The following is a 137,537-nucleotide window of genomic DNA, read 5'->3' on the forward strand; positions in this document are numbered from 1 at the left end:
ATAAACAACTGAGACAACAGGTAAATGAGTGTGACAAGCAACAAGTCCTGAGTAGGAAAGGTGGAGGAGGAAGTGGAGAGAGTGAGGGATAGCAGGTTCCAGATTCCGACACTGAAGAGAGGTAGTCCCGGGTGGGCTGCAGTCCTCAGCGGGGCCCAGGTTTCCTTATGTATACTACCAAGGGGTTGGTTTCAGTTTCTGGTCCTACGATTTATATATAAGTGAACCGTTTGTCCTTAAATTCTGGTGTCAGAGGGTTGAAGCAGCTGTCATGTTTCTTACATCTTTTTCTCTTCCTTTCCTCCTTTTTTTCTGCAGTGCAGAAACCTACCATACAATTTATCATAAATTCAGATTTTGAAATAAGATTCAGGCGCTTCAGTACCCTTGCATCCAAGTGCAATGGGAATGTTCTGGTGATAATTTAGGTGATGTTAATTTGAACCACTAGGAGCCACACTATAGTGGAAACAATTTCATTATAGTGGTAATGGCAGCTGTTAAAGGGATTTCAGTAATAATAAATTAACAATTGAGATGATGCTAATAAAATAATCCAAAAACAAAGTGTAAAGGAAGATGAGGTAGAGTTTGAGGACTTAAGAGAACCCAGTAGTACAGTGAAAGTGACAAGGTTACAGTAAAATAAAGGAGTTTTATTCATTTTGAGATTGTGTCCAAATCTCTACCTACAAAGAAGCCTGGAATGGGGCAAGAGTATTGAAGCTGGGGATTCTCAGGAGCCTGAAAGTTCTAGACTGATGAAGCTAAGAAACAGATGAGCTCATGGAACTCTGACTACATGCAGAAAGAGGGTAATGATTCTAAGAAAAGTTCAGGGGCTCCCACACACTGAACCTGAGTTTCTCAGATGTCTTCAGCCCCATCAGGGATATAGAGCAGCTCTGGCCAGGAAAAATATCACGTGAACTGCATACATAACTTAAATTTTCTAATAGCTACATTTTAAAAAACAAAAAGAGCCAGGCATGCTAATGCATGCCTATAGTCCCAGCACTAGGAGGCTGAGGCAGTAGGATCACCTTAAGTTTGAGGCCAGTCTGGGTCATATAATGAGTTCAAGGACAGCCTGAACTACATAGTGAGATCCTGTCTCAAAAAAAAAAATCTAAGTGAGATTAATTTTAATATTTTTTGCTTAACTTAATATATTTAAAATATCACTTAACATGTAATTAGTATAAAAATATTAGTGAGATGTCAAAAACCAATGTGTATTTCTTGCTTATAACACATTTTAATTCGGACTAACCACACTTCAAGTACTCCATGGCCACATGCGGCCAGTGGCTACTGTCACATGGACAGCATTGGTCCAGAGGAAGAACAATGTAGAGAATTGCTAATTCCCCAAAAGAGGTCAAGATCGGCCTAGGCCCTGGGATGAAGACCCGAGATCACCTAGGAGATCACTTAATCAGAGATCAAGAAAGGCCTCAAATTTGGAGTATTGTGAGGCTTCCCTAGTAACTTCAATTCCATTAGCTGGAGTCAAGACACTGAGAACTAACTCTGGGCTTCCAGGCACTATTTTGGTAACAGGGCTCAAGAGGGAGCCTCTGCTAACCCCCTGCTCTGCCTGTCAACTCTCATTGCTTCACTGGTATTATCCATTTTAATGTATCATCACATCCTTTATCTGTGTTACGGTTTGGGTTTAGATGGCCCCCTTAGGTCTCATGCAGCCTTCTTCAAAGGTAGCTAAGTCTGGACTGTGTGATGCTAGGATTAAGGGTATGTGATTACTAAACCACTACACATGAGTGATTAGTTTGGCACCGCTCTAATCCCAGTAGTCTGAATAAGATCAAAGAACCAGAGGACCAGGGATATAGCTCAGTGGTTCCACCGCCTGCCTCGCAAGCAGAAGGACCCGAGTTCAATCCCCAGTACCAAAAAAAAAAAAAAGATCAAAGAAGCAGAAAGACACCGTTAAGGTCTCTTGTTGCCTTTGCCACCTTGTGTGCTCCATGTTATTTCTCTTCTGTGATGCTTGATTGCCATCCCTGCTTTGGAGCCAGCTGATTATGGACTGAAACCTCTATGAACTGTGAGCTAAATAAACCCTCCCCCTTTTCACTTTGGATGTTGGGTATTTTGTCTCAGCAATGAGAGAAAAGTAACTAACACGCCTTGTTTATCCCCAGTTCATCTCCTACACTCAAATCTATAAGTCCCACTGTGTGACTGCAAGCCTAAGAGACCCCAAGCAAGAAGGCCAAGCTGAGCCCTTTCATTCCACAGAAATGTGAGATAATTTAAAATTTGGCTGTCTAAAACTACTAAGTTCTAGGGTATTTGTTTGTTTGGTTTTTGGTACCAGGGATCAAACTCGGGACCTTGCGCTTGCGAGGCGGGTGCGAGAACCACTGAGCTAAATTCCTGGTCCTGTTCTAGGTATTTTTTATGCTGCAATAAACAACTGAGACATTTAGGTTAAAAATCTCAGGCTCCCCCCTCCCCCCCAACTCTTCTAATTCTATCACTTGCCATATCCAGTCTGTCAGGAAGTCGTGTGGGTTCTATTGTACACAGAATGTAACACTTCTCACCCCTTTATACTACTCCCCCTGTGCAGGCCTGTCCTTCCCTGCCTGGATTACTGCAATAGCTTCCCTCCCTGCTTCCACCTTTCCACGCTAAAATCTATTCTCAATGCAGCCATCAGAATGGTCCCTTTAAAATTCAAGTCAAGGGGCTGGGGATTTAGCTCAATGGTTTTCCCACCTGCTGCACAAGCGCAAGAACCCAATACCAAAAAAAAAAAAAAGAAAAATTCAAGTCAGACCACATCACTTCTATGCTCAAAATCCCCCAGTGGTTCCCATTAGGTTCATACTAAAAGCTAATAATCTTACAATATTGACAAGGCCCTCTAAGATGTGGTCTCCATCTCCTCCCCTATCTTTTCTTACTACCCTTTCTCCTACTCAGTTCCACTCCAAATAGTTCCTTGAACATTCCAAGCATGAAGTAGTTTTGCTCCTTCCCTGCTAGGTCCATCTGCCTGAAATGTTCTTTCACTAGAGGTCCACTAGCTGACTTCTCTTCATGTTTTAAATCTTTGCTCAAATGTCACTCTGTCCCCTATTTAAAATCGAAGGACCAGGGGTGCGGCTTGGTGGTAGAGTGTATGCTTAGCCTGTGCAAGGCTCTGGCCTGAAACCCAGCTTTGCCGGACACCATGGTGTCCAGGGATCCCAGGCTTTTTTTGTCCTACCCAAAGAATTGGCTGGGAGAACTGGTGAAGAGGTAAATGCAACTTTTATTTACAATAAAGGAAGGAAAGCAGAGAAGTGATGAAAAGAAAAGAACAAGAAGAGATACATTTCACAAGCAGGACGGGCCACTGCAGAAACAGGACAGCAGCAGGACAGCAAGATTGCAGTGGTGGCAAAGTCAATGGTCACCCCCTTTTATGTCCTCCCAGATCTGGTCCATTGGAAGTAGCTCTGCTCACACATCCTGGCTGTGACTGACAGGTCACATCTCTTCCAGATCAGGTTCCATCCTGTTTTCAGCCTCCAGTCCAGATCTTGGTGAATGATCTGGATTACTGCAACAGCCTCCCTCCTCATATCCTGTCTCTCAGTCAGCCTGCCATGTCCTAATCTTTTTTCATAGATTTTATTCCATTCACCCCTCAAGCTCCCTCCCCTGTGTACAAAAGCTTTGTTCCCATTTTTTCCATTTTCACTTTTTTTCTTGTCGTTCCCTTCCTTTCTCCCTCCCTCCTCCCTTGTTCCCCTTCCCATTTGAACACTTTCTTCCCATTTCCCAATATCCATTATACATCTCAGTCCTTATTTCCATATTCAGTTTCTCACACCAGAGAAACAATGCGGTATTTAAACATGTGTCCAATTTATTTCATTTAAGAGTATGGTCTCAAGGTCCATTCATTTAGCTATAAATGCCTGAAGCTCATCCTTTATGGCACAGTAGTACTCCATTATATATTAAAAAAAACCACATCTTCTTTATCCACTCATCAGTTGATGGGCATTTGGGCTGTTTCCAAGATTTAGCTATTACAAATTGTACGGCTATAAACATTGGTGTGCATATATCACTGTGGTGTGATGTTTTTAATTCTTTCAGGAAGATACCAAGAAGAGGTACAGCTGGGTCAAATGGAACCTCTAGTTTTAGTTCTTTGAGAAATCTCCACAACTGATTTCCACATTGGTTCCACCAGTCTACACTCCTACCAGCAGTGGAGAAGGGTTCCTTTTTCCCCAGGGCCCCTCCAGCATTTGTTATTGGTTGATTTTTTGATAGCAGTGATTCTTTTTGGAGTGAGATGGAATCACAGCCTTGTTTTAATTTGCATCTCTCGAATGACCAGTGATGTTGAATATTTTTTCATATATTTATTTGCCATTTCTAATCATTCATCTGAGAAGTATCTTTATGTCAGATGCCCATTTTTGCACTGGGTCTTTAAATCTGGGGGGGGTAACTTTTTTAGTTCTTTATATATTCTAGATAATAGTCCTTTATCTGAATAGCTGGTAAAATTTTTTCCCACTCTGTGGATTGTTTCTTCACTTTGTTGGTGGTTTCTCTTGCTGTCCAAAAGCTTTTTAATAAGATGAAGTCCCAGTTGTTGATTCTTTGTGGTTTTTCTCATGCGATCTGGGTTTTGTTCATGAAGTCTTTGCCTACTCCTATGTCCTCAAGCATTCTACCTATTCTCTCTTCCAGCAGATTTAGTGTTACTGTTTTAATAGATCTTTGATCCATTTTAATTTTAGGTTAGTGCATGGTGAAAGATATGGGTCTAGTTTCAATGTTTGGCATGTGGAAAGCCAGTTTTTCCAGCAACATTTATTCAAGAGGCTATCTTTTTCCCGGTGAACGTGTTTGGCTCCTTTGTCAAAGATAAGGTGGTTGAGTGTGTCTGGAGTTGTTTCTGCATCCTCTAGTCTGTTACATTGATTTTCAGGTCTGTTCTTTTGCCAGTACCATGCTGTTTTTAATCTCTATAGCTTTGTAGTATAATTTAAAGTCAGGGATTGTGATATTCCCTGCTTTGCTTTTGTTGTCCAGAATTGTCATTGCTATTCTAGGTCTCTTCTGGTTCCAAATGAGTTCTAAGGTTTTTGTGAGATATGCTGTTGGAATTTTGATTGGGACTGCATTGAATCTGTATAACAATTTTAGAAGTAAGGCCATTTTCATTATATTGGTTCTTCCTATCCAAGAACAAGGGTTACCTTTCCATTTTCTGATATCCTCCTTTTCTGACATCTCCTTTTTCAGAGTACTATACTCTTCAATGTAGAGGCATTTTACTTCCTTCGTTAGATTGATTCCTAGGTATTTCATTTTTTTGATGCTATTGTGAAAGGGATTGTTTTTCTAATTTCTCTCTTCATGAGTCTGTTATTTGTGCATAGGAAGGCTATTGACTTTTGAGTGTTGACTTTGTATCCAGCTACATCACTGAATTTGGTTATCAAATCTAAAAGTCTTTTGGTGGAGCTTTTGGGGTCTTCTATGTAGAGTATCATGTCATCCGCAAATAATGATAATTTAACTTCTTCCTTTCCTACCCATATTCCTTTTATTTCTTTCTCTTGTCTAATTGCTTTGGCTAATGTTTCCAGAACTATATTGCACAGGAGTGGTGACAGTGGCATGTCCTAATCTTTTACCTCACCAGCACTAGGGGAAAAAATAAGTAATCCACTTCTCCGCACATACACCTCTAATGCTTGTCCCTGCTCTTTTTCCCCTTGAAACACCATTTCATGTGTAAGTAGTACTCACACAGTATATAAGGAGATATATTTTTATGTACCTACTTAGTTAATATTTATTTTATGTCTCTGTTCAGTAGAACAGAAGCTTTCTGGTAGAATGGATGCAGGGATTGTTGTCTGTTTTACTTACTTATGTATCTCAGGTATCTAGAACAGCCGAGCACATAGTAAAGACCTAGTAAGACTGTGTTGAATGCATGAAAATTTGTTGTTTGGGTGCTGTGAGCCTGTGGCCTAGGAAATATTCAGTTATTCTGAGGTTCTGACATGTTTTAACTTTGTCATTCTAATGAGTGAGAAACATGTCTGATCACAGAAAAATGACACTCAAATTTATAATAAAAAAGAATTCTTCTTCATAGACAATCATACTCAGATACATTTCAACTCTCTTGCCTCAGAATTTCCTATTTATCACCTCCTTCTCAAGAGGAGGGAAGATTTCACATCTGTTTTTGTGAATTGTCCTGTTTCTATTCCTGACCTTGTCCATAAGTTGATTTAACCCTAAATCTCTTACAGATCTTGTGTGCAGAACTTAACATCCTCTTCAACACCACTAGAATGCTACCTCTATTTTGTTTGTTTTTTGAGATAGGGTTTTACTTTGTAGTGTAGGCTGGCCTTGAACTCACAATGTAGCCCAGGGTGGCCTCAAACTCGAGGTGATCTGTAGGGAACAGGGAAAGGAGACATTATTAGAACTCCTGCAGTTAGTCCTAGTCTACAAGCCATGACAGCAAAAGGCAAATTAATTGATATATAGACAGAAACGAGACTTAGAGAAGAAGTTGAGCTTTGGGCCTGATCAGTGCTGCTCTGGGCACCAAAGATGAAAGACCTCAAGCTTCTTACACCTTTATTGGGTACACTGGGAGAAACAAATGTAGCAGATGACTCAGAGCTCAGCAGAAATAATCCTAGAACAATGAGGAACTATGTAGATGAAGACTTTGTTCCTCCCTAGGATGTCTTCAGCTGGTGTAATCCTGCCCTGAGCATCATAGCATCATGGGACCCCTGAGGTCTCCAGTGACTGGAGGCAAAAATGGAGTTATGTCTCAACATGCCATAGGCAGGAAAACCAGGCTCTAATTGTGATGTAATTGTGAAATGATTTTTCCCTAAAATTATGTAGAATTGCTCCTGACAGTGATCCTCCTGCCTCAGCCTCCTGAGTGCTGGGATAACAAGTATGTGCCACCACACTTGGCACATGCCATTTGAATTTTAAAGGCTTCTCAAGGTAAGGTTATAATTTCCCATTTATACTCCTCCAAGAAGAGAGAGAGAGAGAGAGTGTTGAGGCATTTTGCAGGTGAAAGGAAATGCCTACTTCCATGTGGAAACAAAGCACAGAATCTCATGTTTTGCTGAACAGTGAGAGGTGGGTGGTATTTGACTTGCTGCCTTTGATTCAGACCCATGTTCCAATTAGAATGTTCTCATTTAATAACCATTAACTCTGCCACAGTAGGTCTCTGAAGGGTGTATTAATTCCTAGTCAGTGTTCTAGCCGAAAAGTGGACAAAACCTCTCCCCTTAATTTCCAAGAAGCAGGCTGAAAACTCCAGAGATTTATATAACAAGAACAGAGAAATTTAAAAAACTATTTTCAATGCATAAAGTCCATTCAAACTGAGGCATATGATGTGTTCTGCATATATTTGCTTTAAGGGCAATTTCTCCTTGCTTAGAATAGCTTCATCTGGTTACCTAAAAGGTTTAGTCCTTTCGAAAGGGTTAGTCTCTAAGAGAGTCCCTCAGGGCTTGGTCTTGGTGTTTAGGAGAAATACAGTGCTGCAAAGTGCTGAAAAAGTCCTCCTCCTCCTCCTCCTCCTCTTCCTCCCCCTCCCTCCCCTCCCCCTCCTCTTCCTCCTCCTCCTTCTTTTCCTGTTTTCTTTTTTTGAGACAAGGTCTGCTATGTTAGGCTGACTTTGAACTCATTATGTAGCCCAGGCTGGCCTTGAATTCATAGCAATCCTTCTGCCTCAGCCCCCTGAGCGCTGGAGTTACAGATGTGAACCACCACACCCCACTTAAAGTATATGTCATTTTTTTTTTTTTTTCAGTACCGGGGATCAACTTGGGTCCTTGTGCTTGCAAGGCAAGAGGCGGAAATAAAGTATATGTCTTTTTAAATGATCATCTCAGATACAAAACCACTGACCTAAAGTTTTACACCTTTGGAGTGGAGTGCAATATAGTATAGCTATCTGACAATGGGATATCCAGTGGTTTGAGGCTCTTGTCTCATTCAAAGAATTGGACAGAGACAACCAATGACACAAATATCTTTCATTTATTGAAGATAAAAGAAGGAAGAAGTAGAAGTGAAAAAGAAGAGAGAAAAGAAGTGAAAAGAGAGAAAATATGCTGCACACCGAGCAGGTAGGGGTAAGAAGCCAGTGGAAGGAAGCCAATAGCTGCAGTCTTTTATATCTCTCTTCTGACTTCAGATCTGGACAATTGGAAGCTGTTCTGCTCCATGATTTGCCAGCTCTTCATGACTGACAGGTCACACCCTACTGTCCAGCCTCCTTGCCATGCCCTAATCTTCCACCTCAGTATGTCCCAAAGGCAAGCTGAGTATCAGTGTTTTGAGAACAGTTTACTACTTCCTTTGCCGCTTGATTAGGCGAGGAGAGTGTTATTTGGCCTGCAGAGTAATGGAGTGTATATTTACATCTCAGTAGGTGGGTGTTGTCTAGAATTTCTCCGTCCCAACCACAATCACAGGGTCTGAATCAACCACAACCAGCTCAGTCTCTGATTCATAGAGTCCACTGTCCTCTCTATAAGATGTTCTCCATTAAAGAGCTCTTCGGGCACCTGTCTGGGAGTCTTCACTTCCTTGCTCCCAGCTTGCCATTCCACAGAGCATGAATCCCTGTTACCATGGGGGATGGAGTTCTTGAAGAGGTTTCCAGGTTCTTGTGTCCAATGAGAAAAGCACTGGATGCTGCATACAATGATATGGAAAAAGCAACAAAGTTGAGTAACATTCAAAGGGACAAGGCATGCTCAGAGCAAGCAGATTCATGCTGGCATAGCTCAGATGTAAGGGAAGAATGGCATGGGTAGAAAGGAAAAGTGTCCCAGGCATGGTAGGAAGAAGGGAATGGGCTGGGGATAAAATAGGCTTTTGGATTTGAAAATGTTCACCTGCTTAGGGGCATCTCTTATGGGGTCTTTCAGGACATGACTGACAATATCATTGACAGGGTGCTAAGTCAACTCAATTGTATCTGCTGCACATGGCCTTCCCTATAATTTACTTGGTTATAATTACATGCATGATATGCAGTTTATATGTACGAACTGTTAATGAATCTCGAGTGAGGAAAGGTCATTGTAGGTCATGCCAATGTATCTAACATGCGTGTACCTTGGCCTGGAGTGTTAGGAGTTTCCTGGTTCTTTGTTATTCTTACTTCTGCCTCTCTTAGGACAGTGGAGGGGGGTTGGCCCTGTGGTGTTGCCCAAGTTCAGTGTACGGAAGGGGAGTGGTGCCACTGCCCAAACTGTACTCTCTTATTTATCCCCCCACCCAGGATTGCATCCTATAAGCTGTGACTCTTCAAGGAAGGAAAAGAAGTACGCTCTTCAGAGAGCTCCTGAGAGAGTTCACAGTGGTCATGAAGTTGCTAGCAGAGGTCTTTTACATCCCTCTTTCTTCAGGATGATACCTGATCTGGGCCATCCTATCAGAGACCCCCTTGATTTTTGTGCCAGAAAACTTGATGATAGCACTTTCTGATTGTTCCCAGGTGCAGAGCTTGTTTACTGTGTTCTGCACATGGGACCTAGATCTCTGTGATTGACAGGTCACACCCACTTGCTCAGCCACCTGGCCACACCCTAATCCCCTGACTCCATACCATTTCTGAATTGCCTTATCTCCCCATTCTCTTTTCTTCCCCATTCTCTTATACGTCTTCTTAGTTCTGTTTTTCTGGAGAACCCTTACCTATACACTACCTATTGCTTTTCACAACACTTTTCATTGGCCATACTCCTCACTACCTTGCCCTTCAATGAAAATACAAATTCTCTTTCATTAGAATTTTTGGCAAGTGAAAGGAATCTCACCCAAACTAATGTAGGACAAACAAAACACAAGAAAAAACAAAGAAGGGGCTCAGCATGGTGGTGCACCCCTGTAATCACAGCACTCTGGAGGCTGAGGCAAGAGGATTGCCATGAGTTCAAAGCCAGCCTAGGCTACATAGTGAGTTCAAGGCCAGCCTGAACTACTGAGTTAGACCCTGTCTCAAAAAATAAACAAGGGCTGGGGATTTAGCTCAGTGGTGCTGGTGCCTGCCTCAAAAGCGCAAGGTTCTGAGTTCAATCCCCGGTGCCAAAAAAAAAAAAAAAAAAAATGGAAGGCGCCTAGAATGTTGCAAAACAATACCCAAATTCAAAAGACAGCTGAATTTTAGTAACAGTTAGAACCAGGATGAGGCAGGAGATTAGGTCATGGCCAAGCGGCTGAGCAAATGGACATGACCTGTTGTCCAATTCTTTGTTGAGGATGCCAAGGACCTGGAAAGAGCCCGCAGGACCCCAGAATCCAGTTACAAGATGTCTGTCTTATCACCAATTCAGAGTGGGGAGCTTGAGATTCAGGCAGCCTGAAGAAGAGACACAGAATCATGGAAATGTCTGAATATGACTTTATTCTCAGCTGCTCAGCTCAGCCACATGCACCATGGCAGTTCTTAGGCCCTTGACCTGTGCTTGTGGCTCCTGGCTGTTCTTAGCCACTGCTGCACATTTGCTATAGTCCTCGGCAATCCAGATTTATACATACAATAATGACTTCGTACCAGTACTGAGGTTAGGAATTTTACTGACTCTGGACTTATTGTCCGCCAAAGCTGCCCCCCTTCCCAGCCTGAAACAAAGTGTGGCCATTTTAGGTTTCATTTTTCCTTATATGAGGATATTCAATTCTTCATTCTTCTCTATAATCTTATCTTGATGAATGTCTTAAACTATATAACTATAATAACTATTTTAGACATTGTTTTCAGATTTAAGTATTTCCGTTGGACCTAAGTGTTTTGATTTAGAAACAGAATTAAAAAGTGATAACGTGTACCTTGGTTTTTTTTTTGCAGCACTAGGAATTGAAGGCAGGGCCTTCACATTGAGCTACATCCCCTGACCTTTTTAAATTCTGAGACAGGATATTATTAATTCAGGAAATTGCCCAAGCTGAGCTTGAACTTTTGATTATGGTGTCTCCCAGAATAGGATTATAGGCATTCACTACCATGGCTGATTAGGTTTGTAGATTTATAACAAAAAGTGTTAAAAATGCCTTCCCAAAATGTTCACCAAGTTATACTCCTATGATCTGTGTATTGTTTGGAAGTAAATAAATGTATGTGCAAATCAACTATTCAGCATGAGTATGCCTTTATCATTTATATAATGGAAATAGAAAATCAGTTACAATTTCAATTGGAGAAGATGTAAAAAATAAGAAATCAGGCTTGGGATTTAGCTCAGTGGTTCCGGCACCTGCCTCGCAAGCACAAGGTCCCCAGTTTGATCCCTGGTACCAAAAAAAAAAAAAAAAGAACTCTATTACAGGTTTCTGCTCTTAGTGTTGTGGCAATGTGGGATGTATGTACTATACAATTACCAGGATCATAAACTCTCAGCTTCAGTAAGGAATTAAAGAGCTGGAAGGTTTCTGTTTGTTTCTTTCTTTCTTTTCAGTTTGTTTTAGACAAGATCTTGCTATGCTACATAGTTCAGGCTGGACTTTAACTCACTATGTAGCCCAGGCTGGCCTCGAACTCATGAAGACCCTCCTGCCTCAGCCTCTTGAGTGCTGGGATTACAATCATGGACCACTATGCCTGGCTTCAAGAGGCAGAGTTTAAAATAAAGGAAGATGGTTTATTTGGAAAAGGACAGAAAAAAAAAAAAAAGATAACAGTTACTCTGGGAGAGTAGAGGGCATCAGAAAAGAGTATTTGTGGGGTTTTGTTCCCAGCTCCTTTCTATTTAGGACTATTGGATTTTCTGATCCCCCATGTGGGCACCTGGAAGTTGTTGCCGTCTGACTTTCTCCTTGTCTTTGAGTCTAAACTTGGGCATCTCTGTCTACCTTATTTCTGGCCATTTGAGTTCTTCCTGTCCCTTTGTGATGGAACTGGGGTGTAATTGGAGGGGGCCTTATGGAAAGGTCAGAGTTAATGATTTATGTAAAGGGGGCACATGTATATCTCACTGGGGGTGAGTCATTCTTCTCCACCCACTAAGACTAAGACTACTAACTCTAAAAAGATTTAAGACTACAGATTATCGACCAAGGTTAATGATGTCATCCATATACCCTTGTTACTATTGGGTCAATATTACCAAAGCGACTATACTTATAATCTTAGTGGTCGATTAGTTTTTACCCACACTGTACACATCACTTGTAACTTTGCTATATAAAACTACCTTCGAGAAGTGTGCTCCTTGGCAACCCATTCCTGACCTTCCTGTCTCTCAGGAGCTATTCTTATTCTTATTCTATTCCCCAATAATTTTTCCTACTCCTAACATCCATTGTTCCTGACAATTAATTCTTTGATTTCAGGGAATATGAACTCAGTGTATCTGACATCAAACAAGTTGGGAGTTACATCTATCCTCTCTATATCAAAAGGAGGCAAAGAAAATAATAGTTTAACAAATGAAATCTGCAAGTCATCACACAAGCCGTTTTGGGGGGGGTTTGTTTGTTTTGATTCATTTTTTCTTCCTTTTTTTCTTCTCCCATATCACAATAAGCCTGGGCAATTGCCATTTACCTGAAATGGGTTCCACCATTCCCTTTTTACATGCAAATGGCCAATCCACCAGACCAAAAGGAAGACTACAGATAGTGAAATTTCAATATGTCTGTTATACAGAATCAAACAAAAGACAGGCTCTTCCTTGTGAGAAAAAGTTTATTCCAGTTAACAGGGACTAGAAATAAGGAGATTTTAGCAGCTATCTGGGAAAAGCAGAGTTTATCACAGCCGTGTGTGGATGGACTGACAATGGGAGAGAGACAGTGGCAGCTAGCTGGGAAAGATTGCGTCTCTGAGAGGATGGGCTAACACCAGGGGAGAAAGATATTAGCAATTAACTGGGAAAGGAAGTGAGCTTATATAGGTACTGAAGGGGCGAAGGAATCTGGGGTGACATATTTATGACCTAGCTGCCCAAGGATGGTATGAATGGTCTGCTCAGATATGTAAGCAATTGTCGGACTATTCGGCCCCAGAGGGTGATAGACCACATAATTTTTAGTCCATTTGACTCACTTCCTGGGTTAAAAGCAGCCTCTTTATTTTAAAATACATACAATTCCAAAATAGAGTGTCCTTCATTTGTCTCAGCTCCTGCATTCCATTCCTGAGTTGTGTCCTCTAAGTTTTCCCTAGTAAATGTTTCTGCTTCTCCCGGTAATCTGTTTTTCAGATCCTTCAGTGGAGTGAGCAACCTAAAAATTTACAAAGGGTTAGGTTGGAGTACTTTCTCCATTTCATCATCAGAAACAAATCATACACAAACCAGGGAAAGTCTCATTATCACTGGCTTTGGATAAAGAAAAACTATTCCACTTTCTACTTGAGAACATCAGCAAAATATCACTGAGAAGATTCAATAATGCTAAGATTATCAAACAATTACACAAAAATTAAATTATGCAGCACTTACCACCTTACTTGTAGGTTACATAGCACACAGTCAGGAGTGTAAACGAAGGGATACCTAACATCATACAAAGTTTTAAATTGAAAACATGTAATTACGTAAAAATAGTACGTTTACGAATTCCCAAAAGAAAACGGTAGATATGCTATCTGCTACTGGGCTGAGGGACGCGGTTAGGCGAAGGACTGAAGCTCCCTCACTGCAGCTGAAGCCACAGACATCCAGAGGGCTTCTTTCATCTGCAACTAGGAGCACGTCACCTGGTTTTCAGAAGTCCCCTGAGTGCATCCGAGACCAAGCCAAGGGCAGCTGCGCTGATGTATTGTGTGTGTGTGAGTGCGGGCCGGCGGGTGTGTGTGTGTGTGTGAGTGTGGGCGGGTGTGTGTATGTGTGTGTGTGTGTGTGTTGGCACCGCCACGTACGATGGCAAGGCACGCGGAAGGGCTGCGGAAGAGAAAGAGCAAGGCGAGCATGGAGCAGGGGAGGCGGCAGAAAGGGCGGGCCGGGGCCAAATGGGAGGGTCGCGTGCAGATGTAGACTGGAGGTGGCGCTCGCTGCCCGTGTCCGGTCGGGTCCGGTCGGGCCGCCCAGCAAAAGTCTGGGGGGGGGGGGGGAAGGGAGGCGGGGAGAAAGAAGAAAGGCTTCCCTGACCGGGAATCGAACCCGGGCCGCGGCGGTGAGAGCGCCGAATCCTAACCACTAGACCACCAGGGAGCGTCGGGCGGTCGGCTCCGCGTGTGCCTCCTGCGCCTCCTGCACCCTTGGCACGCGCCACGCCTCTGCCCGGCTCGCTTTGGAAAGCAGGGCCGGGCGCCCGCCTCCCGCCGCCGCGCCTGGCAACCCTGGCGCCCTAGCAGCCGGTTCCCCTCGCCGTGCGCGGCGCCGCGCCCTCAAAACGTCGGGCCGCTCCTTCGGCCTCGCACGCGCTCGCTCGCTTGCTTCTGAGCCTGGTTGCCACGGCCACGGCCACCGCCACCGCGGCAAAACGTCGGCCCGCTGCGTTGGCCGGGAATCGAACCCGGGTCAACTGCTTGGAAGGCAGCTATGCTCACCACTATACCACCAACGCCGTGCACCCGCACCCTCGACGCGCGGCGAAGCTGCTTCGCTCCGCCCGCTCGCTGACCTCCGCGGGCGGCCGCTCTCGCGGCCTAGCCGCTCCCGAGCCCTGCCCGCGCGTCACCAGGGAGTCCCTCGTCACTCCCGCTGCGGGCCGGCCCCGCCCCTGGTCCGAGGAGACCTAGTGAAAGCCCGGCCAGGAGGCAGCGAGAGGGCGGGTGTGTGTGTGTGCGCGCGCGTGAGGGGAGGGGGGGGCGGGGAGGCCGTGCGGGAAGTGGCGGGGCCCTGGGCGACTCCCCGCCGGGTCGTTCCGGCGGCGGGCAAAAAGGGCGGCTGCCTCCCCGTCGGGGAATCGAACCCCGGTCTCCCGCGTGACAGGCGGGGATACTCACCACTATACTAACGAGGACGACGGCGCCCGGCGCCCGAGACGCGCCCCCTCTCCACCGCTCAGCCCCGACCCCGGACCCCGCTCGCCCCAGGCCTCGGGCACCTGCCACCACCCCCACCCACTGCCGCCCACACCCAACTCAGGCACCCAGGACCAGGCGTCCCGGACACCGACCCACCGCACCCGCACCCGCACCCGCAACCAACTGGCGTACAACCATCCAGCGCGCCCTCGTGGGGGGCTTCGAACGCGCGGATCCCGCCGGGAGGAAGAGGTGCCAGGCTTTGTCTTGTCCTTTCTGAGCCTCGTTTACGTTAATTTCCACAGACACCACAGGTCGTGGCCTTGACCCCAGTTGACTGCCAATGCAAGTCAGTGCCCGGGCCTGTCCAGCGCCCGAGTGGGTTACAGCGGCGCTGGTCGTCCCGGCACCCCTCCTTCTGTCCTAGTTCTGTCTCTTAGTGAATTTTTTCCTCGGGCCCGCGCCGTATAGTGGGCAGGCAGGTGCGTACTGGAACCTGACTCCAGGGGTCTCCGGCAGCCACCACCTAGGGAGGTTTCCTTGGGCCTGAGAGGCTGGTGGGCGGTGGGCGTGGCCGGGGCGGTGGCGAAGGGGGAAGGGGGAAGGGCGAAGGTGTGGTGTCCGGTAGAGAGCAGCGCAGCCCAGGCCCCTAGGGCTGGCTGGTTGACGCCACGTGCTGCGAGGTGGGAGAAGGCGTGGTGGGGGGGGGGGAGGGGACGGGGGCGGGCAGAGCACGGTCTGGGACTTTCGGGCAACCGGGCAAGGACCAAGGACCCGGAGCGCTGCCGTCAGTCAGCCAGTTCTTGTGGGCGCCCGGGGCGCCCTCGGCAGGGGTGGGACCTGGGGTCGGGGCAGATGTGGAGCGGGTCTGGGTAGCCTCTAGGGGTGGTGGCGAGGGGGCCTCTGGTTCCAGGGAGATGGAAGCGAGTTCTGTGCAGAGGGCCCCTGCCCCCGAGGCTGGGGAGGTTGGGGTGGCCCGCTTCCAGGCCAGGAGACTGACGAGGGCGGCTGGGGCGCCGGGTGGGAAGCGGAGCAGCCCACTACTGGACTACTGGAGAGCGCGCTCTCGGCCAGGTCCCCAAGGCGTGAGGGAAGGCCAGCGGAGGAGAGACAGGGACTCGGCCCTCGTGGGCTCCCCCCCCCCGCCCCCGCCCCCGCAGCGAGGCGTGCGGTGGGGCTCTAGCCAAGAGACAGAAGCAAGAGGCGAATCCGGGTGCCCAGCTGCTGAGAGTGCCCGGGCGACGTCCTGTGTGTGCGTGTGGGCGGGCGAGCGCGGGCGTGCCCGTCGAGGGACGTGCGGTTGGGGCACCGGAGTCGGTCGGGGGACGGATGAGAAGGAACAGGGTAGGTGAGGGAGTAGAGCGCGCGGGTGTGCTTGGAATTCTCTTCGCGTGGTCCCGGTGTGCGCTTCAATGAGAGGTCGAGCGTGGGCGTGAGTGACGGTGAGAAGACGCCCGGGCAGCTTGGGGCTCGTGCTGAGGACCTAGTCTGGGCAGTGAGGAAACGGGAGGGGGGGAGGCGGGCGGCAAACGGGGGCTGTCGCCAGGTACCCGTGGGTAGGCGTGGAAGCGAGGTGGGAAGGAGCGCACAGGTGGAAGGGCAGGAAGAGAGAGCGACTAGGAACCAGAGGGAAGGTGCCGCGGATGAGGGGGACGGTTGAGGAGGGCGCGGGGTGGGGACCGAGGGGGCCAAGGAGCCAGGGTCCCAGTGCCCTGGGCCAGCGGGGCGGGAAGAGCGCGGCGCTGGGAAGGAGGAGCAGCGGTGAGTGGCGCGCGCCCAGACCGGCTGAGGCGGAGCTGAGCGAAGCGGAGCTGGCACCTTGAGGACAAGGAGGCAGAAGCCAGGGCGGCTTGGGCTTTGGGGCCGGAGGACCAAAAGGGGACTCGACGCTGCATGGGCCGGGAATCGAACCCGGGCCTCCCGCGTGGCAGGCGAGAATTCTACCACTGAACCACCCATGCGCCGGCGATGGCAGCTCCCACGGGAGGGGGGCTGTCACTGGGGCGCCCAGCCTCCGCCGCCGCCGCCCAACCCTGCTGGCCGCCCGTCCCGGACACCTGTCCTACCGGAGGTTGTGCCGAGGGCACGATGAGGCAAAGGACCCCGCAGGTGACCAGAAGGACAGGCTGCATGGCTCGTCGAGGTTCCCTCCTCCCCCTCCCCCTTCTCCTCCCCCTTCTCCTGCTGCTGCTGCTGCTGCTGCTGCTGCTGCGCGCGCCCCCCACCCCCGGGGGAGCGAGGCAGGACGCGTCCCACTCTGCCCGCGCCGCCGCACGGACTGCCCGCCCGGGTGGCCGGAGGAAGCCGGGAGCCGGACCAAACGAGGCCCGCGCCCGAGGCCCGAGCAGGACGCCCGAGCACGATGGGAGACCCCCGCCAGGCGTGGCTGAGAGCCGGTGTGGCCTTAAGCCACTGTCCAGTCCCCAAGGGGCGCAGAAGGGGGGACGGGTTTCGCCGGCGGCACGGGTGCTGTTGGAACGGCCCAGGGAGCAGCTGCTCCCCGTGGCGGACGCGCTGTGGCGCCGAGGGCGACGCGGCTCCCGGGCGAGCGGGGTATGTGGAGGGTTGGGGGGGCAGGCGGGCGCATCCAGTGGCGGTGGCGCTTGCCAGGTAGGGACCGACACGGGAACCATCTTTCCGGGGCCATGGCTGGGCTGGGCCGGGCCGGGCCGGGACTTCCGTGGTCGGTGCCACGCTCCCCGCGTCCCTGGCCAGCTAGGGTCTCAGCTGCTGCGTGTGAGGCGCGGGACAGGTGTGGGCAGGACGAAGCACTCAGGAGAAGCGGGCTGGGGAGCACAGCCCAGCCAGACGGGGACGGGGAAGGCGTCCCGGGCAGGGCAGGGCGTGGAGAGAAGGGGATGGGCAGTCGGGGGCCGAGGGCTGGGTGCAGGGGCCGGGAGGGTGGCGTGGAGGGTGCGGGGTGGCGGGGTCGGGGTGTGCTGCCGGAGCGAGTGGTGCCCCCCACCCGGCTCCAGCACCCCACCGCCCGGCCGAGGTTCCACGCCCCTGGGCAGAGGTCTGGGCAGTGCGCGTGGGTGGAGGTGGGCGAGTCCGGAAAACGCGGCGGTCGGTCCCGGGTGAAAGGTGCGGTCAGAGGAGCGCGTGAACCCGCTGTGCTGAGAATGCGCCTGTGCCACCACGGCCAGCGGGCCCAGGGTGGCGGGTTTGGGCCCGCGACGGCGGTATCTGAGCTTGTGCGAGGGCAGCGGGTGGGCGGGAAGAGTGAGGGTGCCCGCCCGAGAAGGGGCCGGGCAGGCAGCTGGAGAGGCAGGTGCGTCAAGGGTCCGGTGGAACGGGGGCGATGGGGCGCGCGCGTGCGTGTGCGCGTCAAAAGGTGGGCTTGTCAGGAGTGGGATTCGAACCCACGCCTCCAGGGGAGACTGCGACCTGAACGCAGCGCCTTAGACCGCTCGGCCATCCTGACGGCGGGTCTGGGCGCGTGGCCGCTCGCCTGCCTGCGAGCCGGAGCCCGAGCCCCGGTGGAGCCGGCGTGCGAGTACCGGGGCGCGGGGCGGGGACCGGGGTGGTGGTTGAAGAAGCCGCGCAGCCTCTCCCGCTCGCTCGGCCTCCCCGCCTGCGCCGGCCGGCCGGCCCGTCGACGGCTCCACCCGCGCCCCCTCCCCAGCCCAGCCGCTCCGCCGCGCCCGACCATCTTCCCTCGCCCGCCTGCCGGGCTCGCACTCCGCGCTCCCACCTCCTGCCCGCCGGCGCCGGCGCCGGCGCCGGCGCCTCTTCCTCCCGGCCGGAAGTGCGCGTCCGAAGCCCCCCGCGAGGGCGCGCTGGATGGCTGTACGCCGGTCGGGTGCGGGTGCGGGTGCGGTGGGTCGGTGTCCGGGACGCCTGGTCCTGGGTGCCTGCGTTGGGTGTGGGCGGCAATGGGTGGGGGCGGCAGCAGGTGCCCGAGGCCTGGGGCGAGCGGGGTCCGGGGTCGGGGCTGAGCGGCGGAGAGGGGAGCGCGTCCCGGGCGCCGGGCGCCGTCGTCCTCGTTAGTATAGTGGTGAGTATCCCCGCCTGTCACGCGGGAGACCGGGGTTCGATTCCCCGACGGGGAGGCAGCCGCCCTTTTTGCCCGCCGCCGGAACGACCGGGCGGGGAGTCGCCCAGGGCCCCGCCACTTCCCGCACGGCCTCCCCGCCACACACACACACACACACACACACACACCCGCCCTCTCGCTGCCTCCTGGCCGGGCTTTCACTAGGTCTCCTCGGACCAGGGGCGGGGCCGGCCCGCAGCGGGAGTGACGAGGGACTCCCTGGTGACGCGCGGGCAGGGCTCGGGAGCGGCTAGGCCGCGAGAGCGGCCGCCCGCGGAGGTCAGCGAGCGGGCGGAGCGAAGCAGCTTCGCGGCGCGTCGAGGGTGCGGGTGCGCGGCGTTGGTGGTATAGTGGTGAGCATAGCTGCCTTCCAAGCAGTTGACCCGGGTTCGATTCCCGGCCAACGCAGCGGGCCGACGTTTTGCCGAGGTGGCGGTGGCCGTGGCGACCAGGCTCAGAAGCAAGCGAGCGAGCGCGTGCGAGGCCGAAGGAGCGGCCCGACGTTTTGAGGGCGCGGCGCCGCGCACGGCGAGGGGAACCGGCTGCTAGGGCGCCAGGGTTGCCAGGCGCGGCGGCGGGAGGCGGGCGCCCGGCCCTGCTTTCCAAAGCGAGCCGGGCAGAGGCGTGGCGCGTGCCAAGGGTGCAGGAGGCGCAGGAGGCACACGCGGAGCCGACCGCCCGACGCTCCCTGGTGGTCTAGTGGTTAGGATTCGGCGCTCTCACCGCCGCGGCCCGGGTTCGATTCCCGGTCAGGGAAGCCTTTCTTCTTCCTCTCCGGCCTCCCCCGCCCCCCCCCGACTTTTGCTCGGGCCGGCCCGACCCGACCCGACCGGACACGGGCAGCGAGCGCCACCTCCAGTCTACATCTGCACGCGACCCTCCCATTTGGCCCCGGCCCGCCCTTTCTGCCGCCTCCCCTGCTCCCTGCTGGCCTCGCTCTCGCCCTGACGCCTGCCTGGCCACACCCACACCGCGCAGATAATACATCCGCGCAGGTGCCCTTGGCTTAGACGGCGATGCACTCGGAACACCTGAAAACCACGAGACCCGCTCCGCGTTGCGGAAGGAAGAAGCCCTGTAGACGCCAGTGGCTTCAGCCGCCCTCACGGAGCCTCCCTTCTTGGCCTCGTCCCGCGCCCCGGCCCAGTGGCACGCCCGCCACCTAGCTCTCCGTGCCCGCGGCTCGTCGTGCTCGGCCACCTCGCCAGGCCCGGAAACGCTTTCTCTTTTGCCAAATTCGACGTGGCTCCCGCAGGCTCCGTGGTCGGCGCGGCCGGGCCAAAGGAGCCCAATTCCGTAGCACAGTCCCCTGACTCGCTGGCTTGCGGGCTCGCTCGCCCAGCCAGCCAAGCAGCCGTGCGGGCCGGGTGCGGGTGCCGGCGTTGAGCGGAGCCCGAAACCTCGGCGCCCCACGCCTGGCTGGGGAAGCACGGCTGTGAGCAGGTAGGAAGCTGGGGAGATCGGGGGAACGAGACCACGGGGCAGAGCAAGGCTGACGAGGGATGGACGTAAAGGAGCCGGTCGGCAACAGCCCACGGCCCGCATCCCACGGTCCACTCCCCACTGTCACGCCGAGCACAGCGGCTGTGGTCGCAGGTGTGGCCTGGGCATGGGCTTCCAGTGGTCCCTGGGTGCGCGTTTCATTTCCGACGCTTCATTTTCCTGTCTTCCGAGAAGCCGGGGGAGTGGTGAACAGCAGAGAAACAGCCTCTGTGAGATTTGGTGTGCAGAGGCTGGAATATAGCAATGCGAGGAAGGGAAGACGCAGGCAAGTGGGTCCCCGGGACCCAGCAAGGATCTGAAGGGAGATTTCTCTCCCCTCTCCTCTCCAATCCTCTCCTCTCCTGGAGACAGGGTCTCGCTGTGCAGTTCATGCTGACCTCGAATTTGTGGCGATCCTGCCGCCTCAGCCTCCCGAGCGGTGCGATTGCGGGCGGGCATCACCACGCCCAGCTTCTGAAGGGAGAATTGAAGCCCCATGGCGAGAGCCAAGAGAGACTTCAATCAAGCAGAAGGACGTGGCAAGCGGGCACTTCCTCCCTGAGCCCTGACTCACTGCGTGGGGAGGGCAGCTGGAGCCCGCAGACCCACGGTGACGACTGTCGACCCCAGAGGCCTCCACGGAGAAGCGCACCACTGGAACGGAGTGGCGGAGGCGGCGGGCGGCAGTGGCTGCGTGAACGCCGTGTCTATAGTTTGCTATTGTTGTGGTGGTTGTGCTGTGTTCTTTTCTTGTTCATATTTCTTCCTTCTCTCTTTCTCTCCTGTCTTCTTCACCAGCTCCCCAATGCTTGTGTAATCTTCCTTTGTCCACCAGCCTTGCTTCTAATCCCTTCCTCTTCCTCTATTCCTCTCCCCAGCCCCCTCCCAGCATCCCTTCAGTTTTCTCCCCTGAGGGTGAAATCGCCCTATTGAGGGCACGTTTACTGCAGGCAGTTTTCTGGTCTGTTTTAGATTTTGTTCTAGAACCACAGATACAGTTCATAGGGTGAAAGGTAGCAAATTAATAGTCAGCACAGTCTGTCCCTCTCTAGGCTGTGTTTGATGCTATTGTCATTGCTGATGGTACTGCTTTAGCCAAGGTGACACAGTGGTTCTAATCAGTCGTTCTTCCTGGCACGCCAAGACTGAGATCGCCTAAGGGTCATCAACAATACTACGAGCCAGTGCCAAAGAACCAGGGGCTAGGCCAAATAGGCAGCAACGTCTCATCTGCAAGAGACTGAAGAGGTTCGATCTCGCGACACACACACTCAAAACCCAAAAGCCAGAGGCCGGGCCTGGCCGGAGGCCTCGGGACTCGGCCTTGGTGCGCTGGCTGAGCGTCGGCGTGATCCATGGGCAGCAGCCGGGGCTGTGCTGACAGACTAAGGCGAGGAGCAGCGAAACGAGCTGGAGGCTCTGGGGTCCATCTGCTCCGACCCCCTCACAGTATTATCAGAAACTCCAACCAGCTTCACCATCACCGTGACATCTGAGGCTGGAGAAAATGACGAAACCCTCCAGTTTACATACAGTGAAAAATACCCGGATGGGGCTCCCCTTTATGAAGGATTGCCCCAGGAAAACCTAGTAGATAATGATGCCAGAGACATTTTTAAATTATGAGCACTACGGGCTGAGGAAAATCTTGGTGTGGTCATGATCTTTCCTCTGGTGACAGCAGTGCAGGAAGAATTTAATGAAATAATAGATCAGATAAAAACAAAAATGAGAAGAGAGGAAGCAAAGAAACTGAAAGGAAAAGAAGCAGAAGAGGGAGAAGAAGCAGAGAAGCAATTATTCCACAGCACCCCTGTTACAATTGAGAATTTCTTCTGTTGGAAAGCCAAGTTGGATGCAGGACTCTTGGAAATTAACGGGTGAAGAAGAAGAAGAAGAAGAAGAAGAAGAAGAAGAAGAAGAAGAAGAAGAAGAAGAAGAAGGAAAAAATCAAGCTGTTTGAAACCGATCATAATCTTGACACATCTGATATCTATCCAGTTCTTGGAGGATGCTGGAAATAAGCGGAAGTACACGAGTCTTTGATCCAGGAGCTGGATGACTTGGAGCGGGAGGATGTTGAGGACGACCCGGACTCGCTCGAGGGCCACAGCATCTGTGGCTGTGCTGAGAGGGTTTTAATTTTCCACATTTTTCTAAGAAAAAATGACTTTCAGGAGAATATTCTTCTGATAACGTTCACCATTGAACTTAATAAACTGACCATAACGAGAGAGAGAGAGAGAGAGAGAGAGAGAGAGAGAGAGAGAGAGAGAGAGAGTGAGAGAGAGGGAGAGGGAGGGAGAGGGAGAGAGAGAGAGAGTACTCAAAAGCTGGCTACACCTGGAAGACATCTCTGAGAAGTAGTCATTTCCTGAGGGCTCGAAATACCACTGAGAAAGCTACCTGCCATGAGCAATTCATAATCCTCAACCCAGGAATTAAACTGAGAAAGTGAAAGAGAGAGAGAGAGAGAGAGACAGAGAGGGAGGCATATATATCTCCATACATGAAGAGAGGGCGAGCCTGGGGAGAAGACACTTAAGCAAGATGCAACCCCACACTTACACCTCACCAGAGGCCAACCCAGGGGGCAATGAGGTGGAACAATGAAAAAAACCACCCATCTGGACTCTCTGAATTGGTAGCACTGGAAGGAATAAAACAGATGAATGAGGCTCTAGAAAGAGCCACATCAGAAATAAGTTCTCAAACAGAGCTGAACCCAAAATTCAGAAAAGAAAATGAGCAAATGGTCAATAAGCCCATGGAAAATTGCTCCATCTGTCTGCTCTTCAAGGAAATACAAAGTATAACTACGATGAGATACAACTACGTACACACTGGAATGGCTACAATTAAAAAGACTCACAATACCAAGTGTTGTCAAAGATGTGGGGCAACAACGTTCTCATGCTTTGCTGGTGAGAATATGAAATGGTTCAAACAGTTTAGAAAACATTTTAAAATCTTTGATAAAGTTCAACATGCAATTAACTTACGTATGACCCAGAAATCCTGCTTCTAGACATTTACCCAAAAGAAATTAAAGTATGAGGGGCCGGGGATTTAGCTCAGTGGTTTCACCACCTGCTGCGCAAGCGCAAGGACCCGAGTTCGGTCCCCGGTACCAAAAAGCAAACAAACAAAGCAACAACAGCAACAAAAAAGAAATTAAATTATGTAATTCCATAAACACCTGTACAGAGATGCTCATAGCGGCTTTATTCATAGTTGCCTCCTAACTGTAAACAACCGAAACAACTACTACTGGAACAATGAATAAGCGCATTGCAATATATCCATTTAGTGGGTTATTACTCGGCAGTTAAAAGAAATAAATTACTGTCACATGCAACATGTGCACGAATCTCATAAACATGCTCAGCCAGTGAAGACAGACTCGGAGTTTATACTGTATGGCTCCCATCTGATGAAGTTCTAGAAAAAACATACCGGTCTGCAGGGGCAGAAATCTCATCAGCTGCTGCGAAGTACTGAAGGTCGCCAGATACCGGGAAGGAACCTCAAGGAATATCTAGGGGTGATAAAAGACACTCTACGTCTTGAGTGTGTTGTGTTCAATACATTGTGCTCCACACATTTTGATTTATTCTTTAAAAAGAAAATAATTTCTCGGATAACTACAGAGATGATGACCATAGGGACAGACACGGTTAGTGACTGTAGAGTAGATACGGATTTTAAACAAGAAAAACAAAACCAAAACCAAAAACTAGGAGCTGAGGAAAAGGATGGAAGCCACGGAAGCCCAATCTAGGAAAGAAATCGAATCCATGAGATAGATTCAAACGGGTATCCAAGAGGTTCAAAACTTCCACTGAAAGCACACACAGCAGAATGAGCTAACGTGAGGACAGATGATCAGACATTGCAGACAGGATTGCGGTTAGCGTTCGGTCATGAAAAGAAAGATCGCTTAAAAGTAGCAAGGGACCGCAAAAAGTCAATCCGACAGCTGCTAGATGATGCAAAGAAGAATAACGTAAGAATGATGGGAGTCGATGAAAAAACAGGAGAGGGCCCAAATGACATAAAAAAGAAAATCTGTTCAGAGACCTAATGGCAGAAAACTTCCCAAGCATGGGACAAAGAATTTGACACAGAGATAAGTGAGGCACATGGCATTCCAGTTAGCCATGATTTAAAAAGAAAAAAATCTACACCAAGGCATGTAATAGTCAAGATTGCAGAAATTCAACACAAGAGCAGAACATTAAAACAAACCCTTTCTGCCGCTCTGGATCGCCCCCGAGGACCCAGCGCCCAGATGGGACTTGTGCGGTTCCCGTCCCCGCCTCCGCCGCCCCCACCCCTGCCGCCCTAGCACGGGCCACGGTCTGCACCACTGACCCCCGGGCCCGGCCCCTCAGCTCCCGCCCCGAGTGCGCCGCTCTCCTGCTGCCCCCGGGGTCCAGCCCTGGTAGCCACCCTTCTTCTGTAGTTGCTGCCCAAAGCCGACGGCAGAGCTCAGCCTTGGACGGGCCACCCAGACTTGCTTTCCAGTGAGGCCCACGTGCAGCCCACGGCACCCACCGACCCGCGCTCCCCCGCAGGCAGGCGGGACTTGGAAGAAGACCCACCCTCCCCTCCCCTCCCCTCCCCTCCCCTCCCCTCCCCTGGCCAGCCAAGCGCCGCCCAGCTCGCCCGGGCCCCTGCCCCTCTCTCACCCGGATCCCCAGGCTTGCCACTGCACGGGACCCTAATGTTGATTACGCCCAAGGCAGGGTGTAAAGAGTTGAGCCCACAACTGGCTCCTTTATAGAAGTGAGTCTGGCCGAAGCCTGCGTGACAAGGTCAGAGAAACTCGCACCCAGACTCCGTTCCCACCACTACAACCTTCAGACTAGAAGGACAACGTTCTGATTCCAATCAGATTTTGTCCATTGTGTTCCTACTTCGAGAATGCTTTGTCTTGTCCTTTCTGAGCCTCGTTTACGTTAATTTCCACAGACACCACAGGTCGTGGCCTTGACCCCAGTTGACTGCCAATGCAAGTCAGTGCCCGGGCCTGTCCAGCGCCCGAGTGGGTTACAGCGGCGCTGGTCGTCCCGGCACCCCTCCTTCTGTCCTAGTTCTGTCTCTTAGTGAATTTTTTCCTCGGGCCCGCGCCGTATAGTGGGCAGGCAGGTGCGTACTGGAACCTGACTCCAGGGGTCTCCGGCAGCCACCACCTAGGGAGGTTTCCTTGGGCCTGAGAGGCTGGTGGGCGGTGGGCGTGGCCGGGGCGGTGGCGAAGGGGGAAGGGGGAAGGGCGAAGGTGTGGTGTCCGGTAGAGAGCAGCGCAGCCCAGGCCCCTAGGGCTGGCTGGTTGACGCCACGTGCTGCGAGGTGGGAGAAGGCGTGGTGGGGGGGGGGGAGGGGACGGGGGCGGGCAGAGCACGGTCTGGGACTTTCGGGCAACCGGGCAAGGACCAAGGACCCGGAGCGCTGCCGTCAGTCAGCCAGTTCTTGTGGGCGCCCGGGGCGCCCTCGGCAGGGGTGGGACCTGGGGTCGGGGCAGATGTGGAGCGGGTCTGGGTAGCCTCTAGGGGTGGTGGCGAGGGGGCCTCTGGTTCCAGGGAGATGGAAGCGAGTTCTGTGCAGAGGGCCCCTGCCCCCGAGGCTGGGGAGGTTGGGGTGGCCCGCTTCCAGGCCAGGAGACTGACGAGGGCGGCTGGGGCGCCGGGTGGGAAGCGGAGCAGCCCACTACTGGACTACTGGAGAGCGCGCTCTCGGCCAGGTCCCCAAGGCGTGAGGGAAGGCCAGCGGAGGAGAGACAGGGACTCGGCCCTCGTGGGCTCCCCCCCCCCGCCCCCGCCCCCGCAGCGAGGCGTGCGGTGGGGCTCTAGCCAAGAGACAGAAGCAAGAGGCGAATCCGGGTGCCCAGCTGCTGAGAGTGCCCGGGCGACGTCCTGTGTGTGCGTGTGGGCGGGCGAGCGCGGGCGTGCCCGTCGAGGGACGTGCGGTTGGGGCACCGGAGTCGGTCGGGGGACGGATGAGAAGGAACAGGGTAGGTGAGGGAGTAGAGCGCGCGGGTGTGCTTGGAATTCTCTTCGCGTGGTCCCGGTGTGCGCTTCAATGAGAGGTCGAGCGTGGGCGTGAGTGACGGTGAGAAGACGCCCGGGCAGCTTGGGGCTCGTGCTGAGGACCTAGTCTGGGCAGTGAGGAAACGGGAGGGGGGGAGGCGGGCGGCAAACGGGGGCTGTCGCCAGGTACCCGTGGGTAGGCGTGGAAGCGAGGTGGGAAGGAGCGCACAGGTGGAAGGGCAGGAAGAGAGAGCGACTAGGAACCAGAGGGAAGGTGCCGCGGATGAGGGGGACGGTTGAGGAGGGCGCGGGGTGGGGACCGAGGGGGCCAAGGAGCCAGGGTCCCAGTGCCCTGGGCCAGCGGGGCGGGAAGAGCGCGGCGCTGGGAAGGAGGAGCAGCGGTGAGTGGCGCGCGCCCAGACCGGCTGAGGCGGAGCTGAGCGAAGCGGAGCTGGCACCTTGAGGACAAGGAGGCAGAAGCCAGGGCGGCTTGGGCTTTGGGGCCGGAGGACCAAAAGGGGACTCGACGCTGCATGGGCCGGGAATCGAACCCGGGCCTCCCGCGTGGCAGGCGAGAATTCTACCACTGAACCACCCATGCGCCGGCGATGGCAGCTCCCACGGGAGGGGGGCTGTCACTGGGGCGCCCAGCCTCCGCCGCCGCCGCCCAACCCTGCTGGCCGCCCGTCCCGGACACCTGTCCTACCGGAGGTTGTGCCGAGGGCACGATGAGGCAAAGGACCCCGCAGGTGACCAGAAGGACAGGCTGCATGGCTCGTCGAGGTTCCCTCCTCCCCCTCCCCCTTCTCCTCCCCCTTCTCCTGCTGCTGCTGCTGCTGCTGCTGCTGCTGCGCGCGCCCCCCACCCCCGGGGGAGCGAGGCAGGACGCGTCCCACTCTGCCCGCGCCGCCGCACGGACTGCCCGCCCGGGTGGCCGGAGGAAGCCGGGAGCCGGACCAAACGAGGCCCGCGCCCGAGGCCCGAGCAGGACGCCCGAGCACGATGGGAGACCCCCGCCAGGCGTGGCTGAGAGCCGGTGTGGCCTTAAGCCACTGTCCAGTCCCCAAGGGGCGCAGAAGGGGGGACGGGTTTCGCCGGCGGCACGGGTGCTGTTGGAACGGCCCAGGGAGCAGCTGCTCCCCGTGGCGGACGCGCTGTGGCGCCGAGGGCGACGCGGCTCCCGGGCGAGCGGGGTATGTGGAGGGTTGGGGGGGCAGGCGGGCGCATCCAGTGGCGGTGGCGCTTGCCAGGTAGGGACCGACACGGGAACCATCTTTCCGGGGCCATGGCTGGGCTGGGCCGGGCCGGGCCGGGACTTCCGTGGTCGGTGCCACGCTCCCCGCGTCCCTGGCCAGCTAGGGTCTCAGCTGCTGCGTGTGAGGCGCGGGACAGGTGTGGGCAGGACGAAGCACTCAGGAGAAGCGGGCTGGGGAGCACAGCCCAGCCAGACGGGGACGGGGAAGGCGTCCCGGGCAGGGCAGGGCGTGGAGAGAAGGGGATGGGCAGTCGGGGGCCGAGGGCTGGGTGCAGGGGCCGGGAGGGTGGCGTGGAGGGTGCGGGGTGGCGGGGTCGGGGTGTGCTGCCGGAGCGAGTGGTGCCCCCCACCCGGCTCCAGCACCCCACCGCCCGGCCGAGGTTCCACGCCCCTGGGCAGAGGTCTGGGCAGTGCGCGTGGGTGGAGGTGGGCGAGTCCGGAAAACGCGGCGGTCGGTCCCGGGTGAAAGGTGCGGTCAGAGGAGCGCGTGAACCCGCTGTGCTGAGAATGCGCCTGTGCCACCACGGCCAGCGGGCCCAGGGTGGCGGGTTTGGGCCCGCGACGGCGGTATCTGAGCTTGTGCGAGGGCAGCGGGTGGGCGGGAAGAGTGAGGGTGCCCGCCCGAGAAGGGGCCGGGCAGGCAGCTGGAGAGGCAGGTGCGTCAAGGGTCCGGTGGAACGGGGGCGATGGGGCGCGCGCGTGCGTGTGCGCGTCAAAAGGTGGGCTTGTCAGGAGTGGGATTCGAACCCACGCCTCCAGGGGAGACTGCGACCTGAACGCAGCGCCTTAGACCGCTCGGCCATCCTGACGGCGGGTCTGGGCGCGTGGCCGCTCGCCTGCCTGCGAGCCGGAGCCCGAGCCCCGGTGGAGCCGGCGTGCGAGTACCGGGGCGCGGGGCGGGGACCGGGGTGGTGGTTGAAGAAGCCGCGCAGCCTCTCCCGCTCGCTCGGCCTCCCCGCCTGCGCCGGCCGGCCGGCCCGTCGACGGCTCCACCCGCGCCCCCTCCCCAGCCCAGCCGCTCCGCCGCGCCCGACCATCTTCCCTCGCCCGCCTGCCGGGCTCGCACTCCGCGCTCCCACCTCCTGCCCGCCGGCGCCGGCGCCGGCGCCGGCGCCTCTTCCTCCCGGCCGGAAGTGCGCGTCCGAAGCCCCCCGCGAGGGCGCGCTGGATGGCTGTACGCCGGTCGGGTGCGGGTGCGGGTGCGGTGGGTCGGTGTCCGGGACGCCTGGTCCTGGGTGCCTGCGTTGGGTGTGGGCGGCAATGGGTGGGGGCGGCAGCAGGTGCCCGAGGCCTGGGGCGAGCGGGGTCCGGGGTCGGGGCTGAGCGGCGGAGAGGGGAGCGCGTCCCGGGCGCCGGGCGCCGTCGTCCTCGTTAGTATAGTGGTGAGTATCCCCGCCTGTCACGCGGGAGACCGGGGTTCGATTCCCCGACGGGGAGGCAGCCGCCCTTTTTGCCCGCCGCCGGAACGACCGGGCGGGGAGTCGCCCAGGGCCCCGCCACTTCCCGCACGGCCTCCCCGCCACACACACACACACACACACACACACACCCGCCCTCTCGCTGCCTCCTGGCCGGGCTTTCACTAGGTCTCCTCGGACCAGGGGCGGGGCCGGCCCGCAGCGGGAGTGACGAGGGACTCCCTGGTGACGCGCGGGCAGGGCTCGGGAGCGGCTAGGCCGCGAGAGCGGCCGCCCGCGGAGGTCAGCGAGCGGGCGGAGCGAAGCAGCTTCGCGGCGCGTCGAGGGTGCGGGTGCGCGGCGTTGGTGGTATAGTGGTGAGCATAGCTGCCTTCCAAGCAGTTGACCCGGGTTCGATTCCCGGCCAACGCAGCGGGCCGACGTTTTGCCGAGGTGGCGGTGGCCGTGGCGACCAGGCTCAGAAGCAAGCGAGCGAGCGCGTGCGAGGCCGAAGGAGCGGCCCGACGTTTTGAGGGCGCGGCGCCGCGCACGGCGAGGGGAACCGGCTGCTAGGGCGCCAGGGTTGCCAGGCGCGGCGGCGGGAGGCGGGCGCCCGGCCCTGCTTTCCAAAGCGAGCCGGGCAGAGGCGTGGCGCGTGCCAAGGGTGCAGGAGGCGCAGGAGGCACACGCGGAGCCGACCGCCCGACGCTCCCTGGTGGTCTAGTGGTTAGGATTCGGCGCTCTCACCGCCGCGGCCCGGGTTCGATTCCCGGTCAGGGAAGCCTTTCTTCTTCCTCTCCGGCCTCCCCCGCCCCCCCCCGACTTTTGCTCGGGCCGGCCCGACCCGACCCGACCGGACACGGGCAGCGAGCGCCACCTCCAGTCTACATCTGCACGCGACCCTCCCATTTGGCCCCGGCCCGCCCTTTCTGCCGCCTCCCCTGCTCCCTGCTGGCCTCGCTCTCGCCCTGACGCCTGCCTGGCCACACCCACACCGCGCAGATAATACATCCGCGCAGGTGCCCTTGGCTTAGACGGCGATGCACTCGGAACACCTGAAAACCACGAGACCCGCTCCGCGTTGCGGAAGGAAGAAGCCCTGTAGACGCCAGTGGCTTCAGCCGCCCTCACGGAGCCTCCCTTCTTGGCCTCGTCCCGCGCCCCGGCCCAGTGGCACGCCCGCCACCTAGCTCTCCGTGCCCGCGGCTCGTCGTGCTCGGCCACCTCGCCAGGCCCGGAAACGCTTTCTCTTTTGCCAAATTCGACGTGGCTCCCGCAGGCTCCGTGGTCGGCGCGGCCGGGCCAAAGGAGCCCAATTCCGTAGCACAGTCCCCTGACTCGCTGGCTTGCGGGCTCGCTCGCCCAGCCAGCCAAGCAGCCGTGCGGGCCGGGTGCGGGTGCCGGCGTTGAGCGGAGCCCGAAACCTCGGCGCCCCACGCCTGGCTGGGGAAGCACGGCTGTGAGCAGGTAGGAAGCTGGGGAGATCGGGGGAACGAGACCACGGGGCAGAGCAAGGCTGACGAGGGATGGACGTAAAGGAGCCGGTCGGCAACAGCCCACGGCCCGCATCCCACGGTCCACTCCCCACTGTCACGCCGAGCACAGCGGCTGTGGTCGCAGGTGTGGCCTGGGCATGGGCTTCCAGTGGTCCCTGGGTGCGCGTTTCATTTCCGACGCTTCATTTTCCTGTCTTCCGAGAAGCCGGGGGAGTGGTGAACAGCAGAGAAACAGCCTCTGTGAGATTTGGTGTGCAGAGGCTGGAATATAGCAATGCGAGGAAGGGAAGACGCAGGCAAGTGGGTCCCCGGGACCCAGCAAGGATCTGAAGGGAGATTTCTCTCCCCTCTCCTCTCCAATCCTCTCCTCTCCTGGAGACAGGGTCTCGCTGTGCAGTTCATGCTGACCTCGAATTTGTGGCGATCCTGCCGCCTCAGCCTCCCGAGCGGTGCGATTGCGGGCGGGCATCACCACGCCCAGCTTCTGAAGGGAGAATTGAAGCCCCATGGCGAGAGCCAAGAGAGACTTCAATCAAGCAGAAGGACGTGGCAAGCGGGCACTTCCTCCCTGAGCCCTGACTCACTGCGTGGGGAGGGCAGCTGGAGCCCGCAGACCCACGGTGACGACTGTCGACCCCAGAGGCCTCCACGGAGAAGCGCACCACTGGAACGGAGTGGCGGAGGCGGCGGGCGGCAGTGGCTGCGTGAACGCCGTGTCTATAGTTTGCTATTGTTGTGGTGGTTGTGCTGTGTTCTTTTCTTGTTCATATTTCTTCCTTCTCTCTTTCTCTCCTGTCTTCTTCACCAGCTCCCCAATGCTTGTGTAATCTTCCTTTGTCCACCAGCCTTGCTTCTAATCCCTTCCTCTTCCTCTATTCCTCTCCCCAGCCCCCTCCCAGCATCCCTTCAGTTTTCTCCCCTGAGGGTGAAATCGCCCTATTGAGGGCACGTTTACTGCAGGCAGTTTTCTGGTCTGTTTTAGATTTTGTTCTAGAACCACAGATACAGTTCATAGGGTGAAAGGTAGCAAATTAATAGTCAGCACAGTCTGTCCCTCTCTAGGCTGTGTTTGATGCTATTGTCATTGCTGATGGTACTGCTTTAGCCAAGGTGACACAGTGGTTCTAATCAGTCGTTCTTCCTGGCACGCCAAGACTGAGATCGCCTAAGGGTCATCAACAATACTACGAGCCAGTGCCAAAGAACCAGGGGCTAGGCCAAATAGGCAGCAACGTCTCATCTGCAAGAGACTGAAGAGGTTCGATCTCGCGACACACACACTCAAAACCCAAAAGCCAGAGGCCGGGCCTGGCCGGAGGCCTCGGGACTCGGCCTTGGTGCGCTGGCTGAGCGTCGGCGTGATCCATGGGCAGCAGCCGGGGCTGTGCTGACAGACTAAGGCGAGGAGCAGCGAAACGAGCTGGAGGCTCTGGGGTCCATCTGCTCCGACCCCCTCACAGTATTATCAGAAACTCCAACCAGCTTCACCATCACCGTGACATCTGAGGCTGGAGAAAATGACGAAACCCTCCAGTTTACATACAGTGAAAAATACCCGGATGGGGCTCCCCTTTATGAAGGATTGCCCCAGGAAAACCTAGTAGATAATGATGCCAGAGACATTTTTAAATTATGAGCACTACGGGCTGAGGAAAATCTTGGTGTGGTCATGATCTTTCCTCTGGTGACAGCAGTGCAGGAAGAATTTAATGAAATAATAGATCAGATAAAAACAAAAATGAGAAGAGAGGAAGCAAAGAAACTGAAAGGAAAAGAAGCAGAAGAGGGAGAAGAAGCAGAGAAGCAATTATTCCACAGCACCCCTGTTACAATTGAGAATTTCTTCTGTTGGAAAGCCAAGTTGGATGCAGGACTCTTGGAAATTAACGGGTGAAGAAGAAGAAGAAGAAGAAGAAGAAGAAGAAGAAGAAGAAGAAGAAGAAGAAGAAGAAGCAGGAAAAAATCAAGCTGTTTGAAACCGATCATAATCTTGACACATCTGATATCTATCCAGTTCTTGGAGGATGCTGGAAATAAGCGGAAGTACACGAGTCTTTGATCCAGGAGCTGGATGACTTGGAGCGGGAGGATGTTGAGGACGACCCGGACTCGCTCGAGGGCCACAGCATCTGTGGCTGTGCTGAGAGGGTTTTAATTTTCCACATTTTTCTAAGAAAAAATGACTTTCAGGAGAATATTCTTCTGATAACGTTCACCATTGAACTTAATAAACTGACCATAACGAGAGAGAGAGAGAGAGAGAGAGAGAGAGAGAGAGAGAGAGAGAGAGAGAGAGAGGAGAGGGAGGGAGAGGGAGAGAGAGAGAGAGTACTCAAAAGCTGGCTACACCTGGAAGACATCTCTGAGAAGTAGTCATTTCCTGAGGGCTCGAAATACCACTGAGAAAGCTACCTGCCATGAGCAATTCATAATCCTCAACCCAGGAATTAAACTGAGAAAGTGAAAGAGAGAGAGAGAGAGAGAGACAGAGAGGGAGGCATATATATCTCCATACATGAAGAGAGGGCGAGCCTGGGGAGAAGACACTTAAGCAAGATGCAACCCCACACTTACACCTCACCAGAGGCCAACCCAGGGGGCAATGAGGTGGAACAATGAAAAAAACCACCCATCTGGACTCTCTGAATTGGTAGCACTGGAAGGAATAAAACAGATGAATGAGGCTCTAGAAAGAGCCACATCAGAAATAAGTTCTCAAACAGAGCTGAACCCAAAATTCAGAAAAGAAAATGAGCAAATGGTCAATAAGCCCATGGAAAATTGCTCCATCTGTCTGCTCTTCAAGGAAATACAAAGTATAACTACGATGAGATACAACTACGTACACACTGGAATGGCTACAATTAAAAAGACTCACAATACCAAGTGTTGTCAAAGATGTGGGGCAACAACGTTCTCATGCTTTGCTGGTGAGAATATGAAATGGTTCAAACAGTTTAGAAAACATTTTAAAATCTTTGATAAAGTTCAACATGCAATTAACTTACGTATGACCCAGAAATCCTGCTTCTAGACATTTACCCAAAAGAAATTAAAGTATGAGGGGCCGGGGATTTAGCTCAGTGGTTTCACCACCTGCTGCGCAAGCGCAAGGACCCGAGTTCGGTCCCCGGTACCAAAAAGCAAACAAACAAAGCAACAACAGCAACAAAAAAGAAATTAAATTATGTAATTCCATAAACACCTGTACAGAGATGCTCATAGCGGCTTTATTCATAGTTGCCTCCTAACTGTAAACAACCGAAACAACTACTACTGGAACAATGAATAAGCGCATTGCAATATATCCATTTAGTGGGTTATTACTCGGCAGTTAAAAGAAATAAATTACTGTCACATGCAACATGTGCACGAATCTCATAAACATGCTCAGCCAGTGAAGACAGACTCGGAGTTTATACTGTATGGCTCCCATCTGATGAAGTTCTAGAAAAAACATACCGGTCTGCAGGGGCAGAAATCTCATCAGCTGCTGCGAAGTACTGAAGGTCGCCAGATACCGGGAAGGAACCTCAAGGAATATCTAGGGGTGATAAAAGACACTCTACGTCTTGAGTGTGTTGTGTTCAATACATTGTGCTCCACACATTTTGATTTATTCTTTAAAAAGAAAATAATTTCTCGGATAACTACAGAGATGATGACCATAGGGACAGACACGGTTAGTGACTGTAGAGTAGATACGGATTTTAAACAAGAAAAACAAAACCAAAACCAAAAACTAGGAGCTGAGGAAAAGGATGGAAGCCACGGAAGCCCAATCTAGGAAAGAAATCGAATCCATGAGATAGATTCAAACGGGTATCCAAGAGGTTCAAAACTTCCACTGAAAGCACACACAGCAGAATGAGCTAACGTGAGGACAGATGATCAGACATTGCAGACAGGATTGCGGTTAGCGTTCGGTCATGAAAAGAAAGATCGCTTAAAAGTAGCAAGGGACCGCAAAAAGTCAATCCGACAGCTGCTAGATGATGCAAAGAAGAATAACGTAAGAATGATGGGAGTCGATGAAAAAACAGGAGAGGGCCCAAATGACATAAAAAAGAAAATCTGTTCAGAGACCTAATGGCAGAAAACTTCCCAAGCATGGGACAAAGAATTTGACACAGAGATAAGTGAGGCACATGGCATTCCAGTTAGCCATGATTTAAAAAGAAAAAAATCTACACCAAGGCATGTAATAGTCAAGATTGCAGAAATTCAACACAAGAGCAGAACATTAAAACAAACCCTTTCTGCCGCTCTGGATCGCCCCCGAGGACCCAGCGCCCAGATGGGACTTGTGCGGTTCCCGTCCCCGCCTCCGCCGCCCCCACCCCTGCCGCCCTAGCACGGGCCACGGTCTGCACCACTGACCCCCGGGCCCGGCCCCTCAGCTCCCGCCCCGAGTGCGCCGCTCTCCTGCTGCCCCCGGGGTCCAGCCCTGGTAGCCACCCTTCTTCTGTAGTTGCTGCCCAAAGCCGACGGCAGAGCTCAGCCTTGGACGGGCCACCCAGACTTGCTTTCCAGTGAGGCCCACGTGCAGCCCACGGCACCCACCGACCCGCGCTCCCCCGCAGGCAGGCGGGACTTGGAAGAAGACCCACCCTCCCCTCCCCTCCCCTCCCCTCCCCTCCCCTCCCCTGGCCAGCCAAGCGCCGCCCAGCTCGCCCGGGCCCCTGCCCCTCTCTCACCCGGATCCCCAGGCTTGCCACTGCACGGGACCCTAATGTTGATTACGCCCAAGGCAGGGTGTAAAGAGTTGAGCCCACAACTGGCTCCTTTATAGAAGTGAGTCTGGCCGAAGCCTGCGTGACAAGGTCAGAGAAACTCGCACCCAGACTCCGTTCCCACCACTACAACCTTCAGACTAGAAGGACAACGTTCTGATTCCAATCAGATTTTGTCCATTGTGTTCCTACTTCGAGAATGCTTTGTCTTGTCCTTTCTGAGCCTCGTTTACGTTAATTTCCACAGACACCACAGGTCGTGGCCTTGACCCCAGTTGACTGCCAATGCAAGTCAGTGCCCGGGCCTGTCCAGCGCCCGAGTGGGTTACAGCGGCGCTGGTCGTCCCGGCACCCCTCCTTCTGTCCTAGTTCTGTCTCTTAGTGAATTTTTTCCTCGGGCCCGCGCCGTATAGTGGGCAGGCAGGTGCGTACTGGAACCTGACTCCAGGGGTCTCCGGCAGCCACCACCTAGGGAGGTTTCCTTGGGCCTGAGAGGCTGGTGGGCGGTGGGCGTGGCCGGGGCGGTGGCGAAGGGGGAAGGGGGAAGGGCGAAGGTGTGGTGTCCGGTAGAGAGCAGCGCAGCCCAGGCCCCTAGGGCTGGCTGGTTGACGCCACGTGCTGCGAGGTGGGAGAAGGCGTGGTGGGGGGGGGGGAGGGGACGGGGGCGGGCAGAGCACGGTCTGGGACTTTCGGGCAACCGGGCAAGGACCAAGGACCCGGAGCGCTGCCGTCAGTCAGCCAGTTCTTGTGGGCGCCCGGGGCGCCCTCGGCAGGGGTGGGACCTGGGGTCGGGGCAGATGTGGAGCGGGTCTGGGTAGCCTCTAGGGGTGGTGGCGAGGGGGCCTCTGGTTCCAGGGAGATGGAAGCGAGTTCTGTGCAGAGGGCCCCTGCCCCCGAGGCTGGGGAGGTTGGGGTGGCCCGCTTCCAGGCCAGGAGACTGACGAGGGCGGCTGGGGCGCCGGGTGGGAAGCGGAGCAGCCCACTACTGGACTACTGGAGAGCGCGCTCTCGGCCAGGTCCCCAAGGCGTGAGGGAAGGCCAGCGGAGGAGAGACAGGGACTCGGCCCTCGTGGGCTCCCCCCCCCCGCCCCCGCCCCCGCAGCGAGGCGTGCGGTGGGGCTCTAGCCAAGAGACAGAAGCAAGAGGCGAATCCGGGTGCCCAGCTGCTGAGAGTGCCCGGGCGACGTCCTGTGTGTGCGTGTGGGCGGGCGAGCGCGGGCGTGCCCGTCGAGGGACGTGCGGTTGGGGCACCGGAGTCGGTCGGGGGACGGATGAGAAGGAACAGGGTAGGTGAGGGAGTAGAGCGCGCGGGTGTGCTTGGAATTCTCTTCGCGTGGTCCCGGTGTGCGCTTCAATGAGAGGTCGAGCGTGGGCGTGAGTGACGGTGAGAAGACGCCCGGGCAGCTTGGGGCTCGTGCTGAGGACCTAGTCTGGGCAGTGAGGAAACGGGAGGGGGGGAGGCGGGCGGCAAACGGGGGCTGTCGCCAGGTACCCGTGGGTAGGCGTGGAAGCGAGGTGGGAAGGAGCGCACAGGTGGAAGGGCAGGAAGAGAGAGCGACTAGGAACCAGAGGGAAGGTGCCGCGGATGAGGGGGACGGTTGAGGAGGGCGCGGGGTGGGGACCGAGGGGGCCAAGGAGCCAGGGTCCCAGTGCCCTGGGCCAGCGGGGCGGGAAGAGCGCGGCGCTGGGAAGGAGGAGCAGCGGTGAGTGGCGCGCGCCCAGACCGGCTGAGGCGGAGCTGAGCGAAGCGGAGCTGGCACCTTGAGGACAAGGAGGCAGAAGCCAGGGCGGCTTGGGCTTTGGGGCCGGAGGACCAAAAGGGGACTCGACGCTGCATGGGCCGGGAATCGAACCCGGGCCTCCCGCGTGGCAGGCGAGAATTCTACCACTGAACCACCCATGCGCCGGCGATGGCAGCTCCCACGGGAGGGGGGCTGTCACTGGGGCGCCCAGCCTCCGCCGCCGCCGCCCAACCCTGCTGGCCGCCCGTCCCGGACACCTGTCCTACCGGAGGTTGTGCCGAGGGCACGATGAGGCAAAGGACCCCGCAGGTGACCAGAAGGACAGGCTGCATGGCTCGTCGAGGTTCCCTCCTCCCCCTCCCCCTTCTCCTCCCCCTTCTCCTGCTGCTGCTGCTGCTGCTGCTGCTGCTGCGCGCGCCCCCCACCCCCGGGGGAGCGAGGCAGGACGCGTCCCACTCTGCCCGCGCCGCCGCACGGACTGCCCGCCCGGGTGGCCGGAGGAAGCCGGGAGCCGGACCAAACGAGGCCCGCGCCCGAGGCCCGAGCAGGACGCCCGAGCACGATGGGAGACCCCCGCCAGGCGTGGCTGAGAGCCGGTGTGGCCTTAAGCCACTGTCCAGTCCCCAAGGGGCGCAGAAGGGGGGACGGGTTTCGCCGGCGGCACGGGTGCTGTTGGAACGGCCCAGGGAGCAGCTGCTCCCCGTGGCGGACGCGCTGTGGCGCCGAGGGCGACGCGGCTCCCGGGCGAGCGGGGTATGTGGAGGGTTGGGGGGGCAGGCGGGCGCATCCAGTGGCGGTGGCGCTTGCCAGGTAGGGACCGACACGGGAACCATCTTTCCGGGGCCATGGCTGGGCTGGGCCGGGCCGGGCCGGGACTTCCGTGGTCGGTGCCACGCTCCCCGCGTCCCTGGCCAGCTAGGGTCTCAGCTGCTGCGTGTGAGGCGCGGGACAGGTGTGGGCAGGACGAAGCACTCAGGAGAAGCGGGCTGGGGAGCACAGCCCAGCCAGACGGGGACGGGGAAGGCGTCCCGGGCAGGGCAGGGCGTGGAGAGAAGGGGATGGGCAGTCGGGGGCCGAGGGCTGGGTGCAGGGGCCGGGAGGGTGGCGTGGAGGGTGCGGGGTGGCGGGGTCGGGGTGTGCTGCCGGAGCGAGTGGTGCCCCCCACCCGGCTCCAGCACCCCACCGCCCGGCCGAGGTTCCACGCCCCTGGGCAGAGGTCTGGGCAGTGCGCGTGGGTGGAGGTGGGCGAGTCCGGAAAACGCGGCGGTCGGTCCCGGGTGAAAGGTGCGGTCAGAGGAGCGCGTGAACCCGCTGTGCTGAGAATGCGCCTGTGCCACCACGGCCAGCGGGCCCAGGGTGGCGGGTTTGGGCCCGCGACGGCGGTATCTGAGCTTGTGCGAGGGCAGCGGGTGGGCGGGAAGAGTGAGGGTGCCCGCCCGAGAAGGGGCCGGGCAGGCAGCTGGAGAGGCAGGTGCGTCAAGGGTCCGGTGGAACGGGGGCGATGGGGCGCGCGCGTGCGTGTGCGCGTCAAAAGGTGGGCTTGTCAGGAGTGGGATTCGAACCCACGCCTCCAGGGGAGACTGCGACCTGAACGCAGCGCCTTAGACCGCTCGGCCATCCTGACGGCGGGTCTGGGCGCGTGGCCGCTCGCCTGCCTGCGAGCCGGAGCCCGAGCCCCGGTGGAGCCGGCGTGCGAGTACCGGGGCGCGGGGCGGGGACCGGGGTGGTGGTTGAAGAAGCCGCGCAGCCTCTCCCGCTCGCTCGGCCTCCCCGCCTGCGCCGGCCGGCCGGCCCGTCGACGGCTCCACCCGCGCCCCCTCCCCAGCCCAGCCGCTCCGCCGCGCCCGACCATCTTCCCTCGCCCGCCTGCCGGGCTCGCACTCCGCGCTCCCACCTCCTGCCCGCCGGCGCCGGCGCCGGCGCCGGCGCCTCTTCCTCCCGGCCGGAAGTGCGCGTCCGAAGCCCCCCGCGAGGGCGCGCTGGATGGCTGTACGCCGGTCGGGTGCGGGTGCGGGTGCGGTGGGTCGGTGTCCGGGACGCCTGGTCCTGGGTGCCTGCGTTGGGTGTGGGCGGCAATGGGTGGGGGCGGCAGCAGGTGCCCGAGGCCTGGGGCGAGCGGGGTCCGGGGTCGGGGCTGAGCGGCGGAGAGGGGAGCGCGTCCCGGGCGCCGGGCGCCGTCGTCCTCGTTAGTATAGTGGTGAGTATCCCCGCCTGTCACGCGGGAGACCGGGGTTCGATTCCCCGACGGGGAGGCAGCCGCCCTTTTTGCCCGCCGCCGGAACGACCGGGCGGGGAGTCGCCCAGGGCCCCGCCACTTCCCGCACGGCCTCCCCGCCACACACACACACACACACACACACACACCCGCCCTCTCGCTGCCTCCTGGCCGGGCTTTCACTAGGTCTCCTCGGACCAGGGGCGGGGCCGGCCCGCAGCGGGAGTGACGAGGGACTCCCTGGTGACGCGCGGGCAGGGCTCGGGAGCGGCTAGGCCGCGAGAGCGGCCGCCCGCGGAGGTCAGCGAGCGGGCGGAGCGAAGCAGCTTCGCGGCGCGTCGAGGGTGCGGGTGCGCGGCGTTGGTGGTATAGTGGTGAGCATAGCTGCCTTCCAAGCAGTTGACCCGGGTTCGATTCCCGGCCAACGCAGCGGGCCGACGTTTTGCCGAGGTGGCGGTGGCCGTGGCGACCAGGCTCAGAAGCAAGCGAGCGAGCGCGTGCGAGGCCGAAGGAGCGGCCCGACGTTTTGAGGGCGCGGCGCCGCGCACGGCGAGGGGAACCGGCTGCTAGGGCGCCAGGGTTGCCAGGCGCGGCGGCGGGAGGCGGGCGCCCGGCCCTGCTTTCCAAAGCGAGCCGGGCAGAGGCGTGGCGCGTGCCAAGGGTGCAGGAGGCGCAGGAGGCACACGCGGAGCCGACCGCCCGACGCTCCCTGGTGGTCTAGTGGTTAGGATTCGGCGCTCTCACCGCCGCGGCCCGGGTTCGATTCCCGGTCAGGGAAGCCTTTCTTCTTCCTCTCCGGCCTCCCCCGCCCCCCCCCGACTTTTGCTCGGGCCGGCCCGACCCGACCCGACCGGACACGGGCAGCGAGCGCCACCTCCAGTCTACATCTGCACGCGACCCTCCCATTTGGCCCCGGCCCGCCCTTTCTGCCGCCTCCCCTGCTCCCTGCTGGCCTCGCTCTCGCCCTGACGCCTGCCTGGCCACACCCACACCGCGCAGATAATACATCCGCGCAGGTGCCCTTGGCTTAGACGGCGATGCACTCGGAACACCTGAAAACCACGAGACCCGCTCCGCGTTGCGGAAGGAAGAAGCCCTGTAGACGCCAGTGGCTTCAGCCGCCCTCACGGAGCCTCCCTTCTTGGCCTCGTCCCGCGCCCCGGCCCAGTGGCACGCCCGCCACCTAGCTCTCCGTGCCCGCGGCTCGTCGTGCTCGGCCACCTCGCCAGGCCCGGAAACGCTTTCTCTTTTGCCAAATTCGACGTGGCTCCCGCAGGCTCCGTGGTCGGCGCGGCCGGGCCAAAGGAGCCCAATTCCGTAGCACAGTCCCCTGACTCGCTGGCTTGCGGGCTCGCTCGCCCAGCCAGCCAAGCAGCCGTGCGGGCCGGGTGCGGGTGCCGGCGTTGAGCGGAGCCCGAAACCTCGGCGCCCCACGCCTGGCTGGGGAAGCACGGCTGTGAGCAGGTAGGAAGCTGGGGAGATCGGGGGAACGAGACCACGGGGCAGAGCAAGGCTGACGAGGGATGGACGTAAAGGAGCCGGTCGGCAACAGCCCACGGCCCGCATCCCACGGTCCACTCCCCACTGTCACGCCGAGCACAGCGGCTGTGGTCGCAGGTGTGGCCTGGGCATGGGCTTCCAGTGGTCCCTGGGTGCGCGTTTCATTTCCGACGCTTCATTTTCCTGTCTTCCGAGAAGCCGGGGGAGTGGTGAACAGCAGAGAAACAGCCTCTGTGAGATTTGGTGTGCAGAGGCTGGAATATAGCAATGCGAGGAAGGGAAGACGCAGGCAAGTGGGTCCCCGGGACCCAGCAAGGATCTGAAGGGAGATTTCTCTCCCCTCTCCTCTCCAATCCTCTCCTCTCCTGGAGACAGGGTCTCGCTGTGCAGTTCATGCTGACCTCGAATTTGTGGCGATCCTGCCGCCTCAGCCTCCCGAGCGGTGCGATTGCGGGCGGGCATCACCACGCCCAGCTTCTGAAGGGAGAATTGAAGCCCCATGGCGAGAGCCAAGAGAGACTTCAATCAAGCAGAAGGACGTGGCAAGCGGGCACTTCCTCCCTGAGCCCTGACTCACTGCGTGGGGAGGGCAGCTGGAGCCCGCAGACCCACGGTGACGACTGTCGACCCCAGAGGCCTCCACGGAGAAGCGCACCACTGGAACGGAGTGGCGGAGGCGGCGGGCGGCAGTGGCTGCGTGAACGCCGTGTCTATAGTTTGCTATTGTTGTGGTGGTTGTGCTGTGTTCTTTTCTTGTTCATATTTCTTCCTTCTCTCTTTCTCTCCTGTCTTCTTCACCAGCTCCCCAATGCTTGTGTAATCTTCCTTTGTCCACCAGCCTTGCTTCTAATCCCTTCCTCTTCCTCTATTCCTCTCCCCAGCCCCCTCCCAGCATCCCTTCAGTTTTCTCCCCTGAGGGTGAAATCGCCCTATTGAGGGCACGTTTACTGCAGGCAGTTTTCTGGTCTGTTTTAGATTTTGTTCTAGAACCACAGATACAGTTCATAGGGTGAAAGGTAGCAAATTAATAGTCAGCACAGTCTGTCCCTCTCTAGGCTGTGTTTGATGCTATTGTCATTGCTGATGGTACTGCTTTAGCCAAGGTGACACAGTGGTTCTAATCAGTCGTTCTTCCTGGCACGCCAAGACTGAGATCGCCTAAGGGTCATCAACAATACTACGAGCCAGTGCCAAAGAACCAGGGGCTAGGCCAAATAGGCAGCAACGTCTCATCTGCAAGAGACTGAAGAGGTTCGATCTCGCGACACACACACTCAAAACCCAAAAGCCAGAGGCCGGGCCTGGCCGGAGGCCTCGGGACTCGGCCTTGGTGCGCTGGCTGAGCGTCGGCGTGATCCATGGGCAGCAGCCGGGGCTGTGCTGACAGACTAAGGCGAGGAGCAGCGAAACGAGCTGGAGGCTCTGGGGTCCATCTGCTCCGACCCCCTCACAGTATTATCAGAAACTCCAACCAGCTTCACCATCACCGTGACATCTGAGGCTGGAGAAAATGACGAAACCCTCCAGTTTACATACAGTGAAAAATACCCGGATGGGGCTCCCCTTTATGAAGGATTGCCCCAGGAAAACCTAGTAGATAATGATGCCAGAGACATTTTTAAATTATGAGCACTACGGGCTGAGGAAAATCTTGGTGTGGTCATGATCTTTCCTCTGGTGACAGCAGTGCAGGAAGAATTTAATGAAATAATAGATCAGATAAAAACAAAAATGAGAAGAGAGGAAGCAAAGAAACTGAAAGGAAAAGAAGCAGAAGAGGGAGAAGAAGCAGAGAAGCAATTATTCCACAGCACCCCTGTTACAATTGAGAATTTCTTCTGTTGGAAAGCCAAGTTGGATGCAGGACTCTTGGAAATTAACGGGTGAAGAAGAAGAAGAAGAAGAAGAAGAAGAAGAAGAAGAAGAAGAAGAAGAAGAAGAAGAAGCAGGAAAAAATCAAGCTGTTTGAAACCGATCATAATCTTGACACATCTGATATCTATCCAGTTCTTGGAGGATGCTGGAAATAAGCGGAAGTACACGAGTCTTTGATCCAGGAGCTGGATGACTTGGAGCGGGAGGATGTTGAGGACGACCCGGACTCGCTCGAGGGCCACAGCATCTGTGGCTGTGCTGAGAGGGTTTTAATTTTCCACATTTTTCTAAGAAAAAATGACTTTCAGGAGAATATTCTTCTGATAACGTTCACCATTGAACTTAATAAACTGACCATAACGAGAGAGAGAGAGAGAGAGAGAGAGAGAGAGAGAGAGAGAGAGAGAGAGAGAGGGAGAGAGAGGGAGAGGGAGGGAGAGGGAGAGAGAGAGAGAGTACTCAAAAGCTGGCTACACCTGGAAGACATCTCTGAGAAGTAGTCATTTCCTGAGGGCTCGAAATACCACTGAGAAAGCTACCTGCCATGAGCAATTCATAATCCTCAACCCAGGAATTAAACTGAGAAAGTGAAAGAGAGAGAGAGAGAGAGAGACAGAGAGGGAGGCATATATATCTCCATACATGAAGAGAGGGCGAGCCTGGGGAGAAGACACTTAAGCAAGATGCAACCCCACACTTACACCTCACCAGAGGCCAACCCAGGGGGCAATGAGGTGGAACAATGAAAAAAACCACCCATCTGGACTCTCTGAATTGGTAGCACTGGAAGGAATAAAACAGATGAATGAGGCTCTAGAAAGAGCCACATCAGAAATAAGTTCTCAAACAGAGCTGAACCCAAAATTCAGAAAAGAAAATGAGCAAATGGTCAATAAGCCCATGGAAAATTGCTCCATCTGTCTGCTCTTCAAGGAAATACAAAGTATAACTACGATGAGATACAACTACGTACACACTGGAATGGCTACAATTAAAAAGACTCACAATACCAAGTGTTGTCAAAGATGTGGGGCAACAACGTTCTCATGCTTTGCTGGTGAGAATATGAAATGGTTCAAACAGTTTAGAAAACATTTTAAAATCTTTGATAAAGTTCAACATGCAATTAACTTACGTATGACCCAGAAATCCTGCTTCTAGACATTTACCCAAAAGAAATTAAAGTATGAGGGGCCGGGGATTTAGCTCAGTGGTTTCACCACCTGCTGCGCAAGCGCAAGGACCCGAGTTCGGTCCCCGGTACCAAAAAGCAAACAAACAAAGCAACAACAGCAACAAAAAAGAAATTAAATTATGTAATTCCATAAACACCTGTACAGAGATGCTCATAGCGGCTTTATTCATAGTTGCCTCCTAACTGTAAACAACCGAAACAACTACTACTGGAACAATGAATAAGCGCATTGCAATATATCCATTTAGTGGGTTATTACTCGGCAGTTAAAAGAAATAAATTACTGTCACATGCAACATGTGCACGAATCTCATAAACATGCTCAGCCAGTGAAGACAGACTCGGAGTTTATACTGTATGGCTCCCATCTGATGAAGTTCTAGAAAAAACATACCGGTCTGCAGGGGCAGAAATCTCATCAGCTGCTGCGAAGTACTGAAGGTCGCCAGATACCGGGAAGGAACCTCAAGGAATATCTAGGGGTGATAAAAGACACTCTACGTCTTGAGTGTGTTGTGTTCAATACATTGTGCTCCACACATTTTGATTTATTCTTTAAAAAGAAAATAATTTCTCGGATAACTACAGAGATGATGACCATAGGGACAGACACGGTTAGTGACTGTAGAGTAGATACGGATTTTAAACAAGAAAAACAAAACCAAAACCAAAAACTAGGAGCTGAGGAAAAGGATGGAAGCCACGGAAGCCCAATCTAGGAAAGAAATCGAATCCATGAGATAGATTCAAACGGGTATCCAAGAGGTTCAAAACTTCCACTGAAAGCACACACAGCAGAATGAGCTAACGTGAGGACAGATGATCAGACATTGCAGACAGGATTGCGGTTAGCGTTCGGTCATGAAAAGAAAGATCGCTTAAAAGTAGCAAGGGACCGCAAAAAGTCAATCCGACAGCTGCTAGATGATGCAAAGAAGAATAACGTAAGAATGATGGGAGTCGATGAAAAAACAGGAGAGGGCCCAAATGACATAAAAAAGAAAATCTGTTCAGAGACCTAATGGCAGAAAACTTCCCAAGCATGGGACAAAGAATTTGACACAGAGATAAGTGAGGCACATGGCATTCCAGTTAGCCATGATTTAAAAAGAAAAAAATCTACACCAAGGCATGTAATAGTCAAGATTGCAGAAATTCAACACAAGAGCAGAACATTAAAACAAACCCTTTCTGCCGCTCTGGATCGCCCCCGAGGACCCAGCGCCCAGATGGGACTTGTGCGGTTCCCGTCCCCGCCTCCGCCGCCCCCACCCCTGCCGCCCTAGCACGGGCCACGGTCTGCACCACTGACCCCCGGGCCCGGCCCCTCAGCTCCCGCCCCGAGTGCGCCGCTCTCCTGCTGCCCCCGGGGTCCAGCCCTGGTAGCCACCCTTCTTCTGTAGTTGCTGCCCAAAGCCGACGGCAGAGCTCAGCCTTGGACGGGCCACCCAGACTTGCTTTCCAGTGAGGCCCACGTGCAGCCCACGGCACCCACCGACCCGCGCTCCCCCGCAGGCAGGCGGGACTTGGAAGAAGACCCACCCTCCCCTCCCCTCCCCTCCCCTCCCCTCCCCTCCCCTGGCCAGCCAAGCGCCGCCCAGCTCGCCCGGGCCCCTGCCCCTCTCTCACCCGGATCCCCAGGCTTGCCACTGCACGGGACCCTAATGTTGATTACGCCCAAGGCAGGGTGTAAAGAGTTGAGCCCACAACTGGCTCCTTTATAGAAGTGAGTCTGGCCGAAGCCTGCGTGACAAGGTCAGAGAAACTCGCACCCAGACTCCGTTCCCACCACTACAACCTTCAGACTAGAAGGACAACGTTCTGATTCCAATCAGATTTTGTCCATTGTGTTCCTACTTCGAGAATGCTTTGTCTTGTCCTTTCTGAGCCTCGTTTACGTTAATTTCCACAGACACCACAGGTCGTGGCCTTGACCCCAGTTGACTGCCAATGCAAGTCAGTGCCCGGGCCTGTCCAGCGCCCGAGTGGGTTACAGCGGCGCTGGTCGTCCCGGCACCCCTCCTTCTGTCCTAGTTCTGTCTCTTAGTGAATTTTTTCCTCGGGCCCGCGCCGTATAGTGGGCAGGCAGGTGCGTACTGGAACCTGACTCCAGGGGTCTCCGGCAGCCACCACCTAGGGAGGTTTCCTTGGGCCTGAGAGGCTGGTGGGCGGTGGGCGTGGCCGGGGCGGTGGCGAAGGGGGAAGGGGGAAGGGCGAAGGTGTGGTGTCCGGTAGAGAGCAGCGCAGCCCAGGCCCCTAGGGCTGGCTGGTTGACGCCACGTGCTGCGAGGTGGGAGAAGGCGTGGTGGGGGGGGGGGAGGGGACGGGGGCGGGCAGAGCACGGTCTGGGACTTTCGGGCAACCGGGCAAGGACCAAGGACCCGGAGCGCTGCCGTCAGTCAGCCAGTTCTTGTGGGCGCCCGGGGCGCCCTCGGCAGGGGTGGGACCTGGGGTCGGGGCAGATGTGGAGCGGGTCTGGGTAGCCTCTAGGGGTGGTGGCGAGGGGGCCTCTGGTTCCAGGGAGATGGAAGCGAGTTCTGTGCAGAGGGCCCCTGCCCCCGAGGCTGGGGAGGTTGGGGTGGCCCGCTTCCAGGCCAGGAGACTGACGAGGGCGGCTGGGGCGCCGGGTGGGAAGCGGAGCAGCCCACTACTGGACTACTGGAGAGCGCGCTCTCGGCCAGGTCCCCAAGGCGTGAGGGAAGGCCAGCGGAGGAGAGACAGGGACTCGGCCCTCGTGGGCTCCCCCCCCCCGCCCCCGCCCCCGCAGCGAGGCGTGCGGTGGGGCTCTAGCCAAGAGACAGAAGCAAGAGGCGAATCCGGGTGCCCAGCTGCTGAGAGTGCCCGGGCGACGTCCTGTGTGTGCGTGTGGGCGGGCGAGCGCGGGCGTGCCCGTCGAGGGACGTGCGGTTGGGGCACCGGAGTCGGTCGGGGGACGGATGAGAAGGAACAGGGTAGGTGAGGGAGTAGAGCGCGCGGGTGTGCTTGGAATTCTCTTCGCGTGGTCCCGGTGTGCGCTTCAATGAGAGGTCGAGCGTGGGCGTGAGTGACGGTGAGAAGACGCCCGGGCAGCTTGGGGCTCGTGCTGAGGACCTAGTCTGGGCAGTGAGGAAACGGGAGGGGGGGAGGCGGGCGGCAAACGGGGGCTGTCGCCAGGTACCCGTGGGTAGGCGTGGAAGCGAGGTGGGAAGGAGCGCACAGGTGGAAGGGCAGGAAGAGAGAGCGACTAGGAACCAGAGGGAAGGTGCCGCGGATGAGGGGGACGGTTGAGGAGGGCGCGGGGTGGGGACCGAGGGGGCCAAGGAGCCAGGGTCCCAGTGCCCTGGGCCAGCGGGGCGGGAAGAGCGCGGCGCTGGGAAGGAGGAGCAGCGGTGAGTGGCGCGCGCCCAGACCGGCTGAGGCGGAGCTGAGCGAAGCGGAGCTGGCACCTTGAGGACAAGGAGGCAGAAGCCAGGGCGGCTTGGGCTTTGGGGCCGGAGGACCAAAAGGGGACTCGACGCTGCATGGGCCGGGAATCGAACCCGGGCCTCCCGCGTGGCAGGCGAGAATTCTACCACTGAACCACCCATGCGCCGGCGATGGCAGCTCCCACGGGAGGGGGGCTGTCACTGGGGCGCCCAGCCTCCGCCGCCGCCGCCCAACCCTGCTGGCCGCCCGTCCCGGACACCTGTCCTACCGGAGGTTGTGCCGAGGGCACGATGAGGCAAAGGACCCCGCAGGTGACCAGAAGGACAGGCTGCATGGCTCGTCGAGGTTCCCTCCTCCCCCTCCCCCTTCTCCTCCCCCTTCTCCTGCTGCTGCTGCTGCTGCTGCTGCTGCTGCGCGCGCCCCCCACCCCCGGGGGAGCGAGGCAGGACGCGTCCCACTCTGCCCGCGCCGCCGCACGGACTGCCCGCCCGGGTGGCCGGAGGAAGCCGGGAGCCGGACCAAACGAGGCCCGCGCCCGAGGCCCGAGCAGGACGCCCGAGCACGATGGGAGACCCCCGCCAGGCGTGGCTGAGAGCCGGTGTGGCCTTAAGCCACTGTCCAGTCCCCAAGGGGCGCAGAAGGGGGGACGGGTTTCGCCGGCGGCACGGGTGCTGTTGGAACGGCCCAGGGAGCAGCTGCTCCCCGTGGCGGACGCGCTGTGGCGCCGAGGGCGACGCGGCTCCCGGGCGAGCGGGGTATGTGGAGGGTTGGGGGGGCAGGCGGGCGCATCCAGTGGCGGTGGCGCTTGCCAGGTAGGGACCGACACGGGAACCATCTTTCCGGGGCCATGGCTGGGCTGGGCCGGGCCGGGCCGGGACTTCCGTGGTCGGTGCCACGCTCCCCGCGTCCCTGGCCAGCTAGGGTCTCAGCTGCTGCGTGTGAGGCGCGGGACAGGTGTGGGCAGGACGAAGCACTCAGGAGAAGCGGGCTGGGGAGCACAGCCCAGCCAGACGGGGACGGGGAAGGCGTCCCGGGCAGGGCAGGGCGTGGAGAGAAGGGGATGGGCAGTCGGGGGCCGAGGGCTGGGTGCAGGGGCCGGGAGGGTGGCGTGGAGGGTGCGGGGTGGCGGGGTCGGGGTGTGCTGCCGGAGCGAGTGGTGCCCCCCACCCGGCTCCAGCACCCCACCGCCCGGCCGAGGTTCCACGCCCCTGGGCAGAGGTCTGGGCAGTGCGCGTGGGTGGAGGTGGGCGAGTCCGGAAAACGCGGCGGTCGGTCCCGGGTGAAAGGTGCGGTCAGAGGAGCGCGTGAACCCGCTGTGCTGAGAATGCGCCTGTGCCACCACGGCCAGCGGGCCCAGGGTGGCGGGTTTGGGCCCGCGACGGCGGTATCTGAGCTTGTGCGAGGGCAGCGGGTGGGCGGGAAGAGTGAGGGTGCCCGCCCGAGAAGGGGCCGGGCAGGCAGCTGGAGAGGCAGGTGCGTCAAGGGTCCGGTGGAACGGGGGCGATGGGGCGCGCGCGTGCGTGTGCGCGTCAAAAGGTGGGCTTGTCAGGAGTGGGATTCGAACCCACGCCTCCAGGGGAGACTGCGACCTGAACGCAGCGCCTTAGACCGCTCGGCCATCCTGACGGCGGGTCTGGGCGCGTGGCCGCTCGCCTGCCTGCGAGCCGGAGCCCGAGCCCCGGTGGAGCCGGCGTGCGAGTACCGGGGCGCGGGGCGGGGACCGGGGTGGTGGTTGAAGAAGCCGCGCAGCCTCTCCCGCTCGCTCGGCCTCCCCGCCTGCGCCGGCCGGCCGGCCCGTCGACGGCTCCACCCGCGCCCCCTCCCCAGCCCAGCCGCTCCGCCGCGCCCGACCATCTTCCCTCGCCCGCCTGCCGGGCTCGCACTCCGCGCTCCCACCTCCTGCCCGCCGGCGCCGGCGCCGGCGCCGGCGCCTCTTCCTCCCGGCCGGAAGTGCGCGTCCGAAGCCCCCCGCGAGGGCGCGCTGGATGGCTGTACGCCGGTCGGGTGCGGGTGCGGGTGCGGTGGGTCGGTGTCCGGGACGCCTGGTCCTGGGTGCCTGCGTTGGGTGTGGGCGGCAATGGGTGGGGGCGGCAGCAGGTGCCCGAGGCCTGGGGCGAGCGGGGTCCGGGGTCGGGGCTGAGCGGCGGAGAGGGGAGCGCGTCCCGGGCGCCGGGCGCCGTCGTCCTCGTTAGTATAGTGGTGAGTATCCCCGCCTGTCACGCGGGAGACCGGGGTTCGATTCCCCGACGGGGAGGCAGCCGCCCTTTTTGCCCGCCGCCGGAACGACCGGGCGGGGAGTCGCCCAGGGCCCCGCCACTTCCCGCACGGCCTCCCCGCCACACACACACACACACACACACACACACCCGCCCTCTCGCTGCCTCCTGGCCGGGCTTTCACTAGGTCTCCTCGGACCAGGGGCGGGGCCGGCCCGCAGCGGGAGTGACGAGGGACTCCCTGGTGACGCGCGGGCAGGGCTCGGGAGCGGCTAGGCCGCGAGAGCGGCCGCCCGCGGAGGTCAGCGAGCGGGCGGAGCGAAGCAGCTTCGCGGCGCGTCGAGGGTGCGGGTGCGCGGCGTTGGTGGTATAGTGGTGAGCATAGCTGCCTTCCAAGCAGTTGACCCGGGTTCGATTCCCGGCCAACGCAGCGGGCCGACGTTTTGCCGAGGTGGCGGTGGCCGTGGCGACCAGGCTCAGAAGCAAGCGAGCGAGCGCGTGCGAGGCCGAAGGAGCGGCCCGACGTTTTGAGGGCGCGGCGCCGCGCACGGCGAGGGGAACCGGCTGCTAGGGCGCCAGGGTTGCCAGGCGCGGCGGCGGGAGGCGGGCGCCCGGCCCTGCTTTCCAAAGCGAGCCGGGCAGAGGCGTGGCGCGTGCCAAGGGTGCAGGAGGCGCAGGAGGCACACGCGGAGCCGACCGCCCGACGCTCCCTGGTGGTCTAGTGGTTAGGATTCGGCGCTCTCACCGCCGCGGCCCGGGTTCGATTCCCGGTCAGGGAAGCCTTTCTTCTTCCTCTCCGGCCTCCCCCGCCCCCCCCCGACTTTTGCTCGGGCCGGCCCGACCCGACCCGACCGGACACGGGCAGCGAGCGCCACCTCCAGTCTACATCTGCACGCGACCCTCCCATTTGGCCCCGGCCCGCCCTTTCTGCCGCCTCCCCTGCTCCCTGCTGGCCTCGCTCTCGCCCTGACGCCTGCCTGGCCACACCCACACCGCGCAGATAATACATCCGCGCAGGTGCCCTTGGCTTAGACGGCGATGCACTCGGAACACCTGAAAACCACGAGACCCGCTCCGCGTTGCGGAAGGAAGAAGCCCTGTAGACGCCAGTGGCTTCAGCCGCCCTCACGGAGCCTCCCTTCTTGGCCTCGTCCCGCGCCCCGGCCCAGTGGCACGCCCGCCACCTAGCTCTCCGTGCCCGCGGCTCGTCGTGCTCGGCCACCTCGCCAGGCCCGGAAACGCTTTCTCTTTTGCCAAATTCGACGTGGCTCCCGCAGGCTCCGTGGTCGGCGCGGCCGGGCCAAAGGAGCCCAATTCCGTAGCACAGTCCCCTGACTCGCTGGCTTGCGGGCTCGCTCGCCCAGCCAGCCAAGCAGCCGTGCGGGCCGGGTGCGGGTGCCGGCGTTGAGCGGAGCCCGAAACCTCGGCGCCCCACGCCTGGCTGGGGAAGCACGGCTGTGAGCAGGTAGGAAGCTGGGGAGATCGGGGGAACGAGACCACGGGGCAGAGCAAGGCTGACGAGGGATGGACGTAAAGGAGCCGGTCGGCAACAGCCCACGGCCCGCATCCCACGGTCCACTCCCCACTGTCACGCCGAGCACAGCGGCTGTGGTCGCAGGTGTGGCCTGGGCATGGGCTTCCAGTGGTCCCTGGGTGCGCGTTTCATTTCCGACGCTTCATTTTCCTGTCTTCCGAGAAGCCGGGGGAGTGGTGAACAGCAGAGAAACAGCCTCTGTGAGATTTGGTGTGCAGAGGCTGGAATATAGCAATGCGAGGAAGGGAAGACGCAGGCAAGTGGGTCCCCGGGACCCAGCAAGGATCTGAAGGGAGATTTCTCTCCCCTCTCCTCTCCAATCCTCTCCTCTCCTGGAGACAGGGTCTCGCTGTGCAGTTCATGCTGACCTCGAATTTGTGGCGATCCTGCCGCCTCAGCCTCCCGAGCGGTGCGATTGCGGGCGGGCATCACCACGCCCAGCTTCTGAAGGGAGAATTGAAGCCCCATGGCGAGAGCCAAGAGAGACTTCAATCAAGCAGAAGGACGTGGCAAGCGGGCACTTCCTCCCTGAGCCCTGACTCACTGCGTGGGGAGGGCAGCTGGAGCCCGCAGACCCACGGTGACGACTGTCGACCCCAGAGGCCTCCACGGAGAAGCGCACCACTGGAACGGAGTGGCGGAGGCGGCGGGCGGCAGTGGCTGCGTGAACGCCGTGTCTATAGTTTGCTATTGTTGTGGTGGTTGTGCTGTGTTCTTTTCTTGTTCATATTTCTTCCTTCTCTCTTTCTCTCCTGTCTTCTTCACCAGCTCCCCAATGCTTGTGTAATCTTCCTTTGTCCACCAGCCTTGCTTCTAATCCCTTCCTCTTCCTCTATTCCTCTCCCCAGCCCCCTCCCAGCATCCCTTCAGTTTTCTCCCCTGAGGGTGAAATCGCCCTATTGAGGGCACGTTTACTGCAGGCAGTTTTCTGGTCTGTTTTAGATTTTGTTCTAGAACCACAGATACAGTTCATAGGGTGAAAGGTAGCAAATTAATAGTCAGCACAGTCTGTCCCTCTCTAGGCTGTGTTTGATGCTATTGTCATTGCTGATGGTACTGCTTTAGCCAAGGTGACACAGTGGTTCTAATCAGTCGTTCTTCCTGGCACGCCAAGACTGAGATCGCCTAAGGGTCATCAACAATACTACGAGCCAGTGCCAAAGAACCAGGGGCTAGGCCAAATAGGCAGCAACGTCTCATCTGCAAGAGACTGAAGAGGTTCGATCTCGCGACACACACACTCAAAACCCAAAAGCCAGAGGCCGGGCCTGGCCGGAGGCCTCGGGACTCGGCCTTGGTGCGCTGGCTGAGCGTCGGCGTGATCCATGGGCAGCAGCCGGGGCTGTGCTGACAGACTAAGGCGAGGAGCAGCGAAACGAGCTGGAGGCTCTGGGGTCCATCTGCTCCGACCCCCTCACAGTATTATCAGAAACTCCAACCAGCTTCACCATCACCGTGACATCTGAGGCTGGAGAAAATGACGAAACCCTCCAGTTTACATACAGTGAAAAATACCCGGATGGGGCTCCCCTTTATGAAGGATTGCCCCAGGAAAACCTAGTAGATAATGATGCCAGAGACATTTTTAAATTATGAGCACTACGGGCTGAGGAAAATCTTGGTGTGGTCATGATCTTTCCTCTGGTGACAGCAGTGCAGGAAGAATTTAATGAAATAATAGATCAGATAAAAACAAAAATGAGAAGAGAGGAAGCAAAGAAACTGAAAGGAAAAGAAGCAGAAGAGGGAGAAGAAGCAGAGAAGCAATTATTCCACAGCACCCCTGTTACAATTGAGAATTTCTTCTGTTGGAAAGCCAAGTTGGATGCAGGACTCTTGGAAATTAACGGGTGAAGAAGAAGAAGAAGAAGAAGAAGAAGAAGAAGAAGAAGAAGAAGAAGAAGAAGAAGAAGCAGGAAAAAATCAAGCTGTTTGAAACCGATCATAATCTTGACACATCTGATATCTATCCAGTTCTTGGAGGATGCTGGAAATAAGCGGAAGTACACGAGTCTTTGATCCAGGAGCTGGATGACTTGGAGCGGGAGGATGTTGAGGACGACCCGGACTCGCTCGAGGGCCACAGCATCTGTGGCTGTGCTGAGAGGGTTTTAATTTTCCACATTTTTCTAAGAAAAAATGACTTTCAGGAGAATATTCTTCTGATAACGTTCACCATTGAACTTAATAAACTGACCATAACGAGAGAGAGAGAGAGAGAGAGAGAGAGAGAGAGAGAGAGAGAGAGAGAGAGAGAGAGAGAGAGAGGGAGAGGGAGGGAGAGGGAGAGAGAGAGAGAGTACTCAAAAGCTGGCTACACCTGGAAGACATCTCTGAGAAGTAGTCATTTCCTGAGGGCTCGAAATACCACTGAGAAAGCTACCTGCCATGAGCAATTCATAATCCTCAACCCAGGAATTAAACTGAGAAAGTGAAAGAGAGAGAGAGAGAGAGAGACAGAGAGGGAGGCATATATATCTCCATACATGAAGAGAGGGCGAGCCTGGGGAGAAGACACTTAAGCAAGATGCAACCCCACACTTACACCTCACCAGAGGCCAACCCAGGGGGCAATGAGGTGGAACAATGAAAAAAACCACCCATCTGGACTCTCTGAATTGGTAGCACTGGAAGGAATAAAACAGATGAATGAGGCTCTAGAAAGAGCCACATCAGAAATAAGTTCTCAAACAGAGCTGAACCCAAAATTCAGAAAAGAAAATGAGCAAATGGTCAATAAGCCCATGGAAAATTGCTCCATCTGTCTGCTCTTCAAGGAAATACAAAGTATAACTACGATGAGATACAACTACGTACACACTGGAATGGCTACAATTAAAAAGACTCACAATACCAAGTGTTGTCAAAGATGTGGGGCAACAACGTTCTCATGCTTTGCTGGTGAGAATATGAAATGGTTCAAACAGTTTAGAAAACATTTTAAAATCTTTGATAAAGTTCAACATGCAATTAACTTACGTATGACCCAGAAATCCTGCTTCTAGACATTTACCCAAAAGAAATTAAAGTATGAGGGGCCGGGGATTTAGCTCAGTGGTTTCACCACCTGCTGCGCAAGCGCAAGGACCCGAGTTCGGTCCCCGGTACCAAAAAGCAAACAAACAAAGCAACAACAGCAACAAAAAAGAAATTAAATTATGTAATTCCATAAACACCTGTACAGAGATGCTCATAGCGGCTTTATTCATAGTTGCCTCCTAACTGTAAACAACCGAAACAACTACTACTGGAACAATGAATAAGCGCATTGCAATATATCCATTTAGTGGGTTATTACTCGGCAGTTAAAAGAAATAAATTACTGTCACATGCAACATGTGCACGAATCTCATAAACATGCTCAGCCAGTGAAGACAGACTCGGAGTTTATACTGTATGGCTCCCATCTGATGAAGTTCTAGAAAAAACATACCGGTCTGCAGGGGCAGAAATCTCATCAGCTGCTGCGAAGTACTGAAGGTCGCCAGATACCGGGAAGGAACCTCAAGGAATATCTAGGGGTGATAAAAGACACTCTACGTCTTGAGTGTGTTGTGTTCAATACATTGTGCTCCACACATTTTGATTTATTCTTTAAAAAGAAAATAATTTCTCGGATAACTACAGAGATGATGACCATAGGGACAGACACGGTTAGTGACTGTAGAGTAGATACGGATTTTAAACAAGAAAAACAAAACCAAAACCAAAAACTAGGAGCTGAGGAAAAGGATGGAAGCCACGGAAGCCCAATCTAGGAAAGAAATCGAATCCATGAGATAGATTCAAACGGGTATCCAAGAGGTTCAAAACTTCCACTGAAAGCACACACAGCAGAATGAGCTAACGTGAGGACAGATGATCAGACATTGCAGACAGGATTGCGGTTAGCGTTCGGTCATGAAAAGAAAGATCGCTTAAAAGTAGCAAGGGACCGCAAAAAGTCAATCCGACAGCTGCTAGATGATGCAAAGAAGAATAACGTAAGAATGATGGGAGTCGATGAAAAAACAGGAGAGGGCCCAAATGACATAAAAAAGAAAATCTGTTCAGAGACCTAATGGCAGAAAACTTCCCAAGCATGGGACAAAGAATTTGACACAGAGATAAGTGAGGCACATGGCATTCCAGTTAGCCATGATTTAAAAAGAAAAAAATCTACACCAAGGCATGTAATAGTCAAGATTGCAGAAATTCAACACAAGAGCAGAACATTAAAACAAACCCTTTCTGCCGCTCTGGATCGCCCCCGAGGACCCAGCGCCCAGATGGGACTTGTGCGGTTCCCGTCCCCGCCTCCGCCGCCCCCACCCCTGCCGCCCTAGCACGGGCCACGGTCTGCACCACTGACCCCCGGGCCCGGCCCCTCAGCTCCCGCCCCGAGTGCGCCGCTCTCCTGCTGCCCCCGGGGTCCAGCCCTGGTAGCCACCCTTCTTCTGTAGTTGCTGCCCAAAGCCGACGGCAGAGCTCAGCCTTGGACGGGCCACCCAGACTTGCTTTCCAGTGAGGCCCACGTGCAGCCCACGGCACCCACCGACCCGCGCTCCCCCGCAGGCAGGCGGGACTTGGAAGAAGACCCACCCTCCCCTCCCCTCCCCTCCCCTCCCCTCCCCTCCCCTCCCCTGGCCAGCCAAGCGCCGCCCAGCTCGCCCGGGCCCCTGCCCCTCTCTCACCCGGATCCCCAGGCTTGCCACTGCACGGGACCCTAATGTTGATTACGCCCAAGGCAGGGTGTAAAGAGTTGAGCCCACAACTGGCTCCTTTATAGAAGTGAGTCTGGCCGAAGCCTGCGTGACAAGGTCAGAGAAACTCGCACCCAGACTCCGTTCCCACCACTACAACCTTCAGACTAGAAGGACAACGTTCTGATTCCAATCAGATTTTGTCCATTGTGTTCCTACTTCGAGAATGCTTTGTCTTGTCCTTTCTGAGCCTCGTTTACGTTAATTTCCACAGACACCACAGGTCGTGGCCTTGACCCCAGTTGACTGCCAATGCAAGTCAGTGCCCGGGCCTGTCCAGCGCCCGAGTGGGTTACAGCGGCGCTGGTCGTCCCGGCACCCCTCCTTCTGTCCTAGTTCTGTCTCTTAGTGAATTTTTTCCTCGGGCCCGCGCCGTATAGTGGGCAGGCAGGTGCGTACTGGAACCTGACTCCAGGGGTCTCCGGCAGCCACCACCTAGGGAGGTTTCCTTGGGCCTGAGAGGCTGGTGGGCGGTGGGCGTGGCCGGGGCGGTGGCGAAGGGGGAAGGGGGAAGGGCGAAGGTGTGGTGTCCGGTAGAGAGCAGCGCAGCCCAGGCCCCTAGGGCTGGCTGGTTGACGCCACGTGCTGCGAGGTGGGAGAAGGCGTGGTGGGGGGGGGGAGGGGACGGGGGCGGGCAGAGCACGGTCTGGGACTTTCGGGCAACCGGGCAAGGACCAAGGACCCGGAGCGCTGCCGTCAGTCAGCCAGTTCTTGTGGGCGCCCGGGGCGCCCTCGGCAGGGGTGGGACCTGGGGTCGGGGCAGATGTGGAGCGGGTCTGGGTAGCCTCTAGGGGTGGTGGCGAGGGGGCCTCTGGTTCCAGGGAGATGGAAGCGAGTTCTGTGCAGAGGGCCCCTGCCCCCGAGGCTGGGGAGGTTGGGGTGGCCCGCTTCCAGGCCAGGAGACTGACGAGGGCGGCTGGGGCGCCGGGTGGGAAGCGGAGCAGCCCACTACTGGACTACTGGAGAGCGCGCTCTCGGCCAGGTCCCCAAGGCGTGAGGGAAGGCCAGCGGAGGAGAGACAGGGACTCGGCCCTCGTGGGCTCCCCCCCCCCGCCCCCGCCCCCGCAGCGAGGCGTGCGGTGGGGCTCTAGCCAAGAGACAGAAGCAAGAGGCGAATCCGGGTGCCCAGCTGCTGAGAGTGCCCGGGCGACGTCCTGTGTGTGCGTGTGGGCGGGCGAGCGCGGGCGTGCCCGTCGAGGGACGTGCGGTTGGGGCACCGGAGTCGGTCGGGGGACGGATGAGAAGGAACAGGGTAGGTGAGGGAGTAGAGCGCGCGGGTGTGCTTGGAATTCTCTTCGCGTGGTCCCGGTGTGCGCTTCAATGAGAGGTCGAGCGTGGGCGTGAGTGACGGTGAGAAGACGCCCGGGCAGCTTGGGGCTCGTGCTGAGGACCTAGTCTGGGCAGTGAGGAAACGGGAGGGGGGGAGGCGGGCGGCAAACGGGGGCTGTCGCCAGGTACCCGTGGGTAGGCGTGGAAGCGAGGTGGGAAGGAGCGCACAGGTGGAAGGGCAGGAAGAGAGAGCGACTAGGAACCAGAGGGAAGGTGCCGCGGATGAGGGGGACGGTTGAGGAGGGCGCGGGGTGGGGACCGAGGGGGCCAAGGAGCCAGGGTCCCAGTGCCCTGGGCCAGCGGGGCGGGAAGAGCGCGGCGCTGGGAAGGAGGAGCAGCGGTGAGTGGCGCGCGCCCAGACCGGCTGAGGCGGAGCTGAGCGAAGCGGAGCTGGCACCTTGAGGACAAGGAGGCAGAAGCCAGGGCGGCTTGGGCTTTGGGGCCGGAGGACCAAAAGGGGACTCGACGCTGCATGGGCCGGGAATCGAACCCGGGCCTCCCGCGTGGCAGGCGAGAATTCTACCACTGAACCACCCATGCGCCGGCGATGGCAGCTCCCACGGGAGGGGGGCTGTCACTGGGGCGCCCAGCCTCCGCCGCCGCCGCCCAACCCTGCTGGCCGCCCGTCCCGGACACCTGTCCTACCGGAGGTTGTGCCGAGGGCACGATGAGGCAAAGGACCCCGCAGGTGACCAGAAGGACAGGCTGCATGGCTCGTCGAGGTTCCCTCCTCCCCCTCCCCCTTCTCCTCCCCCTTCTCCTGCTGCTGCTGCTGCTGCGCGCGCCCCCCACCCCCGGGGGAGCGAGGCAGGACGCGTCCCACTCTGCCCGCGCCGCCGCACGGACTGCCCGCCCGGGTGGCCGGAGGAAGCCGGGAGCCGGACCAAACGAGGCCCGCGCCCGAGGCCCGAGCAGGACGCCCGAGCACGATGGGAGACCCCCGCCAGGCGTGGCTGAGAGCCGGTGTGGCCTTAAGCCACTGTCCAGTCCCCAAGGGGCGCAGAAGGGGGGACGGGTTTCGCCGGCGGCACGGGTGCTGTTGGAACGGCCCAGGGAGCAGCTGCTCCCCGTGGCGGACGCGCTGTGGCGCCGAGGGCGACGCGGCTCCCGGGCGAGCGGGGTATGTGGAGGGTTGGGGGGGCAGGCGGGCGCATCCAGTGGCGGTGGCGCTTGCCAGGTAGGGACCGACACGGGAACCATCTTTCCGGGGCCATGGCTGGGCTGGGCCGGGCCGGGCCGGGACTTCCGTGGTCGGTGCCACGCTCCCCGCGTCCCTGGCCAGCTAGGGTCTCAGCTGCTGCGTGTGAGGCGCGGGACAGGTGTGGGCAGGACGAAGCACTCAGGAGAAGCGGGCTGGGGAGCACAGCCCAGCCAGACGGGGACGGGGAAGGCGTCCCGGGCAGGGCAGGGCGTGGAGAGAAGGGGATGGGCAGTCGGGGGCCGAGGGCTGGGTGCAGGGGCCGGGAGGGTGGCGTGGAGGGTGCGGGGTGGCGGGGTCGGGGTGTGCTGCCGGAGCGAGTGGTGCCCCCCACCCGGCTCCAGCACCCCACCGCCCGGCCGAGGTTCCACGCCCCTGGGCAGAGGTCTGGGCAGTGCGCGTGGGTGGAGGTGGGCGAGTCCGGAAAACGCGGCGGTCGGTCCCGGGTGAAAGGTGCGGTCAGAGGAGCGCGTGAACCCGCTGTGCTGAGAATGCGCCTGTGCCACCACGGCCAGCGGGCCCAGGGTGGCGGGTTTGGGCCCGCGACGGCGGTATCTGAGCTTGTGCGAGGGCAGCGGGTGGGCGGGAAGAGTGAGGGTGCCCGCCCGAGAAGGGGCCGGGCAGGCAGCTGGAGAGGCAGGTGCGTCAAGGGTCCGGTGGAACGGGGGCGATGGGGCGCGCGCGTGCGTGTGCGCGTCAAAAGGTGGGCTTGTCAGGAGTGGGATTCGAACCCACGCCTCCAGGGGAGACTGCGACCTGAACGCAGCGCCTTAGACCGCTCGGCCATCCTGACGGCGGGTCTGGGCGCGTGGCCGCTCGCCTGCCTGCGAGCCGGAGCCCGAGCCCCGGTGGAGCCGGCGTGCGAGTACCGGGGCGCGGGGCGGGGACCGGGGTGGTGGTTGAAGAAGCCGCGCAGCCTCTCCCGCTCGCTCGGCCTCCCCGCCTGCGCCGGCCGGCCGGCCCGTCGACGGCTCCACCCGCGCCCCCTCCCCAGCCCAGCCGCTCCGCCGCGCCCGACCATCTTCCCTCGCCCGCCTGCCGGGCTCGCACTCCGCGCTCCCACCTCCTGCCCGCCGGCGCCGGCGCCGGCGCCTCTTCCTCCCGGCCGGAAGTGCGCGTCCGAAGCCCCCCGCGAGGGCGCGCTGGATGGCTGTACGCCGGTCGGGTGCGGGTGCGGGTGCGGTGGGTCGGTGTCCGGGACGCCTGGTCCTGGGTGCCTGCGTTGGGTGTGGGCGGCAATGGGTGGGGGCGGCAGCAGGTGCCCGAGGCCTGGGGCGAGCGGGGTCCGGGGTCGGGGCTGAGCGGCGGAGAGGGGAGCGCGTCCCGGGCGCCGGGCGCCGTCGTCCTCGTTAGTATAGTGGTGAGTATCCCCGCCTGTCACGCGGGAGACCGGGGTTCGATTCCCCGACGGGGAGGCAGCCGCCCTTTTTGCCCGCCGCCGGAACGACCGGGCGGGGAGTCGCCCAGGGCCCCGCCACTTCCCGCACGGCCTCCCCGCCACACACACACACACACACACACACACACACACACACACACACACACACACCCGCCCTCTCGCTGCCTCCTGGCCGGGCTTTCACTAGGTCTCCTCGGACCAGGGGCGGGGCCGGCCCGCAGCGGGAGTGACGAGGGACTCCCTGGTGACGCGCGGGCAGGGCTCGGGAGCGGCTAGGCCGCGAGAGCGGCCGCCCGCGGAGGTCAGCGAGCGGGCGGAGCGAAGCAGCTTCGCGGCGCGTCGAGGGTGCGGGTGCACGGCGTTGGTGGTATAGTGGTGAGCATAGCTGCCTTCCAAGCAGTTGACCCGGGTTCGATTCCCGGCCAACGCAGCGGGCCGACGTTTTGCCGAGGTGGCGGTGGCCGTGGCGACCAGGCTCAGAAGCGAGCGAGCGAGCGCGTGCGAGGCCGAAGGAGCGGCCCGACGTTTTGAGGGCGCGGCGCCGCGCACGGCGAGGGGAACCGGCTGCTAGGGCGCCAGGGTTGCCAGGCGCGGCGGCGGGAGGCGGGCGCCCGGCCCTGCTTTCCAAAGCGAGCCGGGCAGAGGCGTGGCGCGTGCCAAGGGTGCAGGAGGCGCAGGAGGCACACGCGGAGCCGACCGCCCGACGCTCCCTGGTGGTCTAGTGGTTAGGATTCGGCGCTCTCACCGCCGCGGCCCGGGTTCGATTCCCGGTCAGGGAAGCCTTTCTTCTTCCTCTCCGGCCTCCCCCGCCCCCCCCCGACTTTTGCTCGGGCCGGCCCGACCCGACCCGACCGGACACGGGCAGCGAGCGCCACCTCCAGTCTACATCTGCACGCGACCCTCCCATTTGGCCCCGGCCCGCCCTTTCTGCCGCCTCCCCTGCTCCCTGCTGGCCTCGCTCTCGCCCTGACGCCTGCCTGGCCACACCCACACCGCGCAGATAATACATCCGCGCAGGTGGCTCCCCCAGGCTAGGTGGTCAGCGGGGCCGGACCAAAGGAGCCCAATTCCGTAGCACAGTCCCCTGGCTCCCTCGCCCAGCCAGCCAAGCAGCCGTGCGGGCCGGGTGCGGGTGCCGGCGCCCTGACCATTCCACGGGCACCTGGGCCCTGAGCCCGGGCCGGGCCGCGCTCGGGCTCCACCTGTGCCGTGGCGTGGGCGGGGATGGGCGCGGAGCGTGCGTGAGTTGAGCGGAGCCCGAAACCTCGGCGCCCCACGCCTGGCTGGGGAAGCACGGGTGTGAGCAGGTAGGAAGCTGGGGAGATGGGGGGAAAGAGACTACGGGGCAGAGCAAGGCTGAGGAGGGATGGACGTAAGGAGCCGTCCTCAACAACCCACTTCCCCCTGTGTGGTGGAGTACAGCGTGTGTGGTCTCAGGTGTTTCTTGGGCATGGGCTTCCAGTGGTCTCTGGGTGCGCATTTCATTCTTGAGGCTGTCAATCCTGTGTCAGAAGTGCTGAAATCCAGAGGAGAATGCTTGAGGACCCTGTTTCCAAGTGGGATTTTCGAGTTCGGTTGAGAGTTGCATGCCTCCCCATCCCCTTACAGCGTTTGCAGTCCACCCCCCTCCCCCCTCTCCTCCCCTCCGCCTGGGGTATACTTCTTGGCTTGGAGGTCCAGTCTGGGTAGCTCTTCTTTTTCTGCAACTACTGCCCACTACTCTAATTATTATGGTGGATCATTCGTTCTCAAAGCCTCTTAGAAGATACTGAGGTAAAAAGGTTTTTTCTACTTTTCTGGACTTAATTTTTGGGGGTTGTTTGCTAAATTAAAGACCTGTAGGAAACTGCCTCCGTGCATCTTACGAAAACCTGTAGAATCGGCTCAACATATTTAGCTGAATGACTGATGTCTTTATTGGAGTTGCTTGATTGGCAGTGCTAGGAATAAGGAGAAACTGTTTTCTAACTTATAAAGATTACTTTTTATCTGGTGTTCTAAAAAGGATCCACTGCACAGTTTCTAATTAGAAAATTAAGAGGGTCGGGGTTTTAGCTCAGTGGTTTCACCGCCTGCTGTGCAAGCGCAAGGACCCAAGTTTGATCCCCAGTACCAAAAAAAAAGAAAGAAAATTAAGAAGCAGATCTTGCCATATGAGGTGGCTGGCGCACGCCTGTAATCCCAGCACTTGGGAGGCTGAGGCAGGAGGATTGCCCTTAATTTGAGGCCAGCCTGGGCTACATAGTGAGTTGAAGTCCTGCCTTAAATGCATAGCAAGAACCTTTCTCAAACAAAACAAAACAAGCTTGTCGGGTGTGCCATCTGGGAGCCTGTCCAAGTAAAATGCACCATTTCAAATTCTTCATTGGGGAATCTCTGAGTAGTTGGTGGGTTGTATAGGTGAAAATATTAGAGGTGTTGCTAATAATTTTCATCCTATAGAAAACTCCAAAAGATTAACTGCCCTGGGATTCTTATGAACCAGGGGAAATTTACATTCATTATTTAAATTATTTTTTGACTGAAAATACCTGGCATTTTCACTGTTAAAATTAAATATCTTCTGCTTATAAATTTGTGATTCTCTATGTAGAACCCTGGCTTATAAGGGATATATTTGAATTTATATTGTTTGTGGTATGGGTGATGCTTGTGTATTGAACCTCTTCAATCTCCTGAGTTGTTCTACCTTCTCATGGGATATTTAGTACTTTCCCTCATTCTTGGGAGAACTTTGGAGCTACCATGTGGCTTAACTTATTTGAACAGATGCTTAATTGTGGATCTAAAATTCAGAAAGAAGCAATAAATCTGGGCTTCAAAGAACTGTAAAGAAGTAAAGACTTCAGGCTAACCTCCTGAGCAGAGATCCCTAATTCAACTCGGCAGCAAACTGTTTTCCCAGTGCATGCATCCTCACTTTGTCCCTCACTTCCTCAAGGCAGTAGTGAACTAGGTTTCCCTGGTTGCTGGCCTCAATTTGGGGCAGGGGGGGCAGGGGAGGCCAACGTTCTGTTGGCACCAATCAATTAGGGAGTAAGAAAGCAAAGACTGGAATGATGTACTGTGAGGGCCATTTAATGTTCAGAGTTTTAGCATTAATTACCCAACTCAAACCTAACGTAGAAATGTTAAGAGAGGAAACAAAGTCCTATAGCACTTTAGTGGTTCACTAGAGCTTTGTCAATATCATAGGCTACTGTTGCCCACCCTAGGCTTTGTCTCTGTGGTGCAGTTGGTTAGTGCGTTCAGCTGTTAACTGAAAGGTTGGTGGTTCAAGCCCACCCGGGGACACCAAGTGTTTTGCAGTTGCCATCACAAAAGATTTCCCGATTTCTAGTTTTCACTTTTCTCTTGCTTCTGTGACTGAAAAGTTCTACTTCTAATCCTAAAACTTACATATTAGTTGTCATAAAAGACATTTTCCCACCCACCCACGGTGTACGGGGCCAAACCAGAGGTGCCTGTGTTTTTCCTTTAACAGCTTCTTCCCTGCAGAATCTCAGCCAATGGGCCTCTGCAGGTGGGCTCTGGCACTACAGAAAACAGCCCGATGGCTCTTCTTTGGTCAGTTAATTCTCACAGCAGATGCTAAACAGCCGGAGAAACCCACTGACCTCTGGCCAGTTTGAAAGGATGTAGACCTGGAGACCCCCTAATAGCCATCAGGGTCTTGTTCTTTATAACTCAGGTTAGGGCCTGGTCTCTCTTGCTCTACTGCAAAAAGAAAAGAAAAGAAAAGAAAGCTTGAAAAATGGGACAGAAGGAAAGCCCTGACAGCCGTATCAGCGAGGTATTGAAAAATAATTTTCTTTTTTCCTCCTTGAGGGAGAAAAATCTTTTCTTCACTGGTACAGTTACAGTTCCCTAGCTACCCGGAGGTGCCAGTTCTGGACAAGTACCACTGCATCAGGGGATGCTCAGAGCACCTGAACTTTTCCACTCCAAAGGGTGGAAATTTACTGTTCACCAATGCTGTACCTGACTGGTATTTCAAATAGGAACTGAAGGGGTAAATTTATTAAACCCTTTAAACATGCGAGTGGTGATGTTTTCCTGTCATTTTAAGAGACTAAATATGGGGTGGGAAGGCAGATGTCAAAACACTTATACTTTTTTTCTTTTTTTTTTTTTTTGGTCTTTTGAGACAGGGTTTCTCTCTGTAATTCAGGCTGACCTTGAACTCACTGTGTAGCCCAGGCTGGCCTGAGGCAGTCCTCCTGCCTCAGCCTCCCAAGTGCTAGGATTACAGACATACACCACCATGCCTGCCACACTTGTAGAATTTTAAAATGTCACAATTAAACATGAACTGGTATCCCACAGAGTATATAATGGTTCATTTGCAAATCATGACCTCAAGGTATATATATTCGTGGAACACAAGACTTTGTCTTAAAGAATCTGATTATAGTTTTAAGAGATTAGCCCTGAAAAATGTTCACTAAAAAAGTTTGGATTATATGATTATAAATGTGTTTATATTTTATGAAAAACTTGGGGCCTGTTTTGTTTTTTTGTTTGTTTTGTTTTTTTCAGAACCAGGAATCAAACTCAGGACCTTGCACTTGCGAGGCAGGTGCAGTTGGGGTCTGGTTTTTTTGCGGGGGGCTACTGGGGAACGAACTTGGGACCTTGCACTTGTGAGGCAGGCAGCAGAACCAGAGCTAAATCCCCAGCCCCAGGGGTCTGTTGTTTTAAAGTCTATTTGTACATCTCTACTATATATTCATGAAGAGAGAAAGACCAGTGTAGATTTCAGTGTATTGATTTGCCATTCATTTGTCAGGGAAAGAGATTAAACATTTGGTTAACATATCCTTCAGTATGTATATGATGAAATAAGGAATTAAAAATTGTTGCTGAGAATTGTGATCCAAAATGAGAAAGGCTAGGCATGGTGCACACCTGCAATCCCAGGACTCAGAGGCTGAAGCAGGAGAATTGCTGTTAGTTCAAGGCCAGCCTGAACTACATAGTGAGACCATGTTACAAGTTTCCCCTGGGAATTCATCTCTTGCTTTTAGGAAACAGTGAGAAGATGAGAGTGATCTTTTTGCACCTGCTGTTTTTCAAGTGTGTTTGCCTTAAATAGTCAATATGCCAGAGTGTTCTATTTTTAACTCCTTCAATAGCCAGTACAATTAATATATTCTCATTTATCCGCCTATTCACTTATAGTTAGAAACTGCTCTTATACACAGAGCTGCAGTAAAAGTTCTAGAAATCCTTTAAGAGCTTTATCCTTTTCCCCAACCCTTCTCTCCAAGTACTATACCCTCTTTAGGTAATCTCACCACTCCTGTGTCTGCAGTTATACAGGCAACTCTCAATTTGTGTCTCCAGCATTTCCTTGAGTTCTGAACCCATCCATCCACACAGCTTCTTAGCCCATGCTAGGAGGACAAAGGTCTCCAGAAGGTCCACATACTAGGCTTGGCCCCAGGGGTGCCACTAGGAGGTCCTTAGTGTACTAGAAGTGTGCCCCAGAAAAGAATCGTGGGACCTCCTCTCCAACTCGCTTTCTTCTTGCTGATGTAAGGTACAAGTCACTTGTGATATAAGATTTGCTCCACCATGCACTTTGACCATGATGTGCTGCCCTTGCCAAAGCATTGTGGCTGATGAGCTTGAACTTGAACTTTCATCACCGTAAGCCCAAATAAGCCTCTCTTTGTTTTATTAGTAGCTGACAAACCCAACCCTCAAAATTGCCTCCCAAACTGAGTGGATCTTCTCCCTGCTCTAAACAGGCATCTTTCCCAGGAAATGACCCATCCTGTAGAAGGGCACATTCTTGGGGTCTTTTCCCCAGGAAAACCATTCATTATCAAGTCCTTTCCATTTTAATTCCCTGCCTTCTCTTCCTCTTAGCCCACAGCCGGTTTCCCTGGGCAGTGGAGCCCTGACTGCCTGTGATGTCCTGGTATAGCCTGAAGAGGTGATCTTAGGACTCCAGTCTACTTTTGTTCCTGCACCAGGAACTCCAGGGGAGCTGGCCTTTCCCCTCAGGCAAAGCCAACTTTTTTGTCCTCTAAGATTTTGTTCTTAGCTCAGGAGTCAGGAGCAAAGACCACAGAGTTCAAAAACTTTCTTTTCCTTTTTTTTTCTTTTTTTTTTTTTTGTACCAAGAATCAAACTCAGACCTTGCACTTGCCAGGCAGGCACTGGGCTGCTGAGCTAAATCCCTGGCCCTAGAGAAAACTTTCTTTATAATTGACTGTTCTTCCCAAAGGCTTTTAGAAAAAATGGGAAATCCAGCCTTATCCCTGGTCTCTACATATGTACTCATTATACATCTGTTCATGTATCTATTTTTTTACTTTAATCATATTTTATTGCTGTGATTTGATTTTATAAGTTTTTTCCCATTAGACTGTGTATGACCTTTCTTTCATTATGTCCATATTCTCTGAATTTAGGGTAAAGTTTGGACTGAAGTAGTATCTTTTTTTTCCATTAAGTTTGTTGGTAGGTACATTTTGGGTATACAATACAGTTACATTCATCATTGGAATCTTGTACCTTTTCATGTGTCTGTTTATGTGTGCATTCTTCCATTCACTCACTCATGATGACTGTTATATCCTGGGTGCTCTTCAGGAGCCAGGAATAAAATTATGAGCAAAAAACCAGATATAGTTACTATGGTTATTCAGCTCTTGTACACCTGGCAATAAAGACAATGTGAACTGATTGCGCTCCTTGGGGAACTTCCAGCACAAATGGGTTCAACCTTCCCTAATTCTCTGTCTTTTTCTTCCATCTAGAAAGTGACTGAGGGCTGCAGATGTAGCTCAGCAGTGCCACGCCTATCTGGCAAGTGCAAGGTCCTGAGTTTGATCCCGGATACCAGGGGGCAAAGAGTACACAGAAAGTGATGAAGGTTACAAGGCCGCGCTGTGCTGCACAGGCATCCCACATGGGCTGAAGAAAAGTGGCCCTTGGGATCACCTCAATCTATTCAGCTCCCAGTACCACAATAACGCTGTGTCCTGGCCCAGAGTTAAGTCCCCCAGATGCTGGCGCTGGGACCTGACAGTACCCCAGGGTACATGCCTAGTGTTTGGCCGCAGATGATTCAACGGGAACTGGCAGCTGGTGGACTTTACCTGAGCTCTCTAGTATATCAGTTAACTAAAAGTCTATCCAGAGACCACTGGCCTTTGAGACATAAAACACTCTTTCTTTGGCCCTGGAACTTCATGTTCTCCATCTCTCCGTAGGCTACTCGTCTGATTTCTTTTTTTCCATTTTTATTCGTGCATGTTCGCAGTACATAATGATCACATTCAACGTGAGGAGTTGGTGTATGCACATAATACATCTTAATATCCATCTTATTTCTGAGTTGTTCTGGTATATTTGGGGCTTCTTGGATAGTTTGATCTTGATAAGAGACTTTTGAGTTAAAAAAAAAGTTAATGGGCCAGGGGTTTAGCTCAGTGGTTCCGGTGCCTGCCTCGCAAGTGCAAGGTCCTGAGTTTGATCCCTGGTACCAAAAAAAAAAATAAGTTAACTGACCTCACACCCTGTATATACCATGTTGGGGCAGGAATAGGTTAACTGTTACATACACTCACACTTCAAAAGGGGAAACTGAAGGTGCACAGCAATCACTATTCCATAGCAGTTCTGACATCCAGACTGGTATATATCACCAGGCTCTTGATTAAAGCCTGATCAATACTATTCTCTGGGAATGATCCTCTGTGGCTGTTCGTTCCACCTCTTTAATTATCTGTACTTTCTCCTAAGAGATAGCCAGTGTTGTAGCTATGTTTTTTCAGCTTGATTCCTGCCCACAGAGATCTAGCTGGGCATGGTGGCACTTGCCAGTAATCCCAGCACTCTGAGAGGCTGAGGCAGGGGGATGATAAGTTTGAGTCATGCCTGGGCAATTTAGCAACTCAGGGAGACCCAGCCTCAAAATAAAAAAGACCTGGGGATGGGATGGGGATTTAGCTCAGTGGAACTGTGCCTGCCTGGTAAGTGCAAGGTCCTAAAAAAAAAAAAGACCTGGGGGTTGTAGTTCACTGCAAAGATCCTGGGTCCAATCTGCAGTATTGCAAAGACCTTTTTTTTTTGCATTATAGTCATACTATTTATTTCCCTTTTAATCCATGCTAACAATATTTATTTAAATCTTTGAGAGTGACCTCTTATCAATTTATATTCTACTTACTAGACAAAAGCCATGCTTACAACTAACTCTTTGAGACACACCCTTTTCTATCTTGGGTTCCTGCTGATAGTGCTGTGGGTCAATGCCAGTAGATTCTGAAATGCCTCATTATCTAACAGAAAAGGTCCATGAGGCCCTTAAGGTTGACACCGGGCCTTCTTTCTGTCTGGGAGATCCCAAGGGGCACCACTCTGATCTCCCTGGGGAGCACCATAGGCATTGCGTTGGCTTCACGTTTCTCCTGGAATCACAGTTTCTGAACTGTCCTTCCAAAAGACTTCTTCTTTCTTTGAGAACCATTTGCTGGATGGAAAACCATTCCAAGAACTTGTGTTCCCTCCAGATTCCACTTGAAAATTGGATGGTTTGTTCTTTAGTTCATCTCTTTCTTCTCGTGGTTTATTATAGAAAGCTAGAAGAAACTAAGCCCAGAAAATTATTTAGCTAGATCACTGAATTCATTGGGTACATTTCCTCTTTCCCACGTTACTACAGGCAATAGTGCAGATGTGCTTTCCACCAGCACAAAGCTAGGGGCACTCTTTCATCTGGCTTCCAATAATATAGTCTTCATTTTAACTTTATACCATCACTATCAGTCTTCTTGACAGCCAGTCAATTCTCAGGGCCACAATAGCTTTACCTGTTGTTATGGTGGCATCCCACTTCCAGGCATAAAATCCTATCCTGTTTATCTATTTCTGCATATAAAAACTACCCTAACTTAACATCGTACAGCAATGTCAGTGGTATTATGCCCATGTACTCTGGGAGGGCACAATTCAGATTCGGCACAACCACTGAGCTAAATCCCCGGCAATATAATACAGCTTATAATAAGATGTCAGCACAAGCACAATAAGAAAGGATAAAGTGCAGGTATAGTAATTACCTCCGGGAGGAATAAGGGGATCCATTTAGTGAGAATGATAAAGAAGGTTCCAAAGGCTTTGATAATATTATAATCCCATGTAATATTATAATATTATATCCCATGTAAAGAAAGAGGAACATTTTAGTTCTTTAAAAATTCTTATCTGAGTATGGTGGTACACACCTGTGATCTCAGCATTCAGGAGGCTGAGGCAGGAAGATTGCCAGGAGTTCAAGGTCAGTCTGAGCTACAAAGTGAGACCCTGTCTCAAAAAATTAAAACCCCCAAAGTTCTTCATACTGTGTATCTATGTTGTTTATAGATTTCTATTGGTAATGGATTTCACTAAACTTTGGTGGCAGATCAAGAGTTGACGAGAGTAAGTATAGTGATTTCCTTACCTTTCACAGCCAACTTTAAATATGTACATTTTAAATAAATAAAACCTTAAAATTGAACTTCATTAACTATCATTAATGAAGTGCATTGAATTTTCTCATCCAAAAAGATACGCTCAAGTCCTAACTGCCAGTACCTATGAGTGTAACCTCATTTGGGAGTAGAGTCTGTGCATATGAAATCATTAAAATGGCCAGTGTAGGGTCCAGGCCTGTAATCCCAGCACTAAGGGAGGCTGAGGCAGGAGGATTACTGCAAGTTCAAGGCCAGCCTGGGCTACATACTGAGTTCAAGGCCAGTCTGAAAAAAAAAAAAAAGAAAAAAGAAAAGATGAGGTCAGACTGTTAATTATGGGCCCCAAATCTGATGGCTGGCATCCTTACAAGAAGAGAACAATGCTCAGAGATACAGGGTAGGAGGCCTTTGTTAGGAGGGAGGCAGAGACTGGAATGTTGCAGCCACAAGAGATGAAGAGGTACTGGGAGTCAGCAGAAGTTAAGAAAATGCAGGTACAAATTCTCATCTACAGGTTTTAGAAGACGCAAGGCCTGCTGAGTCCCTTGAGTTTGGATTTCAAGCCTCCAGAACTGTAGGAGAATAAATTTTTATTACTTTGCACCACCCAGTTTTATGAACTTTCTTTTTACAATAGCCTTAGAAAACTAATAAAGTTACTCAAATTGCAGTGGGTAAGAAAGGAGCCCTGGAGAAAACAGAAGTGTGCTGACATCCTCACACTTCAGGTTGGGAAGTCAAAGGACATAATCTAAAAATAGGGGGCTAAAGATCTATATAGTATCAGAATTTGACACCTAATCACTGGGTGAAATAAAATGAGATATTTTTAATATATCAGAACACACAACAAATTAAACATAGACCACATCATAAAGTATTTTAAAAATAATTTAAAAGAGAAAACACATATTTGTTAGCCTACCACTTCCAAACCACACGAGGAGGTGTAGGAGCCGCTTGAGCTGCGGAGGTGAAGACATTTAGCAAAGAACTTGGCAGTGCCTCTGGAGGAAAAGACCCAGAGGTCAAAACAGAAAGGATTTGGGGCCCTGGATGTGGTGGGGAAAGGGTCTATGATTATTTCTCCAAAGCTACTGTGATTGACTAAGGAAGAAACTTTAGAGAACGGAGGAAGATGACCCCTCAATTTGGGAGACAATGACCTTAGATCCAAGCTCCTGGGAGGCACAAACAGCTGGATACTATGTAGGCCTGGTGGTCAGAGAAGCTGGTGTGCCCTAACTACTTTTGGAGCTGTAGAAAGAGTATGAATGGATGCCAATATCTAATATGTCTAAGCATTTTAAACTTATAATATTGGGGTTTTGTTTGAGACAAGGTCTCCCTCTGTATCCCGGGCTACCCTTGAACTCATGACCCTCCTCTCTCAGGCTCACTCCTGAGTATAAACTTACAATGTAAACTAAAAAAAAAAAGTAAAAAATGAGATCTTCCCTCCTATCTAGATCAAAACACCTTTTCAAGGACTTGTGAGGCTAGGCTTGCATTTAGAATTATGGGACTCCTCACATTCTGTGTCCAAGCGAGATGGTACAGAAAGAGGCCTCTCCACTCAACTCTGGCACCTTCCTGCCCTGAAAGGGTCTCTTGTAGATTTGGGGCACTTCACCTGCCAAGTCTAAGCTCTGTCTAGCCCTTACAGATAGCCTTGCACTGGATACCTGCCTGTCCTTATTTGCACACCTTCAGGCCTAGTCAGACTTCAGGGATTTGTACAGGTGTTTCTTAGGTCGCACACACCAGAGCATGGCCCGGAAGAGGGGCGCCTGTCCAGGTGGGAGTGGACCCTTTGACCCTGAATGCTCTTCCCTTGGCACTGGGGTTGGGCATTGGGGTATGTGCTAAAGAGGGGCACATTTTCCTCAGTTCACGTAGGGAAACTATAAATGTGAGAGAGGCACACAGATTGCAGGAAGGAAGATGGAGGAAGGGAGGGAAGGAGACAAAGGACAAAGGTTTTGTGACAATCTTTCTTCCCGCTTTTCTGCCACTAAAGCTTCTTGCTACCCTCTGACCTAGGTGACAGTCGGTATATCCAGCATCATACACATTCCCTTCAAATATTCTTTAGCTGTCCCTAAAAGTTACCAAAATGCACCGTAATCATGCTGGAGAATTCTGCTAAAAGGTCATATCCATAACATTAGGATTTGGCGCTTTCACTTCTGCAGCCTGGGTTTGATTCCCCATCAGGAAAAAGGTTTTTATCATTGATTTGCACAGTGTTGTGCCCACCAGAACCACGCCCCTCGGTCCTCAGTTCAAATTATCCAAGTCTTCATCATCTCTTGCAAATTTCTCTCAGATGTTTCTATAACCAATTTTGAGAACCCCAGGATAAAGGTCAATGGGGAGCAAGCACTGATTTCATGTAACTTGCCATTTTAGGAGCATTTTTTTTCTTTTTTAATCTGCTATAGTTCATTTTACAGGTAAAGGTAACTAACATCATATAGAAATGTGTTCCTAATTTTATAAAAGACCAAAAGAGTTGAGAGTGGTTTTCCACTCTAAAATATGTAAATAAGTACAATAAGCTGGTTGCACTTTCTAATTGGAACTTGGGAACAGCTACCAGCAGTGGACCTGTTAACATTACCGGGACAATCTGCATCTCTGGACTGAAACTGCTTCTAGAGTTTCAGTGAACTGGGGGCCCTATGAGGGGGGTGTACATTAGAAGGAGGGAGGGAAGAAGGAAGACAAGGAAAAAGAACAAAAGAAAAAAATACATCTGTTATTAAAATTGTGCCTATGCTAATTAAACTTTTCTAGATTTAGAAGCCTTTTGAAATAATTCATTAAACCCAGATCAGTAATTCTCAACAGAGCAGGGTGCAAGTGAGTGAATTTACATAGACATTTTTCTTTTTCTTTCTCTGGATACCGATACACTTCAGAACTATCAGCCAATGGTGAACCTTGCTTAAAACCAAGGAGGTAGCAAAGGAGATCCCAGGTCTGAAAACATGTTTCCCTGACTGGGAATCGAACCTAGGCCAAAGCAGTGAAAGCACCAAATCCTAGCCACTAGACTACAGCCAAGAGGGGCTATAGTGTTTTGGCAGCACCTCCTTGGAAAAAATCTTTGAACCAAAGCCATGAAACACTTGGTACAGGTTAGAAATCGTTAGGGGGAATCTGAAGATATGTTCTTAATATTTTAAAGTAATTTGATCTCTGAACAGAGGTTTTGTAAGTACAGTCCAATTAAACAGTGGAGCCTGCACATGAACAGAGAAGATCCCAGCAATATTTTTGTCTGCCTTCCTCATCGTTCATTTACACATAGCATTGCTGTACCTGAAGATCAAAGAGTTCCCAGCGGACAAGGCAGTGGGATTCCTCAAGACTCAGAGAGCATGGGAAGCTCGTTGCCTCTGTGACTGAGTTACAGACCAGGCAGCGCTGGAGGCCTCTTCCCATTCTCACCAGAATTTGCTTCAAAGGCAAAAAGCAGGCAGTGGCATTCTAAGTAACATGAATGATCACAACCATGTATGCTGAAAATGATGCCACAGAAGGAAAGGGGGAGACAGGACAATCACACCCCTTTTCCCTTTCAGTCCTTCCTGACTCATCAGTAGGCCAAAGGCAGAAAATGGTACCATTGTTACTGGAGGGGCAGCCCCACCGGGCCCTGCTCGGTGCTGTGTGGTGGTCTTTACTCTTGGATCCTCCTGGAGAAAGCGCGTAGGTAGGTCCATACACAGGACCCGAACTTAGAAACTACAAGTGTTAAGCACTTTATTGAGCAACAAACAATGTAGCTTTGTTGGGGAGGAGCCTGCACTTGGTAGGCAGGCCTAAAGGGGGCTGTCCTGAGTCTAGGTTGGGTTGCCTCGAGAGGTCTTAGGCTTTGAGCAGGGGTCAGGTACTGTGAGTGATGGGCTCTTTCCAATTAACTAGAAGTTTGCACCTCCATGTCGGAAGTGGGAGGTTTTGAACTTACAGGGACTTAGATAGGACAAGCAGAGGCCCAACCCATGGAGAAGTGAAAACAGCAGCACAAATGTGCATGAGTGAGGCTTCATTGGACATGCAGGGTCTCCATGGTTCAACACAAGGCCTGTGCCCCTAGGTGTGACTGGGTAAGCCTGGGTACAGGAGCCTCTGCAAGGGGTGTGCTGTGCCCTTCTCAAGAAAGCCTAAGGGCCACAAATCAGGAAACCCAGCCATAATTTCCTCCTGGGGACATTCCTCCTGCTGCCAGTTTCCCAGCACCAGCTCCTCTATCAGAATATGCTTATCTAGAAGCGAATTAAAAACAGTTGAATGAATTTGTGCAGTATTTCCACTGTTCTGGTAAGGACAAAAATACATGTGCATGTAGGAGCTATGAAATACAGGGTATGTAATTTTTGTTTTTGTTTTTGATACAGGGTCTGGCTGTGTAGTTCAGGCTGTCCTTGAACTCACTATGTAGCCCAGGCTGGCCTTGAACTTGAGGGGATCCTCCTGCCTCAGTCTCAAGTGCTGGGATTATAGGTGTGCACCACCATGCCTGGCTTGGACCGTGTAATTTTAGTGGTTCTGCATATGAGCTAAATTCTTTTTATGTCTATAAACTGTATCTGTGGTTTATTGTTATATATTTTAAGTTGATCTGTTAATTTATTATTTTATTTTTTATTAGTACATGTTTGCTGTATGTAATGTTTACACTCATTTTAGGGAGTAAGTACATATACTTAACGTATCTTAATCTTTTCATTCCCACTCCCCTCTCTTTCCTTCCACCTCCCCCCATCTCTAGATCCTCTTCCCATTTGCAAAAGATCTATCTCTGTTTACTATCATCTTTTATTTTGTTTTTAGAAATTATTTATACTTATACTTTGGGCATCTCATATAAGAGAATTTGTGTTATATTTAATCTTGTGTGTCTCATTTATTTCACTTAATATTATGGTGTCAAGGTGCATGATATTTATATTAAAGTGTCATATTTTAAACCCCTTTTTTGTTGTATCGAACAAGATGGCCTTCCACTTCCTACTACAATCAACTCTAAAGCAGAGGCATTTTTTTTTTTTTTTTTTGGTACCAGGGATCAAACTGGGGACCTTGCGCAGCAGGCAGCGGAACCACTGAGCTAAATCCCTGGCCTATGGCATTTATTCATTAATTATTTAAGTAATAAATGCATATTACAAAATTTTCAAAGATAAAGAGTAAAACATAGGCCTCACTAACAGCTTTTCTCCAAGCACCCAGTTATCCCCAGAGGCAATTAGTATTAGTAGCATATTCTTTTTATTTTTTAAGAGTAGGAAAAATTTATTGAGAGAAAGATAGCTTCTGTCTAAGAAAGACAGAAGGGGGACCAGAAAATTGGGTTGCCCCACTAGAGTAGTCTTCATCCTTTCAGCTATATGTGGGCATATTATGTATGTAAAAGGTAATTCTTCCTTTGAGGTACTGTGTTTTCTCTTGCAGTGAAAGACGTAATACCTGCCAGATGTTGTGGTTCACCCCTGCAATCCCAGCATTCGAGAGGCTGAGGCAAGAGAATCGCCACAAATTCAAGGCCATCCTGGACTACACAGTGAGTTCAAGGCCAGCCTGAGTTACATTGTGAGACTCTGTCTCAAAAAACCCAAAAAGGTCCATCGTCAAAAACTAAAAACCAAAAACAACAAAAAAAAACCCAAAACCTAATTTCTTTCTCTTGGGTCAAAACGTTCTTTGCCAAGATAGGCTAAAAGAGTGACACTTGGCTTCAGTGTAATAATCCATGTTATGAACATACTTCTGTATTTTTTTCTCATTTAGCCATAAATATAGATCTTGTCATGAAAATGTTGGTGCCCTGACTTGCTGTGTGTTCCCCATGGCCTGGCACATGCTAGGAAAGGGCTGCACTTCTGAGCTGCACCCCCAGCCTGACACTGACTTTTACAATGATTACCTATTCACTCTGGAGAGAAAGGCATCAAGAAATAGGTTACCAGGGCCAGGGATTTAGCTCAGTGGTTTCACCACCTGCCTTGAAAGTGCAAGGTCCTGAGTTCAATCCCTGGTACCAAAAAAAAAAAAAAAAAAAAAAGGTTACTCTGCACTGCTGTGGTTTCCCTAAATTGATATTATGTCTTCCCTTCCTCCTGCCATCTTTGTGGTTAATGTCTTTTTAAAAATCCATGCTGGGTTGGGGATGTGCTCAGTGGAAGCATGTGTGAGGTCCTGGGTCTGATCTCCAGCACCACCCATCCCCAAAACTGTCATACTGGGCATGGTGGTGCATGCCTGTAATTCTAGCACTTGGGAGGCTGAAGCAGGAAGATTGTGAGTTGGAGGCCAGACTGGACTGCATAGCGAGACCCTGTCAGAAAAAAATACAGAAATAGATAGTCATCAAATAAATAGTTCTATTTCATCACATCTCCTAATCATGGGCATGGGCAACAACTGTGTTTTGTTTTGTTTTTGAGAAGCTATATAGCATCAAGGTTAAGAGATTAAAATCGAGAAGCCATAAAACCTTGTTTCAAAACTGGAGCTACCTTCTCTACCTTCTGACCAGATTATAAATTTAATATCCAATTTTCTTCCCTGAAACTAAAACTCCTCTACTGGACTAGTTTTATAACATGCCTTACCTTCCTGTCACCACCACCATCCGCACCACAGAGGAAAAATTCCTTTCCCAGTTGTTCCCTTTGTTACACAGGTATCAGTGTCAGGAGGGGGAGGGGAGGAGGAAGAAGACAATGAGAAATGAAAGAGCGAAGAGTCAAGCACAGATTAAGGTTTACAAGGAAGTGGGGAGATGAGAGACAGGAGAAGCTCTGAAGTTCTGCAACCCAGCATGGGGAGAGAACCCCAGCTTCACGCTGAGGTGGATTCCCACCACCACTGCACGGGAAGAGGTGACCGACGCTGCTGTCACGGTGACTCAGCTCCCTACAAAGCACTGCCTTAGGAAGGAAGCCGGGTGAGGACCATGAGGAGTAGGGCATGAAGACAGACTGTCCTGAGCCAGATAGGGCGGAAGGGACCAGCTGCGGGCGACTTCCCATTCCTCAGGACAGCCCCATGTTCTCCCTGATCGCTGAGATCACAGGCACGGAAGCGCTGCCTTCTTGGAGACTGATAGGAGGAAAAGACACAGGCACAGCTTTCTGGGCTCCTGGTGTGGAGGGGCAGGGACTTGCCTACACCGGAAGGGGCTTCTTGAGGTATAATGAAGGGTCCTTGAGTCCTGGATTACCCTAGCTGTCATATACCACATATAAATGAAAATTACTCAGTAGAGAACTCCCTTAGCAGGGAAGCCATTGAAGCGGTACCTTCCGTATCATTTATTTACTCCAGTTCCCAAAGTATATTCCATTCTTTCTTCTCGGTTACATTGTGGTCTTGCCCTCTCTAGAGAACGTTTGTGGTTGGCACCTCGTCATACCCACGTCTTTTTCCCATTTGGGGGATTTCTGGAATTTGTCAGCCATAGTGTTTGAGTGTGCTTAATCTCATCACAAAGATTAAGAGTAGACATTAACTGATTTAACCCCTGTACACAGGGACAGGTCTGTTCAAGTTCTGCAAGAAATAAACACTTTTTCCTTCTGGATGTGGACAAGGGCGCCCATAGCCCGAGTTGCCAGTCGTCGGTATTTTAAGAACATGAGTGGCCAAGAGATGGAGGGAGGAGGGAGGCAGCGGAGGGAAGTGAAAAGAGTTGAGATGTGTTTTGTGCATGTACCAACTCCCCACGATGTACGGAATCCTTGTGTACTGCAAACATGCACTCAAAAATTTTAAAAATTAAAAACAAAGAACATGAGTAGATAACCTGCCAGAGAATGGAGTCCACACGGAGAAGAAGGACCAAGAGAAGTTTCTGAGCCTATATAAAACTTGCCTGAGAGCACATCTACCTAGCACCACCTAGTGAGGCAGGAGTTTCCTTCACCATTCAGGCCAACGAAAGTGAATTTTCCATCAAAGTGGCTTAACTAGATAAACTCGCTAGTGTCTGCATTCAGCCATCAGACACGGCAGAGGTACATTATGCACAGCCTCAACCCCACAGCCTGCCACCAATTGCGCAGTGAGCTTCCTGGGGAGGCGCCGGGAAGTCCTCCGTGCGCGCCCCGCGCTGCGCTCGCGATCCCGCGCTCCCTGGCTCTTTCCCGGGGTTGGATGAGGCCAGGGCGGTGCTTGGCGAGGCCTAGACACAGTCAGGATCCATCACATTTCAGGGGTTGTTTGCAAAGGTGCTACTACCAACCAGTTTCCGTAGTGTAGTGGTTATCACGTTCGCCTCACACGCGAAAGGTCCCCGGTTCGAAACCGGGCGGAAACAGTGGTTGTATTTTTCTTCTGGTTCCGTGAAAATCCGGAGAGGAATTGGCCAGCGGGCTCCGAGGCCTCCTGGGTCCAAGTTCGCTAGCAGACACACAGGCGCGGGCGAGCGCGGACGATGGCGCCCCCCTGCGGCCCCCGGGGTGACTTGGTCCCCCGAGGAAGGGAGACTTTTTCAGGCCAGCAGGAGCTCGCCATGCTTCTTCATCTTCTTTTCTTTTTTTTCTTTTTTTTCTTTCTTTCTTTTCCTTTCCTTTTTTATTTTTCTTTTCTTCTCTTTTTCCTTTCTATTTTTCTTTTCTTTTTCCTTTCTTTTCCCTCCCTCCCTGCCTCTTTCTTTCTTGAAACAAGAAAAGTATGACCTTTTATTAGGAAAATTGCCAATCAATAGAAGGAGATGAACAAACAATACAGATAATAAGATTAGCAGATTAATACTTTAAAAGAACAGTTATAAATATACTTCACATACTCAAGAAGGTATAAAGAGACATGAACATAGTAAGATACAGAAGAAATAAAAATATACAAATAAAATATATTGGCTAGGGTTCTCTAGAGAAACAGAATGGATAAAAAACGTGTATAAATAGGGCATAGTGCCGCATGCCTGTAATCCCACCACTTGGGAGGCTGAGGCAGGAGAATCACCACAAATTTGAGGCCAGTCTAGGCTACATAGTGAGTTCAAGGCCAGCCTGAACTGTATAGTGAGACCCTGTCTCAAAAAATAAAAGTATAATTATGCAACGGGATGTCCCTTCAGTCCGTGTGTCAGAATTGAGCTATGTTATAAGACACTAAACGGTTATACCATAGTATAAGGTTATACATTATTATAAGGTTATATTATATATTATATTATAGGACACTGAGTACTAGAGAATTGCTCCATGTGGAAAACCCGTATCCTTGGTGTCAGAAGTATGTAAGGAGAGGAAACAGAATTTTCCTTCAGCATACTGATGTGCTAAATGCTAAAGAGAAACTAAGGCTGCTGCAGGATGTGAAATGTGTATCTTTCTCTGGCCTCTGTGGCGTGTGTGTGTAAAATTCTAAACAGAGTGCCAAAGGATCCCACAACTCATCCCCACTCTGCCGCCCAGAAAGTGACTTTCAAGTTAAGACCTGAAGAAAGTGAGGAGGCGTGTGGTAGGTAGGTACCTAGCAGACAAACTTCCAGGCTGAGGGGCTGCAAGTGTGAAGGTCCTGTGGCAGGACAAGCTGTTGAATTCCAGAAATAGCAAAAGACCAGTGTAACTGGATCAGAACGATTTAGGGGGAGGTAAAGTGCCTGAGAGGACACAGTAAGGACTATGGCTTTCACTTTGCATGAGACAGGAGCCTGGAAAATGCACTTTCCTGCAAGGTACAAAATGACAAAGGCAGGGCAGGGAATGCATAGGAAAGTAAAAACTCAAATAACCAGAACATGTGGTTTCGCTGGGGCTTCCTGTTGATATAGTAGAGGAAAGAAAACTACAGCAAATAGAGGAGGGAAGGGATAACTACAGCTCCCCTGGCAGCCCCACTTCTTCTCTAGCCCAGAGTGGTTAATTCCTTTCCTTCATCCTTGTCTCAGAGCAACCACCCTAGCATTCCCAGATTGCCCATTCCACTAGCTCCTTTCTAAGCAAAAACTCGTAAAGGCCCAGGAATTTAACTCTGTGGTGCTGTGTCTGCCTTGGAAGCACAAGGTCCTGAGTTCAATCCCTGGTACTGAGGGAAAAGAAAAAAAGAAAAAGAAAGTAAAAACTGGTAACTTGGGGGAGTGGGGAGGAAGAGGAGAGGACACATTCCTCAGAGCTCCATGGACTCTGAAAAAAATTCATTCTGCTAGTCAGAATATTTCAGGACTTATGGAGAATATGAACAAAGAGAGAGATGGACCACACAGTTGGGCCAGGACCTTTCAAAGTTTATGAGAGGAAGCAAGGCCACAGTTTCCCATTGAGATTGTAATGCAAGTTTCAGTAAACACAGTAAAATGAAATTCATAGGAGGCCACTGTTTTGGACTAAACTCCTGTACTAGAATCAACAGAAAAAATAAAAATGGAATCGGACATGCTAAAGGGTGACATGTCACCAAATCAAAGCCAACTTGTTTATCTGACCTAAAAAGTCAAGAGAGAGACAATAGCTACCTCTCCAAACAGACCAGTTTTAGCCAGTATGATAGAGAAATCCCCTCTGCTTTTTCTTTTTTTTTTTTTTTTAGTATCAGGGATCGAACTCAGAAACTTGCATTTGCCAGATAGGCACCAGCACCACTGAGCTAAATCCCCAGACCCCCTGTGCTTTAACCCTTATACAGAACATAACTTTGAAGAGTCCAATCTGCTTTTGTTTTGTTTTGTTTTGTTTTTGGTACTGGGGATCTAATTCAGGACCTTGCGCTTATGAGGCAGGTGGAGGAACCACTGAGCTAAATCCCTGGCCTTGCTTTTTTGTTCTTTAGTCTTTTTCTATGAAGCCAAGCTCCTCTACTCAGCGCATCTGAATATCTTTTCTAAATAATTGGATGAGATGCTCCTTTATTTATGAATCACAAATAAGAGCCAATTAGGTCATTTAACTATACTTGTTGAAATTTTGTCTTTTGACAACTGCCCCTGAACTTAACATTTCCTGTGGACTAAGGTGGTCTCATCTTGTTTTCTTTCTGCTGCCACATGGAGCCTACACAGAGGCTGCTGTCTCTACAGGTCCCAGGAAAGTTCAATGAGTGTAGAATCAATGAGGCTGGCTGAAAAAACAAGGAAGTGGTTGGATCACAGACTTGGCCTGAAAGGAACAGTCTTGGGGAGGCCTCAGAATCTGCCACTGATAGAAAAGTGCTGTAGCCTTGGCTTCTACAGAAGCCATTCCCCTGGCCAGTAATTCTTCCCAAGCTCAGGTACTTCAGGCAAAGGCTCTGCATACTGCTGAAGAGACCAGCCTCATTTGGGAGGCTGAGTCAGGTGCTACAGGCTCCACTGTCCTGCTGAACTCTAGTAAGAAGACTGGAAAATATTTTCCTTTGTTCAGAAACAGCCAAAGCATGACAAAAGCCAAAATTCCTTATTCAACTCCCATAGTTTGGCCCTCTGACTATATTGTCAAAAAGCTAGAAGTACTTTGAAGCCCAGGCATAAAGAGCATTAAAGAGAGCATCCTGCTCTTGAACCTGTTCAAGGTCTCCAACGTACATTTTGTTTGTTTGTTTGTTTTGGTACTAGGAATTGAACTTGGGACCTTGCGCTTGCGAGGCAGGCAGCAGCACCACTGAGCTAAATCCCTGGCCCACCAAGATACATTTTTAATGGAAAAGACTAGAGTGCAGAAATGTGTGTGTAGTATACGGAACCTGAGCAAGGAAAGATAGATGAAATATACTTGTCCACATGTAAATATCATGCACACATATACACAGAGACAGTCTATGAAGGTCACACAAGAAACTGCTAACGGTGGTTACTTATGGGAAAGGGATGGGGAACTCAGGATAGCGATGGAAAAAGACTTTCTCCTTGGACACAGTAGGTCCCCCACCTCATTGTGCCCACCCTCCTTGTGCCAGGCTTCATTTTCCAGGGCTTCATTTACCTCAAGTCAACCTCAGTCTGAAAGTATTATGTGGAAAATTCTAGAACTAAACAGCTCATAAATTTTAACCACTTTTATTACAGTTTACTGTTATAATTGTTCTATGTGATTACTGGTTTTTTTGGTACCAGGGATCAAACTCGGGACCATTCACTTGCGAGGCAGGTGGCGGCACCACTGAGCTAAATCCCCCACCCTTGTTTTTGTTTTTTTAAAACAAGGTCTTGCTATTTAGTTCAGCCTAGCCTTGAATTCACTATATATCCCAGGCTGGCCTCAAACTTGTGGGGATCCACCTGCCTCAGCCTCCCAAGTGCTGGGGTTACAGGCGTGCACCACCAGCCTGGCCAACTTTATTATAAGTGTATAAGTTATGTATATATAGGAAAAACAGTACTGTTGGCTCAGTGTGTCTGGGTTCTTTCTATCGTCGTTTGTTTGAGACAGGGTCTCTTCCTGTAGTGTATCTGGGTTTTGAACATACAGAATCTGCCCAATTGTAGATTGAAGATACTTGAGGGAAAGGTACAGACTTTTTCCTTGTTTTTTCCTGAACAATATGGTGTATCAATTATTTATATAGTCTTTACATTGTTGTCGGTATTATAAGTAACCAGGGACGATAGCATAAGTATAGGAAGTGTGTAGGTTGTATTCAAATGCTACACCATTCTACCATAAGGGACCCCAGCACCCACAGATTCTGGTGTCCACAGGGACCCTGGGACTGGTCATCCTCCAGGGCAGTCTGCATAGAGGGCTCGGTGCTTTCCTGTTTCAGCATCCACTGGGGACTCTGGAACGCCTTCCCTTGGACAAAGGGAGACTGTCATACTCGTTGGTGTCTGAATTATTTTTATTATGTTCACTTATTACCTATTCAAAAATACACAGTGTTTTTAAGATAAAGAAACATACCATGAAGGCTAAATAGAAATGTGGGAGATGCATGTGGCCTAAGTGAAAATATCAGCGCAGCCCAACCTGGAGTGGGCAGACGACTTCAAGATATATGAGTAAAGAAGTCTCACTGGGTAAAGACAAGATCACAAGCGCGTTTTCTAATTCTTCATTTCACAAAGAAAATAGGGGCACGCAAACGGTTAAAGGAGCCGCTCCTTTCCCTCACATTTGTCACATGGTTTCCCCTCCTGCTCCGGGCGCGTCTGGGCCACAACTAAGCCGCTTCCACTTCCCTCCCGCGGGACGGGGTGGCCGGGCCGGGCTGAGGTCTGCAGGGCAGCGCTGCTCACGCCCGGAAGCTGGGCACCGACTCGGCCGGCCTAACCGGAAACCGGAGGCAGGGAAGCCTGAGGCCGGAGACCTCGAGGAAAAGCGACCCAGGAGTTCTCTCAGAAACAAGGAGACCTAAAACAAAACAACCCAAAAAACCACAAGAAGACCTGTGGTCCCTCCCTTCCGCAGCACATATACTGAAAAAAAAAACGAGACCCAACGCCTGACACCGGCGACGGCCCCGCCCCCTCCAGGTTCCACCCGGCAGAGATCTGGAGCTTCGGGGTAAGCGCGGCCTGAGTCAGAGCCGAAAGGCGGCGGGCTCATCTCATTTCCCAGCACGCATTAGGAGAAGACCGAGTCCGGCCGCCCTCCCGGGAAGGGAAGCGGAGCAGAGCGCAGGGCGGGGCGCGGGCCGGCAAGGGCAGGTCCGGGTCTTGGTCCCGGAAGCACAAAATGCTCGACGTCCGGCCTGAGCCGCCCCGAGGGAGCAGTGGCCCGAACCTGCGACCCCGCGCACGCGTTCACTCATCTACTCCCTGATGCCGTCCTCTCCCAGTGATAGGTGTGTTGTTTATAAACGTTCTATGAACGTATCAGTCAGGGAAATTCTGACTTCAACGGTTAAGCAGTTCTCTTTAAGTAGCTTTCCAGGTCTTTAATTTGCTAATAAGCACTTTCTAATCATAATGACTAACATTTTACACTTGCTTTGTTTCAGACTAATTCACAGTGTCGTTTAGTCCTTTTAATAATCTGATGAAATAACCATTATCGTGAAAAAATAAAGTTGTAAAGGGATAGCCTGAGATCCCATTCCACTTGTTGAGTAATAGACCAAGGTCCAAACGCTGGTCATGTACTCGGATTGTCCTCACAGCCCTTTTCACACTGGGGTGTCCCTTGAAACCAGCGCTACACCCAATGCACTTTGTCCTGCAGTACTTGAAGTGGGCAGCTGTGAGGTTCAAGCCACATAAGGGATCATGAGCCCCAGCCCTCCATGGATTTTACCTGGCATCTGCTACAAGGTGAGGCAGTGAGGGAACTGCAGATTGGGGTTGGGATACCAGCAATTCTTCCTCCTGCCTTCAACAAACAGCAGTTCTCTTCTACACCCTTTGCACCACACTCCCAAATATTCCAGTGAAACGTAAAGATGAGGCTAGTGCTCCAAGGAGTGCCAATGTCATGGTTTTGTTTTTATTTTTGTTTTGTGATGGTGTGTAGCTGTGTTGCTCAGGCTGTCCTGGAACTTTTGGACTCCAGTGACCCTCCTGCCTCAGCCTCTGGAGCAGATACTATAGGCAAGTGCTTTGACATTATACTTAAGAAAAGCATGTGGCCTGGGATACCTTGTAACAATCCTCGAGAAAAATACAACCTACCGCAGGGCAGAGGAACCATGAAAAACCAAGCTTTTACCTACAGGAACTAAATAACTTCTAAACTCTGTATCTTGGTTTTAGTTATTGAAGGAGTCAGACTGCCACCACTCTAGGCTGACCAGGGGCCACCTAAAGCCTCTTCCATCTGGCTATGTTTTTACACCTGCTAAAGATGTGTAATCATGGGTTAATAAGGCCCAGCGACCATGGCCAGACCCCATAACTCCCCTCACATTCTTCAGCCCTGTTCTTGGCAGGCAACCACCACTCCCTGTGCTTTCTGAAGGCTTGTCCCTAGCGGGGAGCCACAACTCTTTTCTCTGAACTCTTCCCCTCCAAAGTCCTATTTTGAACTCTTCTTTCCACTGCCCCTCCCCGCTTTAAGCTCATGACCCTGTAAGACATCTCAGGGCTGGGGATTTAGCTCAGTGGTTCCAGTGGCTGCTTTGCAAGTGCAAGGTCCTAAATTCCATTCCCGGTACCAAAAAAAGAGAGATTTCAAAGCCTGTACGAGAGTCGCTGGGCGGGTCTAAGTGCCAGTGTGCTCCCTTTCAGGTTTGTTCTAATAAACTTGTCCTGATTGATGAACTTGGACCTTTGTTTTGCCTTTTTATTTATCTATTTATTTTTTCAGACAGGGTCTTGCTATGTAGCTTGGCCTGGCCTGGTAATCCTGCCTCAGCCTCCCCAGTGCTGGGATTACAGGAATGCACATCACTCCCGGCTCACTCCCCTTGCTTTGAGTAAGCCTATGACTGAGCCGGGGATTTAGCTCAGTGGTTCCGCTGCCCGGCTCGAAAGCGCAAGGTCTGGAGCTTGATCCCGGTACCAAAAAAAAAAAAAGAAGAGTAAGCCTATGACTAAGATCGAAGTGATACAAGGTCAGAAAAAGGTATTACGTCTTCCACTTTATTCTCTTGGGATACAGAGTCCAGCCATCCTGGATGTGTGGGAGAAGGGACCTCATGGAGAAGCCACGTGTTGGTATCCTGCTGAGATCCCAGCCCTTGGCCAGCATGGCCTCCAGGCATGTGACTCAGTGGTTCCAGATGACGCCAGCCCCCAGTGTCAGTCATCTCCTGCTTCCAGGTCTTCCCAGGTGAAGTTCCAGTGATTTGGGAGCCTCTGGTGCCTCACTATGCCTTTTCCACGTTCTTGATCCACAGACTCTCTGAGCATAATAAACTAGCCGTACAACCACTTAAAATTTTAGTGGCTTAAAATAATAATTTATTTTTCGTGGTTCTCTTGGCTGGGTGGGGCTCAGTCAGGGTTGTTCTGATGGGAGCCTGACTGAGGCTGGAACTTCAAGACAAGCTTCGGTGGGACCCTTTTTTCTGTGGCAAAGTAACACACTTCTTACATGGTAACTGACTTGGAGAGGGGTGCTCCAACCAGGGGAGGCAAAAGCTACAAATTTGTTAAAACTTTGCCCCTAAAGTTACATAGTAGCACTTCCTCCTCATTGTGTTGGCTAAAACAGGTCACAGGGCCCAGCCAGATTCAAATAGAAGAGGAACTTTCTCCCTCCTCTCCCCTCCCCTCTCCTCTCCTCTCTGCTACTGGGGATTGAAACCCAGGTCCTTTGCACTGAACTACACCCCCAGCCCCTTCTTCATTTTTAAATTTTTGTGACAGGGTCTCATTAAATTGCCAAATTGCTCAGACTGTGCTCAAATGTACAATCCTGCTGCCTCAGGCTCCCAGAGTGCTGAGATTACTCTGCCTCTTGAAGAGTAACTGCCCAGGTCACACTGCAATGGGAAGGGATGGGAAATATTGCTCTGGGCATCTTTAGAAACAATCACCACTGCTACTTAAATAAGAAAAAATTATGATACCTTTTCCTGGGCAGTTAAAAATTTCCCCATTTCTCATATTGTAAGCTAGAGACCTAAGAACAAGGTTAGATCAGTAATGAAATATGGCACTCTTGGCCCCTATGTATCTTAATGTGATTAGTAATTTGTGAGCCATTTCATCTCAGAATATTGGTCTGGACTACAGAGTCTTAATCTTAAACGAAACTGAAGAAAAAAATTGGGTCAGGGTAGGAATAGGAAGATTAACTTTGGTTTTGCTACTAAAGCTTTTATACTGTATCATATGATATGATATCATATATCGTATGAGTGCTCAGTGTCAAATGATCCCTGAGACCTTTAAACATAACGGCTTTGCTCTCCATTTCCTTTGTTCCTACTCCGGTCCGATCTCCAGTCGTCCCTCACCTAACTGACTGCAGAGGATCAGTTTATGTGCCTCCACTGTGGTCTTCATCTAACCCATTGTCCACGCCTGGCTGTATCTTGATATTTAAGTGCCTGGCCTTAAGAATATACCTTCAGTACAAAAAGATGATTACATCACTTTTTTGTTAGTGATTTCGCTATAATGTTTTTAGACACTGAAAACTAGAATGGGCCTGGAAATGTGGTTTGGTGGTACAGTGCTTGCCTAGCATGTGTGAGGTCCTAGGTTTGATCCCTAGCAGAGGGAAGGAAGGAAGGAAGGAAAAGGGAAAGGAAGGGAAGAAAGAAAGAAAAGAAAAGAAAGAAAGAACTTGGGGACCAACCCTTTCATTTTAAGAATGATGAAATAAGGGCCAGGGATTTAGCTCAGTGGTTCCACTGCTTGCCTCGCAAGCACAAGGTCCTGAGTTCCATCCCAGGTACAAAAAAAACAAGAAAAATTCTCAAAGAAATAATTTCAAAACATATGACTAATAAAGAGTATCTCAAACATACCAAGAGTGACTACAAATTGAAAGAAAGGAAGAGAAAGAAAGGAAGGAAGGAAAGAAAGGGAGGGAAGGAAAGAAGGAAAAGAAAGAAAGAGAGAAAGAAAGAAAGACAGAAAGAAGAAAGAAAGAACAGAGATGGGTGTGGTGGCACATGCCTATAATTCCAAAACCCAGAAAGCTGATGCAGGAGGATCACTGTGAGTTCCAGGCCAACTTGGGCTACATAATGAGACCCTGTCTCCAAAAAAACAAAAAAAAGAGCCAAAGATATGAACAGGTAAGTCATAAAAGGGAATTTTTCTTGTAGCCAATAATCATATGAGATGTGTTAATCATTGAGAAAGTTGAAATTTAAAAATAATGAGATATCATTTTTCATCCATCAGATTGATAAAAAGCGATAATATTCAGAAACTGAAAGAAGCAGCACATTTGTGTTTTGCTAGAGTATAAATTACTATAATTTTAAAAAGTAATCTGGCAATACCTACCCAAGGTACAAATGCACTGCCGTGGTGTGGGCAGGTGTCCCCCAAAGGCCCCTGTGTTAAAGGTTTGGTGCCCTGGCTTGGCGCTGCTGGGAAGTGGGGAAACCTTTGAGAGGCAGGACCTCTCGGAATGTCTTCTGGTCACTGCAGTTGGCCCTTGAAGGGCACAGTGGCCTACCCTCCCTCCTTTGCCTTGCAGCCAGGACATGAGCAGCTTTGGTGTGCCACATCCTGCCATAGACCTGAAGAAGACTGACCGATCGGGGACCAACACCTCTAAAACCGTGAACCAAAGTAAGCCTTTTTTCTTTTCAAGCTGATTACTTGAATATACTTATATAATTATATTTATATAAATAATTATATAATAATAAGTCATATATAATAAGTAATATATAAGTAATTATATATAAGTATATATTTAGAGACGGAAAACTCACTAATACACACTCGCTTCTGCCCAGCAACTACACTTTTAAGAATTTAGCCTACTGAAGTACAGTGATCACTGTATAAGGCCAAATATACAAAGATGTTTATTATAAAGTTTCAGTGACAAGAAGATGAAATATGAATGTCTACAAATTATAGTATATCTCTACTCTGGCATATTATTTAAAAGAATGAGGTAAATCTCTATATATTCCTCAATTGAGTAATCCTCAATAAAATAGATTATTTTTGACCATCAAGTCTCTGAACCTATTCCCTATGTTTGGAGGCTCTCCCTCCACCTGATAAAAGACAGCTTTTCTCCTACCCCCAAGTCCCAGACCCTTGCTTTTCTAGCTTCTGTTGTAGCTGTACACACTGCACATTGGATGCATGAGTCCCACATCTTGAGCTGGAAACAGGTGAGCACCAGCAGCAGCAGCAGCAGCAGCAGCAGCAGCAAAGACACTGAATCTCTTTGGTGAGGTTACAGCAGCAGGGGCAGCTTCACCCAGTTTCCAGAGATCACAGGTAGGTAGTCAGGTGCTACTGGGCCTGAGGGACAAAGGAGGCCCCAAAACAGCATGCATTGCCAGTTAAGTAAAGAAAGGCATCAAAGTATAACATTTTTATAATCATTTGTTAGGTCTCGGACCCAAAGCGATCCTGCAGAGGACAGTAATATCTTCAGGGGACACATTGTGCCTGGTCCTTCTGATACCTGGCCTATTGGCCACCTAACTTCGGAACAAAGCACCCAGCACTCCTGGCTGCCACAGCTCACAGCCCAGTGATAATCAGCGAAGGTCTTTAAGACCCTCTTGCCATGGGACTTGGTTTAAATGAAGAACTTTAGGCTGGGATTTGGCTCAGTGGTGCTATGCCTGCCTTGCATGTGCAAGGTCCTGAGTTCAATCACCGGTACCAAAATAAAGAACTTAACTTTCTCAAATTCTCTTTCATCAATTCCTTACATGATTAAAGGCCCTGAGGAAACACTGGCTATCTAAAAAGGACAGGAAGACATTTTGTAATTCTAAAGTAACTTCTAAGTCAAATGTTGATAAGCATCCTAGGTATCCTAGTTCTCTGAGCCCAAGGAACAACTTCTGTATGTATAAAAATGTATCCAGGCTTGCACCAGTGCAGATAGAGCATAACTCTCTCTGTATGTACTTTACAATAAAGTCTACCTAGACTTCTGCACAGCTACCTATGTGTCTTGACTGAAATCTTTCACTGAGGGCACAAAGAAGTGAGGACCAAGGAAGTGAGGGGCGGGTTCCTTGCTGTGTCAAAACCTGACTTCCCAGTGACAGTAGTGACAGTGGCTCTTGCAGCAGCAGCCAATGACCACATTGCAGGACCTACCACATAATCTGTGGGCCCCAATGTTAAAAAAAAAAAATGTAGGGCTCCTTGTTCCTTCAGGGGATTAAGAGTGCTGGTCTTCCACAAGAAGGGCCCCTGTGATGCGCAGGTCATGTGTCTGTGAAGCCAGCCAGGGTGGCACCAGTCCATCATGCCTGTAAGACACATGGTTGAGGGCTGGGGATTTAGCTCAGTGGTTCTGGTGCCTGCCTTGCAAGAGCAAGAGCCTGAGTTCGATCCCTGGTACCAAAAAAAAAAGGTACATGGTTGTACCCAGAGGCAATGGCAGTACAGGGGACCAGTTCTGGATCATCAAGAAAAATTTAAAATCCAAGTCTAGTTCTCCTGCCTTGCAAAACTGTATCAGCTATTTTGTCCTTTAAAAGTTACTTTTCTGCTTAATTAGCCAGTAAGTTTATATTGCTTGCAACTAAGGACTCCAGCAATGATACCTTAAAAGGAAAAATTGAAATGTAAATGATATAAGACAAGAAATTGTTCATAGGGGCCAAGGATTTAGCTCAGTGGTTCCGCCGCCTGCCTCACAAGCACAGGTCCCAAGTTTGATCTCCGGTACCAAAAATAAAGAGAAATTATTCATAAGTTGGATTCATCGGTAAGGCAACAAGTCTTACAAAGTACACCTGTGAAAGTTCACAACTCAAAAGTTTCTACAGTAAGTTCCAGCTACTTGGGAAGCTGAGGTAGGAGGATTGCAGGTTCCAGGCCAGCCTGGATATATAAGATTTCATCTTAAAAAAACAAACCACCACTACCACCACCACCAACAACAACAACAATAATGAAATGCAAGAGCTTAGTAGCAAAGAAAGTCCCTGAAATTTTCCCTTTCTATTTCCACAATAACAAAAATTTTAATTTGGGATATGCCTACTCAGGATAAAAACTCTTCTTTGTCATCCAGGTGAGGTGATACACACCTGTAATCCCAGCACTCTGGAAGGGTGAGGCAGGAGGATCACAATAGAGAGCCCTGACTGAGGAACTTAGTGACTTAGCAAGACCCTGTCTCAAAATTAAAAATGAAAATGAAAAAGGCCTTGGGCTAGGGATTTAGCTCAGTGGAGCTGCACCTGCCTTGCAAGTACAAGGTCCTGAGTTCTATCCCTGGTACCGAAAAAAAAAAAAAGAAAAGAAAAGAAAAGAAAAAGGCCTGGGATATAGCTCAATGCAAAGACTTAGAATTCTAGTTCCACCTCCAATATAACTGATTATTTCTTGGACAAATCATTAAGTTTCTTAGTAACTCAATTTTTTACAATTTTCTAAATGAGGAAAAATAATTATTTCCTTAAAGTAGTTTTGAAAGGCAGATAAAAGTAACACTGAATATTGCATGCAGAGTTTGACAAAATTTAGGCCAAGTTTCTTAAGATGTTCCATGAAAAATAAATCCAATGACTAAACGAGTCAAAGAAATGATGCATGTCAGGGCCAGGGATTTAGCTCAGTGGCACTGTGCCTGCTTTGCAAGCACGAGGTCCTGAGTTCAATCCCCAGGACGGAAAAAAAAAAAAGAAAAGAAATGATGCATGTTAATTATATCCCTCCCACAGTCTTAAAGAGCCTAAATGCACATTAGGAAATTAAACATCTGAAAATTCCCACAGGAAAGAAACCTGTTTCACTCCGTTTACCCAATCAGATTAAATGAAGACTAAAGATTTCAGATTTCAGGATCTGGGCTTTCAGGAACAGGCCACTTTGGTGATTTGCCAGAACACCTGGGTTGAAAACTGGTTCTGCAGCTTATTAGCTGTGTACTCTTGGGGAAATTCTTTAACTTTTGTATGCTTCAGTTTTCTCATTTGTAAAAGTGTACTAATATGCCCATCTGACATGACTGTCATAAAAATAAGTTAAAACACTTTGGCTATATGTTAATCACTCAGGCATGATGTGAGAGCAATAACTGATTTAGATTTTTTAGGAAATTCCCAACCCTTTGCCTGGTTTCTGACAAAAGAAAAAAGAGTTGGGCTGGGGATTTAGCTCAGTGGTTCTGCCGCCTACCTCGCAAGCGCAAGGTCCCCGGTACCAAAAAAAGAGAGAGTGAAATTTGGGTCGTTTAAGGCAGAGGACTGAGTGATCCTCTCAAAAGAGGGAGACAGAAGCTTGGAGAGCAGTGTTCCCCCTGGCAATTATTAAAATGAGAAGCCATCTCATTCATGTATCAGCCCCTGGCACCTCGCTGGATTGCTCCTTAGCAGTCCTCAGGAAGGGACCCCCTATTATTATTATTATTATTATTATTATTATTATTATTATTATTACTTTTGGTACCAGGGATCGAACTCAGGACCTTGGACCTGCCACTGAGGTCAATCCTCAGCCCTACCCCCCATTATTTTTATTGTGGTAAAATACACATAAAATGTACTATCTTGACCATTTCTGAGTGCACATCCATCTCCAGACCTCTTTTCATGTTATAAAACTAAAACTCTATACCCATTAAGCAAAAAGCCCCCAGCCCTTGGCATCCACCACTTCACTTTCTGTCGCTATGAATGGACTACTGTAAAGTACTTCATGTGAATAGAATCATGTAGTGTTTGTCCTTTCTGGCTGGCTTATTTCACTTTGCATAATGTCCTCAGATTTCATTCATACTGTACCATGTGTCAGAATTTCCTTCTTTCCTTCCTTTTGTGTATGTGTGAGTGCATGTGTTTGTACACATGCAAGGGACTGAACCCAGGGGCTTGAAAGTGCTCAACATACTCACTACTGAGCCATACTTCCCCCACCTTTTTTTTTTTTTTTTGAGATAGGGTCTCACTACGTAGTCCAGGTTGGCCTTGAACTCGGTGATCCTCCTGCCTCAGCCCCCCAACTGCTGGGATTACAGGTGTGCACTACCATGCTGGGCTTCCTTCCTTCTTGAGGCTGAATAATATGCCACTGTGTAACCGTGTATAAAGTTCCTGTGGTTTTCTGTTACTCTAGGAGTTGTGATCTGGGGCTGTCCTTAGCAACCAACAAATTTGGAGAAAGAGCTATCTTTCTTCCTCACCTATGTCCTTTGTTGATGGACTCCCGGAGAAGCATTTACATTATGCACCTAGGAGGGTTAGCACATCTTATTAGCCCAATTTTTTTCCCTACATAATTTCGATGTGTCTGGAAATTCATCCCTTAAAGAGAAGAAGTGAAAGCAAGATAAATAAAGGTGTGGGAATTGCAGAAATAATTATTCGAATGAGTACATTCTCAGACATAATTTTCAAGTTAGATACATGTTAGATTAAAGTGGAGACTAGGTCTGAAGAATCCCTGACCAGACAAAACCACTGAGGCCTGGTAAATGACCTCAACCTTGCTTGATTTGCAAACATATGCAAAACTTAACTCAAACTATTTCCTATAAATATCTGTAGTAAATAAAAACAGAACTTGATTTCAATCAATCAGCAGTAGCCAAAAACTTATATAGCTAGGGACTTTCCCATGATTTGACCAAGAGACCATATAAGTAATACCAATCAAATATTTCCTTTACTTTTGTGTTCAATAAAAGCTTCCCTCTTGCACTCCTGCACTGGAGCTCAAGGATCCTTTCTGCTTTGGAATTGTCCAAGTCATGAATTTTGTTTGCTTTTCTCACTATATAATTCAGGCTGGCCTTGAACTCATTATGTAGCCCAGACTGGCCTTGAACTCGCAGCCTGCCTCACCCTCAGCCTCCTGAGTGCTGGGATTACAGGCATGTCCCACCACACTGGCTGTAATTCATGAATTTCGTTTGCTCAAATAAACTCTTTAAAATCTTTTGTGCTTCAGATTCCTTTTTTAATTTTCTCAATAATAGGGATTGAACCAGGGCCATTGCACTGGGCTATATTCCCAGCCCTTTTTTATCTTTTTATTTTAGACATAGAGTCTTACTAAATTACCCAGGTTAGGCTCAAATTTGGCAATCCTCCTGCCTCAGTCTCCCAGAGTTCTGGGATTACAGGTCTGCACCACCATGCCCAGTTTCAGCTTATTTTTTAACATAATAAAAGAGCAGAGCCTGAGTTAAGGTGTTGAAATTTTACAGGATCAGAAAATGAACTTAGGAAATTGGACCTTTTAGGTTTCTTTGTTTTTGTTTTTTGGTACCGGGGATTGAACTTGGGACCTTGTGCTTGTGAGCCATGCGGCAGAACCATGAGCTAAATCCCCAGCCAATTCTTTTCTTTTTTTTCTGACTTTTTTTTTTTTTGGTACCAGGGATCGAACTTGGGACCTTGTGCTTGCGAGGCAGGCACCAGAATCACTGAGCTAAATCCCCGCCTCCTTTCTTTTTTAAAAAAATAAATTTTATTTTATTCTATTCCCCCCTCAAGCCCCCTCTCCTCCCTAAAAGCTTTTTTCCATTCTTTTCTTCTATTTTAATTTTTTTTTGTTCCTTCTGTCCTTTCTCCTTCTAGTGTTCCTTTCTTATACTTTTTAGCGGAAACTGTAAAAGGGGTGTGAGGTACATGCTGGGGTGGCAACCAGCAAATGGTAGGACGACAGGGCAACAGGGAATAGGGAAGAATGTACATTTCAAAACTGGATGAGATGTCATTTCACTGAGTAATACACATTGCATGAGTCATACGACACCCGGGGAAACGCAGCACACAAGCGTCCTTCATCACCCGAGAGGCCAGTTATTTGGGGGAGAGGCCTCATCTCTGCCCCTCCGTACTGGAAACTGAGGAGGCCACCAGTCTCCAAGAAGGCAGCACTTCCGTGCCTGTGATCTCAGCGATCAGGGAGAACATGGGGCTGTCCTGAGGAATGGGAGGTCGCCCGCAGCTGGTCCCTTCCGCCCTATCTGGCTCAGGACAGTCTGTCTTCATGCCCTACTCCTCATGGTCCTCACCCGGCTTCCTTCCTAAGGCAGTGCTTTGTGGGGAGCTGAGTCACAGTGACAGCAGCGTCGGTCACCTCTTCCTGTGCAGTGGTGGTGGGAATCCACCTCAGCGTGAAGCTGGGGTTCTCTCCCCATGCTGGGTTGCAGAACTTCAGAGCTTCTCCTGTCTCTCATCTCCCCACTTCCTTGTAAACCTTAAGTGTGTCCTTGACTCTTTCCTCTTCCATGTCTCATTGTCTTCCACCTCCTCCTCCTCCTCCTCCTTCTTGTGACATTGATATCTGTGCAACAAATCTGGCAATGGATTTTTTTTTTGCTTTGATTTTTTTGTTTTTTAAGATAGGGTCTTGCTGTATCAAAGCTGGGTTTGATCTAGCAGCAGTCCTCCTGCCTCAGCCTCTTGAATGTTGGGATTACAGGCATGCGGCACCACACCTGGCTCCAATTCATGTAAGAGACAAGTGGCAAAGGAATGTGTGTGTGTGTGTGTGTGTGTGTGTGCAGAGTGTGGGATATTAGTCTAAGATTAATCTCCACTAGAGAGAAACTTTCAAAAAAGAAAAACAAAAAAATGGATGTGAAATTTGTCATGTTGAAGGATAGCACAGGGGACCAGGGATTTAGCTCAGTGGTTCTGGTGCCTGCCTCACAAGCACAAGGTTCTAAGTTTGATCCCTGGTACAAAAAAAAAAAAGGAAAGAGAGCACATGTATTAACTTGTTTATATAGCTTTTATATTGTACTGTAGGTTTATTTTGTATTCTAAGCTCTTCTTTGAAAACCTTTTTGTTGTAAAAATAAAGAATTCTTTTTACATTTTAGGAAATGCTATTTTAAAGGCTTAATCTTATTTTATAATCATGTAAAATATTTACATGGTTCCAGAATTCTGAAAAACAAGGTGCATACAGAGAAGTTTATTTCCAGCCTTGTCCCTTCCACCTCACTTCTTCTTTCTCTGAAGGTAATTAATTTTAATTATATAGTATATTTTCATAGAAGAAAACATATATACCTCCCTTTTTAGGCAAACAGCATACTGTTCATGATTCTATATTTTACTTTCTTCCTTAAAGTATTCTTGGGTTGGAGATGTACTTGGTGGTACAAATTTCTTGGTGGTAAAAATTTCTTGTCAGTCACTCCCTAGTAGCATATAAAAGTATTCTTCATTGTTGACAAGTTGCCCAGGCTGGGATTGGACTCAAGATCCTCCTGCCTCAGCCTCCCATAGTGTTGGAATCACAGACCTGTGCTAACATACAGGCTTCCTCATGCTTTTTTAGCTCCATTGTGTGGAGTACCATAGCCTCTTACTGACTGACAAATGGGTCATTTCCAGTCTGTAACTCTTACAAGTAACGCGTCATTGAATAACATGGTGTGTACTTCTTTTCCTATTTTTGCCAGAGTATCCGAGAGACAGAGTCCCAGAAATGGGATTGCTCAATCAAAAGGCATCTCTAATTCTCCAAGCCAAATATCACCAAATTCCCCTCCATCATGGAGACTGTACATTTTGTATTTCTATACTCAAAATATTAGACAACCTGTTTTCTAACAGACTGGTCAACAGAATGTTTAAAAAAGTTTATTTATGCTAATCTCATGGGTAAGATATAGTATCTCCATGTTGTTTTAATTTGCATTTAAAAAAATTATGAGCAATATTGAACAACTTTTAATGTGGTTAATAGCAATTTGTGTTTATTTCCCTGTGAAATGTCTATTTATATCTCTAGCCCAGTTTTCTCTAGAGTTGTTAGTCTTTTTCTTTTCTCTCTCTCTCTCTTTTTTTTGAGAAAGTCTCAGTATGTAGTTCAGGCTGGCCTCAAATTCATGGCAATCTTCCTTCCTCAGCTCCCTAGTACTGGGATTATAGGTGTGTGCCACCCACCTGGCTTTTTCTCTGTTTTTATAAGTTTTTAAAATAGAAGATATTGGGCAGGGGATTTAGCTCAGTGGTGCCACTACCTACCTGGCAAGCACAAGGTCCTGAGTTGGATCCCCGGTACCAAAAAAAAAAAAAAGAGAGAGAGAGAGATATTAAGAAAAGATTATAAGTAATATAAATTATTTTTCCAGTTGTCTTCTTTTTTATTTTTTTGTACTGGGGATCAAACTTGGGACCTTGTGCTTGAGGGGCAGGCGGTGGAACCACTGAGCTAAACCCCCAGCCCTCCAGTTGTTTTCTTATTTCACTTTTTGCTGTTGTCCTTATGCCATAAGACATCAATTTGCAAACCCACACAAGTACACCCATCTGATTCCAGACAAGGGAATGTTCCAAATATGTTCCAAAATGTATGCTGAAGAAAAGACAACCTTGCCGGGGATTTAGTTCAGTGGTCTTGCTGCCATCTGTGCAAGCACAAGGACCTGAGTTCGATCCCCAGTACAAAAAAAAAAGAAAGAAAAGACAACCTCTTTAACAAATGGTGATAGGAAAAACTGGATATCCATATATCGGAGATTGAAAGTAGACCCCTGTCTCTCACCCTGTATAAAAATCAATTCAAAATGATCATAAAACCTGAAACATTGAACCTGATAGATGAAAGCCAGGCATGGTGGTGCATGCCTGTAATCCTGGCACTTGGGAGGCTGAGGCAGGATTGCAGTGAGTTTGAGGCCAGCCCGAGCCATATAGTGAGTTCAAGCCCAGTCTGAACTACACAGTGAGACCCTGTCTCAGACAAAACAAAACAAAAAACAAACAACAACAACAAAACCCTACTAGATTAAAACAGGAGAAACATTTGAAGCCATAGCAAAGGCTACCTTAATAGGACCCCAACAGCACAGGAAATAATAGCAACAAATGGGACTAAATAAAATCAAAGTTTCTGAACCAACAGAGTAAAGTGACAACCTAGAGAATGGGAGAAAAGCTTTACCATCCACTCTTCCAACAGAGGGTCTACATCCAGAATATATAAAGAACCAGGGCTGGGGATTTAGCTCAGTGGTTTCGCCACCTGCTGCGCAAGCACAATGACCTGAGTTCGATCCCTGGTACCAAAAAACAAACAAAACAACAGCAAAAACAAACAAACAAACAAAGAACCAAAAAAACTTACTAAAAAACCCCCTCGGTCAATAAATGGGCAAACAGAGTTGAGCAGACACATCTCAAAATAATAAGTACAAATGGCTAGTAAGTATATGAAAAAAAAGTTCAACATCTTTAGTCACTAGGAAAATGCAAATGAAAACTACAGTGAGCTGCCCTCTCACCCCAGTCAGAACGGCTACACAAACATCACTGCTGGCAGGAATGGAAATTAGTTCAGCAACTAGGGAAATCAGTATGGAGCTTTCTCAAAAAACTAAAAATAGAGCTATCGTTCAATCCATCTCTAGCATTCTTTGGTATACACACAAAGGAGTTAGTCAGCATACTAAGGGACATGCATACCCATCCCTACTGTGGCACAGTTCACAAAAATAGTCAATATACACACTGATAAACAGACGAATGGATAAACTCAATTCACTACATGTACACAAAGCAGTATTATTCAGCTTCAAGAAAGAACAAAATGTTGTCATTTGTAGGAAAATGGAAGAAACCGAAGATCGTGTTAAGCAAAATAATTCAGACTCGGGAACATAAGTAGTGGATGTTCTTCCTAATACAGTATGTGAAATCTAAAAAAGATGACATGAAAGTAGGAGGGAATATGCATGGAAACCTACTATTTTGTAAAATTAATAAGCACTAATAATAAATGAAAAATATAAATAAGATAAATGTTTCACATAATTTAAACATTATATGATATGCAAGGTGTGATCAAAATATATGATGAATGTTAAATTTAAAAAAATTATTACACTAAAAGACATATCACCATTAATTCCCTTTAAAATATTTTTCCTCACTTGGAACATACTTATGCTATCATTCTTGCCACTTTCTGAAGCAGTTCTGGAAGTCCTCTTTTATAAGTGTCTTTAGTTGCACATGGCTGAATCTATTTAAAAGGTTTTCCTTTCATGACCATTTGACTTTGAGGGAAGAGCCAGAAGTTGCATGGTGCCAGATCTGGTGAACAAGGTTGATGAGGACACACCATCATGCTTTTATTTGACAGAAATTACCATAAACATTTTGAATCAGTTTCAGAGCCCTGAAGCAGCCACGAAAAAACATTCATGATAGAGGGCTTCCAGACATGTTTCCCAAAGTGACAAGGATGTTGGAGTAAGTATGTTTAACAAGAGGGGGAGTATTTTGAAGTAGATTAATGGCAATGTATCTCTTACTGAAATAATTTAAGGGGATGTGTTGAGACAGGGTCTTGCTATGTAGTACAGTCTGGCCTTGAACTCACTATGTAGCCCAGGCTGGCCTTAGGACTTACAGCAATCCTCCTGGCTCAGCCTCCTGAGTGCTGGGATCACAGGCATGTGCCGCTATGCCTGGCTGAAATAAATTTTTAAAATGTAAACATTCACCATATATTTTGACCACACCTCATATACATGTATTAAAACATCACATGGTACACTATTAATATGTACAATTTTTATTTTTTTATGTGTTGGTTTAAAAATAAATTTAACTTAAATTTTTTTGAAATTTAAGGAAGGAGATTATAGAAGGGAGATTATAATTAGATAAGAGGAAGGGAATAGGGGGTCGAGGATATTGTAGAGGGTAATGGGGTAGGGATATCACCAAAATATACACACTGAAATCCAGTATTAGTAAAATTAATAGATACTAATTTTTAAAAAGCACTGAAAAAGCAGTGTTCTTTTGTGGCACCTGAGGGCTGGAGGGAGATGTAACAGCAATCTCCATTAGAGGGAGCCTTAGTCTCAGGAAAGAAAATGAGCCTAGCTATTGAAAGAGAACTTTTCTCTTTGCAGCCATGCATCCCTCCCAGGCTGACTATGTAGGGCATTGTGGTTTCAGATCCAATGAGGAAATCTACAAAAACCAGGGGTATGAATAGTTCAGAACTGGGCCAGCAGCTTGGTTGGATGGGATCCTGTCACTCCAAGAAGAAGACAAAAGCCAGGTCCCCAGCTCAGCACTGATCACTGGCCCCACACACCGGAGGGAACGAGCAGGCACCTAGGAGCCCTCAGGAGAAACCCGGAGCACCGATGGCTTCCTTGCAGGCAGGGACTCAGTAGGTCAAACTGTGTAATCGATGTCTGAGTCTTTATTAATCAGTACTCGTCTTTTTTTCTGGTTTAAAAAATTTACCATGAGAAGCAAAGCACATTAAAAGTTTGAGTTGCTAACTTTTGGCTCATACATTAGAAAGCACTAACTATGGTAGTTTATCTAACAATATGAAAATTTGAGGAATTCACATAACTTTGTTAGACAAGCTACCATAGTTAGTGTTTTTAATATCTGGGAAGTTGTATGGGATGAAAACAGAAAACTTGGGACACTGCTCAGCCTAGCAAGGCTTCAAGGTCTGCCTGAGAACTATATGGCTGGGCAGTAAAACCTCTGTGGAAGGCAACTTGGAAACATCTATCAATACACACATACCCTCAAAAAAAATGCACACATACCCTCAACTTCACAATTTCTTTCTCTTTTTTTGAGACAGAATCTCACTGTGAACTCCAGGCTGGCCTCAAACTCACGGTGATCCTCCTGCCTTAGCCTCCTAAGTGCTGGAATTACAGGTGTCTGACACCACGCCTGGCTCCATTATCATTATTATTTTAAAGACTTCTAAGTCAGAACAAGAGCAGGAAAACTTTTTTGTCTATGGTCTCTCCCCACTTAAACTGACCAGAATTCTTTTTTTAAAAATTAATTTTATTCGTACATTTTATTGGTACACTTTAGGTATACAATTCATTTACATTTATCATTGGGTGTTTGTACCTGTGCATGATATATCTTGGTTCTTATTTTTTTCCCCATTACCTGTGCGCCCTTCACCCTCTCCACCCTTCCCTATTTACATAGATTTCATTTCCATGTTTTTTTCTTTTCTCATAGTTTTTCCTTTCTCTCTTTTCCTTTCCCCTTCCCCTCCCTTCACTCCTTCATCTTTGGACCTTTTTTCCTATTTCAGATTATCAATTATTCATTTTAATCATTTTAACTCTTATTTACACTATCAGTTTCTCACACTAGTGAAACTATTCGGTATTTACACATGTGTGTCCTATTTATTTCACTTAAGAGTATCGCCTCGATAGGCATCCATTTAGCTATAAATGACTCTAGTTTTTCGTTCTTTATGGCTGAGTAGTACTCCTTTTTATTAAAAAACCACATTTTCTTTATCCAGTTTCCAGTTGATGGGCACTTGGGCTGCTTCCAAGCTTTAGCTATTACAAACTGTGCTGCTATGAACATGGGTGCACATATATCACTGTGGTATGATTCTTTTAATTCTTTTGGGAAGATACCCAGCAAGGGAATAGCTGGGTCAAATGGGACCCCTAGTCCTAGTTCTTTGAGATTTCTCCCTACTGACTTCCACAGTGGTTGCACCAGTCTGCATCCCACCAGCAATGGAGAAGGGTTCCTTTCTCCCCACAACCCCACCAGCATTTGTTATTGGTTGATTTCTTGATAGCAGCCATTCTTTGTGGGGTGAGGTGAAATCTCAGTGTTGTTTTCATCTGCATCTCTTGAATGACCAGTGATGCTGAACGTTTTTTCATATATTTGTTTGCTGCTTTTACTTCCTTGTCTGAGAAATGTCTGTTCATTTCAGATGCCCATTTTTGAATTGGGTCTTTGAATTTTGGGGGTCTGATTTTTTTCAATTCTTTATATATTCTAGATAGTAGTCCTTTGTCTGAGGTACAGCTGCTAAAAATTTTTTCCCATATTGTAGGTTGTCTGTTAGCTCTGTTGGTGGTTTCTTTTGCAGTGCAGAAGGACCAGAATTCTTTTGTTCTTTCTATTCTCTGCTATTAGACTCTCTGGGTACAACCTGGACTTTCACAGTTCAGTGGTGCTCAACTTGGGAGCCGGTCATCTTGGCTGGCTTTCAGAGGAATAAGAATGACTGCAATGAAAAAGAGATGATTCAGGTGAAAAAGCCCACCTACCAGATCTTTGCATCTTTTGAGGCCCAAACTGTACTTCCTACTTTTGGAATTTTTTTTTACTTAAATTCTTTTATTGGTATATTTTAGGTATACGGTATGTTTACATTTATCATTGGGTGCTTGTACCTGTACATGATGTATCTCAGTTCTTATTTTTTCCCCATTCCTAGCCCTCCTTTCACCCCCTCCACCCTTCCCTATTTACAAACACTTTGTTTCCATTTTTTCCTTTTCTCATAATTCTTCCTTTCCCTTCTTTCCTTTCCCCTGCCCCTCCCACTTCCCCTACCCCTTTGGACCTTTTCTTCCTATTTCAAATTATCAATTATTTGTTTTAATCATTTTAGTCCTTATTTACACTTTCAGTTTCTCACACCAGAGAAAGTATTCAGTTTTTTTGTTTGTTTGGTTGGTTGGTTTTTTTGGTATTGGGGATCGAACTTGAGTCCTTGCACTTGCAAAGCAAGCTGCGGAACCACTGAGCTAAATCCCCAGCCCCAAAACTATTTGGTATTTACACATGTGTGTCCTATTTATTTCACTTATGCATATGGACTTAATATGCATCCATTTAGCTATAAATGTCTCTAGTTTCTTGTTCTTTATGGCTAAGTAGTACTCCATTTTATTTTTAAAAACCACATTTTCTTTATCCAGTTTCGAGTTGATGGGCACTTGGGCTGTTTCCAGGTTTTAGCTATTACAAATTGTGCTGCTATGAACATGGGTGCACATATATCACTGTGGTATGATTCTTTTAATGCTTTTGGAAAGATACCCACCAGGGGAATAGCTGGGTCAAATGGGACTTTCTGTCCTAGTTCTTTGAGGTATCTCCATACTGATTTCCACAGTGATTGCACCAGTCTGCACTCCCATCAACAATGGAGAAGGGTTCCTTTCTCCCCACACCCCTGATAGCATTTGTTATTGGTTGATTTATTCATAGCAGCCATTCTTTCTGCAGTGAGATGGAATCTCAGTGTTGTTTTCATCTGCATCTCTCGAATGACCAGTGATGTTAAACATTTTGTGATATGTTTATTTGTTGCTTTTACTTCTTTGTCTGAGAAATGTCTGTTCATTTCAGATGCCCATTTTTGAATTGGGTCTTTAAATTTGGGGAGTCTGGTTTTTTTCAGTTCTTTATATATTCTAGATAGTAGTCCTTTGTCTGAGGTACAGCTGCTAAAATTTTTTTCACACATTGTAGTTTGTCTCTTAACTTTGTTGGTGGTTTCTCTTGCAGTGCAGAAGCTTTTTAAAAAGATGAGATCCCAGTTGTTGATTCTTTCTGCTAGTTCCGGTGCTACTGAGGTTTTATTCATAAAGTCTTTTCCTATGCCAATGTATTCAAGAGTTCTACCTAACCTATCTCCCAGAAAGTTTAATGTTTCTATCTTAATATTTAGATATTTAAGCCACTTGGATCTTAGTTTAATGCATGTTGATAGGTATGGATCTTGTTTTAATCTTTGGCAGGTTGAGATCCAGTTTTTCCAACACCATTTATTAAATAGGCTATCTTTCCTCCAGTGAGGGTGGTTGGCTCCTCTGTCAAAGATGAGGTGGCTGAGTACGTCTAGAGTTGTTTCTGCATCTTCTAATCTATTCCACTGGTCCTCAAGTCTGTTTCTTTGCCAGGACCACGCTGTTTTTATCACAGCAGCTTTGTAGTATAGTTTCAAGTTGGGGGTTGTGATGCCCCCAGCCATGTCTTTGTTGCCTAGAATTGCTTTTGCTATTCTAGGTCTCTTCTGGTTCCAAATGAATTTTTGGATTGTTTTCTCTAGATCTGTGAAATATACTGTTGGAATTTCAATAGGGATTGCATTGAATCTGTATAGCAGCTTAGGAAGTATGTCCATTTTCACTATATTGTTTCTTCCTACCCAGGAACAAGGGATGTCTTTCCATTTTCTTATATCCTCTTCAAACTCTTTTTTCAGAGTGCTATAGTTTTCAGTGTAGAGGTCTTTTGCTTCCTTTGTTAGCTTGATTCCTAGATATTTCTTTTTTTTTGGACTCTATTGTAAAAGGAATTGTTTCCCTAATTTCTCTCTCAGTGAGTCTGTTATTTGTGTATAAGAACGCTATTGTTTTTTGAGTGTTGACTTTGTATCCAGCTACTCTATGGAATCTGTCAATTAAGTCTAGAAGTCTTTCGGCAGAGTTTTTTGGGTCTTCTATGTAAAGAATCATATCGTCAGCAATAATGACAGTATAACTTCTTCCTTTCCTATCTTTATTCCTTTTATCTCTTTCTTTTTTCTAATTGCTGTGGCTAATGTTTCCAGAACTACATTGAACAGGAGTGGCGATAGTGGGCATCCTTGTCTTGTTCCTGACTTTAGCGTGAAAGTTTTCAGTTTTTGACCATTTAGTATGTATGATGTTGGCTGTTGGTTTTTCATAGATAGCCTTAATCAGGTTGAGATAAAGACCTTCTATTCCATTTTTCTGTAGGGTTTTTATCATGAATGGGTGTTGTATTTTGTAGAATGCTTTTTCTGCATCTATTGATATGATCATATGGTTTTTGTCCTTGGGTCTATTAATATAGTGTATTACATTTATTGATTTACATATGTTGAACCATCCTTGCATCCCTGGGATAAATCTGACTTGGTCAGGGTGTATGCTATTATCGATAACCCTCTGTATTCTGTTTGACAGTATTTGTTGAGGATTTTTGCATCTATGTTCATTAGGGAGATTGGCCCATAGCTCGCTTTTTTGGTTGGGTCTTTCCCTGGTTTTGGAATCAAAGTAACTCTTGCTTCCAGGAATGAATTTGGAAGTATTGGTTCCCTTTCAATTTCATTGATGAGTTTAAAGAGTAATGGTGATAGTTCTTTAAATGTCTTGTAGAATTCAGCAGTGAAGCCACAAGGACCTGGGCTTTTCTTTGTTGGTAAATCTTTAATTATGTTTTCAATTTCACTCATTGTAATTGGGGTGTTTAGAATTTCTATATCTTCTTCATTTAACTTTGGCAATTCATATGTATCTAGGAATCTGTCCATTTCTTCCATGTTTTCCATTTTATTAGAGTACAGGTTCTTGAAGTAGGTATTGATGAGCCTCTGGATTTCTGCTGAATCTGTTGTGACTTCACCTTCTTCATTCTTATTTGCATGGATTTGAGACTTTTCTTTCCTTTTTTTGATCAGGTTGGCTAAAGGTTTATTGCTTTTATTTATTCTTTTGAAGAACCAACTCTTTGATTCATTGATTTTTTTATATCATTCTCTTAGTCTCTACTGGATTGATTTCTGCTCTGATCTTTATAATTTCCTCTCTTGTATGAGCTTTGGGTTTGTCATGCTCTTCTTTTTCTAGGAGCTTGAGGTTCAGCATTAGGTTGTTTATTGGAGCTCTCTCTGTTTTCCTAATATGGGCATTCACTGCTATGAATTTCCATCATAAGACTGCTTGCATTGTGTCCTATAGATTCCTGTATGTTGTACTGACATTATCATTTACTTGTAGAAACTGTCCAATTTCTTCCTTAATTTCCTCTTCTATGCATTGGTTGTTCAGGAGGGTGTTATTCAATTTCCACGTGTTTGTGGGGGTTTTGTGGTTTCTTATGCTATTGATCTCCAATTTTATTGCACTATGGTCTGATAATATACAGGGGCTAACTTCAATTCTTTTATATTTACTTAGACATGTCCTATGAGCTAGCATGTGGTCTATTTTGGAGAATGACACTTGTGCAGCTGAAAAGAATGTATATTCTGATTTGGTGGGGTGGAACACTCTGTAAACATCTATTAAGTCCATTTGTTCAATAGCTTGGTTCAGTTCTAGAATTTCCTTGTAGATTTTTTGTCTAGATGATCTGTCTGTTTGTGACAGTGGGGTATTGAGGTCCACCACTACAATTGTATTAGTGCTTCTTTGTTTTTTCATGTCTATTAACATTTGTTTTGTATAGTTGGGGGCATTCGTGTTTGGTGCATATATATTTAGGATTGTCATCTCTTCCTCTTGGATTGTTCCCTTCACAAGGATGTAGTGACTACCTTTGTCTCTCTTAATTAGTTTTGGTCTGAAATCTACTTTGTCTGCAAATAAGATTGCTACCTCTGCTTTTTTCTGGGTTCCTGTTGCATGGAGAACTGTTTTCCATCCTTTTACTTCCAGTCTATGAAAAAAACTTTTTGAGTTAGGTGTGTTTCATGTATACAGCATATTGTTGGATTTTGCTTCTTAATCCATTCTGCCAGTCTAATTCTTTTGATTGGTGAATTGAGGCCATTAACATTGATGGTTATAATTGATAGATATTGACTCATCCTTGTCATGATGTTTTACTGTTGCTGGCTCTTTTATTATTTATTTTTCCCCCTTTTCCTTTAGTTTTTTGCCTTGCCTGGTGGCTTCCCTCTGTTGGGCCTCATGGAGTTGTGACCTTCATTGTCTTTTTCTAGGATATTGTTTAGAATTCTTTGGAGTGCTGGTTTGGTGTTCATGAAATTTCTCACGTTTCTTTGTCATGGAAGTATCTAATTTCCCTATTGATTTTGAAAGATCATTTTAGGGCCAGGGATTTAGCTCAGTGGTTCTGCCACCTGCCTCACAAACACAAGGTCCTGAGTTCAATCCCCAGTACCAAAAAAAAAAAAGGAAAGATAATTTTGCAGGATACAACAGTCTAGGTTGGAAGTTATTTTTTTTTAGGTCTTGAAATACTTCACTCCAGGCTCTCCTTGACTTGAGGGTTTGTGTTGAGAAGTCTGCTGTGATTCTGATGGGCTTTCCTCTGTAGGTGATTTGTTTCTTTTTCTCTGACTACTTGTAGGATTTTGTTCTTCTGTTGGGTTTCTGGGATCTTGACTATTATATGTCAGGGTGTCCTTTTTTTTTTTTTTTTTTTTTTGGTACCGGGGATTGAACTGAGGTTCTTGCACTGAGGAGGCAGGTGGCAGAACCACTGAGCTAAATCCCCAGCCCAAGGTGTAGATTTTTTTTGATCATGGCTAGTTGGAGTTCTATGTGAATCACTTATCTGTATGTCCAATTCTCTACCTCTGTCTGGGAAGTTTTCTACTATTACTTCTGTGAAGGTTTTTTAAATGTCAATTGTACTTTCTCCTGGTTTTTCATGGACTCCTATCAGTCTTATGTTATTCTTCTTTGCATCATCTAGCAGCTGCTGGATTGATTTCTTGTGGTCCTTTACTATTTTTAAGAAATTTCTGTTTTCAGGGTCACTAACCACAATCCTATCTTCTATATCTGATATTCTATCTCCACATTTGCTTAATCTGCTATGAATACTTTCAATGGAGTTTTTAATCTCCTGGATATCTGTTTGAATCTGTTTCATGGATTCCATTTCTTTCTTATGTTGGCCGATCATGGTTTCCCTTTCTTTCTTATGCTGGGTATTCATGGCTTCCAGCATGTTTCTGAACTCATCTATCTTTTTTTATGTGTTTCTGTTCTAGAGCCTCTAATCATGTCTTTCACGCTCCTCACCATCTCTGTAGTTATCTGGGAGATTATTTCTGTTTAGAATTTTTCTAGAGCCTCATTCATCTGTTTTGTTACTTCCTGTGCTATTACTTCAGGGTGTCCAGGTGGGTGATTATCAGACTTTTCTACCTCGTTTCCCCCAGAATTTGCCTTTGAAGGGGTGGAAGTCTGAGTTTGTGCCTTGCTTAAATGTCTTCTCATTTTTGTTTATGGTACTGTCCTTGGTTTAATTCCTGGGTTGATACTTCGAAATTGCTTATTGTAAGTATCTTTGTTGCTTGTATTTAGAACCCTTATAGAATGATTGCTTCTCTGAGGTATCTTCTAGATACAGCTAGTCTTTAGGTTTTGAGTCTCTAATGGCTCTGAGGCTATCTCATTTTCATTATACCAGGAAGGATAACTGATTAGATCAATCACAACACCTTAGCCCACGTGATACAATCAGCAGCACCATAGCATCAAGTATAGCTTAGAAAATGAAAATCTGTGGTAGTTATTAATCTATCATCTTTAACTGTGTGAATTAAATCATAATCAAGGACCAGCCCAACATATATTTATAGAGAATAAACTCTTCAATATAGCAACTTTATGCTTTGGGATGGGGAGTTAGAAGGAGTTGGGGAAGGAGGGATAGCTAGGTAGACAGATAGGGGAAGGTTAGCAGTGAGGCCAGAGGAAACAGGAAGATCATGCAAACTCTAAGAAGCTATTGAAGACAAAAGGAAAAGACAGAATGAAAGAACAAAGATGAGAACAGAACAACCTAACAGCAATAGGGAGGCTAGAAACTATATTTACTTTCCTTTAAAGCTGATGACAATCAAGAGAAGAAAAGAAAAATAAAGAAGAAATCCAAATTAGGGCCAGAACAGAAACAAAAAGGGAGATGAAAAACAATGTGGGACAGCAAGAAAATGAGTGAGGGAGCAAGAGAAAGAAAAGAGAAAAGAAAGGGAAAAAAAAGAAGAGAAAAAAATTTGAAAAGAGTAGGAAAAAATTAAAAATTAACAAGAGCAAAAAATATTTTGAAAATAACAAATAAAAATGAAGGGCCTCCTTCAGGGTATGTCTCTGCCATCACAATAGATAACATGGGCAGCAGTGTGCAGTTACAAGTCAATGAGTCTCAGTAAGCCAGTTACAGACCTGTCAGATTCAGGCAGATTTCTGGCTGCAAGTCCCAAGCTGAGCTCCCTGTCCTCCTGCAGGGTTGATCTCTGCAGGGTTCTACTGCAGGTTCCAGCTGCCCTTCCCCTGAAGATAGTCCGGGTTCTGATGGGAGGTGATGATCCTTCCAACTTACCAAGTACGGTGGTCTGATGTGCCTTTCTTGCCGAGATTCTCTTCACTTTTCCAGTGGGCTTCAGTTATCATCAAGGAGCCTGAGAGAAGCCCTCTTTCTGTTGTTCACTTCTGTTCTATCTTCTGGAGCCCAGGACAATGGCCTTTATGAGCCCCCTGGGCCTCTGTAGTGTGGAACCAGGTAGGGGCACAGCCAGGAGGCCAGAGGTGTGTGTGTGTGGAGTGCCCTGCAGGCGCCCTCGCGGCTAAGCTGATGGCTGGGGGGTGGATCACGGGGATGGGGGTGGGGGCTCCATGGCCGAGGTCCTCACCATCCACCAGCTGGTTGCCAGGGAGCCGGGCAGAGACGGAGCGGGGCTCCACTCAGCCGAGGTCCTCACCATCTTACTTTTGGAATGTTAAGTCCTCCCATAACTTTATAATGCTCCCCTTCAGGGAGACTGAACAGGTTTTCTTACCAGTCTCAGGCCAATAATAATGCTAAAATTATTGAGCTCTCATAATACATCAGGCACCATACTGGGTGTGTTGTATATATTTAAAGCTCAAAAAGATTATCCTTGTTTCACATATAAGGGCCCAGAGAAATTAATTTGTTCAAGTTCTCACTCTTAAGGTAGAGCCAGCATTTCCTAGGCAATTTGACTCCAGGATTTGTGCTGTGGTTGCTTCCCTTAGGTCCAGTTGATACACGGCCTATAGAGTGGACTATAGCATGTGCTTCCATGGGGGTAATCTCAGCCTACACAAAAAATTTCCTAGTGGTCTACCTTCAGGCATCAGAAGTGATGAAAACATATCAAGGCTTATTTTGGCGATAGGACCTTTTTTTGGGGGGGGGCGGCATACTGGGGATCAAACTCGGGAACTTGCATTTTTGAGGCAGGCACCAGAACCACTGAGCTAAATTCCCAGTCCTCAGGATGGGACCTTTATGAGCCCTTCTGTTGGAAGAATTAAATCTGATCCTAGTCACCTGAAATCAACCACTTCATTTGAAGAAAGACTAAAATTCAAAACATTTTTTTATGGTCAGGATCTAAAACGGCCCCCAAAGACTCATGGTGTGAAGGGTAATTGGGTCATGGGGGCCCTAAACATGCTGTTCCCGTAGGAGTGGGGTCTGACTAGAGGTGGTGCGACCCGGCCGTGCTCTTGTCCCTGGCTCCTCCCTTTTCTCTCTGCTTCCTGGCTGCCATATGGTGAATAGCTTTCCGTGCCGTGTAGTTCTGCCAATCAGCCGTGGACTGAACACACTGAAACTGTGAGCCAAAATAAATCTTTCTTTAAGTTACAGGTGTCAGGTATTTTGTTGCAGCCACAGGAAAGTGACTAATACATTTTATTAGGAGGTTATTGATTCTCAGTACCCCCCCCAAAAAAAAACTCTTAGTTTAAAGCCAGGTGTGGTAGTGCACACCTGTTGTCCCAGCTATCTCCTAGGCTCAATTATCTATTTCTCCCAATTTTTTTTTTTTGTGGTACTGGGGACTGAACCCCAAGCCTTCATGCTGAGCTACATCTCCAGGCCTGCCTCTGCCTGCCTTCCTTCCTCTTTTTTTCCTTCCTTCTATCCTCCCTCTCTGCTCTTCTCCTTTCCTTTCCTTTCCTTCCCTTTCTGTTTTCTTTTCTTTTCCTTCCTTTCTTTTTCTTTCCTTCTGATAAGTTGCCCAAGCTGGGCTTAAACTTGTGGTCCTCCTGCCTTAGTCTCCCAGAGAGCTGGGCACCACCTGCCCAGCTACAACCTTATTTCTTGGTGTTTTCCTTCCATTTTGACATCTTACAATACGGACAACTGACAAAGCAGTTCTACTTCCTTGTTAATTCTCCTTACTGCCTCAGTAAATAGACATTATAATACTTTAGATGAATCACAGAGAGATTGATTAGTCTTACTGATATTTGGCTTGGGTCCTGGGACATCCATGTAACTCTCTAAATGTGCTGCTTTTCACTTAGCTTATCTCGCCATCCTCACAGGGAGATGGGTCTCCCTGTGCCAGCTCCTCATTCCACCTTACCAGCCAACACTGTTTCTAGGCTCTGTGATTCTAGAAAGTGATGGAGGAGAGAGGAATCATTTAAGGATCGAGGATAGGATATATTTTTCCTCCTGGGAACAAATTTGAATCACTTTTTAGATATTATTCCTTGTTACTCTGAGAAAATAAAATATTGGGACCTATAAACAGTATTTTACCAGTTGTATTAGCTTCCCACTCTCTGAAGCATGATACTGAACACCCAAACTTAAATGAAGAGGGTTTTTTTTGGTACCAGGGATTGAATTCGAGACCTTGCACTTGTGAAGCAGGAGCCAGAACCACTGAGCTAAATCCCGGGCCCTGAAGAGAGGTTTAATTTAGCTCATGTTTTGGGAGGATTCAGCCCATGGGCAGCTGGCTTCAAGGCAGAAACATCATGGTGGAGCTCAGCTCATGACAGCTCCAAAGCAGAGCAAGGGAACAGGAAAGGAAAGGGGAGGGACAAGACAGAGGAAAGCACAAGGGACCAGACCTAGGTGACACCCCAGGCCATGCCTTGTGCTGCACCAATCCCCCAGGGTGGATCCCAAAGCCAATCAAGTTATACCCTCTCATAACTACCACACTGGTGTTAAACTGCTATGCTATGACATTGTCTAGACACTTTACTCACTTTATCTCACTTACCCTGTAAAAGCAAGCTCTTTATTTCCACAGTACAAATGAGTCAGATGAACTCAAGTGAAACCAGTTGTTTAAGGCCGTATAGCTCTATGTCCCCATGTTGAATGAACAAGAACTTTTGTTTCTGGTTCTCCAGTCTGTGGTACATTAGGACACACTGCCCAATGAACATGGCGCTTGCGATTGTCAAAGTGGTTAAAGATACGAGTCAAGGACAACTTGGGAGTTTGAAACAAAAGTAAGTTATGCTAGAAAAAAGAGAGAACGGTGCTATTCAGCTAATTTTCTCATGTTTACTCAATCCCTCACATCTCTAAAATGAGAAGACGCCTGAGTCTCATAGAGAAAGGATGGAAGCTGTGTGACCCAGGGAAGAAATAGCGAGCCTACTCCTGATTGGAAGGTAGACCCAGAAGGTCCGCCTTCTGCCGTTGCCAGGCAACAAGTGTAAACAGCACAGAATCATGGCCACTAACTACAGTGCCCACCAGGTAAGTTCTCTTTCTTCTCTTCTCTAACATATTCCTTTAACATTTGATCGTGCCTTCCAGATTCTATCTGTCTTTGGACTGACCCTTCCCATCAAACTGTGATCACTGGAGAGACTCTGAGAACACTGGGAGATAGTATAAAGTTGGGAGGCCCCAGAAACAAGCAAAAGGCATCTCTGGGTTAAATTTGTAGGTTACAAACCAGAGGTCAGCAATTCTTTTCTGTAACAAGCCAGAGAATAAGTATTTTAGGCCTTGCAGGTCAACTAGAAAGCTCAAAGATATTCTGTAGATACTTACATGAGAGAAAATATTTTTCCATAAAACTGTTAAAATTTATTACTGAGCACAACTTTTTTTGTTATACTGAGAAGAATGGAATTCTTTAGGGTGAGAAGTTATTTTGATTAATTAAAATTAAAAGTTAGTGTACCATTTTATAAAAATAAAATGGGGGGGGTATAGCTTAGAGGTGCAGTGCCTGCCTGGCAAGCACAAGGCCCCAAGTTTGATTCCTAGTACAAAAAAAAAAAAATTTTTTTTGAGACAGTTATCAGATGTAATTTAGTATGGCCTTGAACCTGCTATGTAGTCCAGACTGGCTTCCTTTACTCATGTCCTTCTGGCTCAGCCTCCCAAGTGCTGAGATTACATACATGCGCCACCATGCCCAGCTCAATATATTTAACCCAATAAATGCAAAACATTGCAACTTTTTCTTTTTTTTTGTACCAGGGATCAAACTTGGGACCTTTCGCTTGCGAGGCAGGCAGCGGAACCACTGAGCTAAATCCTCAGCCAACATTTCAACTCTTAATCAGTATTTTTTTACATGATAATCTCAAATATTACATCCTCTTTTTTTTGTTCTAAGTCTTCAAAATCCAGTGTATTATACCAACCAAGCCCCTCAGTTTGGAGTAGGCACATTTCATTTCATATGCTCAACAGCTACATGTGGCTACTGGCTGCTTGTGGGACAGCATACATCTGAGCCAGACTGGACCCCCGGTAGAGTAAGTTAGTGTCGACAGAGTTTGGGCCTTTGGTTTTCAAGTCTAAGGAACTGTGCCACATCACTCCCTGGGCTGGGGCCTTTGGGCCTCACAGTGCTCCTCATCTTTCTCTCCACAGTATGAAAAAGCTTTCTCACCCAAGTATCTGCAGAACTGGTCTCCTGCCAAGCCAATAAAAGAGGTATTCCAAATTCAGCACCCCTACAAGGCCAGTTTATGGTTCTTTACATCATGTTCTTTGTAATTCCCTACCACCTATCTCCTTTTAGCTTTAAGTGTCCATCTTCTCCTCCCCCCTTCCCTTAATTCAAGGCCCTCAGATACTTCCTCCCTTTTTGTTGTTGCTGTTGTCTTCCTCTTTTCACCCACAAGCATTTCTCTCCCCTACCTCCACCCAGAGCATCTCTTCCCATGAAGGCTACACTCAGATTATCGCCAATGATCGTGGTCATCTGTTGCCTTCTGTGCCCCATTCCAAGGTGAGATATCCGTCTCTACTCCCATCAAAAAGGGTAAAGAACTGAGGCACTAACCTAGAAAATTAAAGTTCAGTCTAATTCACACGGTAAGGTAAGTGCCCCAAGTTCCAGCCAGTTTATCCAATAGGGCAGAGTTGTGCTTAGCACACACAAGTCCTTAAACTGATGAATGATTGCATAAAGAATGTCTTCAGGTGATGATGCCTGTGCAGTGGGGGGCTCTTTTGCCACAGTTGGCCTTAAAATGTAGAATTTAAATTGGCTGGCCAGGGATTTAGCTCAGTGGTGCCACCTGCCTCGCAAGTGCAAGGTCCTGAGTTCAATCCCCAGTACTGGGTGGGAAAAAAAAAACTTGGGTTCAATCCCTAGTATGATAAATTGGCTGAGGGAAGGGGCTATAAAATCAGGATAACCTAAATGGAGGAGAGGAGTGAGGGAGATTGTAGTTTCACCTTGTTTTATTACCGTGTATTCCTAAAGGTTTAAGAATGGCAGTAAGATGAACTGAAGTCCTGCCAATGGGACAGTTACTGCAGTGAGAAGCCCCTCTGAGGAATCCCTTTTCCTTTCAGGCAAGTCCTTGGGGTTCCTTCATGGGCACCTGGCAAATGCCTCTGAAGATACCCCCTGCTCGGGTGACCTTGACTGCCCGGACAACTGCTGGTGGTGCCTCAATTACCAAGTGGATACAGAAAAATCCTGATTTACTCAAGGCCTCTAATGGGCTGCGCACTGAAATCTTAGGCAAGGTATCTATTCTCATCTAAACTCAAACCCTATTGTCTCCATTTCCTTTCAAATTCAAAAAAATGTCTCATGTCATGCCTCTCCCCCAACAGGGAGAACATCTGCCCAAATCCATTTTTTCCTATCTAATCCCTAATCACTTTCCAAGGCCTGAAGGGATGAACTAAGGACGTTTTATTTCCCTTCCCCCATCACAGAAAATAATCTAATCTCAGGGAAGGTTAGGAGAATCAAATTTAACTATTTTTATTTGAAAACTGTCCTTTTGCCCATGGTATGGGAAGATGGAGTTAATTATATGGTGGACTGGGAATCATCTGGACCTGGCTAGAAACATGTCTCTTCCACTCTATCCCTAACAGCCCCATGATCCAGATAGTCAGAAGAAACTCAGGAAGTCTACCACAAAGATGGTACAACAAGCACTGTGTCCAACCATAATTCCAAGCTCCCCAACTGCTAATCCTGATTCCCTAGATGAATCCCGAAGTTCACACCCCTCTGCAGGTCATACTCCAGGCCCCCAAATCCCATGCAACTCTTTTGAAAGCCCATTGGGAAGCCCTGTGTGCCTGGACACAGGTCCTAATCCAGCTGATTCTGCAAACCTGGAACTTGAGAGGGGATCGAGGGTCCACACTGAGAAAGTCTGTCCAGTCTGAACTGAAGTAAACATGATCCCTTGGCAGAAATGTGAAACAAATTATGGGGTGAATAAAGGCAAATTTGGACAACAAACATTGTTGAATCTTCCTGATGTGGATTTTCTCCTGCTATGGCTGCCTCTCACAAATCAATTAGGAGGGTTGGGGGAAATAGAGTACGGAAAATAACACTACAGTGGTTGAGGTGTAACACTTTTTTGTACCAGGAATCGAACTTGGGATCTTGCGCTTGTGAGGCAGGCGGCAGCACCACTGAGCTAAATCCCCAGCCTGAGGTGTAACACATTTTTTTTTTTTTGGTACCAGGGATCGAACTCGGGTCCTTGCACTTGCGCAGCAGGCGGAGAAACCACTGAGCTAAATCCCAGGCCCAGTGTAACAAATTTTAACAAGGATTGAGTCAGTTATACTCCAGAAATGACCAAGAGAAAACTGGTCTGATCACAGTAAAAGGGCACAACCTTAAAGAATTAGTCCTTTTTCTTACCCTTTCGTTTTTCATCCTGAGTATGCACAGTTAACAACTTCAAAATTAAAACTGTTTAGGAAAAGTGTGTGTGTTCAGAGATAGTAGAAGAAAAGGGAGGGCCAGGGATTTAGCTCAGTGGTTTTACTGCCTGCTGCACAAGCGCAAGGACCCAAGTTCGAGTCCTGGTACCAAAAAAAAAAAAAGGGATGCAGGAGCTGGGAATGTAGTTCTATGGTACAGCACTTGTCTAGAATGTGTGAGGTCCTGGGTTTGAACTCCAGTACCCCCCCCCAACCCCAGCACATCAAAGCCAGAAGATGGTATCCTTGTCTATTTAACACTTTACATCTAAGCAAAAGTACATATGCTTTGAAAACTGAAGCTATGGAGTGAATAGAAGACACAGAAGAAAAGTAAAGTGGTAAGTAGAAATTTAGGGCAGAAAAACACTACACTCTGCTATCTACCCCCTTCCTCCTTCAGTCAATGGAATGGTAAAAAGCCACCAAAAAAAGTCAAAATGTCCCCTATTTTGCACCTTCCCAAATATGTTTATCATTGACCCCATTCTGCATCTTACCGGCCCCTGACAAATGTTTCCCCAGTTCTAATGCCAAAGAGTTCCCTTGTGAACACTTGTCCCTCACTCAGAGGACAAAGTAGCGGAGAGTAGGATAAGCTGGAGGGAGATCACCAGACTTCTGAGGACCCGTCTAGCAATAAGGACCATATCTGTGGGATAGACTGGGAAGGCAGCAGATCCCACTGTCTTACCTAAGCAAGGTCTTCTTGCCCAACTGAAAACAGCTAATGCCACAGTCATTCTCTCCAAGCCATAGTTAACTAGTTGGCCAATACCTCAGAAGGACATAGATCTCTTCACAGAGTTTGCAAAGATTATCAAGACAGTGCCCCTGCCAAGGGATTGAGGGATCCAAAAGCCTGACCTATATGGATTAAAAAAGCAGCAAGTTTTCCCATTATAACTTATTTTTTTTTTGCTTGTTTTGAGACAGGGTCTCGCTGTGTAGTTCAGGCTGACCTTGAACTCACTATGTAGCCCAGGCTGGCCTCGAACTTGCAGCCATCTTCCTGCCTCAGGCTTCAAAATGCTGGGATTACAAGCATGTACCACTGTACCCGGCCCATTATAACTTTTTGATATGATTTCCATAATCCTTCTCTCCCCATATCTATAACCTTAGGTCACCATCCTTTGCTGTTACCTCCACTGGCCCTATGTCCCTCTCTAGATAATTTGCTGAACTATACCAGGGGGCATATAATCAATTCTCAGTGGGACTTTGGGGTCTGTCATAACCTAAAAGCTCTCTACATACTCAACTTTCTCTTCATCTTGCCTTTTCTGAGGCTTCTCCATGATATTTAAATCTCTGGCAACCTGTATCTGATTCTCTCAACATTTTTCCAATGGGTCAGTTGTAGGACAAACTGCTTCCCTCCCAGGAAAGGTCATGGGGAGAGGTGGGGGTGTTTGAGCACCTGAACCATCCTTTTGATTTCTCTAGATTTAAAGGAGAGTCAAAGATAAAATGAGTATTTTAATTATTTCAGAAAAGATGGAACATGAACATGACATTAAAAGGGTTTTCCTTCTATAGATGCAAAAACAAAACAAAAACCAACCAGAGACATAAACACCTTAAAATAGTTAATGCTAACTTTTTCAATCTTCCTCTTCCATCAAAAGCCATGTATCCAAAAAAAAAAAAAAAAAAGCCATGTATCTTCTTCCTAGGGCCCCTGCTCTAAGAACCAACCCATCTTTTTTATCTCCCTCTAGATGGGCCAGGATAATCCCTTCCATCCCCACCTCCCTTCTTCTAGTCACACTGTGTGGGAGCTACAGACCCTGGGCTCTGACCAATGAACAGAACTGTCCTTTAAGCCAGCAACCCACAGGCAGAGGCACCCAGAGCCCCACCCCCAGGCCCCATGGCAGAAGCCACAGAGCTGGCATTGTTTCCACTATCTCAGGAAGAAGGAGCCAAAAGCTGACCCTCAGCACAAATCAAAGCCCAATGTAGAGAGAAAATAAGAGCTTCGAGGCCCAGAGTAGGCTGCAAGCTGTGGGCAAGAAAAGGGTGTTTTTACAGCCATTCCATCGTAAGAAACAAGGGAAAAACTTTTCTATTACTGTGGTTTTATTAACCAGTCTATTGAGCTCCAGGGGCATCTGCAAACATAGAAGGATAGAAAGATCAGATAACTTTGTTGGCTGGAGATAAGAGTGATGAACAGGAAGGTAAAGCAGTTTGTGACAATCAATCTGTAGGAAGATGATGCTGGGAACTTCAGCTCTTCACATGGCTGCCAGTCCTGCAGAGGACAACACAGTAAGAACCAAGATAGCCACCCCCGACTGGTAGAGCTGGGCAGTCTTCAGGCCTTTTCCTAGGTCCCACATCTGTAGACAAAGAAAAAAACCAAACTTCAGTAAGTAGGACCCTGGTCACTCTCGCAGCTCCTGTCTTAGAAAGAATTTCTCTACCTATTTGAACTAGCTCCCCCTGTATGCATGAGTCTAGAGAAAAGCACTCATATCCTTAAGTCTTACCTTCACTCTTCTCAAAACCCAGCATGCCATCACTTCTCGGCCTTTTGGCTAAGATCAAGTGTAGTAAAACCCAGCGTGCCAGTGACAGAAAATCTAGTCTTACTGTGTGGGTGTAGTACTTTCTAGAATACCAAACTCTATGTACAACACATCTAGGTCAATGTTTGCCCAAAGCATGTTTCCCCAAGACTTGGTTTTGTATAATGCTGTAAGGCATCATAGGGGGAAAAGTTTTGTGCTCTTATAAATTTGGCAAGAATTTAACTGCCAGACTCTCAAACAATTTAGGAAAGTACATTGCCAATCTCCAAAAGGGGATGTAATATTCATGATACAGTCACTCACGGAATTCCTTTTTAGAGAGAATACATTTATAGAACACTATTTCTCAATTTTGTTTTGACAATGACCCGACTAAGAAATACCATTTAAACTGGAACCCTGTAGAGATGTATATATATAATGTAGCAAAAATTCATGAAACAATAAACAATATTTACCACTACTAATGTGTGCTGCATTCTGAATTTTCTATTCTACTTACATTTCTTTTTTGTTGGTAGAAACCCACTAAAGTGGGTTTCTACCCATATTGTCAAAACCCACTAATCTAGACTCCCTTGTGCTCTGGCGATATTAATACATTATAGTGGTACCCTAGTTCATGAATGCTTTTGTTTGCAAAGAATTTGGTTTTCATAAAAGAGTGTTTGGCAAATTTTTTTGTTTGAGAACTCTGCATCCTGTAACAAACACAACTACAGCCATCTTTCCTGCATGAACATGAGCATGGTCATATTTTTCAGAATCATGGAACAAATTAGTTCATGAACCAAGTTACCACTGTATACTCTACATCACTAAAAGAACCCCTAGGGCAAAAGTAAAGCCTTCAGGTTCCACATTTTCTTTCTTTTTTGGTACCAGGGATCTAACTTGGGTCCTTGCGCCTGCGAAGCAGGCGGCGAAACCACTGAGCTAAATTCCCGGCCCAAGGTTCCACATTTTCCACACACAGCTGCCTCAACACACATACAGCCTGTACAGTACTCTGCATACAAAACTGACTGGCCTAGGAGTCACTTTAGAGAAAAGCTGGGGGGGGGGGGGACACAAGGTGAGAAGCTGTCCTCACCTCGATCACTAGATCAGATCCAGAGTCAAGCATATTCCACACCAAACTGACTCCCGCTGAGTAGAGGAGGCAGGGAGAAAAGTTTCTAGAACGCACCCACTCTTACATCAATTCTACTCTCCAGCCCCCATTAGCTCTGCTGGCAAGGCGACTTCCAAACTCAGAGGCCAAAACCAGACTTTCCCAGGAAACAGTTAAAGTCTGACCCATACCCAGAGCCAGTCCTTGTTAGAAGACTTATCCTCACTTATCCTCACTCGTATCCTCACTTATCTCAAGAAAGAGGTTACCATCATAAACAGAAACTGGGGCAATAAAGTACAGACTGAGGCCTGAGATTTTATAAAACCTCTCTCCCTTTACTCCCCCTATACAGAGACAAAAGCAAACATATGGCAAATCTGCGCCTGAGCTAGGATGTGAACAGAGGAAGCTGATCAGCTGATTTTCTTTGGAGAGCTTTGTTCTGTGGAATAAAAAGTCATTTATGGAAATGCCCTCCCTCCCCATTCTCTTCCCCCAGGGAAGTGAGAAGTCCTTTTAAATCAAACCAAACACCACCTCAGGGAACAATTGATAGATACACTTAATTTAATTTAATAGGTCATTTAGACGCTCAGTTTTTTTATTTCATTAAGTTTCTACTGGACCAGACTGAAATCCAGAAAGTGCCTGTCCCTAAGGCTGTGATGCAGAAGTTATAAACTATCAAATTAAAGCAAAAACATCCATCTGACAGATGGCTCAGAATCAGAAGTAACAGAAAACTAGTAGGAATAAAATTTTAATTGTCTTCTTGGGGAAGGAATAAGACTAGGGGTGGGGAGACTACAAATTTATGTGTTTTTTGTGGTTTTTTTGGTACTGGGGATTATGAACTCTTAAAGTGCTGAATGACAGATTGATCTTTAACCTGGGACTGGTTTGATTAAGAGACACAGAGATGTCAGTTATGAACTGACACCAAAGTCACACAGGAGGCAACACCAACAGCTTTCTGTCCACTACAAGACTCCTAGACCCAAGATTAAAACTTGGGATCACTGGTACCTGGTCTCTGTTAAAGTTGGCCCTGTTTTCGCTAATCACTCAAAAGGAACAGAAATGGTTAACAAAATCTAATATTAAGATAACAAAAGTTAATATATTTGAGTCCAGGAAGACTTGTTACTCTGAGTTGATAGAAATGTTAGATTGAAAGCAGTAGATGTGTGTATGGAGCTCAAAATTGACTCTCCAGTGTCTAGAACAGTGCTTGACACATAAAAGGTACTAATTCATATTAACCTAATAAATATGCCTTTTATGCCAGACATATGACCTAGTTTCAGTGATTGCTTTTAATAACATCCCTCTTCAGACTGGAAAAGTTCTTAATGAGAGTATAAATATCTGCTTGGCCTAGGCCCATTAAGGAAGGTAAAAAGGATCTTGTTTAGCTTTCCCTAAAATGACCTTGAATAAAGGTTCAGCACAACTGACCTTATGAATAACACTAGGTATGGACGGGGGATAGCTAAGTGGTACAGCATGTGCTTAATCAGCATTTTTGAGGCCTGGGTTCAATCCTCACCTTGCACCCCCCCCAAACAAAGGGATGAGGAGGAGGAAAAGAGGGGAAAAGGGAATCCTCCCAGCCTTTGTCCTCTCTTCACCGAGAATTATTTTTTGTTTTGTTTGTTTATGTGTGTGTGTGTGTTTGTTTGTTTGTGAGAGAGAGAGAGAGAGAGAGGGTCTTGCTATGTAGCCCAGTCTGGTCTTGAACTCACTATGTAGCCCAGGCTAGCCTTGAAGAGCAGTGATCGTCTTGCTAGTATTGACAGACAAGTTAGGTAAAAGACAGCAGGCAGCTAAAGAAGCACTGGGCTCAAGGTAGAGTCAGGATGACCAGGCCTTTGTCAGGCAGGTAGGTGCCTGAGGTCAAGAGTTAAGAAGAACCAGGGGGACAATTAAGTCCAGGGATGTAACAAGTGAGCTAATAAGCAAGGTGATGGGTGACCACTGTGACAACTTCTGCTCCTATCTGGAAAATGGTTTTTCCTTTTCACTTTGTTCTTTAATAAACCATTTATATAAGATAGTGACCAAGAGGCACCTGCAAACATACATTTGCTACATGCCTCGACTCCTCATAGGCACATTCTAGATTTTTGTTTGTTTGTTTGTTTTGTTTTTTGGTACCGGGGAACTCGGGTCCTTGCTCTTGGGAGGCAGGTAGCAGAACCACTGAGCCACATTCTAGATTTTTGAGACAGGGTCTCACTATGTTGCCCAGGCTGGCCTTGTGGCAATCCTCCTGCCTCAACCTCTGAAGTGCTGGAACTTCAGGCACGTGCCACCACACCCAGCTCATTTCTAGTTTAAGCAAGCTCGTTTTAGTCTAATAGCTTGACCTTAGTTTCACTCAGAGTGGTGTGAGGCTCTGGTCGTCTTTTCATATAAAAACTCCTTGACAAAGTCCCCTTGGGGTCCCATCCTGGCTATTGGGAGCTATTTTTCTCTTCTTAATAAACATCCCTCCTATCTACCTCCTTTGTCCTTGAATTCAGTCTGTGACTGTTTGTGATCCCAACACAGATTACACTGTTACACTGCCTCCGCCTCCTAAATGCTGAGATTATAGGAATAAACCACAATATATGACCAGCTCTTCCACTTGAAAAATATGCAAATTCACAATTAACTTACCAAGTGACGGATCCCATTCCAGGTGTGATACATGAGTGGGAAGACAAGCACAAACTTAGCTGTGTAGATCAGTGCTGGTCCCAGACACAAAGACTTCACAAATTCCAAGTAAGACTCCAAGTTCCCAGGGAGCAACAGGGCTGACACACCAAACAGAGAGACCCCTGAGAAGAAAACCAGTCAGCCCATCAGAAACGTCCTCCAGTTACAGTTAACATAACATACAGAGCTGGGTTCTGTGAAAGCCCCTGACACGCGTATTATTCTAAAGCATTCTGAAATAGACAAGATTAAAATTCTTGCTCAAGTTTACAGTGGGAGATAGGCTACTGGGGATCTGATAGTAATCTCACTTGGCAATATACGTAGTACTTTATTCCCGCTTTTGACTTCCCTCTCTATGAAAACCTCACTTGATAGAAGTCACCCTCTTGCTGCACCATCCTCTGGGTAATAAAGAGTAAAAACAGGATATTCAGCCCAAGGACAAGAGTGAGAGAGTATTTTACATCATTCAAATTTCTATCAATAAAAATTAAGCTCGGGGCGGGGACTTAGCTCAGTGGTTCTGGCGCCTGCCTTGCAAGAGCAAGGTCCCAAGTTCAATCGCTGGTACCAAAAAATAAATAAATAAATAAAAATTAAGCTCGAAAGGAATGAGAAACCTAAATGTTGTAACTAAAACTGTAAAACCCTAAGAAGACAGTATTCAATAGTTTTTTTTTTGGTATGGGAGATCGAACTTGGGACCTTGTGCTCTCGAGGCAGACACTGGAACCACTGAGATAAATCCCTGGCCTCAATAGTTTTAATGATCTTGGATTGGGCAGTGTGGTTTCTTAGCTATGACATTAAAACCAGAGTGACAGGGCCAAGGATTTAGCTCAGTGGTTCTGGCGACTGCCTCCCAAGCGCAAGGACCTGAGTTCGATCCCCGGTACCAAAAAAAAAAAAAAAAAAAAAACCAGAGTGACAAAAAAAATATAAATCAGAATTCATCAAAATTTAAAATTGTTTTTTGGGGGACCAGGGATCGAACTCGGGTCCTTGTGCTTGCACAACAGGCAGCAAAACCACTGAACTAAATCCCCAGCCCCAAAATTTACACTTTTTGTGCTGCAAACAATACTATCAAATTGTAAGGGTGAAAACCTGCATGAATGGGAGGAAATATGTATAAATCACACATTTGATGGGGGACCTGTGTGTGTACGTGCACCTGTTCCAGTGCTCGGCAGAGATGAGAGTTGCTTCCTTTAGAGAACAATATGAAAGCTCTTTAAAATGTTAAACAGAGCAATCAAATATGATGCAGCAATTTCACTCCCTGGCCAAAAAAAAAGAAACATGTCCACACAAAAAGTTATATACAGAGGTTCATGGCAGCATTATTCACAATTGCCCCAAACTGAAAAAATCAAAATGTCTATCAAATCTGATATATCCACACAACAGAATGTTATTTGGTCGTAAAAAGAAATGCTATGACATGGATGAACTTTGAAAACATACTAAGTCAAAGAAGCCAGTCAAACATTTGTATCATATAATTCCACTTATAAGAAATGTCCAAAGGACCGAGCATGCTGGTGCATGCCTGTAATCCCAGCACTTTGGAGGCTGAGGTAGGAGGATCATCGTGAGAGTTCAAGGTCAGCCTGAACCACATAGTGAGAGCCCCTCTTAAAAAAAAACAAAAAAACCAACCTCAATAGCAAAACCACTGCCACCACCATTAAAAAAAATGGGGAGCCGGGGATTTAGCTCAGTGGTTCCGGAGCCTGCCTTGCAAGCACAAGTTCCCAAGCTCAATACCTGCTACCAAAAAAAAAAAAATGGGCAAGAGGGGCCAAGGATTTAGCTCAGTGGCACCACGCCTGTCTCTCAAGCACAAGGTCCTGAGTTCAATCCCTGGTACCAAAAACAAAAAGAGGGCAAGAGTCCTAAATAGACATTTCTCAAAGGAAAACATACAAATGGCCAACAGATTTATAAAAAATGCTCAACACTGTTATTAGGTAAATACAAATTAAAATTACAATCAGATATCATTTCATACCTACTAGAACGACTTGTCTAAAAATGAAAGTAAGTGTTAGGAAGGATGTGGAGAAAAAAGGGAACCCTGGTATACAGTTGGAGGGAATGTAAATTAGTACAGCAATGTACAGCAATTATGCAATCCTGCATGCAGGGACCTTAAAACACTAAAAATGGAAATAAAAATAGAAACCTAGAAATCCCATTTCTGGTTATGTACCCAGAAGATTTGAAATCAGTTTGTCAAAGAGATGTCTGCACTCCCATGTTCACTGGAGCCAAATTATTCAGAATGGCCAAATTATGGAACTGACCTAAGTTATCTCTCAACAGACAAAGAAAGCAAATTTGGTGTACAGTATACACATACAATGGAATATAGCCTTTAAAAAGGAGGTTTTTAATTTGTAGCATGGATAGAATTGTAGAACACTATGCTAAGCAAAATAGAAGGACAAATGGCATGTTTTCTCATTTATATGTGGACTCTAAGATAAACTCATCAATGCAGAGAGTAGAATGGTGGTTATAGAGGCTGGGTTCTCGGGGGCTGGGGAGATAATGGTCAAGGGGTACAAAGTCTCAAACAGAAGGAGTAACAGCTGAGCGTGGTGGTGCATACCTATAATCCCCACTACTTGAGAGGCTGAAGCAGAAAGACCAGCATGGGCAACTTAGTGACCCTGCCTCAATATAAAAACTTTAAAAAGCACTCCCTGAGTTCAACCCCTAATACAAAAATATGTATGTGTGCACATGCATGTGCTGGTGCCTGTGTGTAGTTAACAATAGTAATAGTACATTTCAAAATTACTAAATTTCAAATGTTCTCATCATGAAAAATAATGAATATTTAAGGTGATTGTTAATTAGCTTGATTTACGTATTCCACATTCCATTCACAGATCATAACATCACTTTGAACCCCATAAGTTTATACGATTATAAATTGTCAGTTATAAATTTTTTAAAGTTAAAAAAAGTATTCAAAATTTTATCAAGGGCCAGGGATGTAGCTCAGTAGTACAGTACCTGCCGGGCAAGCATAAGGTCCTGAGTTTGGTTCCTGGTACCAGAAAAAGAAGAATCTTATCAAGGAAATTTAAGGAATTCAAAGTGATAGGCATGGAATTGCGATTTTTAACTAAGAAAGCTTATAGGATTTTTTTGGTTCTTTTTTTGAGACAGGCTCTTGCTATGTAGTTCAGGCTGGCCTTAAACTCAAGTATGTAACCCAGGCAAGCCTCAAACTTGAGGTGATCCTCCTGCCTCAGCCACCTGGGTGCATGCACCAGCTAGCTTATAATTAATACATGATATTATTCTTTATTTTGTTCTTCAAACAAAATGACACATGTTAACATGAGAAGGCTGATCTACATAGTACCTATAAAAAGTACATCCGGGGCCGGGGATTTAGCTCAGCGGTTTCACCGCCTGCTGCACAAGCACAAGGACCCGAGTTTGATCCCCAGTACCAAAAAAAAAAAAGTATGTCCACCAGAAAAAATTAGTATATTCCTAGCATTGCTCAGAGGAAAACATGTCTTATACCAGATCCAGCAATATCAAGTACACATAGCAGAAATGTAGAGTGGTGGGGCCGGAGATTTAGCTCAGTGGTTCCACCACCTGCCTCACAAGCACAAGTTCCTGAGTTCAATCTCTGGTACCAAAAAAACGAAAAACAAAGAGTCAAATTTCTTAGCCTACAGAACAGAGGATCAGCCCTAGTAGTAAGCTAGCCTTCTTTCTCTCCTTTCAAAGTGCACAGTATGAAGAAAGATATAAAGTAAAACTGATTAGGGTGCCAAGAACACATGAAAAAGGAAGCACATGTTAAATGAAAGACTACTTTGGAATACCTTTAAAAAAATTACTACGGTTGATAAAGGCAGAAGTCTTTCTTAAGTCTTCCCTGCCTTAAACTAGAAGTCACAACTGGTGGCCCTTTGCCTAAAACATGTTTGGCTATGTAGTTCATTCACAATGTTTGTTTCTTTTCAGTGTTTCTTTTTTTTTTTCTCCAATATTGGGCATTGAACACTGAGCTATGTGCCCAGCCCTTTTTCATTTCTTTCTTTTATTCTGAGATGAGGTCTCACTAAGTTGTCCAGGCTGCATTTGAACTTGTGATCCTCCTGCCTTAGCCTCCCAGAGTGCTGGAATTACCAGCATGCACTACCATGCCCAGCTAGTAAAAACTACTTATACCTACAACTCTATCATAAATGGAAAAGAAGCCAGGCGTGGTGGTGCATGCTCATGATTCCAGTACTCCAGGCAACTGAGGCAGAACGATCATACATTTGAGCACAGCCTGGGAAACTTAGTGAGATCCGGTCTCAAAATGAGAAAAACAGAAAAGAGCTGGGGATGTAGCTCAATGCAAAGGCCTCAGGTTCAATCCCAAGTACTCCCCCCCCCCCCAAAAAAAGTGGAAAACAAGCAAATGAGAACTATGTATTTCACCTGAAGTGTTTCTCGCATCTACTTTCTCATTTAAGTTACCTGCCTGGCCTCTGTAAATTTTGAGCTTTTAAAGTCATATATGTTTGTATTTTTCTAAAAACAAACACTGAAATAATCAGCCCTAAGCATTATATTTTGCTCTAGCTTAGTTGTTTTTTTTTTTTAGTACCAGGGATCAAACTTGGGACCTTGCCCTTGCGAGGCAGGTGGTGGAACCACTGAGCTAAATCCCCAGGCCTATAATGTTTTTGTAGTCAGGAAACAAAAGTTTTTTAGACATTGTTTCTGGGAGGTCAAGGAGATTTGGGATCATTACACAAATTCCAACACAGATATAATTAGAAGAGAGATCATGTTGGCTGGCTGCCTATTTTTTCAAAAATAAGGTTCACTGGGCTGGGGATTTAGCTCAGTGGTTTTGCCACCTGCCTCGCAAGCTCAAGGACCGGAGTTCGATCCCCAGTACCAAAATCAATCAATCAATCAATCAATCTCACTTCTTCAAATAAGAGTAACTTCAGTCAAAAGCTACTTTACCCAAACTGTTCCTCATTATGTCTGAAAAACAAGTAAGAAGAAAATAAATGAGATTTACTAAATCCTCTCCTAATGTCCAGTATACTAGGAATCAGGAAATAGCTCCTTTAAAATGGGAAAAACAAAGTCACCAGAACTGTACTGTATAATCACTTAGAAAAATTAAATGGTGCTTTTGTTTGGCTGCCAAGACCAGCTCCTGCAGACTCAACTGTAGTTAAATGCTATCTATATACGGAACTGTGCACACTGTCAGTAAGTCCCACTGCCACTTCCAAAACCATCAAAAGCTCTTTCAGATACTTCTTGCTAGCAAGCCCCTGCAGATGTCACTGCAAATGAAAATGAAAACATCCACAAGAGCTTGGTGAAGCTAAGTGATGATTAAAATTCAGGCTGATAGCAGCGGATTGTTCTTTTATCTGAAGTGTTGTCACACTAATCTCACCATGATGTGTTCTACCATCTGCTCCCCTAGGATCTCTCTCAGGGTCAGAAAATATTCATGTGCTGAGGTGTAGTAAGGCATTTCTGAGCAGCATTTTCTCTTCTAGTGATAATCAGAAAAGCAGTCATGAGGTGCAAAGGGTTTAGAATGAGACTTTTAACCACAAATGGTTGGCATTTTCTCAGAAGTACATGATTATTCCAATTATTAACAAAAATAATAATCACCACCAAGCCTGTATTAGGAACTTTAAATTCTCACAATAAGTAGGCACTACTGTAAGGAGAAAAGGAAATGATGATACAGCAGAACTGAAAGGCAACTCAACTTTCTCAAGGTCTTTCAAGGGCTCTCAAAGATGACAAAAACTCTTAATGTCTTTTCTAGTCAATGGCCTACCTACTCTTCACTCTTATCTAAATTGAGACTAAAGTATATAAAACAGACAGCCATGAGCTAATATACTGTGGGATATTTCTACAAATAACCAAAATCCAAGGGCTAGAAAGCCAGTTTAAAAATTGACACATCAAAAAATAAGAAAAAGGGCCGGGGATTTAGCTCAGTGTTTCTGCCACCTGCCTCGCAAGTGCAAGGACCCTAGTTCGATCCCCAGTACCAAAAAGAAAAAAGAAAAAAGAAAAAATTTAGCATATCAGAACAAATGGAGAAGTAATTTTGAGGAAAAATGTCATCCACGCTAAGGTAAGGCTGGAAAATCAAAATCAACTACATGTCACAAGAATCTAAGCTGGGCATGGTGGCGCATGCCTGTGATCCCAGCACTCGGGAGGCTGAGGCAGGAGGATCGCTGCAAGTTCAAGGCCAGCCTGGGCTACATAGTGAGTTCAGGGCCAGCCTGAACTACAAAGGGAGACCCTGCCTCAAAAAAACAAAAACAAAAAAACCCCAAAAAAGAATCTACTTTTTCACTGACTGGAAAATCTGTGTCCTCCAGGGTCAGTGTTTCTCTCCCCTAGAGTTAAGAATAAACATTCTCAAAGCCAGGCATGGTGGTGCACGCCTGTACTCACAGCACTTGGGAGGCTGAGGCAGCAGGATCAGCGAGTTCGAGGCCAGTCTGGGCTACATAGTCAGTTCAAGACCGGCCTGAACTACATAGTGAGGTCCTGTATACATTCAGCATTCTCTCTCTCTTTTTTTTTTTTTTGGTACCAGAGATCAAACTTGGGACCTTGTGCTTGTGAGGCAGGGAGTGGAACCATTGAGCTAAATCCCCAGCTCAACATTCTTTTTTTGGTGAGAATGTATGCAACAGATTACTTTTTTTAAAATTTTTTTGTACCGGGGATCTAACTTGGGTCCTTATGCTTGTGAAGCAGGTGGCAAAACCACTGAGCTAAATCCCTGGCCCTAGAACAGATTATTTTTTAAGATTGCAAAGCATATTTGTGAACTTCATAGTACATAATTCATTGCTCAAATTCTAAGCTTTGCTTATATATTTTCTCATAGAGAATGTTGCTGTGTAACTATATTTTCCTTTTTATGTTTCAGAAGACATTGAATACGAAATATGGATGTGTAATTTAAAAATATGGAATAAAAATGGAGCTTTTAAACAATAAAAAGAAAAAAGACAAAAAAAAGAATAAACATTCTCAACACCTGGCTCCTTGGTCTTCATTTTCTTTCCCTTTTCTATGCTCCTGACTACCTATTTCTCTCTGTCACACCCCTTTTGCCCCTCCCAATAGGCAACCCAAACATAAATGCCTATAAGAGCTACAGAAATGCCTAAGTGGAGCTGGCCATGGTGGCATACACCTTAATCCCAGCACTCGGGAGGATGAGGCAGAAGGATCTCCGGAAGTTGAGGCCAGCCTGGGCTACACAGTGAGTTTAAGGCCAGCCTGCACTACAAAGCAAGAACCTGCACTACAAAGCGAGAACCTGTCTCAAAAAAAGCAAATATCAAAACAAAAAAACAAATGTTTACAAGAGCTACACTAATGTGTGAACCAAGTAGAGCCTAAGGCAATTAAGGTAACACAGACTAATGGGGTCCAGAAAGAACTGTAGGGATGGTTAAGTATGACCCACCTAAAGGCATTCAAATTCTACTTTTTTTCTTTTAAAACAAGTTATATTAGGGCTGGGGATTTAGCTCAGTGGTGCCACCGCCTGTCTTGCAACCACAATGTCCCAAGTTCAATCCCCAGTACCAAAAAAATTTATATTATTCTTAACACATAGTAATTGTACATGTTTATGGAGCACAGTGTGATGTTTCAATGCATGTATTTATAATGTTGTGATCAAATCAAGGCAATTACTATTTCTAACATATCATTTCTTTCTGGTGAAAACATTCAAAACTTTCTCTTCTAGCTATTTTGAAATACATAATACCTTATTGTTAATTACAGTTATCCTAACCCAAAACTTTGAAACTCTTGGAATAAAACATATCTGAGAAACACTTTATGACACTGGTTTGGGCAAGAATTTTTTGGATAACACCTCAAAATCACAGGGAACAAAAGGAACAAAAGCAAAAAGAAGCTGGCCGTGGTGGACCAGGCCTATAATCCCAGCACTTGGGAGGCTGAAGCAGAAGGATTGCTGCAAGTTCGAGGCCAGCCTGGGCTACATAGCGAGTTAGTTTGAGTATAGCCTGAACTACACAGAAAGACTCTGTCTCAAGAAGAAAAAAAAAAGTAAAAAGAGACAAATGGGATTACATCAAACTAAAAAGCTTTTGCAACAACAAAGTAAATAATCAACAGAACAAAGAGACAACCTACAGAATGGGAGAAAATATTTGCAAACCATGTTATTAAACAAGGGGTTAATATCTAGAATACACAAGGAACTCAACAGCAAGAAAATAAATAATCTAATTTAAAAGACAGACATGCTTTTTTTTTTTTTTTTTTGGTACCAGGGATCGAACTATTGAACTCAGGTCCTTGCACTTACAAGGCAGGCGGCAGCACCACTGAGCTAAATCCCCAGCCCAACATATATTTTGAAAGACAAGCTTTTTTTTTTTTGTAATCTAACTTAAAAATGGGGAAAGGAGGGCTGGGGATTTAGCTCAGTGGTTCCACCACCTGCCTCGAAGGACAAGGTCCCGAGTTTGACCCCCAGTACCAAAAAAACACAAATAATTGGGCAAAGGACCCAAATTCTATTTTTTTAAACAATTTTATTTCTTTTAATCACAGTACAACCAAATAAAACACATCTGTTAATCAAATATGGCCCACAGGCTGCCAGTTTGTACCCTAAAACAGAATGTAATGCGATCAAATAGATTTCTGCCTTCTTTAATTTCAGTCACATTCTGGTCCTATGTCTCTAACACACTTATTAGGTCATCTTAGTTTATTTAGTTAGATTTAAGGTGTGATACACAAAAAAATGTACATATTTAACAGATACATTCTGATGAGTTTGGAACTTTGCTTAAGGTTTTGACCTGCACTACAATACTCGGTGACATAGTCATAAACTTTTAGTTTACTCCAACAGACAGCAAAACATAGATTGTGTAAGAATTTATATTAGCTTTATGATGTCTAAATTTTAACTGTTGCTCCAAGGAATAGCAAAAAGGTATTATCATATGGAGGACAAAAAAATTTGAGGCTCAGGGTGGCCAAATGACTTGTCCAACATCTGATAGCTACTTAGTGACAGGTGGAACTGAATTTAGATTTGTCTCATTCCAAAGTTTCTACTTTTTTTTCCCTTTCTCTATATTGTCCTACTCTAGAATCACCAGGATTCCTAAAGTATAATAGATCACATCTGAGAATAATAAATGGTCCATCTCACAAAAGACCAGAAGGAAAAAAAGGCTGTTTCAGAGATCATTAGTTACTTTATAAATTTATAAGTCCTTTGGCTCTTCTAGAAAAAAGGCTGACTGCCTGAACAGCAGGTTCACCTATGAATTCAGGAAATCTCTTCCTGGAGTTCTGATTCTCTCACCTGTTTTTAATAACTACCCCAAACACTGGACCCCAAACATTCTTACAGCCATTCATTAACTGTATAACTCAGTGAGAGCTGCATTCAATACCAAAATATGTGATGTTCCACATCCTTATTTTCTCTTTCGAATCTCATGCTTTTCATTGCTATATGTTTCATCTTGTTATTTACCCTTTCCCTATCTCATTCATTAATGCAGTTCCAGCTATTTGACATTCTCAAGAATTTACCTTATTTCATCTACTTTTATACTGTCAGTATGAAAATCCAGAGTATTTAAATCCCTATAGAACCTAAACAACAGTAAAGTGGTTAGCCTCCTTTTTTCCATCTTTTATTTTAAAGCACTGCTTGTAAAGTTCTTTTTCAATAATATTATTTTAAACTCTAGGGTCAAGATAGTTTTATTTATTTATTTATTTATTTATTTATTTATTTATTTATTTATTGGTACCAGGGATCAAACTCGGGACCTTGCACTTGCAAGGCAGGCAGTGGCACCACTGGGTTAAACCCCATTATTTATTTATTTTGTTTAGTTTTTGTTTTTTTGAGACAGAGTCTCGCTATGTAGTTCAGGCTGGCCTTAAACTCATAATAATCCTCCTGCCTCAGCCTCCCAAGTGCTGAGCTTACAGGTGTGCACCACCATGCCAGCAGATCAACATAGTTTGTTTTGGTTTTGGTTTTTGGTACCGGGGATTGAACTCGGGTCCTTGTGTTTGCACAGCAGGCAGCGTGGTCAACATAGTTTTAAAAATTCCAGGATTGCCGTGAGTTCAAAGCCAGCCTGGGCTATATATAAGGGAAGGAGGAAAGGGATAAAAAAAAAAGAATTAAGATGCATTATGTATATGAACCAGCCCCCGAGAGTAATGTGATCATTGTGTACGACAAATATGTATCACAAAAATTTTTTTTAAATCTAATAAAATTTATATATTAGCCATAAAATCTCTGAAGAAATAACTCAGATCTGTCTGGGCCAGTCTGTCCCGTTAGTAGATCAAAGGAAGAGAATAGGAAGTTTCGGCCTTCCATAGTCTACAGGATCAAGTTTCAACTCCTCAACAACACAGCAGTCAAAGTTCTTCCCTGTCTGGCCCACGTTCCAGCCTTATCTTCTGTCACTTCTATTAACATCAGTTTCAAGCAACCAGACATCATCATTATCCAATGACTCCAGGTGCTTTCCAGTTCCTACGCCTCAGCATAAGGAAATGTCTCTGTTAGAATCTCCCCCCTTTACCTCTTCTCCACAAACTCTTCTATTCAACCTTATTTCAAGCCATCCAACTCCTTCGAAGTACTTGCTGGTCTTTCCTCTGCATCTCCACATCTCTCATTAAAACATTATCACAGTACATTATAAATATTTATTTTACTCCTTTCACTCCACTACCCTGAAGGCAGAGATTATACATTATCCCTATCTAGTTTCTTTTTTTTTCCCCGGTACCGGGAATTGAACTCAGGACCTTGCACTTACCAGGCAGGCACAGCGCTGCTGAGCTACATCCCTTGCCCCCTATCTAGTTTCTAATGCATAACAGGAGATTAATTAGAAGGCAAGAAGAAGCCAAGCATGGTGGCACACACCTGTGATCCCAGTACACTGGAAAGCTAAGGCAGGAGGACTGCAAGTTCAGGCCCAGCCTGAGCAATATAGCAACTTAGTGAGAGACCTTGTTTAAAAAAAGGGGTAGGGAAGTGAGGGAGACCAGGTTTAGCTGCAGATACCAAGGCCTTGTTGACCTCTCCCAGGGACAGGAGAGGGGGTAAAAGGCTGCCCCCTCCCTTGTTTGTGCACAGGGATGCTGATGCCTGCAGTACCCAAGGGCAGAACATCAGCCAAGGGCTTAACAAAGAAAATTACATATCTGGGTATGGGGTTGTTATGTCCCTTGTTAATCATTTACAGTTCTTTGTTTCTTCAATTGCATGTCTGCTACATTGCCTTGTTCAACTAATAAAAACTAGACTTTCCAGACTCCTTATGCTCTAGTCCTTCTGAGACAGAAGTCTCCTGGTCCCCCTTGCTCAGAAATTTGCCTTTGTCTCTTTATTCCTCTTTGTACCCCCTAGGTTGGTTTACAGGATGGCTCCTCAGGGGGCCATGTAGCTCAGGATGAAGGCCCTAGGTTTAATTCCCAGGACTGGAAAAAAAAGGGTAAAAAGAATGTGATGTGACCACTATGAAGAAAGTAACTCACACAAGTATTCATTCAGTAACTAAAGATTTACTAAGCACCTAGTGAGTGCTAGAGGACATGAATAGTAAATAAGATAGATGTAGTACCCAGACTGGAGAGTGTACAGTCTAATGACATAGACTTATAAGTTAGCAAACAATACAATTACCAACTGTATAATAAGAGCTATGAAAGAAACAACCGGTACAATAAGAACTATGAAGGATTAGTGCTGTAAAACAGAAAATTCACAAGAAATTACAAAATAACAAATCCAGTTTAGATATGATGGTAAGCAAAGTACTCTAGGACAAACAGAACTAACCATGCACACTGCAACAAGGCATTCCAAACCAAAGCAACAAAACATTCAATGGCTCTGCAATGGGAAAGAGTTTTGCCTGTTGCAAGAATTCAAAGATCAATGTGCTTAAAGATCAATATGCCTGACATATAGTAAGCAAGGTGAGGGATGGAAGAAAAGGCCGGATATGGCAGGGGAAAGGCTGTGTTGAAGATTTGAATGTTTTGTTTTGTCTTGTCTTGTTGAGTCAGGGTTTCAATATACAGTTTAGGCTGGTCTCAAACTCCTGGCCATCTTCCTGCCTCAGCTTCCTGAGTGCTGGGTTTATAGGCATGAGCCACTACACTCAGCTCAGAGATCTGAATTTTAATCTAAGTGCAAAGGGAAACACAGTCATTGAAAGATGTTAAGCAAAGCAGTAACATGATTCCATTTCTTTCAAAAGGTTTTTCTTGTCATTGTGTAAAAATTGGATAAGAGTGCCACAAAAACAAAAATATCACTTTGCACACATTCCCAGGCCACATCAATCATTTATTTTGTTTTATTTTTTAAGACAGGGTCACGCCACATAGTTTATTCAGGCTAGCTTTGAACTCACTATGAAGCTCAGGCTGGCCTTGAACTTCTGGTGATCTTCCTGCCTCAGCTTCCCCAATGTTGGGATTACAGGTGTGCACCACCACACCTGACAGTAATTAGGAACTGAATACTGAAACTTGCTCTATCAGTTCAGTGCAAGCAGGTTAAAAAACAGGAACCACACATGGATTCCCAGGCCACATCAATCATCTTTTTCTTTTTTAAATTTTATAACAGTCATCATTATACCTGACTTCTACCATCCCTTTACCAACCAAAGGAATGACAGCTCTTAGATAGGACTTCCTATCCTCACTTATGAGCAATACTATCTCTCTCTCTGTACTATATGTACATATAGATGTGTGTACATATAAATATAGTAGCCATATATATATGCATACTGTATTATGAAGAGCAGAGACGTAGCTTAAGATAATTCCTATTAATGCCTCAGCAGCAGGTCCCTAAACACAGGATCCCTACCCTAGAGGCACTAGCCCTGCTGATAAGCACTTCAATAAAAACAGTTTACAGAAGCATAGAAGGGGCCATTAAGGATATTATGAAAAACAGAAAGAGTACTTTTCCTTCTTTCTACCATCACTTCACCAAAGCAAATTCCCTGACAGCTCTGCTGGCACCAAACTTCTGAAGCAAGATCACATTACATGCTAGGACCCAAAGGCTGCCATTTGCTCTATATTGGACAAGCAGGCCACCTCCTCTAAAGCTAGTAATGATGCCTGATGTGATGAATAAAACTTGGGCTTTGCTCTCAGTCTACAGTATCAAGAGAAGAGACAGAGAGACTTGGAGTTTTCATAACATAAAGCAGTGGGGCTTCTGTCTCTCAGGTATATGACTTCATACAGAGTCTAGGCAAGATTATTTCCTTCATATTCCCTAGGATGAGCTTAAAGCCATACCAGGGAACCAACCACAGGACAGTATACATGGAAGATTTATATGCCATTCCAGCATAAGGCCATTTTCCTTTGCCAGCAAAGGGCCTAGGACTGGCAGCTCAGAACAGAAGGCTTGTTGAACATGTGCTAACAGCTCATCCAGGTATTTCTTTTAAAAAGCACTCCACCACTCTTGGTTTGCATTTGCTCTTCTGTAGATATGTAAGAGCTGAATCACCTTGGTTAAGAAAAGGACTGTTCCCTGGATGTTTCAAGGAGACAGAGAACAAACTCAAGATTTACCTAAAAAAAAAAAAAAGATTTACCTATGCGATACTCTAATGCCTGATAACCTATTGTTGCTCCCTCTGAATCAAGCAGATCTCAGCTAAAGTAGCAATCACAGAATGTGGAAATACTAGTGTTGGAATACAATACAGTTAAGTAGTTTTTAAAAAATGTTTACTAGATTATAAATAATACTGTAACAGATGAAAAGGTACATATGCAAGGGTTAGAAGGGTTCCAAGTCCAGGAGCTTCTGTCCCCATGGAGTTGGGTGCATCTCCTTCCCATTATATGGATGTGTTCACTACTACAGAAATTAGTAACATAGCTATTAAAGGTCAGCACGGAGGGAAGTAACATAAGCTACCTCCAGAACCTGAAAATCTGATTATATATTGGGCAGAAATTTAGAAAACATGGCTAGGGGTGTAGCTCAGTATGTTAGAGCACTTGTCTAATATGTGCAAGGCCCTGGGTCTGATCCACAGCACCACAAAAAATTTAGGAAGAAAAACATGTGAAAACATATATTAACAGGAGAGGAGACTAGTATTCATTTTGCAAGTATTTACTGAATATCTACTGCATTTCAGGCATCATGCTAGGTTGATAAAAATGCAGACAGATGTAGTCTAAGCCCTCACAGAACACATACAACCTAGTAAGAAAGAATGATAATGAGCAAGTAAATTACAACTCTGAGTATTAGGACAGAGAAAGCCAGAATGCTTTTAGAGTATGTATTTAAGAGAACCTAATCTACTTTTTGTTTTTGGTGAGGGTGTAATACTCACTATAATCTAGAAAATAGAAAACTAAAAAAGCAAAATACATATTTATGTCTCCAGCACTAATCAAAGAAACTTGGGCCGGGGATTTAGCTCAGTGTTTTCGCTGCCTGCTGCGCAAGCGCAAGGACTGGAGTTCGATCCTGGTACCAAAAAAAAAACAAACAAAAAAAATTGGGGGCTGGGGATTTAGCTCAGTGGTTCCACCGCCTGTCTCGAAAGCAGAAGGTCCTGTGTTCAATCCCCAGCACCAAAAAAAAAAAAAAAAAAAAAAGAGAGACTTAAGCAATCTATTGATTCTCTTGTATATTCCTGTGAAAAGATACATCAGATCTCAGAAACTGATTTTAATATGCACTCCATATAATAAACCTTCCTACCTAAAAAGGATGTACTATCTAAGAATAGTATACAATTCACTCTGCAGCTATATTTCATATTATATGAGTGAATAAATAGATACTGTAGTCTGTAGGACAAGACTTTGTAAGATTAGATAGTGAGTTAGTGTTCTGGACCGTGATAATTCCAGATGACAAAGAATGGATGCTAAAACTGAGGTTCTAAAAGAATCTCAGTAGGCTGATGACTGATCTTGGACTATGTTTCATCAACTAGCACTCAGCTTGCCCATCTCTATTACCTTTCAATCTCTGCTCTGTCATTTTAATAAATGTAACATCAGAAAATAGGAAATGAGTTTAAAATCTGCTAAGAAAAGAATGTGAGGATAATGGAAACTCATAATTAGTTGTTAAAGGAATGAAGAAGTTTAAAAAGACTCATCATTCTCTCTACATCAAGCTGCTGAACTCCCAAGAGGGCAGTGACAAAAGCCACAGAGACAGCAGTTCTTCCAAGAAGTGTGTGTGTTGTGCATGTGCACATGTGTGTGTATATAAAAATATACATACCTCCACTCAAGGCCACACCAGTGCCACGATGGCAAATGGACATCATCATGGGAAGAGACCAACTACAAAGAAACACACAAAGACAATTTTTAAAAAGGAAATGATGCCAGGTGTGATGGCACATGCCTGTAATCCTAGCTACTTGACAGGCTTTAGTCAGGAGCATTGCAAATTTAAGCCAGGCTGGGTAATTTAGTGAGACCCTGTTTGAAAATAAAAAATAAAAAAAGAAAGGGTGGGATATGTAGCTCAATGGTAAGAGTACCTCTGGGTTCCATCCCCAGTACCATCACACACACACAAACAAAGAAAAAAAATGACCTCATAGTAAAGAATCATCTTGGCAAGAACAAAACAAAAAAACAAAATAAGCACTATTTAATATTTCTTTTCTTTTCTTTTGGTTTTTTGAGACAGGGTCTTGCCATGTAGTTCAGGCTGGCCTTGAACTTGCAGCAATCCTCTTGTCTCAGCCTCCTGAGTGCTGAGATAACAGGTGTGTGCCACCACGCCAGGCTTATTTAATATTTCTGTATTTCCACTTTTTTTTTTTTTTTAATGGTACTGAGGATCGAACTCGGGTCCCTGCACTTGCACAGCAGGTGGCGAAACCACTGAGCTAAATCCCCGGCCCTGTATTTCCACTTTATAATTTGAAATATGAAAGTTGGGCTGGTGGTTTAGCTCAGTGGTAGAGCATTTGCATATCTTGCATGAGGCACTACAAAAGACAAAGAAAAATGATTTATTGAAAAGTGATTTATTAAAATGTGTCTTGCGGGACTGGGGATTTAGTTCAGTGGTTCCGGTGCCTGCCTCGCAAGCACAAGGTCCCGAGTTCGATCCCCAGTACCAAAAAAAAAAAAAAAGTGTCTTGCTGGATATGGTAGCACATGCCTGTGATCCCAGCACTCAGGTAGGAGGATTGCCTAGCCTTTGAGGCCAGGCAGGGCTGAAGAGACCCTGTCTCAAGAAAAAAAAAAAAAGACAAAAAGTGTCTTTCTCGTTTTACCAAACTACATTACTGTTATAGCTGAGAGAGAGAAACTACTCCTTTTACAAGGAGAAACGACATGGCCACCATGTTGACACCAATAAAAGTGGGGACAGTTAGAAAGTAATCACCAGAATACAACCAGCCAGGTCCTTCGGTTTTCTAGTCAGAACAATGAAGTAGAAGAAAATCTGATGAGTTGTATTTATTCGGTTTCATAGAAATATAGTCATTCTTAAATTTTCCTTATATCCCCCAAAACATCCATATTTAACATACCACTGTGCCCTATAAGTTACCTAGCCCACAATTTTACATCTAATTTTGCTAGATTTTATATATATTACTTAATCCATGATAGTTCTGAACTACTTTGTCCTCAAATCCCTTTTTAAATCATGAGTCATCAATTTGCCAAAGCATTTCCATAGAAGGACAACCAGCATGTTATTCTAGATCTAGTTCTCATGCTCAAGAAGGGAACTGGTCAGTAAAACAGAAAGAACAAGAGTCTTTGGAGAAAACTGACATACATTTGGAATATCAGCACAGACAGGGAATACAGAGACTAGTAAGACCACATACTCAACACTCTGAAGCAAAGTAACTTAATGTTGAAAAGATCTCAAGAGCTCTGCCTCCGCTGCTGCTCATGGAAGTCCT

The 137,537-nt window shown here is 48.8% G+C and overlaps 2 protein-coding genes, 4 long non-coding RNA genes, 30 other non-coding genes and 1 pseudogene across 47 annotated transcripts in view; 23 read left to right on the forward strand and 14 right to left on the reverse strand.

The window, feature by feature from the left end:
- Positions 1-14,144: 14,144 nt before the first annotated feature.
- Positions 14,145-14,216, reverse strand: Trnae-cuc (transfer RNA glutamic acid (anticodon CUC)). Its single transcript has one exon. It is a non-coding gene; the product is annotated as a tRNA-Glu (tRNA).
- A 283-nt stretch (positions 14,217-14,499) lies between these two features.
- On the reverse strand, positions 14,500-14,571 carry Trnag-ucc (transfer RNA glycine (anticodon UCC)). Its single transcript has one exon. It is a non-coding gene; the product is annotated as a tRNA-Gly (tRNA).
- A 327-nt stretch (positions 14,572-14,898) lies between these two features.
- Trnad-guc (transfer RNA aspartic acid (anticodon GUC)) lies at positions 14,899-14,970 on the reverse strand. The gene has a single exon. It is a non-coding gene; the product is annotated as a tRNA-Asp (tRNA).
- A 1,894-nt stretch (positions 14,971-16,864) lies between these two features.
- Trnag-gcc (transfer RNA glycine (anticodon GCC)) lies at positions 16,865-16,935 on the reverse strand. Its single transcript has one exon. It is a non-coding gene; the product is annotated as a tRNA-Gly (tRNA).
- A 1,380-nt stretch (positions 16,936-18,315) lies between these two features.
- Trnal-cag (transfer RNA leucine (anticodon CAG)) lies at positions 18,316-18,398 on the reverse strand. The gene has a single exon. It is a non-coding gene; the product is annotated as a tRNA-Leu (tRNA).
- Positions 18,399-18,954: 556 nt separating this feature from the next.
- On the forward strand, positions 18,955-19,026 carry Trnad-guc (transfer RNA aspartic acid (anticodon GUC)). The gene has a single exon. It is a non-coding gene; the product is annotated as a tRNA-Asp (tRNA).
- Positions 19,027-19,346: 320 nt separating this feature from the next.
- On the forward strand, positions 19,347-19,418 carry Trnag-ucc (transfer RNA glycine (anticodon UCC)). The gene has a single exon. It is a non-coding gene; the product is annotated as a tRNA-Gly (tRNA).
- Positions 19,419-19,695: 277 nt separating this feature from the next.
- Trnae-cuc (transfer RNA glutamic acid (anticodon CUC)) lies at positions 19,696-19,767 on the forward strand. Its single transcript has one exon. It is a non-coding gene; the product is annotated as a tRNA-Glu (tRNA).
- Positions 19,768-19,830: 63 nt separating this feature from the next.
- Positions 19,831-23,588, forward strand: LOC147823941 (uncharacterized). Its single transcript, XR_015443013.1, has 2 exons — positions 19,831-20,453; positions 20,865-23,588. It is a non-coding gene; the product is annotated as an uncharacterized LOC147823941 (long non-coding RNA).
- Positions 23,589-27,051: 3,463 nt separating this feature from the next.
- Trnag-gcc (transfer RNA glycine (anticodon GCC)) lies at positions 27,052-27,122 on the reverse strand. The gene has a single exon. It is a non-coding gene; the product is annotated as a tRNA-Gly (tRNA).
- Positions 27,123-28,502: 1,380 nt separating this feature from the next.
- Positions 28,503-28,585, reverse strand: Trnal-cag (transfer RNA leucine (anticodon CAG)). Its single transcript has one exon. It is a non-coding gene; the product is annotated as a tRNA-Leu (tRNA).
- Positions 28,586-29,141: 556 nt separating this feature from the next.
- Trnad-guc (transfer RNA aspartic acid (anticodon GUC)) lies at positions 29,142-29,213 on the forward strand. Its single transcript has one exon. It is a non-coding gene; the product is annotated as a tRNA-Asp (tRNA).
- A 320-nt stretch (positions 29,214-29,533) lies between these two features.
- Positions 29,534-29,605, forward strand: Trnag-ucc (transfer RNA glycine (anticodon UCC)). The gene has a single exon. It is a non-coding gene; the product is annotated as a tRNA-Gly (tRNA).
- A 277-nt stretch (positions 29,606-29,882) lies between these two features.
- Trnae-cuc (transfer RNA glutamic acid (anticodon CUC)) lies at positions 29,883-29,954 on the forward strand. The gene has a single exon. It is a non-coding gene; the product is annotated as a tRNA-Glu (tRNA).
- A 63-nt stretch (positions 29,955-30,017) lies between these two features.
- On the forward strand, positions 30,018-33,771 carry LOC147823947 (uncharacterized). Its single transcript, XR_015443014.1, has 2 exons — positions 30,018-30,640; positions 31,052-33,771. It is a non-coding gene; the product is annotated as an uncharacterized LOC147823947 (long non-coding RNA).
- Positions 33,772-37,234: 3,463 nt separating this feature from the next.
- On the reverse strand, positions 37,235-37,305 carry Trnag-gcc (transfer RNA glycine (anticodon GCC)). Its single transcript has one exon. It is a non-coding gene; the product is annotated as a tRNA-Gly (tRNA).
- Positions 37,306-38,685: 1,380 nt separating this feature from the next.
- Trnal-cag (transfer RNA leucine (anticodon CAG)) lies at positions 38,686-38,768 on the reverse strand. The gene has a single exon. It is a non-coding gene; the product is annotated as a tRNA-Leu (tRNA).
- A 556-nt stretch (positions 38,769-39,324) lies between these two features.
- Positions 39,325-39,396, forward strand: Trnad-guc (transfer RNA aspartic acid (anticodon GUC)). The gene has a single exon. It is a non-coding gene; the product is annotated as a tRNA-Asp (tRNA).
- A 320-nt stretch (positions 39,397-39,716) lies between these two features.
- On the forward strand, positions 39,717-39,788 carry Trnag-ucc (transfer RNA glycine (anticodon UCC)). Its single transcript has one exon. It is a non-coding gene; the product is annotated as a tRNA-Gly (tRNA).
- A 277-nt stretch (positions 39,789-40,065) lies between these two features.
- On the forward strand, positions 40,066-40,137 carry Trnae-cuc (transfer RNA glutamic acid (anticodon CUC)). Its single transcript has one exon. It is a non-coding gene; the product is annotated as a tRNA-Glu (tRNA).
- A 63-nt stretch (positions 40,138-40,200) lies between these two features.
- On the forward strand, positions 40,201-43,963 carry LOC147823953 (uncharacterized). Its single transcript, XR_015443015.1, has 2 exons — positions 40,201-40,823; positions 41,235-43,963. It is a non-coding gene; the product is annotated as an uncharacterized LOC147823953 (long non-coding RNA).
- A 3,463-nt stretch (positions 43,964-47,426) lies between these two features.
- Positions 47,427-47,497, reverse strand: Trnag-gcc (transfer RNA glycine (anticodon GCC)). Its single transcript has one exon. It is a non-coding gene; the product is annotated as a tRNA-Gly (tRNA).
- Positions 47,498-48,877: 1,380 nt separating this feature from the next.
- On the reverse strand, positions 48,878-48,960 carry Trnal-cag (transfer RNA leucine (anticodon CAG)). The gene has a single exon. It is a non-coding gene; the product is annotated as a tRNA-Leu (tRNA).
- A 556-nt stretch (positions 48,961-49,516) lies between these two features.
- Trnad-guc (transfer RNA aspartic acid (anticodon GUC)) lies at positions 49,517-49,588 on the forward strand. The gene has a single exon. It is a non-coding gene; the product is annotated as a tRNA-Asp (tRNA).
- Positions 49,589-49,908: 320 nt separating this feature from the next.
- Trnag-ucc (transfer RNA glycine (anticodon UCC)) lies at positions 49,909-49,980 on the forward strand. Its single transcript has one exon. It is a non-coding gene; the product is annotated as a tRNA-Gly (tRNA).
- Positions 49,981-50,257: 277 nt separating this feature from the next.
- Positions 50,258-50,329, forward strand: Trnae-cuc (transfer RNA glutamic acid (anticodon CUC)). Its single transcript has one exon. It is a non-coding gene; the product is annotated as a tRNA-Glu (tRNA).
- Positions 50,330-50,392: 63 nt separating this feature from the next.
- LOC147823959 (uncharacterized) lies at positions 50,393-54,157 on the forward strand. The gene is made up of 2 exons (XR_015443016.1): positions 50,393-51,015; positions 51,427-54,157. It is a non-coding gene; the product is annotated as an uncharacterized LOC147823959 (long non-coding RNA).
- Positions 54,158-57,624: 3,467 nt separating this feature from the next.
- On the reverse strand, positions 57,625-57,695 carry Trnag-gcc (transfer RNA glycine (anticodon GCC)). Its single transcript has one exon. It is a non-coding gene; the product is annotated as a tRNA-Gly (tRNA).
- A 1,368-nt stretch (positions 57,696-59,063) lies between these two features.
- On the reverse strand, positions 59,064-59,146 carry Trnal-cag (transfer RNA leucine (anticodon CAG)). The gene has a single exon. It is a non-coding gene; the product is annotated as a tRNA-Leu (tRNA).
- Positions 59,147-59,696: 550 nt separating this feature from the next.
- Trnad-guc (transfer RNA aspartic acid (anticodon GUC)) lies at positions 59,697-59,768 on the forward strand. The gene has a single exon. It is a non-coding gene; the product is annotated as a tRNA-Asp (tRNA).
- A 342-nt stretch (positions 59,769-60,110) lies between these two features.
- Trnag-ucc (transfer RNA glycine (anticodon UCC)) lies at positions 60,111-60,182 on the forward strand. Its single transcript has one exon. It is a non-coding gene; the product is annotated as a tRNA-Gly (tRNA).
- A 277-nt stretch (positions 60,183-60,459) lies between these two features.
- On the forward strand, positions 60,460-60,531 carry Trnae-cuc (transfer RNA glutamic acid (anticodon CUC)). The gene has a single exon. It is a non-coding gene; the product is annotated as a tRNA-Glu (tRNA).
- A 2,441-nt stretch (positions 60,532-62,972) lies between these two features.
- Trnan-guu (transfer RNA asparagine (anticodon GUU)) lies at positions 62,973-63,046 on the forward strand. The gene has a single exon. It is a non-coding gene; the product is annotated as a tRNA-Asn (tRNA).
- An 11,645-nt stretch (positions 63,047-74,691) lies between these two features.
- On the forward strand, positions 74,692-113,649 carry Cfap126 (cilia and flagella associated protein 126). 12 transcript variants are annotated; one of them, XM_087190895.1, is made up of 12 exons: positions 82,310-82,941; positions 83,319-83,407; positions 83,607-83,683; positions 84,693-84,863; positions 87,195-87,289; positions 94,005-94,115; positions 94,551-94,629; positions 110,503-110,667; positions 111,802-111,864; positions 112,082-112,162; positions 112,735-112,911; positions 113,002-113,462. In XM_087190895.1, exons 8-12 carry the CDS (start codon positions 110,641-110,643, stop codon positions 113,074-113,076), a joined length of 423 nt encoding a protein of 140 aa, XP_087047021.1. In that variant the 5' UTR covers positions 82,310-82,941; positions 83,319-83,407; positions 83,607-83,683; positions 84,693-84,863; positions 87,195-87,289; positions 94,005-94,115; positions 94,551-94,629; positions 110,503-110,640; the 3' UTR covers positions 113,077-113,462. The 12 variants fall into 12 exon arrangements, with proteins under 12 accessions (XP_087047018.1, XP_087047020.1, XP_087047021.1 ...); XM_087190887.1 differs by having other exon boundaries at positions 82,320-82,661; positions 113,272-113,649; XM_087190891.1 differs by lacking the exons at positions 83,607-83,683; positions 84,693-84,863 and having other exon boundaries at positions 82,320-82,661; positions 113,272-113,649.
- Positions 77,482-77,554, forward strand: Trnav-cac (transfer RNA valine (anticodon CAC)). The gene has a single exon. It is a non-coding gene; the product is annotated as a tRNA-Val (tRNA).
- A 1,943-nt stretch (positions 113,650-115,592) lies between the features above and the next one.
- The window catches only part of Sdhc (succinate dehydrogenase complex subunit C), a 42,739-nt gene continuing 20,794 nt past the window's right edge, over positions 115,593-137,537 (reverse strand). The window contains exons 4-6 of the mRNA XM_004858650.4: positions 135,881-135,942; positions 120,445-120,608; positions 115,593-116,471 (exon numbers count right to left, since the gene is read on the reverse strand). Coding sequence (XP_004858707.1) covers positions 116,367-116,471; positions 120,445-120,608; positions 135,881-135,942 — 331 coding nt within the window. The 3' untranslated portion in view covers positions 115,593-116,366. The remainder of the gene's footprint in view (positions 116,472-120,444; positions 120,609-135,880; positions 135,943-137,537) is intronic.
- On the forward strand, positions 116,650-116,816 carry LOC147823964 (U2 spliceosomal RNA; annotated as a pseudogene).

The sequence above is a fragment of the Heterocephalus glaber genome, unplaced genomic scaffold, assembly GCF_053883595.1.
Source record: "Heterocephalus glaber isolate CG9 unplaced genomic scaffold, H.glaber_assembly_v1.0 deba00001561, whole genome shotgun sequence".
Lineage (NCBI taxonomy): Eukaryota > Metazoa > Chordata > Mammalia > Rodentia > Bathyergidae > Heterocephalus > Heterocephalus glaber.

Coding starts and splice junctions, on each gene's coding strand:
- Cfap126 (XM_087190892.1), top strand. CDS start 110,641: ATGGCCACTAACTACAGTGCCCACCAG. Junction 112,163..112,734: donor CTTCTGTGCCCCATTCCAAG/GTGAGATATCCG, acceptor TTTTCCTTTCAG/GCAAGTCCTTGGGGTTCCTT. Junction 112,912..113,271: donor GCACTGAAATCTTAGGCAAG/GTATCTATTCTC, acceptor TATCCCTAACAG/CCCCATGATCCAGATAGTCA.